The sequence below is a fragment of the Bos javanicus genome, chromosome 28, assembly GCF_032452875.1.
Source record: "Bos javanicus breed banteng chromosome 28, ARS-OSU_banteng_1.0, whole genome shotgun sequence".
In the NCBI taxonomy this organism is placed as follows: Eukaryota; Metazoa; Chordata; class Mammalia; order Artiodactyla; family Bovidae; genus Bos; species Bos javanicus.
The window spans coordinates 18,671,208-18,815,386 of NC_083895.1; the positions used below are offsets into that span (position 1 = coordinate 18,671,208).

A 144,179-nucleotide genomic window follows, 5' to 3' on the forward strand; every position below is an offset into this window, starting at 1 on the left:
GAAAGTGAAAGTGGAGAGTGAAAAAGTTGGCTTAAAGCTCAACATTCAGAAAAGTAAGACCATGGCATCCGGTCCCACCACTTCATGGGAAATAGATGGGGAAACAGTGGAAACAGTGTCAGACTTTATTTTTCTGGGCTCCAAAATCACTACAGATGCTGACTGCAGCCATGAAATTAAAAGACGCTTACTCCTTGGAAGGAAAGTTATGACCAACCTAGATAGCATATTCAAAAGCAGAGATATTACTTTGCCAACAAAGATTTGTCTAGTCAAGGCTATGGTTTTTCCTGTGGTCATGTATGGATGTGAGAGTTGGACTGTTAGGAAGGCTGAGTGCCGAAGAATTGATGCTTTTGAACTGTGGTGTTGGAGAAGACTCTTGAGAGTCCCTTGGACTGCAAGGAGATCCAACCAGTCCATTGTGAAGGAGATCAGCCCTGGGATTTCTTTGGAAGGAATGATGCTAAAGCTAAAACTCCAGTACTTTGGCCACCTCATGCGAAGAGTTGACTCATTGGAAAAGACTCTGATGCTGGGAGGGATTTGGGGGCAGGAGGAGAAGGGGACGACAGAGGATGAGATGGCTGGATGGCATCACCAACTCGATGGACGTGAGTCTGAGTGAACTCTGGGAGTTGGTGATGGACAGGGAGGCCTGGCGTGCTGCAATTCATGGGGTCACAAAGAGTCGGACACAACTGAGCGACTGATCTGATCTGATCTGATCTATCTATCATTTTTCATCTGAAATAAAATATTCATGAAAGAATGATTATTATTTTTAATGATTAATGATGAACATTGCAGTAAAGGGGGATCCCATGTGATTTTTGCCCTCTTACATTTCCATGTTTGAAATCATTGCATTGAACATGTATGACTTGTATAATCAGAGAAAAGCAGCAAAATTATATTCATTATGCAAAAAAAGAAATAGGATTCAGTAAATATGTGAATGAGGCAAGTCAAAGATGACAACTAAGACTGAGCCAAAATAACTGGAAGGTCGGTGGTTTTGTTAACAAGCATTGTGGGTTCAAGAAAAGGGTTGATTTCCCTGATGGTTCAGTGGGTTAAGAATCTGCCTGCAATGCAGGAGACATGGGTTCTACCCCTGGCTTGGGAAGCTATCCTGGAGGAGGAAATGGCAACCCACTCTAGTATTCTTACCTGAAAATGAACAGAGGAGACTGGCAGGCTGCGGTCCAAGGGATTACAGAGAGTCAGAATCAACTGAGCATGCATACATACATACATGCATACATACATTGGGAGAGGACACGTTTTGAATCCAGCTGTGGACATGGTGGGCTGGGAGCACCAGGAGATCATTGCCATGGAAACATGATAAAGATGCTTGGGAAGCAACTGGTGCTGTAGACCTAAGGGGTCGCTGATGGGAGTGGGATTGCAAAGGGAGAGATTAGCCAGATGGATGAGTTGGAACTTCCACATTTAGAAAGTGAAGGAGTAGACAGACCCATGGAAAGAAGGAACCAGTAATGGAAAAAAATGAGAAATGAGAGGTGAGGATTCTCACATCACCAGGGGAGTGGCTGCAAAGAAAAGGCATTCCAGGAACCCAAGGCCTAGTGCTGAGGAGGAGGATGGCTGGAAAAGCCTGTGGTGTTTGGTGAGGAGGTCTCCTTTTTAATTAATTTTATTGGAGTATAGTTGATTTACAATGTGTTAGTTTCAGGTGTACAGTTGAGTGAATCAGTTATACATATATCCAGTTTTTTAGATTCTATCCCTATATGTCATTAGAGAATATTGAGTAGAATTCCCTGTGTGAAACACAAATATCATATGATATTGCTTATATGTGGAATCTTAAAAAAAATGGTAATTAGGTCTTTTTCTACATTCATGCAGAAGAGTTTCTTGGCGTTATATTATCAAAGAATAATTAACATTAGGAAAAGCTCAAAAATGATAAATGAACAAAGCAGAGTATATACATAAATATGTTTTATGTAAAAACATATTTCAATTTTATAAAAAACTATAGATGTAAATAAGCACAGAGAAGTAATGTACTCACAAGTAGTTTTTTAGCAGCTGTTATGTGCCACCCACTGGGGATCCAGAGATGAACAAGATAGGTACTCTTGACCTTTAGGTTTTCATTATAGGTAGGATAGACAATAAACAAATAAATTTATAAAGCAGAGATAATTTCCCCTAGTGATAAAATCTAGGAATAAAATAAAGATAGAGGTGATGGAGATTATTCAGAAAGGGAAAACGTGATGGTCTCTCTGAGGACCCTGCACTTAAGCTGGAATCCAAATGAAAAGAAGGAGCCAGCTCTGGGGGAATGGGAGAAGGGGTGGGAGCTGTCCCGGGTAAAAGCACCAATAGAACAAAGACTCCCAAATAGAAAGAAGCTTGGTGAATTCTGTAAACAGGCAAACTTTCAGTGTGTCTGGAGCAGCGAAGTGGTTATAATAGAGTCTAAGACATGGCCCATGGCCTCGGACAGCTCCCAGAGACATAAACAAGTCATTACATATATCATGATAACCACTGGAAAAGAGACAAGTGAAGGCGAGTGGCTTGGTCCAGGAAGCAGGCAGATGTGGTCTTTGCGCTAAGCCTCTGAAGCTTTTGTGGTGGTTTCTACCAGAGCTGGAGATCATTGCTGGGTGAGATGTAATGCTAGAAGGGGGACACTTCATAATAAGCAGGGGAAAACGTCACTAAGACAGTTTAAAGAGAAGCTGTAAGATTACAGCTACCTGTGATACAGGAGAAACTGCCTCGTTCAGCCAGATCTGAGAAGAGGGGAAGACTTCTGGGGACCACTGACCTGTCTCTTCTCCTGTAGATTCTTTCCATGACCATGATAAGTGACAAAGCCCACAGCTCTACATTCACGTTGTCTTACCCGAAATTTTCATCAGCACTGCTGCTTCAAAGGAAACCCTAGAAACCAGGGACCCCAGACTGGAGGATGTCTCTGCTTCTAGAACATGCCTGTGCTCACTTTCTTGGGTGCCCTTAGGATGCAGAATAATCTTTGCTGATGGGGTTGTTCTTCCTCCCCTAGAAATAAACTCTGGGTGGGAAAATAGGCTACCCACAAGAGCTGAGGGGTGAGTAGACAAGGAATTAATAATGGAGTGGTTGCAATAGCATTGTTATATTGAAGAAAAGAAATAGCAAAGTACACAAACACAGCAATGTAAAAAAGCTCGCTCAGTTGTGTCAGACTCTTTGTGACCCCATGGATTGTAGCCCTCCAGGCTCCTCTGTCCATGGAATTCTCCAGGCAAGAATACTGGAGTAGGTTGCCATTTCTTCCTCCAGGGGATCTTCCCGACCCAGGGACTGAAACTGCAGCTCCTGCTTTGGCAGGTGAATTCACCACCTCTGCACCACCTAAGAAGCCCCAACAAATTAAAGGATAATAGCAAATTTAGGAGATCATGAGTAGCGTGTTATGGTGGCAGCTGCATGTCTAAGTGTGAATGTGTTTGTGTGTGTGTGTGAGAGAGAGAGAAAAAAAAAACAGTGATGGAAAACAAGATTGAAAAGTCAGTATGGGGCCAACTTGTGATAGGTCTTAAATGATTTCCTTCAGACTTTATACTTGATCTTGTTGAAAGCGGGACATCATCAAAGTGTTAAATAGAAGAGACATGTGATAAATTGTGCCTTTTAGGATGGTTCTGAATGCAGTTTGGAATATTTTTATGGGGGATTAAAGCAGGAAGTTGAATGACCATTTGAGAAATGACTGTGGTCAGCGAGGTAAGAAGTGATGAGACACTAAATTAGGATGGTAGCAATTGGACTAGAGAGGCAGGTTATACATTGAAAGGAATGATAAGCAATAAAACTGAAAGAATTTGGAGATCACTTATGTAGGAAGGATAAGAAAGAAGAGCCAAGGGTCAAGGGTATCTCCAGTTTTAGCATGGGTACCTGAGGGGCTAGTGGCTACAGGCCATTAAGTGGAACACAGGGAGGGGGTATAATGCAATTTGAGTGTGGTACAATATGTATTCTATGTATACTGAGTATGTGATGCTTGCAGAATATCTGGGGTCGGGGGAGGAGATGCAAATCTAGGCACAGAGTCCAGGAAAGAGGTTGAAGTTAGAGACGGATAACTAGGTATTGATAGGAGTTAGTTGAAACCAAGAGAGCTGATGAAATAATTACAGCTTTTGACCCAGCTGTTAGCTGTCACTCGGGTCATATGGGAACCCTTGAATACTAGAAAGAACACTCTTTGCCAGAAGGTAGAAACAACCCCCAAGATCCCAGAACCACAACCATCCAAATTCTCCAGCCATATACTTGGCAGAAACTGAACAACTGCCTCCACGGAGAAAACATATTTTGTCTCATAAATCCAATTTTCCTTGCCTGAAATATCTTAGTTTAGATACAAAGACTGTATGATACCTGACATATGGTTGGTTTAGGGATTTTTGTTTTCCACAGTGATTTGATCAGACTTGCATACAATCACTTCACCACCATCCATTGTAAATTTAGTTAATATTTAACCAAAATCTAAAGAAGTTTATATAAACAAATTAGATGGGCTATGAATATGAACTTGGAAACAGATGCATAGATTTCTTCTGAAGTTTTCTTTTTTAGGGTTCCTTTAGTTGATTCTCTCTCTCCTGGGGAAATCAGCTTGACTTTCTAATTCAATGTGAAATTCCTCTATGGTTTGTCTTGCCTGTATGAATGTCAGGGAGTGCAAAAGTGTCAGACTGGCCCTTGCAAAGTGTTCATCAAGTTCATCAAGACCCAATGAGTTATCTTGGTCAGTTTGATTTTTCTGACTTCTTTTAGATATATTCATTCTTTCATTTCCCAAGGTTTAACACGTCATAAAGCAAGCAGAATTTGACATGTCTTAAACCTTCGATTTATCTAATGCATCTAAAATAATACTTCGTTGGGTGAAGACGATCAGTGTGCTTTCCCTTTAACTGCAAAATAATATTGGCAGCAGATGCAGTTGGTGAGATTTATTTTTTGTGAATAATAGCCTTTAAAATTGCGAAAGTAATGCATAATTAAGGTGTTCAAACTATAGAAAGCATTAAGGTTAAAAAAAAATGAGGGGCTACCCATGAGCATTGGAGGCTTGAGCATCATTTCATCCATGTACTAGCTACCAGTAAAGGCATGGATAACGTTTATAAAGAGTTTGCTCATGGTTTTCTCCCTTACGTTTATGTAATAAAATATCTAAGTGATTGTTCCTAATTAGCATGTATGGATCTACTCCATTCTCTTTAAAACCTACATAGTAGTATGTAGTGGGAAAGTAAAAGTGTCACTCCCTCAGTCATGTCCAACTCTTTGAACTCTGCAGTCGTTAGGTATTTGGCATTTAGGTGTTTATTTCTATATAGGTATCGTTGTGTGTATATCTGTGTGCTGGGTCGTATTCGACTCTTTGCAATCCCATGGGTTGCAGCCCACCAGATTCCTCCACCCATAGAATTTTCCAGGCGTGAATACTGCAGTGGGTTGCCATTCCCTTCCCCAGGCGATCTTCCCTACCCAGAGATCGAACTCATGTGTCCTGCCTTGGGAGACATGAGTCATTCCCACTTGGGAAGCCCGTTATGTAGTATATATGTTCCCTAATTTAATAATAACCCTATTAATGGGCACCTGCTGCTGTTATAGAAAATCCTACTCTGAACAGGCTTGTGTATATATTTTTGCACACATTTATCTGCAGGATACATTCTTAGAAGTTGACTTTGCTGGTCAAATGATAAATGTGTTTTAAATTCTGACTGATACTGCCAAATTGTCTTCCAAAGGAGTTGTACCAATTTGCGTCCTCACCAGCAATGAAAAAGATGCCTCTTCCCTTAATCCCTTCTAATAGAGCATTTGATAATTTTTTTTTGAATCTTCACCAAACCACTCACTGTAAAATGGTATCTTGTAGTTTAGTCTGCATTTGAAAAATGGTATTTCACTGTGGTTTGATTTGCACTTTCTTTTTTTTAAATTACATGTATGTATTTTTTGGCTGTGCTGACTCTCCATTGCTACTCAGACTTTTCTCTCGTTGTGGGGAGCGGGGCCTCCTCTCCAGTTGCCGTGTGCGGGCTTCTGGTTGCAGTGACTTCTCCTGTTGCAAAGCACAGGCTTTAGGATGCGAGCTTCACTTGTGTGGCACGTGGGCTCAGCAGTTGCAGCTCGCAGGTTCTAGAGCGCAGACTCAATACTTGTGGCATGTGGGCTTTGTTGCTGCATGGCCTGTGGGATCTTCTTGGACCAGGGATCCAACTTGCATCTCCTGCATTGGCAGGCAGATTCTTTACCACCGAGCCACCAGGGAAGCCTGATTTGCATTTTTGTAATAATATCTTTTGCAGTGAACCATGTACTTAACATCTTTTGTTCATTTTTCCAATGGTGTTCTTTTTCTTTTGCTTATTTGTGAGAGCTGTTTACTCATTAAGAAAACTAATGCTTTGTTACAATTGTTGCAAAAATATTTACCCAGTTTTTTGTTTAACCTTTAAACTCACTTATGGTATATTTATGATATAAAATGTTTAGTTTTACAAGTTGAAATATATGTATCATCTATGGTTACTTAGTTTTATATCTTGCTTTGAAAACATCCTCACCATTACAATTGTAAAAACATAGTTCTCTGTTTTTGATTTTTAATGTTTAATTCTTTGATCCTTCTGGAAATGTTTTAGGTATAAGGATTGAGGTAGGAATCCAATTTAATATTATTCAAACCTTAAACCTCTATAAGAGTCATTCACTATTTATCTTTAAGTCCTTGTGTATTTCAGTTTATTTCTTGAACTTGTTCTGTTTCATTTTTCTTCTTGACAGAATCAGATTATCTTGCTTACTGTAGCTCTTTAATAAGTCTAATGAAAGCACACTCTCTAATTTTTTTCTCCCTTTTAGTATTTCCCAGCTACTATTTCATGCTTATTTAATCATAATATTTTAGAATCAATTTGTGTAGTCATTAGAATTAAAATCTTGATTTATTCTGGAGATTATATTAAATTTATAGATCAATTGAGGAGAAATTGATACTTTCTAAAATATCAAGACTTCTTACCATTCCCCAATAGAATATATCTTTCTATTTGTTAAATTATTTGTTGAAGGTCCTCAAAGTCATTTTAAAATTTTCTTCACATGAATCTGGTACATTTCTTATTCAGTTTATTCCTATGTAGTTCATGGTTCTAGATCGTATTATAATGGAAATCTCTTCTTCAAATTTATGTTCGATGTGATGTTTGTATATAAAAAAGCTATTGATTATTGTATAATTTCAGATTATTTGTAATAGTTTCTTTAGGTTTTTTTGTGCTTTTCCTGGCTATTCAGGACACAATCATCTATAAGTATATGATCAATTTGGCTCTTCCATTCTGATTTCTCTACCTGTCTTTTCTCTCCTCTGAGTACACTGTTACCCTTCTCCATAAAAGAAGGTATTAGTGATGTATTGATGATACCTTTTGCCATTTAGAAATTTTAAATCTTTGCATAGGAAAATCTGTCATTCTTTTTTTTTTCATAGCTTCGGGGGTTTCTAACTTGCCTTGGAAGGTATTTCCCACTCCCCAAATGCTAAAGATACATTCCATATTTTCTTCTAATATTTTAGAGTTTTCACTTTTACACTTAGATCTTTAGTCCATCTGGAATTTATTTCTATATATTGCATGAGATAAAAAATTAACTTTATTTTTTCCAGATGGTTTGCAGGATTTCCCAACATCATTTATAAAATTGGTCAATCTTTCCTCACTAGTTTGAAATGCCACTTTCATCACATTCTAAATAAGTCAGTTTTCTTTTTAAGCCAGAGCTTAAAAACTAAATGAAATGAATTACAGTAGAGAACAAAGATAGGAAATGGAGGCAAAAAAACAGACATTGATAGAGTTCTACACAAACTATTTAATGTATATAATACAAGACAAATGTCATTCATAGCAAAACAGTAAAAATATAAATAATTCAGAGCAAATATTCTTATAAAATATTCTAGTAAGAAAGATTCAGAGGATGGACACCCATTAAATATAAGTGTGCAAGAGTTATTTAAACATTGTTTACAGTTACTCCCATCATGTGGATTGTTATTTAAAGCCTCAAAACTATAAACGTCCTCAAGCTGCCTAGTTTAACTCCAAATCAGATGTTACTGAGAGAGGATCAGAATGTACATTAAGTAAAAAAAGCCTAAAATTAGGGGGGGGAAAGTAATGGTCTCTTCTGTTTTAATATTTCTAGATGGTTTGGCTTTTCATTGACATATCTAAGGCTCTAGATGTATGTCAGTGTGTATGTCGTACATATATGTAGAGTGAAGGTGGACAGTGGTTCTGTGCGATCCTTTTTCTCTTTTAACAGAAGAGTTAATTAAGAGTCATCGAGATCAACTGCCGAAGATAACAAGAGTCAGTGTGAACTCTGAATTCTTGGTGGAAATACCAAAATATGTGCACTAAAATGCATGCCTTCCCAAGGCTTTGAAAGATCTGCGAAATAACAAGTTAACAATTACTATTATGATCCTGAATCCTTGTAGTTCTCAGCTACATCCTTTTAGTCTTCAAAAGCCTGAAGTGCTCCTACCCTTCACTTTGTTAGTGGAACTACAACAGAGCTAACTGATGCATTTGTGAAACTGTCTTCACTTTGGAAGATTAGAAAGAATATTATTGGCCAAGAAAAATTTCCATTTCCTCATGTTATCTGTTCCAGCTTAGATCAAAATTAACAGAGTAGTCAGAAGAGAAAGATAGTTCACTAATCTTGCAGTGGCAAGTCATGTCCTCTAGGAAGTAAAGAAAGGCCAGAAGATGATTGTTAGGTGTGTTTCTACACAGCGCCACTCTGTTTTCTCACAAATGAAATGGCAGGATTTTAGGAAGGACATTCAGTTGAGTTCATCAGCAATTAAATAGCAGCAACAGTAGTAATAACAGCAGCACCAACAACCACAAATAAGCCACTTGGTTCAGTGGCGAGGATATGGATGTTCTGTGTCTGTGAGGGGTTGGTAGAGAGGTATGGCCTGTTTTGCGTTGTATGAATGGTATAAGTCAGTTATGCTGCACAGATAAAGCAGAAGCCAGTCCCAGAATGTCAGCCTCTGGGAAGTAACTGCTGTCCAGGGCACTTTACAGCAAATACTATAAATGTTTTAATAGTTTAAAAAACATCCATAATACTATAAATGGATGTTTTCAAACATTACAATATTTAGCAAACTACAATAAAAACATGCAATTAACTAAGCCAAGTTTTAAGTTTTCAACAAGGGTCCTAAGCATAGAACCTGAACTTAGGTTTTATTTTTCAATAAACTAAATGAATATAGATTTTCTTGACTATGGAAAACAGTCCAAGAGAGTGGCCATTCTGGCAGTCAGGTTAACAGATGTTTCCCTTAATAGTCTTTCCTGGAAACTCTTGCAGAGCATGTGTCTCTTTTGCCACCGCTACTTGTTGAGACAGCTTCCCAGGCGGCGCTAGTGGTAAAGAACCTGCCTGCCAATGCAGGAGACAGGAGATATGGATTCAATCTCTGGGTCAGGAAGATCCCCTCGAGAAGGAAATGGCAACCCACTCCAGTATCCTTGCCTGGAGAATCCCACAGACAGAGGAGCCTGGCGGGCTACAGTCCATAGGGTCGCATGAAGTCAGATATGACTGAAGTAACTCAGCATGCACGTACTTGCTAAGATTGTCTTGGTTGCTCTCTGCCTTCCTGGCAGTGGGGTAAAGCCAGACTCTGGACTTTCTTTTTCGCAGGCCTTTGGAGGACTGCTAATTACAAAATACTTAAGTACTAGAAACTCATTCACTGAGCCAAGCCAAGTCTCAGAGTCAAAAGCATTTTTAAAATATCTGCACAACAGCCATACTTCTTCATACTTCATCTATTTTTAGAGGCCCAATATTTGTTTTGCTGGAAAAGAAAAATTAAAACATAAAAAGCATGCCCATGAGCAAATCTGCAATAATAAGCGGCACATACATGTTGTAGAGGAAAACATTCAACATAAGACAGTCAACCTAAAAACAGATTCAGCTGAGTATCTTTATAAATAGAAGTTATTATTTTGTGTTCAATTGCTAAATGTTTTAAATAACATGCCCTTAAAAGTTATCAAGTTCTTTATATAAATACAATTTCCTGATGTTAACTTTTCAAAAAATTATTATGGAAAATTATAAATGTAGTCTATTATTTTCATGTGTAATTTTGCAATCATCATATTGTTAAAATTAGAAACATGAGGAAGAAAAGAAACAGAAACATTATCAAGCACCAAAGAAACTATTAACTGAAAAATATTAATTTTTCTGTATAAAAATGGTTTGTCTATGCAACTATTAAATAGTTTGAACAGATATCATGTCACACAGATTTATAGATAAAATTTGTCCCAATTGGGTGTCCCTAGGTTATATCCAATTTAAGTTCACACCCTGCCTTATCTTTAATGTCCCTTTCAATTCCTGAGCATAATAACAAGGTGGAATTATGCTTTGAACCCTAAAGGAACAGTTTTGGAGTTGTTTGCCTTATATAATTACTGCTATAAAGCCAGGTAAGTTTTCACACTGTATCTTTAAAAGCAAAAATCATTTTAAAAGGTTCTGAATCGCCTCCAACTGGAACGTACAGAGGCATATGAAAGGAAAATACAGCTTTTTCAGTACTGGGGAAATGCAGTCCTAATGCAGGGAAGAAAAGCAAATTTCCTGATTTCCACAATGCTGTGGCATTTTCTGACCCCCGTCACTCATCAAGGGCTGTCGGTGGTGAGGAGGGCTAATGCAAGCCTCCATCACCACCATCTTCCCGAGACCAAAGGCTGGCTCCAGCTGTGGCAGTTCAGAGGCGCTCCCAGGACTGCAGACGGACACCAGCGATTGTGGTAACACTTAAAGGGCCTGAAATACCTTTATTCACTGCTTCAGTGCTTTCTTGCATCAACCCACATAATTCGACTTGGCAATATAGAAAATGGTAAAGTGGAGTTAAGGAAAATCCTGACGAAGACTGCAAATCATGTTCAGAGTGGAAACTGTGACTGTGAGCATTACCAGTATTTCCTGCCCCACAACCAGTAGATCCGTAACCAAAATGGCTTGCTGTGAATTTTGCAGCACCCAAGCCAAAGCAATAACATTTCCAGAAGAGCATATGCACCATGACAGAAGACCACAGCAGCCCAGAAAAATGATTTTCCTGGGAAGGTCCATGCAGTGATGAATAGGGCTCTTGATGCTATGGCAGCTGGGCAGAGATTTTCACTGTTTCCTGCCCACAGTGAGGTAATTTTAAAGGCACTTTTCCCTTCATTTGTTCTACATTCACTGAATGTACATTTTTTGATGTCAGAGGCACACTGCAGAAAAGATCAGATAAGATAGTCTGACAATAGAGCCAAAGTTCAAAGATGCTCTATTTTCAGGTAACAGCCGCGACAGCTTGTCTGCATTAAATCTCTCGAGGGCATGTCACTCTAACCCTGTCCACAGCTTTTCAAACAGTTCAAAACAAACAAATCACTTAGTCATTAAACAACTCGAACATCTGATACCATCACACAGAAGTTGTAGCGATAGCCACTAATCAAAGTTCTTTTCATTCCGTTCAAAAAAGAAAATTTTTCAGCTTTGGTTTAAGATCACTTTTTATGTTGTTCTTTTGAAAATTATTATATGCCAAAGCCAAAAAAAGAAGATTCTGTCTGAAAGACGAACCAGAAAGTCAAGCTGTCTAGCTGCACGCTGCTGTCAGCGACTAACTATGGTGTGGGGTGGGAGTCGTCGGAGGTGACCGGCGAGGCCTGTAAAGGAATAGCCAAGGCCTCCATGGAACTGCCTGGCCAGGCCTCAGGTGAGACCCCACACTCAGCAGGTACATCCGGGCATCTGTGCTGTCCTTTCAGGCGTTCCCTCTGACTTCGCAAGGAAGCGCGTACATCCAAGGCCAACACCACCAGGCGGTAGAACTGTAACACCACCACCAGGAAATTCTTGGCAGCAAAGAACACTAGCATCTGGTTGATCACTTCGAAATAGGTCATGAGTATGAGCCGCACAACAAGGAAGGGACCATCTTGTATGAAGATACTGATTCCAATGTTCCATAGGTCGGCACTGTATTGGCAGAAGAACCGGCTGGAGAACCCCCTCGTTGTCATGGACACGGGGCACACGACATTCTGTACTGAAAACACAAGACAGGCCAATTAACGCAGGTCTCTGAAATGCATAAAAGAATGGAGGGGGTAAAAGCCATCAAACACTGGGGCTACACTAGTTCACGATTGGGAGTGAGCCTGTAATTTCATTCTGCGGGGCAGGGGCACAGAAACAGCTGAAACCACCCTGCCATTGGACATCCTTCATCACTTTATATTCAAAATGCATCATCTGTTTTAAGTCCAATCAAACACATGAAAGAAAACCAGCCTCTACTTTCTATCCATGTAAAAAAAATTCAGCTCACCTTCAAGTCCTCACACTGAGGAAAGCACCATTAACTAGCTAGATAAAGAACAGAAGAAACTACCCTGTCTTTGAAGTCTGCAGCATAGGGAGGCAGCAGGGTGGCAGGGTACTCTGGGCCTCAAGTCAGGGAGTCTGGCTGCTGCTTCTGGCTTCCTTACTTTCTAACAGCAAGATGCTGGCCACGTTACTTAGGCTGCCTGGGCCTCAGTTTCTTCCTTTGAAAACTGCAGAACAATGATACCTTTGAGGAGAGGGGCCCCTGTTCCCTGACTCTTTTTGTTTCCATTAGACTAACACCCTGGCAACTCTCCTTTCTCCCTGTCCGTCTCTCCCTTAAGATAATGTATGACTTACCTGGCTGCTAAATTTGGAAGATGAATCGGAGTATACATGGCCAAGATCCTTCTGCATCCTTTCTTTGGTACGTACCTATTTACTGGCTGACTCACTCAGGCCTCTATGTAAATTGTGTTGTGAAAATTCAAAGTGCTTCTTCAAATTCAAACTTAAGTCATGTTAAACATATTTCTCTAATGGTAGTGGGAAAAAAGCCCAAATAACTGCCATTGTTATTATATTTTGTCTAATTCCTTATGGTTTTGTTGCACAGTTTACAAGAAAGACTGGATATAATTACTGATTTTCCAGTTGAACAAAAGGAGGTCCAATCAACAATGGAACCTTATTTGTTTTAAGTTTTAAAATGTAAATTTAATTCAGGGTCAAGGGCAGAAAATAGTCCTTTTATAATAATACAGCTTTCCACGTGGAGTTTTCAAACAAAGAATGCCTTCGTCTATTGGAGCCTGCAAATACTATGAAGCCGCTTTGATATGGGTGCACATAATGTACTGTTTGTTGGAAAATACAATCGTGATTTAGTCAGAAGTAACATTTGGTCTTTGTTTTTCAAACAGCTGCATAACATTACCACCCATGAAAGTTTACAAAATTTCTTTCTTAAATAAAAATTTTCCAAGTGAGGCTATAAACCACAAGATATGGGAGGGTAAGGATGAGCAGAGGGAATGACAAAAGAAAAACCAAGATAAGATCAATAATAGCCTTTCCTAAGATGTTAGGGTCAGGAAATGTCTCCCAGAGGATCTCCCACGGGTATCTTTCAACATCTAAACTGATGATGCCTAATATTCTGGCAGAGGACACCAGCTGATCGATGGGTATAGAGCACGTGTGTGTGTGTGTGTGTGTGTGTGTGTGTGTACTTATTTGTACACATTTGTTTGCAGTTATTAACTCGTAATTAGGTTCTGAGCATTTCCAAAAAGCCACAGCCATGCTTTCCATCTATTCTGTTGACAATTTTGTTTTGCAAAAGTGGATGCTAAAGTCTAAAATGGCCTCTGAAACTTCTGTGCTTATCGGAGTAGACCGAAAAAGGATGCAGAAAAATTAAATATCTTTGTACAAAGATTCATTCTACCCCTGAGGTCATCAGGTAGGGTTCCATAAGAGAGGAATCAGACTTGAGGAAAATATAACTATTCAATCCAAGAACTTATTCAGAGTGAAATGGTATCCAGGAGAATTGCCACATCAAAATTCTAGGGCTCCTAGAATTTATAGGCTCACTCCAGGTCAATGCAGTACAATAAAACCATCTGTATTAATAAAAAAAATATACATTCTATATCTGTGCTGACAACACAGCCATGTATGACCACTGAGCAGGCTAGTGTGACTGAGGAACTGAACTTTTAATTTGATTTAATTTTAATAACTTTAAATAGCCACATGCGGCCAGTGGGTACTGTACTGGATAACATAGCACTAGATCATCAGTATGAAATGCCTGAGAAACAGTTTACTTCTGGCAAAGTCTTAGGAGGTTTATGTTTTTATTAAAATAAGCCCAGTGGGAGTATAAGACCCTCTACTGAGGAAAAAAATCCAGTTTTCCATGTGGCCCTGAAACTGCTCTTATTCCTTTCGAAGTTCTAATACAAAGGTCTGACAAAAGAATGAAAAAGTGAAAGTGAAAGTGAAGTCGCATCTGACTCTTTACGACCTCATGGACTACAGTCCACCAGGCTCCTCTGTCCATGGGATTTTCCAGGCAAGAATACTGGAGTGGGTTGCCATTTCTTTCTCCAGGGAATCTTCCCGACCCAGGGATCGAACCCAGGTCTCCTGCATTGCAGGTGGATGCTTTAACCTCTGAGCTACCAGGGAAGCCCCCAAAATATCAAGAGATAGCATGTATATGCCAGTAACTATGCTAATAAGCACAATTGTTACAAACTACATCTTATTTTTGTCACCACAAGAACACTCAACCCTCACTACAACAATTATCAACCCTATTTCATGGATGAAAAACTGAGGCTCCTAACTAATTTGCAGAAGTGATGGAACCACTGTATGAAATGGACATAAGGCTGTGCTCTTATCCTCTCAACTATCTCAGGTTCACCAGGTACTCGAAGGGAACCTTCTTGTGGCTCTCCCAAGTTTCAACCCACTTTTCTTCTAAACTGACCTGGAACTAACATGGAGATATCAAAGTGATAAAAAAAAAATGATAGTCCTCTCAAATGACTCCTTAACTTCATTACAGTTTCATAATCAAGAGTTGTTATTTTCTGTTTCTCTGAGCAAACATCAGATACTTACCTGCCAGGTCAAGTGGAAATTGTAGCATGCTCCAGGTCCATATAACAAGGATGGAATAAACCAGGGCAGGGCTATTCCTGGAATGTAGAAAAGATTTTAAATTAGCGATGAAAAATATGATCACATGCAGAAAAATATTTCCTCTTTTTTCTCCTTTTTGACTATACCCTAATAAACGAGAGTTGTCAAAATATCACCAAGATATTTGTGAAAAATCCATGCATGATTAAAATGAAATAATGAAAAAGAAGTTTTAAAAAATATAAAACTTAAAACCCAACTTCCACATGTAGCAACATCTATGTGAATCATGGCAAGACCTCTTGGTCCCATATTCCTGTATTTCATTTTGCAAAATCACAGAAGCATTATAGGACAAAAGTTAGATATTAACCTGAAAATTCGGAGGAGTTATTTCAAGAAATTTCAAGGACAGAAAGTGAAAATTGTCCCAGGTTCCCAAGACTCTGACTTAAAAATCACTCTCAAAAGGGCTGGATAAGGCTCAACAACTAAGAGCTTAGCATGTAAAAGAAACTCCATCCTCAGCTGGAGAAAAAGTGGGAAGATAAATCCAATAATCAAAGATTTACAGTGGACACTAGGAGGTAAACTATTTCATTCACAATTGAAGCTGTTTCAGTTGTGAATCAAGGAATATGATTGTTTCATTCACCACTGGATTCCCAGTGCCTACAACAGTGCCTGGGAAATAACAGTCACTCAGAAATATTTATGGAAGGAATTGTTGCATGTACAAAAGGATCCATACCTGGAAAACGTACAGATGTCATAGACCGAGGAGAATGGTCTCGAAGACTAAAGTCAGAAAGAATAGAGGTTACAAAAATATAAAGGATATGAAAGAAGAATCAAAGTCACTCTTTTACAGCAAAAACCCAAAGGAAGTTATCAATTTGAGGTTAGTGGTGTAATAACAGATTTTGTTGCCAACTTCTCTGTCAAGAGGGATTTCCAGAATGGAGAGGGATAGAAAAACATCAGGGAAGAGTAATTGAAACCAAATTCAATGAGGTGATTGTAAGGGATGTTTTTAAATGTTCCAAGTATTGAAGTCCTGAAAAATTAGATCTCAAAACTCAGAGAATTTGTAAATGAGATTTCTAAGCCATCATTATCTATCCTGGCAGTTGATGGTGCAGACAAGGTTGGTGACAAAAAAATGAGGTCTTAACTTTCAAAACGAAGCAAAAGTATATCTTGAACTATAAAGGCGCATTTACTCTTAATCCCTGGTTAGATTATAAAACTGGTTATTTGAAAGATTTCTGAGAGCCTGTATTGAAGAGAACAGTAATTACTAGGAATCATCACAGGTTTCCTGAGAACAAAAGCACTCATCTAAGATTATTTTCTCTCTCTCTCTTTCCTTTTCTTTAAAAATAGAGTTAGGATTACTAAGCAGGTAATGATATATAAATTAATAATAGACATTTGGATTTAAACAAGGCTCATGAAAAAGCCTCCCATGGTGTTCTTATTAGCAAGATGAAGAAATGTTCTGGGTGTGAGTACAGTTAGGTGGGTTCCTAACTGCGTAAATGACTCCCCAAAGGAAGCTCTCTACCGGTCGCTGCAGGCTCTGCTTTTGATTCTGTTGCACTTCACATTTCATCCCTGAGTTGGTTGCTGATGCTGATGGAAGGCTTCTCCTATGCACATATGACACTGGAGTTTGGATCGGAAACCAATACCTCAGAAGACACAATCAGGATCCCCAGAGATCTTGACAGGGTGTAACTGGATGACCTTAATAGGATAGAAGAGGTGGCACTTCATGGCAGCCATTCAAAAGGCTCAAGGATTTTCCCTTCCTATTATCTAATTATGAGTCCGCGGTGTGACATAATTTTTGATTTTCCAAAATCAAATGCAATCATAGATCACTTCCCAAGAAGTATAAGTCAAGAATTTTAAATGAAAATGCCGGGGGGATGTGGTCTATAATTTTCCCTTTGCAGTTTCAATGTCTATATTTAGCACACCTTCAATAAGTGCCTGGATTTTTAAATAATCTTACCTGCAGTTTCTGAGCTCATACTATGTGCCAGGGAGTTTTCTAAGTATTTAGCTCTGCAGTCACACTTAATCCTCATACCGGCTCAACAAATGGGTACACTTATGATCCCTATTTGGCCAGTGATTTCAGCATCCACCCTTTTAACCTTTACATGATAGTATTTCCATGAAGAAAATGGAAAGTTTTAGCCCTGCTCTGTTCTACAGTGTTCAGAGTATATCTGAAATAGTATGTGCTGCCTTCATGTTTTAGGAGGAACGTTTAAAATGTCTTTGGTCCAAAGGAGAGAGTCTAGGATGGTGAAAGACCTCAGAGCCATGTTAGAGACGGCATAGTTCATGAAACTAAAAACCAGAGACGATTCCTTAAAAACTGAAAGGGTTATCATCTGGAAAATGAATTAAACTTATTTCTTGTGACTTCAGAGAACCAATTCAGGTTCAAAGGATTTTAGCTGCACCTATAAGAATCCAAATTTCATCACAATAGAGGAAAGTACTTTCTTATAATATTAACTCAAAATAGAATGAGTTGCCCCTGGGGTTAGTATATTCTCTATTAGTGAAAATGTTCAAAGAAAGTCTGGACAAAAACTTATTGAGAACATTTTGGAGAGGATTTTGCAAGAGATGTAAAATAGATTTCTCCATAGATGGTCACTTTTGAAGTTTCTTCTCATCTCAGACTTCAATAATTCTACCAAAAACCTCATGTGCAATTTTGTCTGCAAGGCAGCAGAAAAAAATGGTAAGGCATGAACTCTGGTGCTGGGTTGCCAGAATTCAAACATCAGCTATAACCCTCACCAGAAAGACAGGGCATGGGCCTCCAATCCCAGACTAATCATTTACCAGCTACATGAATATGGACAAATAATTTAATACCTATGTGCTTTAGTTTGGTGTTTTAGTTGCTAAGTCAAGTCATGTCTGACTATTTGTGACCCCGTGGACTGTAACCTGCCAGGCTCCTCTGTCCTTGAGGTTCTCCAGGCCAGAATACTGGACCGGGTTGCCATTTTCTTCTCCAAGGGATCTTCTCCTGCTTTAGTTCACCCACTTTCAATGACAATAATAATAGCTACTGGATTTTATTTCATAGTTGTATTACATGTTGTTTAAATATGTTAAACATATAAAATCAGCTCTCAAAACAGCACATGATACAGACTAAGCATAGTTGAGTCCTACAAGTTATATATATATTACTAGGTAACCTTGAGACTGTCACAACTTCTCTTGACTACCACTGTTAAACTTATAAAATTGTGATCTTGATAGTCTCTACTTAATGGTATTATTGTAAAGACTAAATAACTTATCACAACTAAAACCCTTAAAGCAGTGCTTGGAACACAGCAAGAGATAAATACTATCCACGACTACTATTAGTAGTAGTAATAGTATTTTTATTATGGGAACATACTTCTTAAACACTTTGTGTTTTAACTTCATTAGTATACAAAATAGGGATAAATAATAAGCTGACCTTGACCCTAAATAAGATTCTAACTCTATGATACTGAATATATATATTTTTGCAAGTATTCTCTGAGCACATGCAATATGGGAGAATGTGGGTATTGACAAATGTATTAGTAAAGTTATCAAACATAAATTTTGAAAAGATGATCAGAAAATCTTTGGAGCAAATTTGCATTATGAATTCAGGCAGTAAAATTTACTCAAGAAGGTTAAACGCTGGAATATAATTAAATCACTAAGCTTAAATGGCAAACACTCCAAATTTATGAAGGAATTTTGGAATGAATTTATCCAACATTGTCTCTATTGTGTAACTGTCTCCCCCACTTGTCTTGCCCCATTTTCTCATGTGCAATCTATCTTCATAAATGTCAGCTGAGAAGCATGTAAGCAGACAATGGACTCTATTCATAGACAGACAAAAGATCTTTTGAAGTATAATTATAGATGTGAGTATCACTTCTCTAGCTGGAAAACTTAGGAGGATAAAAGACATTTGGTAGATCAGTGCACCAAAACTATTGAGTGAAAAACTAAAAATAAAGTCATGCACTGCTATTTTTTTTAAGTTTATTGATTTACAATGTTGTGTTAATTTCTGCTGGACAGCAAAATGACTCAGTTATACATATATATATATATTCTTTTTTATATTCCTTTCCATATGGTTTATCCCAGGACATTGAATTTAGTTCCCCATGCTATACAGTAGGACCAGTTGTCTCTCCATTCTATATGTAATAGTTTGCATCTACTGACCCCAAACTCCAACTTCCATCACTTCTCCACCCCACTTCTTGGCAACGATGTTTGTTCTCTATGTTCATGAGTCTGTTTCTGCTTTGTAGGTAGGTTCATTTGAGTCATACTTTAGATTCCACATATAAGTGGTGTCATATGATATGTGTTTTTCTGACTTCATTTAGTATGATAATGCTGAAAATGGCATTATTTCATTCATCTTTAATGACTGAGTAATATCCATTGTATACATGTACCACATCTTTTTTATTCATTCAACTGTCAATAGATATTTAGGTCATTTCCCTGTCTTGGCTATTGTAAATAATGCTGCTATGAACGTAGGAGTGCATTGTATCTTTTTGAATTATAATTTTGTCTGGATATATGCCCAGGAGTGAGATTGCTGGATCATCCTGTGCTGTGCTGTCCTTAGTCACTCAGTCATATCTGATTCTTTGTGATCCCATGGACTGTAGCCCACAAGGCTCCTCTGTCCATGGGTATTCTCCAGGCAGGAATACTGGAGTGGGTTGCCATGCCTTCTTCCAGGTTGCTGGTTCATAGGGCAATCCTATTTTTAATTTTCTGAGGCTCCTCTATACTGTTTTCCATAGTGGCTGTACCAATTTACATTCCCATCACAGTGTAGGAAGGTTCCCTTTTCTCCATATCCTCTCCAGCATTTGTTATTTTAGACTTTTTAATGATGGCTATTCTGACCACTGAGAGATGATACTTCATTGTAGTTTTGATTTGCATTCTCTAATAATTAGTGATGCTGAGCATCTTTACATGTGCCTATTGGCCATCTGTATGTCTTTGGAGAAATGTTTATTTAGGTTCTTCTGCTCATTTTTTAATTAATTAATTTATTTTTTTATGTTGTTGAGTTGTGTGAGCCATTTGTATACTTTGGAAATTAAACCTGATTGGTCACATTGTTTGCAGATATTTTCTCCCATTCCATAGGTTGTCATTTCATTTTGTTTATGGCTTCCTTTGCTATAAAAAAGCTTGTAAGCTTGATTAACTCCCATTTGTTTATTTTTGTCTTTATTTCTATTGACTTGGAGATTGACCTAAGAAAACACTGGAATGGTTTATGTTGCAGAGCATTTTGCCTATGTTCTCTTCTAGAAGTTCTATTGTGTCTTGTCTTATAGTTGTCTTTATGGCATTTTGAGTTCATTTTTTATGCACATGTAAGGGTGTGTTTTCATGCATTGCTAATTTGCTTAACTATGTCTTTTTGGAAGTGTAAATTCATCCATAAATAACAGATAATCAGTGGATAGACTTGCTCTAGCTTTTTAAAAAGCATCCAACAAGCTTTTCAGAGGAGGGGAAAAATTAAGGGGAGAGAGAGAAGGAATGAAAGGAAATGAAGTATTAATCTAACCTGGAAGAAATGTTTCACCAAGCAAAAAGAGCTAAATTAAAAGAACACACAGTGTGAACATAGAAAAACTCCTTTGTTTGGTCAGATATTCACAGTGAAGTTGCAATAAGGCTACAGGAACATTTTACCAAATGTGTTTCTTCTTTTCAACAAATGATCTATGTTCAAAAAAAGACTGCAGAGTGATCTCCAAAGGTGTAAATAACCACTTAACCAGTGCTGGCAACTATATGGAAATTTAGACTTGTTAAAATGTTGGAGGGTGGCTGTAGCAGAATGAAATGGTCAGCAAACCCCGTCCCCAGCAAACATACATAACAATGGAAAAATTATCAAAAACAACCACTTCCTATCTCTGGAAATAAACCAAAGGCAAATAATAAATTAAGTAATTTATTCATGAAAAGCTGGTAGAACTTTAGTTAAGAAGAGTGAGTATCTAAGACATTCTTGCCCGTGGGATATTCCCTTATTCCTCCAGCTTTGTATGTAAAGGAAATTAAATAAGAATGAAGACTTCATTGAAGGCCATTGCAGTAAGGGAGAAAGACTGAATTCACCCCCATTGAAAGAAAAAGGCAGAAGAGTTTTTAAACAGGGGCATAAACTAGTGGGAAAGTACTGCTGCTGCTGCTGCTGCTGCTAAGTCGCTTCAGTCATGTCTGACCCTGTGCGACCCCATAGATGGCAGCCCACCAGGCTTCCCCATCCCTGGGATTCTCTAGGCAAGAATACCGGAGTGCGTTGCCATTTCCTTCTACAATGCATGAAAGTGAAAAGTCAAAGTGAAGTTGCTCAGTCATGTCTGACTCATAGCGAGCCCATGGATTGCAGCCTACCAGGCTCCTCCATCCATGGGATTTTCCAGGCAAGAGTACTGGAGTGGCGTGCCATTGCCTTACTAGAGGACATTAAAGAGGGAAGTTGGTCAATGTGATTAGGCCATCTGTGTTGCTTATTGGCACTGATCTAAGTTAGGTTCCTATCATCCCAAGAGTCTAGAAGACAGAAGTGCTATCTTTCTTGATGATCAAATTTCAAAGGGATAGCTCTTACATCCTTAAGAAAGATATTCCTGGGTCATATTATAAAACTGGAAAGAGGCTGAGAAAAGACTTGCATCTCAAAGGGATGGAGGAAGAATTTTTAGCCCCAAGTTTTTTAAAATAAATGCTTTAAGGAAAGGAAAATCAGAGGCCTATATGCAGGAATAAACCTTTTTAAAGTTTAGTCAAGATGAGGGAAATGTTAAGATTGTCTTGGTCAATCGGAGTAGTGGTTTTTACAACAGGTAGAGCTTGACAATGAAAACCAGAAGCTCCTTGTAATCAGAGTATACTGACTTGATTTGGAGTAGAGTGTGAAATCCCATGGTTAAAGGTGTGGTCAGGTAACAAATTTGGTTGGAAATGAATGGGGAAGTCCAAAACTTTGCTACTTTGAGGTTGCAATCCCAGTGGGGGTGAGTGGTTGACTAACTTGAAATTTAATGGAGAAACTCCGAAAACAAGAGAGCCAGAGAAGGGCTAGGTAACATCTCCATGTATGCCAGACGTATGCAGAGATGATCCAAGAAGGGTCAGTAAAGATTTGAAACTGGATAAATATGAAAACTTTGATGTACTTTCCAGTTCATACAAAGATCCATTTGTTCATGGAAGGTAGAAATAAAAAAGGCTCAAGGTGTTTGATCACAATCGCTGCTCAAATCATTGACTGATCATAAACCGTGCAATTATAGGTGTGACTCTAATAGCCACGCTAAAGACAAAAATAAGAAATAAAAAGAAACAAAACAAGATCAAGCAGAGACATCAGTGACTGGAATCCAAGGGAAGATAGAATCCTCAGAATACATTCAGGCAGTTTATTGAGACAATAAAAACAAGAAGATGCCTGAGGCATATGGGGAAGCCTGAGGATAATATATTGCAACACAATATAAAATCTCTAGTTTTTAGCCAAAAAAGTATGAGACATGCAAAGAAACAGGAATGTGTGATTCAGCTCAGGAGAAAACAACAACAATCAATCAATCAATCACTAGAAACTAACTCCAGTGGGGTCCAGATGTTGGGTTTAGCAGATAAAGACATCAGAGCAACTATAATAAATATCCTCAAACAATGAAAGAAAACTATGTTCCATAAACTAAAGAAGTATGATGACAATGATTCAACAAATAAATAACTGAACTATGAAATATAAACTAAAAAGAGACTTAAATAGAAATTCTGAAGTTGAAGATATGGGAAATGAAATGAAAATTCCACTAGGTGAACTCTGCAATTTGACTATATATATATATTGGAGATGGTAGACAAATCAGTGACCTGAAAGATAAATCCGTGAAAACTATCCAGTCTAAAGACTAGAGAGTAAAACAGATAGGAGAAAAAGAATAGAGTCTCAGAGACCCACAGAATGCAATTAAGCATATCTATTTGTGATAAAAGTCCCAGAAAGAAGAAGAGACAATGGAGGAGAAAACATGAAGAAATTACGGCTGAAAATTCCTCTGTTTGAGGAAAAATATTAATTTACATATACTAGATCAACAGATCACAATAAACTGGAAAATTCTGAAAGAGATGGGAATACCAGACCACCTGACCTGCCTCTTGAGAAACCTGTATGCAGCTCAGGAAGCAACAGTTAGAACTGGACATGGAAAAACAGACTGGTTCCAAATAGGAAAAGGAATACATCAAGGGCTGTATATTGTCACCCTGCTTATTTAACTTATGTGCAGAGTACATCATGAGAAACCCTGGGCTGAGGGAGCACAAGCTGGAATCAAGATTGCCGGGAGAAATATCAATAACTTCAGATATGCAGATGACACCACCCTTATGGCAGAAAGTGAAGAGGAACTAAAGAGCCTCTTGATGAAAGTGAAAGAGGAGAGTGAAAAAGTTGGCTTAAAACTCAACATTCAGAAAAGTAAGATCATGGCATCCGGTCCCATCACTTCATGACAAATAGATGGGGAAACAGTGGCTGACTTTATTTTTGGGGGCTCCAAAATCACTGCAGATGGTGATTGCAGGCATGAAATTAAAAGACACTTAGTCCTTGGGAGGAAAGTTATGACCAACCTAGACAGCATATTAAAAAGCAGAGACAATACTAAGGTCCGTCTAGTCAAGGCTATGGTTTTTCCAGTAATCATGTATGGATGTGAGAGTTGGACTATAAAGAAAGTTGAGCGCAGAAGAATTGATGCTTTTGAACTGTGGTGTTGGAGAAGACTCTTGACAGTCCCTTGGACAGCAAGGAGATCCAACCAGTCCATCCTAAAGGAGATCAGACCTGGGTGTTCATTGGAAAGACTGATGTTGAAGCTGAAACTCCAATACTTTGGCCACCTGATGCAAAGAGCTGACTCATTGGAAAAGGCCCTGATGGTGGGAAAGATTGAGGGCAGGAGGAGAATGGGATGACAGAGGATGAGATGGTTGGATGGCATCACTGAATCAATGGACTTGAGTTTGTGTAAACTCCGGGAGTTGGTGATGGACAGGGAGGCCTGGTGTGTTGCGGTTCATGGGGTTGCAAAGAGTCGGACACGACTGAGTGACTGAACTGAACTGAACTGAACTGACATCAACAGAGTCATAGTAAGATTAAAGACAAAGATATCCAAACCTAGACACATCACAGTGAAACTTTCAAAAGTCAAAGAGAAAAAGCAACTCTTGAAAACAGCAAAATAAATAAATAAATAAAAGATCATTTGTGCAGGGTAACAACAAAACAATGGCTAACATTTCATTAGAAAACAGAAATAATGAAGGTCAGCAGAAAGTGGAATGATACATGTAAAATGCTAAAGTAAAAACTATTGACCAAGAATTCTGTATACAACAAAACTATTTTTCCAATATGAAGAAAAAATACATACATTTCTGAAAGATGAGAAGAATGTGTTGCTAACAGATTTGCCTTAGATGAAACAATAAAGGAAGTCTTGCAGGTTGAAAGAACAATGACACTGAAAGTAACTCAACTCCACAAGACAGAATGGAGAACACCTTCAAATATGTGGGTAAATATAAGTGAACATATAAATATATAATTCTATCTTAATTTCTTTAAAAATTAATCTATATAACAGTAATGATAAAACTGTACTCTTTGGTTTATAACACATAAAGATGTGACTCATATATAACAATAATAGTAAAAAATAAGGGGAGGAAATGGAACTATTAGAATGTGAAGATTTAAATATATACATTGTCTTCTCTACTTACATCAATAGACAATCAATAGAGGAACTGAAATTGTTCATTAAATATATTTTTAAAGTAGTAAATAACATAAGAACAAAAAGGAAATGAGATGTAGAGAAAAATGAATTGCAAAATAGCAGATATAAATTCAACCACATCAGTAATTACATTAAATATTAATGGATTGAACACCTTTTAAAAACTTAGAAAGTGTCCACCCAAATTCGTGTCTACCTAGACTTCAGAATGTGATCTTACTTGGGGGTAGGGATTTTGCAGATGTAATGAAAATAAGATGAGGTCATATTAGATTAGCATGGGTCCTAATCCAATGACTGGTTTCCCTAGAAAAAAGAGGAAAAATTGGAGACACAGACAGACACACTGGAAAGAAAGCCATGTGAAGACAGAGGCCAGAATACAAGTTTCTGTTAGATTAAGTCACTGAGTTTGTGGTATTTTGTTATGACAGCCCTGGAAATTAATATACACTCCAATTAGAGAACAAAGATTGTCTAACTGAGAAGAAAATACAAGATTCGAGTATGCTGCGGCTGCTGCTGCTAAGTCACTTCAGTCGTGTCCGACTCTGCGACCCCACAGACCGGCAGCCTGCCAGGCTCCTCAGTCCCTGGGATTCTCCAGGCAAGAACACTGGAGTGGGTTGCCTTTTCCTTCTCCAATGCATGAAAGTGAAAAGTGAAAGTGAAGTCGCTCAGTCGTGTCTGACTCTTAGCGACCCCATGGACTGCAGCCCACCAGGCTCCTCCGTCCATGGGATTTTCCAGGCAAGAGTACTGGAGTGGGTGCCGTCGCCTTCTCCGAGTATATGTGGTATATAAAGAACACAGTTTAGATGTAAACATACAGAGTTTGAAAAAAAAAATCCATGTCAATAGTCATAAAATAGAGCACCTAGATTCATGAGAGACAAAATAGACTTTCAGACAAGAAATATTACTAGAGAAAAAGAGTGACATGTCATTATGAAAAACAACTACTACATCAGGAAGAACTGTTAAAAACTGCACATCTTAAAACAGGACCTCAAAATACATGAAGCAAAACTGACAATACTGAAAAAAGAAACAGACAATTCAACAATTACAGTTGAAGATTTCGGTGCCCCACTCAATAATTAATAGAACAACTAGGCAGAAATTCAGTAAGGATATAGAAGACCTGAAGAAATGTATCAGCCAATTTGACATTACTTAAATTTATAAAACAATCAAGCAACGTGTTCTTTTCAAGCACATATGGAATATTCTCCAGGATAGACTGTATGTTAGGCCACAAGATAAGTCTCAATATCTTAAAAGAGTTAATTTTGTATATTCTCAGACTACAGCAGAATTAAGATAAAAAAAAATGCAGGAAGAAATTCAGGCAATCCCCATACGGAAATTAAATAGCTTTGCTTCTAAACAATTCAGAGGTCAAAGGAGAATTCACAGGAGAAATTGGAAAATAATTTGAATTGTATTAAACAAAAAAAGATAACATATCAAAGCTTATGAGATGCAGATAAACCAGGGCTTAGAGGGAAATTTATAACTTTAAATACCATACTAGAAAAGGGGAAAGAGTTCAAATCAATAAGCTTCCATCTTAAGAAACTAGAAAACAGAAGTGCAAATTAAATCCAAAGCAAACAGAAGGAAGGAAAAATTAAATATCAGAACACAAACCAATTAAATAGAAAACAGAATAATAATAGAAAAAAATCAGTGAAACCAAAAATTAGTTATTTTAAAAGACTGAGGAAACTGAGAAGTCTAAGGAAAAACGGAGAAGACACAAATGACCAACTCAGAACGAAAAGGGCAGGGTCATAATAAGTGACTCTACAGGAACTGACACAAGTATAAAGGAATAACAGAATGTTCAGCTTCATATGGAAAATAAACTTAGATAAAATGGAAGAAATCCTAAAATGTAAAATATAATAAAACTTGACCCAAGAGGAAACAGAATAACAGAGTAGACTTATAAGAAATAATGATCTTGAGTTGGTAATAAATATCATCCCACAAAGAAAAGCATAGGCTTAGACAGCTTCTTAAGTGAATTCTATAAAATATTTAAAGAAGAAATACCACCAGTCTTATACAGAGTCTTTCAGAAAATAAAGAGGGAATGATTCCTGAGATATTCACTGAGGGAATATTACCCTGATAGCAAAGCCAGGAAAAATGCCATTTGAAAATATTACTAAAAGACAGTGTGCTTTGTGAATATAGATGTAAAATGATTAACAAAGTGTTAGCAAACCAAATTCAACAGCATACAGAAAGGATTATACACCATAACCAAGTGATATTTATCCTAGGATTTACCATCTGAAAATTAGTTAATGCAATATACTATATTAATAGAATAAAGAACAGCCACTACATAACGATCATAAGAAAAACAGGAACGTATTTGACAAAATTAAATGTCCATAGAAAGGAGAGAGAAAGAAAGAGAGAGAACGGAAGAAATAAAGAACTCTCAGTAACCTAGATAGGGATTTCCTCTAAATGATCAAGGGCATCTAATAAAAATATCTGTGCAAAACCTACAGCTAGCAACATCCTTAAGTGAAAGACAGAATGCTCATCCTTTGAGATTTAAAAGTTCACTCATATTTATTTATTTTGGCCATGCCTCATGGCATGTGGAATCTTAGTTCCCCAGCCAGGGATGAAACCTGCACCCCCTGCAGTGGAGACATGGAGTCTTAAGAACTGGACTGCCAGGAAAGTCCCCACTCATACTTCTGTTCAACACTGTATGAGAAATTTTAGCTGGAGCAGTAAGGCAAGAAAAAGAAATAAAAGGCATATAGATTAGTAAGAATCAAAACTATCTTTGCTTTCAAATGATATTCTCCTGTATGTAAAAAGTCCTAAGGAGTCTACAAGACTAATAAGCATGATCAATGGGTACAAGAGAAGTCAGCTGTATTTCTATGTAGTGGTAATAAAACCATGAAAATGATATTAAGAAAACATTTCTATCAAAAAGAAAAAATATTTAGGAATAAATTTAGGAAAAGTGGTGTAAGACCTATATGTTGAAAATTATGAAACATTTCTAAGAGAAATCAAGGAAAATCTGAATAAATGATGACATCGTTAACATTCATGGGTTGGAAGACTTAATATTATAAAGATGCTGCTTCTTCATAAACTGATAGTAGTCATGGTGTTAGTTGCTCTGTCAAGTCCAACTCTGTGACGCCTCAGACTGTAGCTTATCAGGCTCCTCTGTTCATGGAATTCTCCAGGCCAGAATACTGGTGTAGGTAGCCACTCTATTCTCCAAGGGGTCTTCCCAATCCAGGGATTGAACCTGGGTCTCTTGTATTGCAGGCAGATTCTTTACTGTTGGAGCTACCAGGGAAGCCTGAGGCTTAGATTTAATACAATCCTTATGAAAACTCCAGCAGGATTTTTTGTGTTTTTTTTTTAGAATTTGACAAGCTAATAATAAAACGTATATGAAATTGCAAAGCATCTAGAAAAATCAGAACAATTTTTTTAAAGAATAATGCTAGAGAACTTAAGAATATCTAGTTTCAAAACTGATCATAAAATGTCAGTAATCACGGTAATGTGGTACTGGCATAAGGACAGACACACAGAGCAGATAGACACACAATAGAAAGTCCTGGAAAACTCCTTACATATGTGGTCAATTGATTTTTGACAAGGAGTGCCAAGTCATTTTAATAGGGAAGGGATAATGTTTTCAACAAATGGTGCCGAGACAGTTGGCCCAAGCTGGGACAAAAATTAGATCGGGGACAATGCCAAAACACAAAATGAAATAAGACAAAATATGAACTTAGACTCTTACCTCAAGGTACACAAAAATTAAGTCAAAATATTAGAGAAAAATATTTCTAATTTTTGGTGAGGAAAATATTTTTTTTCCTTTTTATTTAAAAAAAATTTATTATTATTATTTTTTTTTTTTACTTTACACCAAAGCCCTACATAGAAGAAAAAATGATAAATAGGATTTTATCAAAATTTAAAAAAAAAACTGTTCTTCAAATGAAATCATTAAAAAATAAAAGATTATATACTGGGAAAAATATTTACATTTATGTATCTAATAACAGACTTGTAACCAGAATATATAGACAACTTAATAAAAATTTAATCCAGTGAAACATGAGCAAAAATTTGAACAGATACTTCACCAAGGAAGATATATAAAAAGCTAATCAGCACGTGAAAGATACTCCACTTCATTAATCATTAAGAAAATGCAAATTAAAAACACAATACAATACTACTATGAGCCCACTAGAATGGTTATAATCATTAACACTGAAAAAAATGTGTTGGTGAAGATGTTGAGAAAATGGAACTCTCACACCTTGCTAGTGGGAGTGTTTTTACACAGGTATAGCCACTTTGGGGGCACCCCTGGTGGCTCAGTGGAAAAGAATCCATCTGCCAATGCAGGAGATATGAGTCCGATCCCTGGATTGGGAAGATCCCCTAGAGAAGGAAATGGCAACTCATTCCAGATTTCTTGTCTGGGAAATCCCATGGACAGAGGATCCTGGTGGGCTAGTTCCAGGGGATCGCAAAGAGCTGGACACGACTTAGCAACTAAACAGCAACAACAGCAATAACAAATAGCCATTTTGCAAACAGTTTGGCAGTTTCTTAAAAAGTTAAACATGTACTTAACATAAAATTGAGTCATTCTACTCCCACGTATCTATACAAGAGAAATGAAAACAGATGCATACAAAGGCTTGTAACTGAATGTTCCTAGCAATATCATTTTCAATAGCAAGAAAACTGACTACAGAATGGATACATAAAATGTGGTATATGCATAGGATACTAGTCAGCTATTAAAACAGAGCTAGACAACCCATACAGTGAACAATGGGAATGAACCACTGAAACATTATGCTATGTGAAAAAGCCAGACACAAAGACCATACACTTTATGATCCCATTTACATGAAATTTCTAGAAAAGGAATTTCTATAGTGATATAAAGCATATCAGTGGTTGCCTAGAGTTGACAGTGGGAGTGAGAATTGACCGCAAACAGACACAAGGAATATGGATTCTGGTGATAGTTACACAAGTCTATAAATTTCAAAATATCACTGAACCATAGAATTACAATAGATGCATTTGTGTTGTATCAAGTGGAGTTGTTATGAAAAACTTGCAATATCTCATGAGTCCATGCAAATTCATAAGAATCAGAAAGATGAACTTTGTGTAGGTATGTGGAAGGGAACTGATTTAGGTTAAAAAAAACAAACAAACTGGATTTGAAGTATTACCCAGGATGCAGGAAAGAGAGATAGACATCACTGTGATGTAACATCATCGCAGGTTTTCTCATAAACCTGTCAGCTCAAATTACAGAATAAAATAAAAAAGAAAAGAAACTGTTGTAATAATAAGTGATGCTAAGTAGGTTATAATGAAGTAACCCTCTTTTCTATATTACATGGGAACATCCTTTACATGTATATTAAATTTATGCTTTATGATTGTCTTTTTGAGGCCAAAAGGGAAAGCTATGCTGAGAGAGTTTAAGTCTTTCCTTTGAAAACATGGCAATCTGCAGTGTTTATGCTTACAGTATGGAACCTGAGATGAAGTCAGAACTTGGGAGGTGGGCCTTAGGTGGAAATAAAAACTCTCAGTTCTTTCTGAGCCTTGATTTTGGAGGCCTTGGGTTGTGATGGAGATATTCAGGAGTGCAGTGGAAACTACAGACGGTCTCTGACACAATGCAATTACATTAAAAATAAAATGATTTCATTTGAGATCATGAAACCCAAAAAGAAATTGAAAAATAATAACCCAAGCAGAGTTGATTCAGTTCTATTCTCAGGACTGGTATACGTTTAGAATGAGTAAAAAGATTTATAAAACACTCAGATGAATGTGCAGGGGGGAGAAGAAAATGCTGAATTGAAATTACCTGGGTGAGGACAGGACTGTGTATCCTTTCGCTCATCACTTGCTCCCTATTAGCTCCCCAATCTCCAGTAGCACTCTTTTGGCCCACACTACATAATCAGTCAAGAGTTGGTGAATGAATGATCTCTCATGACTTTCAGAGTGTTTTTTAAATTGCCTTGGACGATTGACATTTTAGTCATTAACTTACTTAATATTCAACATCTATTGGCAAACTGATCTATAAAATGCCTCTTGCCATCACTTGTGGATGGGCCTAAAACATTGAGCATTAAGATAGCCATAAAACCATAAAGATGTGAGAAAGATCAGATGAGTCCCTCAGAACGTATTGCTCCCTAAAGCCCCACCCCCGCCTTCTACCTTATATCCCTTGGATCTCACTAGATATTTGGCCATTTATGTGTTTATTTCTATATAGTTATAGGTGTGTGTGTGTGTGTGTGTGTGTGTGTGTGCGTGCATGCTCAGTCGTGTTTGACTCTTTGCAACCTCATGGACTGTAGCCCGCCAGGTTCCTCTGCCCATGGGATTTTCCAGGCAGGAATACTGGAGTGGGTTGCCCCTTCTTCCTGCAGGGGATCTTCCCAACCCAGAGATCGAACCTGTGTCTCTTGCATCTCCTGCACTGGCAGGTGGATTCTTTCCCACTGTGCCACCTGGGAAGCCCCATAGGTATAGTCAGCTGTGTGGTGCCTGTAGTTATTTGTTTTTATATGCTTGGTCATGATTTTTAAATGTTTTTCTTGTAACCTCACTGTATTATAAGTATTCTAATGTATCTGAAAATATGTTACACAATGTAAAGCACTGGCCACATGTAAGGTATTAAAGCCACAAAGCTAAAATCAACATTCTGGGGGCTTCTCTGGTGGTCCAGTGGGTAAGACACCTTGCTCACAATGCAGGGGGCCTGCTTCAATCACTAGTCAGGGAACTAGATCCCATATGCTGCAACTAACACCCTGCATAGCAAATTAAGTAAATATTCTTTAAAAAATAAAGTTGGCATTGTGAGGACAATGGATCAACTTAGACTAGATTTCTTTTTAAAATTCTATATCTACTTAAGATATGAGAAAGCAGTATAAATGGAACAGGAAATGATCGTATAAAGGTAACCTATGATAATGATACACTTTGTACTATAATTGGGATATTAAGTTTACTCAGTAGGTTAGTGTATTTTGCTCAGCTTTATGTTTCGTTATTTGAGAAACATAGCATAAAGTAAACGGTAGCATTAAAAGCCAGACTCATTGCAATTTATTTTTATAGCATACTGCATAACAACCTGAGCTGAAAGTACATTCAGGCACTGAGACTTAAATCCCTAAAGGTAAGTAGTTCCATAAACAGATGTGATCATGGATTCTGGGTTTATTTGCTTGTGGCAAAAATAAAAGTACCAACTCAATAAGTTTTAATTTATAGGCATCTACACCAGATAGCCTTTGGGCACTTCGAACAAAACTGATTAAAAATAAAATTTAGGAAAATAAAACCTAATCTGCCCCGTTCTCCATTCATACCAGGGAATATAAATTCCTCAGTCAGCTAGGGGAGAGAGTCCTCCATGCCTCCTCGAAGTACTTTCCTGGAATAGCAGCTCTGCTCTGCAAGAGACACTTAAGATTGCCTGCATTCCTGGACACTTGAGAATGTGAAAGAGGAGCCAGGGACAGTTTTCAGGTAACCATGGCTTCACCTAACCTGTGGTCATGCAAATAGGCAAAGTGTCTCTGTTCTTACCCATGGAAAATATTATCTGCCTTTTTTCTGTAGCAACAATGTCCTTTACAGATTCAGTCAGACATGACTGAGTGACTAACACACACACACACAACTTTCTTTACATATTCATATACAAGTACTATATATATATACATAGCACATATATATGGCACATACATACATATATATATATGTATATGTATATGCATGTGTGCATGCTGGATCCCTTCAGTCACGTACAACTCTTTACAACCCGATGGACTAGAGCCTGCCATGCTCCTCTGTCCATGGGATTCTCCAGGCAAGAAGACTGGAGTGGATTGCTGTGTCCTTCTCCAGGGGATCTTCCCCACCAAAGGATCAAACGGACATCTGTTATGTCTCCTGCATTGGTAGGTGGCTTCTTTACCACTGGAGCCATATAGGAAACCCAGATATGTGCATACATGTGTGTGTGTGTGTGTGTGTGTGTGCACGTTGGGGTACTGGTACCTAACATATACCTGAACAGCAACAAATTCTATTATTCTACCACTGGACATATGATATACGGAAAAAGCTTTATTAATGCAAAATATAAATAATAGAACAAAAAAGCAGGTGTGTGGGCCTGACCTTGAAAAGTAGGTCTTTTCATCGCAGGGCCTACTTACCTCACATTTTCTTCTTCCAGGGTCTCACTTGTGAATTCCAATATGTCAGCAGCTGTCCCCACAAACATAAGGAGAAGTTGAGAGAGTTGATCCCGAGTGATCCCACTTCCAATGGGGAGAAGCCATCTTCCAATTATTAGCATTAGAAGGAATGTCTGATGGAGTCCCAAAGTCCAGACTTTCTCACATACTGTAGATAAGTTATTTACAAAAACTTTGGCCTGTTTAACAGAAATGTTATACAGACAGAGGAATTATGAACTAGAACCTTATAAAGGCCTTTTTCACCATGGTTTTCAATGAAGAGTCAGCTTTTGTGGAAGAGCATTTCCAGAAAATGATTCTTCATTTATTAAGGAAAGTCAAACTCTTTTTAGCTGAATAATCTTATAAAAAAGAAAAAATGCTAATGTCTCTTTAAAATGGGGCAGCCTTATAACTGAAAGTAATTTAAATGTTTTACTTAGTAGTGAGGTTGTACTTATATTTTAAATGCTAATTTTGCAACTTTTCACAGACAGTTTCTCATATTATTTCATTAGTCTCTGTAATAAGTATAACACATAGCAACATTTTTTAAATTCCATATTAAAAATTTTTAATTCCTATATTTTTATAGATTTCAAATTTGAATTTACTAATCTGGTAATATTTTCAGCATGGTAAAGATCTTCTCCTTTGATTTTTATTGCTTTAAAATACTATCAAAGGAGAAAACATATATAATGTTTATTACCTAAAAGAAACAGAATAATTATAAGGTTATTTTTATTCTGAACATTTATTATTAAAAAATCTATAAGCAAGCAACCAAATTTCTTCTGCCCTTATTCTTGGACTCTGGAGAAAATTTCCATCCCATTAATGTATTCCAAATACTATCTCTTGCCCACTTAACATCTAGTGTTAATATCTTATTGGCCTTATAGGTTATGATCTTCTAAAGACTACAGGGGTGTAGATCTCCAGTGGATGGACAGTGATTCCAACTGATTTATACAAGTGACTTAACTATATTTCTACAAATTTATTTACCCCTCTTGATCACATGCTGAGGTCAATGTAAAGGTGATGGGAGAGAAAGATACATCAGTATGCTAACCTGATTGAAACCATGCACGAAGATCAATAACCTTTCATTTGCACATTGCATTATATGTCTTCTACGACTCTTCCCATTGGCTGTTGTTAGTCACTAAGTCATGTCTGACACTCTTGCGACTCCATGGGCTCTAGTCCTCCAGCCTCCTTGATCCATGGGATTTTCCAGGCAAGAATACCGGAGTGGGTTACCATTTTCTCCTCCAGGGCATCTTCCCCACCCAGAGATCAAACCCATGGCTCCTGCATTGGCAGGAGGACTCTTGACCACTGCGCCACCAGGGAAACACTGATGAGTCTTTCCAAACATCTTATTTGATTCTCACAGGATGCGTGTTGTAGTAGTTGCTGTTGAGTTGCTAAATCATGTCTGACTCTTACAACCCCATGGAATGTAGACCACCAGGTTCGTCTGTCCATGGGATTTCCGAAGCAAGAACACTGGAGTGGGTTGCCATTTCCTTCTCCAGGGGATCTTCCTGACCCAGGGATTGAACCTGTGTCTCCTGCTTGGCACTCCTCTCTACCACTGAGCCACCTAGGATATAGGAATGTATGCTAGCAGGGTAAATATGAATGTTTTCAATTACCAGATGATAAACTGAGAGACAGTGAGGTTGATTTGTTCAAAGTGACATGAGTAAGCTGTGACTGAAGGTTGAATTAGAACCCAAAACTAGTTCTGTTAAGCTCAATAGAATCAATAGCCTATCTTACTATTGAAAACACGGTTCAGTGAAAGGGGCCTTAGTCTTGAGAGTCTCATCGGCCATAGTTAGTTTGCCAAATATCAAACATGGGAAGAACAAAGAACAGGTTCTATTTTGGCTGAAAACCTTCCCTATTGTTAATATAAGCACCTAAAAATATAAAGGGCAGAGGACATCAAGAAGGCAGAGGAGTAAGTGGACAGTACATCTTTCTCCACGGCTACATCAGGAATACACTTTCAGACACAGAAGTGCATGCAGAACACCAGCTGAGAGCAGACAGGAGTATGTGACCAGTGGAAAAGAATATACAGAACCACGCAAAACTCAGTAGGATGAAGGAACTAGGGGGAGAAACAGGAGTGTTAATAGGACAGGACCTGCCCTCAGCGGGTGGGGGAACTGAAGCAGGGGTCACCCAGTCCCCACATTGGGGCAATCGTCTGAGACAGAGGAGAAACATTTAAGGCTGAGAGTGAAATAGCTGATCTGTGGCAGCCTAAATGGAAAGAGAATCAGACAGTCCTTGTTGCAGCCTACACACCCCAGACAGGAATGCTGGTCCCTCCAAATGTGCAGCAGCTGGGAGCTGGAGTTTAGGGACTGTGGAGCAATCCCAGGACAAGGACTGCTGTTGACTGAGAAAGATGGAGTGAGGGGATGTGAGGTAGGAGATTGTGATGGGAAATGCCGGTAGAGGAAAGCCAGGCAGCCATGTAAGCAAGGGGATGCTGCCGAGTCATGCATGGTGGGTGGAGCCATCATCGTAGCCTCTCTCTCCCCACAAGCCAGCATCCGCAGCTGAACAATAGAGATGCTGGCCCATTCTAAAGCCTAATGCACTGAACTACAGAGTAGGACCCCACTGAGGGTGCTCCTTTAAATGACTGATGCACCAGTCTACAGAGTAGGACTCCAGCCAGGGGGCCCCCCTCTATGTGCCTGATGCACTGAACTACAGAATAGGACCCCAGGCAAGGGAGCTTTCTAAGTACCTCAACAAGTGGAGCTACAGAGAAAGACTGGCCAATGAGGCCTGATCGCCATCTACAAGAGGCTTGAAAAAGACTCTGATAGGGCCATAACTCCTGTGGCCGAGGCAGTCCGTGTTCCTGCACGCTTGGCACTGCCAGGGTCCCCACAAGACAAGCAGTGGTGCCACCTTCATGCTCAACTCTCACTGGGGCAGAGCTGCCACAGGCAAAAAAAGTCTTGTGTCTATGCACACAGGTTCACTTTAGTTGTGTCCGACTCTTTGCAACCCTGTAGACTGTGGCCTGCCAGGCTTCTTTGTCAGAGAGGGGGGCTCTCCAGGCAAGAATACTGGAGCATATTGGCCAATACTGGTTGCCATACTCTTCTAGAGTACTGTATTTCCTGCTGCCATAGCCACCAACTCCCCTGAGTACCTGGTGCTGCCAGAACCCCTCTAACTCAAGCAGCTGCCACCTCCACACCTGGCCCTCAAAGGGGCAAACCTGGGTCCTCCAGGGCAGCCTCAGGAGCAAACCCCAGTGGATGGCCCACATGTAGAGGTGGAAATAAAACCACAATCGAAACCCAGGGGCAGTGTGGCTAAGGAAGAAGACCCAAAAACCTTCCCACCAGCTGTACAAGTTGCAGATTAAATCCATGATCAACTAGGTAGACTGTATGTCTATGGAATATATAAAAGGCCATTGAGAGCTCCCACAAAAGAAAACGCACTAGTTCTGATAGCTGTGGACATTGGAGACAAGAACCCACTGGAATAGGATCAGATTAGAATCTGAGCTGCCCCCACAGCAGGTCCAGAGATCAGCAAGCACAGTGTTGGAGGGCATCCTAGGGAGGTAAGGTGGACTGTGTCTCCCAGCGAGGGAAAGGACTCTGACAGCAGTGACTCAGGAAAAACATTTATTATTCTTATTTTTTGACTTGTTCTGTAGATTCTTTTAGATTTTTCCCCCTTTTCCCCCCTCTGTTGTAGTTGTCAATATTATTGGCACTATGAAATCCAATTAGGCTTTAGAGCTTTTCTTTTTTTTTCCCTCAGTCACATTTTTTATTGTTGTTATAAACTTCTGCCTCTCTGTAGGGCTTTTGCAGTTTTGTGGAGTTTTCCTTTTTTATTTTTCGTTTCTCTTTTTTTTAATTTTAATTTTTAGTTTTTTAAACTTATTATTATTTCTACATTTATTCTTTTGCTGGCTTTTCCTACTGTTCTTTTCCCCTTGCAGTTAATCTTTAACAAATATAAATCTTCCTTATCCACCTCTGTCTAACTTTGCATATATATTCTTTTATTCTTTTCTTTCTCTCCTTTCCTCTCAACATATTTGTTAGTTTTATTTTCATTGCTTTATTGCACAGTTTGCATCTTGCTTTAGTTTTGTTTTCCTGTTTGTGCTTTAGTTAGTTTTGTTCTGGTAGATATAATTTTTGGTTTCCTTAGTTTGCCAGGTCAATCTATTGTACTTTATTTTTGCTGGGCTGTTTTGATTTTGCTTATGGGTATATATGTATATTCAGTCACACCTTTTATTGTTGTTATAAGCCTCTCCCTCTACATGGGGCTTTTGCAATTTTGAGGCATTTCCTTTTATTTTCTCTATTTTCTCTCTTCTTTTTTTCCTTTTCTCTTTTTTATAATTGCAATTTTTAATTTTTTTTAAACTAAATTTTTTCTATATATTCCTTTGTTTCCCTTTCCTACTATTCTCTTCCCCTTGCAGTTAATCTTTAATGTATATAAATCTTCTGCACCTACGTCTATTTAAATTTGCATATCTATTCTTTCTTTTTTTTCTTTCATTCCTTTCCTCTCAACATATTTGTTAGTTTTGCTTTCATTGCTTTATTCCCCACTTGGTACCTTGCTTTAGTTTTGCTTTCCAGTTTGTGCTTTAGTTAGTTTTTTTCTTAAGTAGTAAATATAATTTTTGATTTTCTTTGTTTGTTGGGTCAATCTACTGTAGTTTATTTTTGTTGGACTGTTTTGACTTTTCTCATGGGTGTATATGTATATTCCATTATTTTAATTATTATTTGCCTGATTTTGTAACTACCATTTGTCTGGGGTTCATCTCTGGTTTCTCATCTTTGGATATTTGTTTTAATCTTACTTAATGCCATAACAAACCACTTGTGGAGTCTTCATTCCTGACCAGAGATCAAGCTCTGAGCCTTTGGAGTGGGAGAACTGACTCCAAGACCCTAGACTACCAGACAAATAACCTTAGGGAGTATCAGATAGTGAGAACTCACACAAATGAAACCACTTGAATACCAGACCCAGCATCACCCAACCACCAGTAGCACCCTGTGCAGAATGCCTCATCTAAACAATGAAAAAACCAAAAATACAAACCCAATCATCAGCAGACAGGAGTACCACCTCACTCAGCCTTGCCCATCAGAGAAAAACAAACAAAAACTCAACACAAATCTCACCCTATATGAAGCTTACACAAACCACTGGACCAATGTTAGGGGAGCAGAAACCAAAAGGAAGATAGAATCCAACTTTCTTCAAGGAAGGAATTCAACTTTCCTGGAAGCCTGGGAAAAGGAGACCTCAAACACAATAAGTTAAAATAATAAATAATGAGAAGGCAGAGAAATACTACACAAATGAAGGAAAAAGTCCAATAAATGTCCAAATACAAAGTTCAAATAAATGAAGAGGAAACAGGAAAACTACCTTTAAAAGAATTCAGAATAATGCAAATAAAGATGATCAAGAATAATGAAAATAAAGATGATCAAAACCCTTAAAACAAAATGGAGAAAATGGAAGTACCAATTAACAAAGACCTAGAAGAATTAAAGAAAAAACATAAGAGACAAACAACACAATAACTGAAATTAAAAATACTCTAGAAGGAATCACTAGCAGAATATCTGAAACAGAAGCTGGAAGATAAAATGGTGGAAATAACGTCTGAAATGCAGAACAAAGTAAAAGGAATGGAAAGAACTGAGGATAGTCTCAGACCTCTGGGACAATACCAAACACACCAACATTCGAATTATAGGGTTCCCAGAAGAAGAACTCTTGCCTGGAAAATCCCATGGACGGAGGAGCCTGGTAGACTGCAGTCCATGGGGTCGCTGAGGGTCGGACACGACTGAGCGACTTCACTTTCACTTTTCACTTTCCTGCATTGGAGAAGGAAATGGCAACCCACTCCAGCATTCTTGCCTGGAGAATCCCAGGGATGGGGGAGCCTGGTGGGCTGCCATCTATGGGGTTGCACAGAGTCAGACACGACTGAAGTGACTTAGCAGCAGCAGCAGCAGAAGAAGAGAAAAAGAAAGGGTTTGAGAAATTTTTTGAAGAGATTATAGTTGAAATTTTCCCCAACATGGAAAAGGAAATAGCCAAGAGGCACAGAGTCCCATACAGGATAAACCCAAGGAGAAACACGCCAAGACACATACTAATCAAACTAACAAAGACTAATAAACACAAAGAAAGTATATTAAAAACAGCAAGGGAGAAGCAACCAGTAACATACAAGGGAAACCCCATATGCTTAACAGCTAATCTTTCAGCAGACTCTGCAAGCCAGAAGGGAATGGCAGGATATGTTTAAAGCACTGAAAGGGAAAAATCTCCAACCAAGATAACTACCCAGCAAGGATCTCATTCAAAATTGATGGAGAAATAAAAAGCTTTTCAGATAAGCAAAAGTTAAGAGAATTCAGTACCAGGAAACCAGCTTTACAACAAATGTTAAATGGAATTATATAGTCAAGAAATACAAAAGAAAAAAGATCTACAAAATCAACCCCAAAGAATTAAGAAAATGGCAATAGGAACATATATATCAATAACTACTTTAAATATAAATGTATTAAATGCTCCAAGCAAAAGACACAGACTGGCTGAATGGATACAAAAACAAGACCCATATATATTCTGTCTACAAGAAACCCACATCAGACCTAAAGACACATATAGACTGAAAGTAAGAGGATGGAAAAATATATTCCATGCAAACGGGAGGCAAAGGAAAGCTGGAGTAGCAATCCTCATATCAGACAAAATAGACCTTAAAATAAAGATTACAAGCTACAAGGAAGGACACTACATAGTGATCAAAGGATCAATCCAAGAGGAAGACAGAACATTTGTAAATATCTATACACTCAACATAGGAGCACCTTAATACATAAGACAAACACTAACAGACATAAAAGGAGAAATTGACAGTAACACAATAATAGTAGGAGATTTTAACATCCCACTCACACCAATGGACACATCATCAAAACAGAAATTAATAAGGAAACACAAGTCTTAAATGATATATTAGATGAGATGGATCTCATTGATATCTTCAAGACGTTCCATCAAAATGCAGAATACCTTCTCAAGTGCACATGGAACATTCTCCAGGATAGACCACATCTTGAGTCACAAATTAAACCTCAGTTATTTAAAAACATTGAAATCATATCAAGCATCTTCTCCAACCACAGTGCTATGAAGCTAGATGTCAATTACAAGAAAAAAGCTGGAAGAAACACAAACACATGGAGATTAAACAACACATTAAAAAATAATGAACAGGTTACAGAAGAAATCAAAAGGGAAATCAAAAAATTTCTAGAAACAAATTACAATAAAACATGACAACTCAAAACCTATGGGATGCAGCAAAATCAGTTCTAAGACGAAGTTTTAGCAACATAATCCTACCTCAAGAAACAAGAAAAACATTGAATAGACAACCTAACTTTACACCTAAAACAACTGGAAAAAGAAGAACAACAAAGAAAACAAAAACACAAAATTAGTAGAAGGAAAGAAATGATAAAGATCTGAGCAGAACTAAATGAAAAATAAAGAATGAAACACTATTAAAGGTTAATAAAACTTAAAGATGGTTCTTTGAGAAGATAAACACAATTGACAAATCTTTAGCCAGACTCATCAAGAAGAGAAGAGAGAAGAATCAAATCAACAAAATTAGAAATGAAAAAGGAGAGGTTACAACAGATAATGCAGAAATCCAAAGGATTATAAAAGACTTATGAACAACTATATGGCAATAAAATGGATAACCTGGAAGAAATGGACAGAGTGTTAGAAAAGTTCAATCTTCCAAGACTGAACCAGGAAGAAATAGAAATTATGAACAACCCAATTGCAAGCACTGCAATGGAAGCTTTGATAAAAAATCTGCCAAAAAAAACAAAAGCCCAGAACCAGAGGGCTTTACAGGAGAATTCTATCAAATATTTAGAAAAGAGCTAATGCCTATACTTCTAAAACTCTTTCAAAAAATTGCAGAGGAAAGAACACTTCCAAACTCATTCTATGAGGCCACCATCACCCTGATACCAAAACCAGATAAAGACAGCACAAAAAAAGAAAACTACAGGCCAATATCACTGATGAACATAGATGCAAAAATCCTTAACAAAATTTTAGCAAACAATTCAGCAACACATCAGAAGGCTCATACACTATGATCAAATTGGGTTTATTCCAGGGATGCAAGGATTCTTCAATATACAGAAGTCAATCAATGTGATATACCATATTAACAAATTGAAAGATAAAAACCATATGATCATCTCAATAGATGCAGAAAAAGCCTGTGACAAAATTCAGCACCCATTTATGATTAAAACTCTTCAAAAAATGGGCATAGAAGGAACCTACCTCAACATAGTAAGGACCATATATGATAAGCCTATAGCAAACATTATTCTCAATGGTGAAAACCTGAAAGTATTCTCCCTAAGATCAGGAACAAGACAAGGGTGTACACTTTCGCCACTATTATTCAACATAGTTCTGGGAAGTCCTAGCTACAGCAACCAGAGAAGAAAAAGAAATAAAAGGAATCCAGATTGGAAAAGAAGTAAAGCTCTCACTGTTTGTAAATGACATGATACTGTACATAGAAAACCCTAAAGATAGTATCAGAAAATTACTAGAGCTAATCAGTGCATTTAGCAAAGTTTCAGGATACAAAATCAATACACAGAAATTACTTGCATTTCTATATGCTAACAATGAAAAATCAGAAAGAAAAATGAAGGAATCAATCCCATTTAGCATTGCAACAAAAAGAATTAAATATCTAGGAATAAACTTATCTAAGGACACAAAATAACTGTACACAGAAAATTATAAAACACTAATGAAAGATATCAAAGATGACATAAACAGATGGAGAGATACTCCATGTTCCTGGGTAGGAAGAATCAATATTGTGAAAATGACTATACTACCAAATGCAATCTACAGATTCAATGTGATCCCTACTAAATTACCAATGGTGTTTTTCACAGAACTAGAACAAAAATTTCACAATTCATATGGAAACATAAAAGACCCCAAATAGCCAAAGTAGTCTTGAGAAAGAATAATGGAGCTGGAGGAATCAACCTTCCTGACTTCAGGTTATACTACAAAGCTACAGTCATCAAGACAGTATGGTCTTGGCACAAAAACAGAAATATAGACCAATGGGATAAGAAAGAAAGCCCATAAATAAACCCATGCACCTATGGGTACCTTATTTTTGACAAAGGAGGCAAGAATATACAATGGGGCAAAGGTAGCCTCTTCAATAAACGGTGCTGTTTAGGTCTTTTTTTTAGCACAATAAATGGTGCTGGGAAAACTGGACAGCTGCATATAAAAGAATGAAATTTGAACACTTTCTAACACCATCCACAAAGATAAACTTAAAAGGGATTAAAGATCTAAACGTGAGACCAGAAACTATAAAAACTATAAAACTATAAAAACTCTTAGAGGAAAACATAGACAGAACACTCGATGACATAAATCAAATGAAGATCCTCTATGACCCACCTCCTAGAGTAATGGAAATAACTAAAGTAGACAAGTGGGACCTGATTAAACTTGAAAGCTTTTGCACAGCAGAGGAAACTAAGCAAGGTGAAAAGACAACCCTCAGAATGGGAGTAAATAATAGCAAATTAAACAACTGACAAAGGATTAATTTCCAAAATATACAACTCAATCCCAGAAAAACAAACAACCCAAGCAAAAAGTGGGAAAAAGACCTAAACAGACATTTCTCCAAAGAAGACATACAGATAGCTAACAAACACACGAAAAGATGCTCAGCATCCCTCATTATTAGAGAAATGCAAATCAAAACTATTATGAGGTACCACCTCACACCGGTCAGAATGGCCATCATCAAAAAGTCTACAAACAATAAATGCTGGAGAGGGTGTGGAGAAAAAGGAACACTCTTGCACTGTCGGTGGGAATGTAAATTGATACAGCCACTATGGAAGATGGTATGGAGATTCTTTAAAAAACTAAGAATAAAGCCACCATATGACCCAGCAATCTCACTCCTAGGCATATACCCTGAGGAGGCCAAGACTGAAAAAGACACATGTTCATTGCAGCACTGTTTACAGTAGCTAGAACATGGAAGCAACCAAGATGTCCACGGACAGATAAAGAAGTTGTGGTACATATACACTGTGGAATATTACTCAGCCATAAAAGGAACACATTTGAGTCAGTTATGAGGCAGATGAACCTGGAACCTATTATATGGAGTGAAGTAAGTCAGAAAGAGAAAGATAAATATTGTTCAGTTCAGTTCAGTCACTCAGTCGTGTCCGACTCTGCGACCCCATGAATCACAGCACGCCAGGCCTCCTTGTCCATCACCAACTCCCAGAGTTCACTCAGACTCACGTCCATCGAGTCAGTGATGCCATCCAGCCATCTCATCCTCTGTCGTCCCCTTCTCCTCCTGCCCCCAATCCCTCCCAGCATCAGAGTCTTTTCCAATGAGTCAACTCTTCCCATGAAGTGGCCAAAGTACTGGAGTTTCAGCTTTAGCATCATTCCTTCCAAAGAAATCCCAAGGCTGATCTCCTTCAGAATGGACTGGCTGGATCTCCTTGCAGTCCAAGGGACTCTCAAGAGTCTTCTCCAACACCACAGTATTCTAATGCGTATATATGGAATCTAGAAAAATGGTACTGAAGAATTTATTTACAGGATAGCAATGGAGAAACAGATATAGAGAACAGAGTTATGGACATAGGGAGAGGGGAGGTGAGAGTGAGATGTATGGGAAGAGTAACATAGAAACTTACATTATCATATGTAAAATAGATGGCCAAGGAGAATTTACTGAATGGCTCAGGAAACTCAGTCAGGGCCTCTGTATCAATCTAGAGGGGTGGGATGGGGAGGAAGATGGGAGGGAGTTTCAGAAGGGAGGGTATATATGTATTCCTCTGGCTGATTCATGTTGAGATTTGGCAGAAAACAACAAAATTCTGTAAAGCAATTATCCTTCATTAAAAACTAAATTAATTTAAAATATATATATAGGGCAGATCCCAATCTTTTCATTATATCATTCCTTCAGAATTGTCTGTATCTCTCTTTGTACATAGGTCGTCTGATCCAAGTGTTAAAGGTTCCTTAATACTGCAAGTTAAATATATTTATTAATGCATATAAGATATATATGCCCATTAGGCTTGTTAAATATATTCAATAATAGTGCAAAATACAATTTTCTTGTGACTTTCTGAGCCAAACAATTGGTGAATTTCCCTAGGGAAGAATGAGCTGAAAAGTATAGAAAGTGGTATTCTCACCAAATGAAAAGGTGATTTGTTAGATCCCTTAACATACAATGAGAAAGCTCTCACCGTCGCAATGAGATCCTCTGCTCTGTTGGTATGTTCAGCTGACAACAGAGTTTGATTGAAGTTTTCTTTTCTGCTGGTATTCTGTGACAATCCTCCAAATTGGCTACCGCAATACTAAGAAGTATTTGTAAAAAAACAATGTGTCAGAAAATATCACAGTAGGCAACATTTAAGATGGCTTCAGTGTATCTAAGAGATTATGAGCAAAGATGTGAAGTTTCTGTAGTAAAGCATAAACATTTTCAAAAATCAGAATATAGCCTTGAGATAGAAACCATTTTCAGTTAATATGAGGAAAGAATCAACTATACATGTCTCATTTTCCCACAAGTCTATGAGGCTGTAGATGCTCTAAGTTCATTGTGGAGAGCTATAGAATTTATGAATTGATCTCTGGGGTCCATTTCTTAAATCATGAAACAATTATAAAACAAACCAACAACCAATGAAAGCATGTATGATCTTGGTCAAAGCATTCATTCTATGATTTTATTACTTGTTCAGAGCCTCTTTATCTAAAATACCATTTTGCTAATGTAGGTAATTCAGTTACTTTCAGTCATGTCTGTTAAGCACTGTAACAATCCCCCCAAAATGATAATAATAAATTAACATATCTACCCATCAACATATACATTTTACATCACTCTAGAGGCCAATTTAGATTTATAGAAAAGTTAACAATAGACCTAAAATAAATGGCATTTCCCCCTCCTTATTCTTTCATTTTGCATGTAAATTTCTTTATATGAACTATGTGTGATTTTTAATCCAACCAGAAGCTGAGAATCTGAGGTAAAGAAAGAAAAGAGAAAAGTACATAAGAGAGGAAAGGTGTTGTACTTGAAAATGTAAGTGTAGCCAATGATTATTTCACAAACTCATTAAGAAAAAAACAGACTGATTTAAAAAAAACAACTGCAGAGCTAACATACATTTGAAGTGCACACAAACACACCCACACACACACACAAACACAACCACCACTGCACATCCATGATCACACACTTGGATTTAGAGAGATTTTTTTTAATGCTATCACTGAGAAGTATATTTTTCTTAATTAATTCTGGATACTTCATTGATCATTCTATGAGCTACTTGGAAAAGTAGAAAGGAAAGTCTGTCAAGAAGCTATTTTTTTTCCCTTCCATCGAGACAACTAGTGTTATGGATGGGAAAAAAAAAAAAAAAAAACTAGTGTTATGGGTGAAATGACAAGAATAATTAAGAAAAATGGCCATGTGCCATATCTCTAAGAGCAAAACTGTAGTTGTTTGCACACTTTTTTCTATATAGCTAAGGCTCCAAGAAAAGATAATGAAGATAACAAATTAAATCTTTGAACCAAGCAACAAATCCTCATTGCAGGAGTTCTGTGACTCTAAGAACCTAATGTTCAATAGGAAACATATTTGAACACTTCTTGGCAGGCATGAAAGCAGATTGTATATTAAAAGTGGTGACCTTGATATGTTTTTCACATTCTTATCACTAAAAATCCATAGACATCTTGTTATTTTTTAAAAATAGTCATCTGTACTGCAGCATAAGATAACATGATGGCAAATGGCTTTGTAGCTCATATTATGGTATAAAGACCCGAGTCCCTGTTCATTCTTAGAATTCTGTTTGTTATAAATTGATGCAACTTTATTTCAAGTGGCAGTTGTGTTGGATTGCACAGAACAAACTCCTAAGATTTAACCTGACTTATATTGGTTTTATGGTAATACTGTTTACAATCAGCATTATATAAGTGAGTTACATGGATGATCGGGGTGCCAAAAAGTCACTTTTTCATGGCCTATGTCTGAAAAGCGTTAAAAGCATTCCTTTGGTTCAAACCAGACATCTTCAAGACCAGAATATTTCCATTGCTTTAATTGTGCCAATTCATAAATAGACTTGCTGGGAGGGATTGGGGGCAAGAGGAGAAAGGGACGACAGAGGATGAGATGGCTGGATGCCATCACTGACTTGATGGACGTGAGTCTGGGTGAACTCCGGGAGTTGGTGATGGACAGGGAGGCCTGGCGCGCTGCGATTTATGGGGTCGCAAAGAGTCAGACACGACTGAGCGACTGATCTGATCTGATCTGAAGAGTTAAGGTCATAATTGTTATCACAAACATTTTCTTTCCATTCGTGTAGACCCAGTCAGATTCAGAAGTGAAGGTACAGAATTGATCATCTAAGTGAAATGTTGTCATGAAATAGGTCAGGATGTTTTTTGAATGCCAAGTCATAGGTTAGAATGTTTAGGGTGTAGAGTAAATGGAAAATGTGAAAGCAAATTAAATTATCCTTTTCCATCATGAAACATTCAGATGATTTTGATGTAAATTCCTGTAAAACATAAAACACATTATTGAAAAAGGCAGTATGATTTAATGAACTAGGGGTTAAGACCCAGGTTCTGAACCCCAGAACTGCTGTTGATTAGCTGTGTGGCCTTGGGAAGATTACTTAACCTTGCTGAATTTCAGGTTCCTATTCTCTAACATAGAAATCTACATACCATGTCTAACTTAAGGAGTTGCTGGGTATATGAATGAGAAAATGAGAAAAGTATCTGAAAATAGTTTGAAATAAAGAACTATATGAAAATGTATATGATTATTATCATAACCAAGATTTCCTACATGAATAGACTAAGAATTTCTGTACCTTCCTTTATTCTGCCATTTTTTATTTCTTTAAATGCAATTCCAATACTTTTTTGTCTCTCACTTTTTTCTACTTCCAACTCTGCCCACCCTGCCCAATTCACAATCTGGGCATTCATTGTAATTCTCAGTGTCAAAATGAGTCAGATCCATTACTGCTAAAGGTCCAATTTCTTTTGTAGTGTGAAAATTAGAGAGGTACTGCCCAGGGCCCAAACATCCCTTTTTTTTTTTTTTTTTTAATTAAAAAGAGAGTTTTTGGTTGCGTGCTATTTGTTGTAATGGGATTTGACCTGTATATCAATTAACTGTGCAAACCTTTATACTGTAAAAGCATTTGGGGAAATGAATTGTTATTGTGGATGATAACCATGTCATAGAATTGGATGTGAAAAAAAAAAAAGCGATTCAAGTCACCAGAGCTTATTCCCATACCCCTGAAAGTAGTAAGTAGTAAGGAAATTAAAAGTCTCTTCATATCCTAAAAGCTATAGTAACTCGAACGAACCAATCTACTGTGACAAAACTTCTTTTGTATAAACATAGAGACAGCTTTTGACATTAATATTCTTTAGGCAGGAGATTTAGGCAGACAGATGTCTTCTTCATGCCTACATTATTGGTACATACTTGTGGAGTTCCGCAAAACTAGTCCACAGAACTAAACTCCCCTGTGTGTGCCTAAAATGTTGAGCAGGCATTTTCCAGATAAGGTTTGAATATCTGAAACATGTATCAGAGGCTTAACTTTGCTATAAAGTGACCTTCTGTAGCAAAGAAATCTGTGAGAGTCTCACAGATTTTACCAGTAAAGATACTACACTATTATTATATCATAGCTACAGTTCATCTATAACACATAATCCTGTAACCTGAGCCCTGAGGATGTGAAGTCCAGGCTGCAGTTTAATGGACTGGACTAACTGCCCCCCCTCCAGTGTCATACAGGAGCATTGATGACCATCAGCGGCTGAATCCAGCCTAGATCCTGCTACCTGGGGTTGCCCACATAAGAAGTAATTCAGTGAAAAATCAGCACCTGTCTCTAGAGCGGGATGGGGCGAGGCATGGGAGGGAGGTTCAGGAGGGAGGGGATATAAGTCTGCTGCTGCTGCTGCTGCTGCTAAATCGCTTCAGTCGTGTCTGACTCTGTGCGACCCCATAGATGGCAGCACACCAGGCTCCTCCGTCCCTGGGATTCTCCAGGCAAGAACACTGGAGTGGGTTGCCATTTCCTTCTCCAATGCATGAAAGTGAAAAGTGAAAGTGAAGTTGCTCAGTTGTGTCTGACCCTCAGTGACCCCATGGACTGCAGCCTACCAGGCTCCTCCGCCCATGGGATTTTCCAGGCAAGAGTACTGGAGTGGGGTGCCATTGTCTTCTCCGGATATAAGTCTACTTAGAGATTATTCATGTTGTTGTACAACATAAACTAGCACAACATTGTAAAGCAATTATCCTCCAATTAAAGAAATTTAAAAAATTAAATCAGTGCTTCTATTTATAATTAGGGACTCATACTGGAAGCCACTGTTTCTTTTCTAGGTCAGTGTGGTCTTAATATATATAGCCTATCCTTCCTGATTGTGGGTTCCCTGGTTCCTCTCCTTTACACTTATTTTGGAGCACTTGAATGAAGTTCATATTTTACTAAGTCAGCTCTTAGGACTTCAGAAGTGAATCTGCTATAACCTGCAAAGCCTGTATTTTAAAACAGACTATTTCAAATATCCCTTCCAAGGTTGACAGTATTTGTACAGCAGAGTACAGATGATGGAGTTCTGTTTTTGTTGTTCCTGTACATGTATGCTAAGTTGCTTCAGTCCTGTTTGACTCTTTGTGATCCTATGAACTATTGCCCACCTGGCTACTCTGTCCATGGGATTCTCCGGGCAAGAATACTGCGGTGGATTGTCATACCTTCCTCCAAGGGTCTTCCCAACCCAGGGATCGAACCTATATCTCCTGCAGCTCCTGCATGGCAGACGGATTCTTTACCCCTGGGTCAAAGGGGAAAACGTCATTTTATAGGATGCTAGATGATTGGGCCTTGCCCATTCTTTTTTTTTAAATTTTTATTGGAGTATAGTTGCTTTACAATATTTTATTAGTTTCTACTACTGTACAGCAAAGTGAATCAGCTATATGTATACATATATATACAGCCCTTTTGAATTCCTTTCCCATGTAGGTTACCATAGAGCACCGAGTAGGGTTCCCTGAGTTATACAGTAAGTTCTCATTAGTGACCCATTAGTTATCTATTTTGTACATAGTATCAATAGTATATATACAACAATCTCAATTTCCCAGTTCATCCCACCCACCCTCCGTTCCCTTGGTATCCATATGTTTGTTCTCTCTGTCTGTGTCTCTATTTCTGCTTTGTAAATAAGATCATCTATACTAATGTTTTTTTTTTTTTCAAATTCCACATATATGCATTAATATATGATATTTTTCCTCTCTTTCTGATTCACTTCACTCTAAGATACTGTCATGGGGCTTCCCAGGTGGCTCAGTGGTAAAGAATCCACCTGTCAGTGCAGGAGATGCAAGAGACATGGGTTCAATCCCTGGGTCCAGAAGATTCCCTAGAGTTGGAAATGGCAACTCACTGCAGTATTCTTGCCTGAAAAATTCCATAGACAGAGGAGCCTGACAGGCTAGGATCCATGGGGTCAAAGAGTCCAACATGACTGAGCGACTAAGAACCACAGTCTGTCATACAGAGCCCTGCCCATTTTTAGTACAGTAACTCACTGAAGCTGCAAGGGATAAAACCAGAATTGTATACCCTTATGTAAACTGTAGCATATTGGAGGGGAAGTGTTAGGAACAAGACCTCTAACCCAGATTACTAATGAATACTCTTAAATCTTAAATGAAAGCAACACTTTTATTAGTTTAGACAGATCATGGATTCATTTCCTTTTTGCTGAGGGCTCTTATTTAGTCAATTCTTGATACCTCCAGTTCCTTAGAAAAGTGCATTTCTGACAGAAATTGGATTATAATAGGAATGTAGTTTATTGCTGAGTATTCAACTTTCCAAAAGTACATACCTGGGTTTCATGGTGCATTTCAAGAAGCCATAATGATGGAACAATGCTAATCAGATATAAAAATATGGCTGGTGAAAACCTGTGAATGAGGGGAAAAAATAGTTCAGCTTTTATAATTTTTTTTAAAAGAAAGAAAACAAGTGCACATACCCTGACCACACTGAGTCAAACCTTTTAATCTCCAGTATTTATTTGAAAGGGGAAAATGCATTATGTGATTCCTGCCATATGGATTATAGAGAAACAGAGCAACTGTAAAAGGCACTAGCAGCTGTCATTCTCACTGAATTTCTAATCCAATTAATAGATGTTAATTTTAATACGGTTTAATGGGACACTGCCAATTAGTCTCAGGCACAAAACAGGGTATTTTGTGTTTAATACGAAAGCAAATACAGCAACAGTAAATCTTGATTTTTGAACACTGTAATTTCAGGAAGGTTGCCTACATTTTTTAACATTAACCGGAAATTCTGAGAGCTCAAAAAATAACATTCTGCCAGAAGACAAAAATCAGTTGATAAGGACCAGGACTAAACAAAATCAACTGGCTTTGTGTGTTTCTGCTACACCCAGGCAAACTAAAAATACAGGCACACCTCATTTTATTGTGCTTTGCTTTACTGAGATTCATAGATACTGTGTTTTTCTTTACAAATTGAAGGTTGGTAGCAACCTTGTGTGAAGCAAGTTTGCCAGTACCATTTTTCCAACAGCATTTGCTCACTTTGTGTCACATATTTCAAATTTTCTTATTATTATTGTTCTGTGATCATTAATCTTGGATGTTATTTCTAAGATTCACTGAAGACTCAGATATAGCTGGCTATTTTTAACAATAAAGCATTGTTTAATTAAGCTTTGTTCATTGTTTTTTAAGACATAATGCGCACTTAATAGACTATGGCCTATTGTAAGTATACTTTTAAATGCACTGGGAAACCAGAAAATTCACGTGACTCTGTATTTCAGTGGTATGGAAATGAACGTCCATCTCCAAGGTATGCGTATACAAACAAACCACAGATGAAGGGTTTGGTATTTCTTTGAGGGCTATCTATAGTAATTATTTTCAGACTCAAATTCAGAGGGCAGTCCATAGAGAGGACTCTCATTTGTACTTGGACACATCAAATTTAAATGTTAGTTTTGCCACTGACCTCTCAGTTTGCTTCCTAATCGACAAAATGGGAACAGCCCCATAACAAAAACCATAGACTGGGTGGATTAAACAACAGATATGTATTTTCTCACAGTTCTAGAGGTTGGAAGTTCAAAATCAGGCTTCCAGAATGGTTGGGGTTTAGTAAGAGCTCTCTTCCTGGTTTTTAGACAGCCACCTCCCACTGTGAACTCACATGGCCTTTCCTGAGTGCATACACTTCACAAGAAAAGAGAGAATTTCTCTCTTCTCTTCTTATGAAGCCACCAGTCTTAGTGAATTAGGACCCCATCCTTATGACCTCAATTAACTCTACTGACTTCCTAAAAGCTCTGTCTCTAAATATATTTACTCTGGGACTTAGGGCTTCAACATATGAATTTTGAGGCAACACAGTTCAGTCCACAGCAGTCACATTTATCTCTCAGGAATTTTTATTATTTAGTTGACCCTAGAACAACATGGAGATTAGGACTCTCTGTGTAGTTGAAAATCCACATATAACTCTGAGATCGACCCTCTATATGCACAGTTCCACATCCACAGATTCAACCAACCGTGGGTCATGAGGTACTGTAGTATGTATTTATTGAAAATAAGATGCATATAAGTGGATTTGCACAGTTCCAACCCATGTTGGAACTTTCTATAAAGCAGTGTCTGGCAGAGTTGTACATTCTGTAACAAGTAGCTGTTACATAATTATGGGATGTCATGCAATGAAAACACATCCTTCAAAATTTGAACTAAGATAAAAATTACATACTTTACAAATTTATTTCTTCCAATTGCATTTTATTTTAGATTGGACTCTTGTTTTATAAATCATCTTAAAACTGTAAACCAGTATAATTTTATTAAAATACTTTTAGTACATTCATGCGATGGTTTAAGATGACCTGAAAAATAGAAATGTTAATTGTTCAAAAACAGAATTTGAGATGAAAATCTACTAAAATCGTATGGTTATAATCCGGGGGAGGAGAAAGGGAGTGAATAAACCTAAATGGAGGAAAACATTTAGAATGGACTGTTTAAAGGCTGTTAACCTTTTCACTAATATCTCCTTTCAACTTCTGGGAAGAGAAAGAGAAAGGGCAAGTGAAAGCAATTCTTAAGAAAATCAGTATTTAAATAGATATTACCCTACCATCAATTTCCTGCAGAAATTAATTTGAAATAAAGGGTTATGGGTCATGATATTATTAGAATTTGACTTAGACAATGGTTGGGCTGCAGAAAGATATCCAAGGCCCCCATGTCAAACATGTTTTTAGAAAGAAAAGGAACACTTAATTCTTTGACCTCCCATATCAACGGAAACATCAGGAGAGAATATTTCCTTTGTGAAATTGGGGAAGGATATGAATTCTGGTTGGAAGGACAGTTGGAATATGTAAATCTTTTTTTTATATGTCGAATGTTGGCTGGACTGCAATTTTGTTGACTCTCTCAGGATTAATTTTAGGATTAACTGGCCTGGCAATACTGTTAAAATAATAATCTAGGGAAGCTATATTCTGAACATATCATAGTTCTTGGAAGAGTTCAAGAATAAAATAAACAATCAATCACCCTTAATATCTTCTGTGCATAACATTTATTTCTACAATTGGAAAAAAGACTATCCTGTTTCAACATGTTTCCTCTAATTAGGAATCTAGTTATAGATTTTAAAAAACATTCAAAATCCAGGATTTTCTCTGTTGCCTATTACAAAGACTATAAATTCCCCAATCAGATACATATTCAAAGCCTCCTCCATTCCCCATCTTATCTCTACTTCCCTTTCCTCTACCACATCCTATCAAGCTGAGCAACTCAGGAGTTTCAACTTGCTGTGTATTTAAAATGAAACAAAACAAAATGTTTTGGAAACTTTCCCTTGTTCCATCCCTCTTTGTCAGACCTATTTGACATCTGTGAAAGGGAGTGGGAATCCCATTAAGCACCTGAGAATTAATCATATTCAAGTCAAGAGCATGTGAGTCCATTGTCTTCCTCCTCCTCCACCCCTGTTCCTAACCCTCTTAACCCTATACCTAAGAGGATTTGCTGGAATTCCCAAAGGCTTCCAGGTAGAATTACCAAGGAAATGCCTAGTCCACAAAGTGATCAATAGCAATTCAGAATTAGGAACTTCCTCCCCTAGCTCCTCTCTCTCTCTCTCTCTCTCCAGTAGCAGGCTATGCTAGTTGTTCAACTGATTTTTTTTAATTATAGAGAAAATAAAAGTCTGTTATCTAGAAAAGTATTGAAAGGTATAGATACATTGCATTTTTTACATGAAGGGTACATTTCAGCTCTATGTTTTATTGGACCATGGGTCTCTATTAAGAGCAAAGGACTCTATCGTCCCTTCAAGGTTGGTCCATCTGAGAAGAGAGGTTCTGATGTGGATTTTGGAGCAGATGTCCTTCAAATTATGACTACTTGTTTCAGAAAGCCCTGCTCTTATATCTATCTATCAGTACCCTTCCTATATTTTGAAATACAGGAATTCACTGCAATAATTAACTTTAACTTGTACTTCTCTTGTGACCCAGCACATTCTCCACTGTTTTCTGTTGTGTGTATTTATAATACGATTCGGCAGATCCTGAGTCTCTAATTTATGTCCTTTCCCTCTTCCATCTCCTTCATCTTTTCCTCTCTTCAGTAGTCTCAGCTGTCTTTTTAAATCTCTGTTGTTGTTGTTCAGTCGCTAAGTCACGTCTGACTCTTTGTGAACCCATGGACTGCAGCACGCCATACTTCCCTATCCCTCACTATCTCTCAGAGTTTGCCCAAGTTCATGTCCATTGAATTGATGATGCTTTCCAACCATCTCATCCTCTGCTGCCCTCTTCTCCTTTTGCCTTTAATCTTTCCCAGCATCAGGGTCTTTTGTAATGACGTGGCTCTTAACATCAGGTAGCCAAAGTATTGGAGCTTCAGCTTCAGCATCAGTCCTTCCAGTGAATATTCAGGGTTGATTTTCTATAGGATTGACTGGTTTGACCTCCTTACTATCCAAGGGACTCTCAAGAGTCTTCTCCAGCACCACAGTTCAAAAGCATCAATTTTTCACACTCAGACATCTTTATGGTCTAACTGTCACATCCGTACATGACTACTGGGAAGACAATAGCTTTAACTATATGCACACTTTGTTAGCAAAGTGATGTCTTTGCTTTTTAATATTCTGTCTAGGCTTGTCACAGCTTTCCTTCCAAGAAACAAGTGTCTTATAATTTCATGGCTGCAGTCACCCTCCACAGTGATTTTCGAGCCCACAGAAGAGAAAATAGGTCACTGCTTCAACTTTTTCCCCTTCTATTTGCCATGAAGTGATGGGACCGGATGCCATGACCTTAGTTTTTCAATGTTGAATTTTAAGCCAGCTTTTTTCACTCTCTTCTTTCACCTTCATCAAGGGGCTCTTTAGTTCCTCTTTGTTTTCTGCCATTAGAGTGGTGTCGTCTGCATATCTGTGCTTGTTAATAATCTCCCCACAATCTTGAATCCAGCTTATAACTCATGCAGCTCAGCATTTTGGATGATATACTCTGCATATAAGTTAAATAAGCAGAATGACAATATACAGCCTGTTGTACTCCTTTCCCAATTTTGAACCAGTCATTTTTTTCCATGTAAAGTTCTAACTGTTGCTTCTTGACTTGCATACAGGTTTCTCAGGAGACAGATATTCCCATCTCTTTAAGAATTAATGCTTATTTATGAATGCTTAGAGTTAATACTTATTAAGCAAATGCTTAAATGTTTGAATGACTAAATTTATAAATAAAGGGAATACTGAGAAAGCAAAACAAGTGATGGCTGCTGGCATCTACAAGGACCTTTTATATTCATATTTCAGCAGGCCTGGTAACAGGTAGTTTCTTAGTTGTGTCTCTTGAGGAATTGTTACACTGCCATAGCAATTTCAGAAACTTGAGAGACCCAAATTTGAATCTTGCCTCTCCCATTCATTCATCTTTGGAAATTCATTACTTTTTCTGAAACTCAAGATCCTTGTCTATGAAATAGGTTATATCAACCTCATAGGGTGGTTATGAGGAGTAGAGAAGACAATGTTATTGGCTTGATATTGTACTTAAAAAAAGAGAAAAAACTAAGTGGGTTCTAACTCAAACCTTCACATATGTATTTCTCCCCCTTGAAATACCTCTCTCCCTCCCTTTTCACCGTATCATCTCCTTTTCAAGGTTCATATCAGCTCTATAGGACTGCACAGAAGAACTTTCCTTGTCCTTCCAAGCTTCAATTGGGTCTCCTTGTGCAATTGGGTCTCCTGCTTATCCTAGAGCACTCTTCACTTGTGCTCCATGGGTGTTAAAAGAGTTTCAACATTTATAATTATATGTGTGCATACATGTGTGTGTCGGTGTGTGTCTTGTGGTCACTTGTCTCCCAGCAATTCTAAGTGACATAAGCATAAGACCTGTACCTGACTGTGTCTATCTGCGCATCATGCCCTCAGCTCCTTCCACAGTACCTGGTGCGTGATGGTCCATCCCAAGTATTAAGAGTGATCTCATAAGGTCCAGTTGATTTACAGTTCTGACTTTCTTGAGACTCTGTTGCTGGTCTGACTGGAAATCTCCTTTTGAAATAGCATAAATTGATTCTTATCAAAAGTTTTCCTGAAGGAAACATTATTCTGTGCCTGGATGAATTTGATATTTTTTCTACTGTGCAGGATTTAGTATTTCAAGGTGACATTTAGCCATGACATATTATTTTGAAGGTTTACCATATTCCTGATAGTGCATTATCAGAGCAGTTCATTTCTGGAACCAAGGAGAATGTGAATCCTAAAAATTAAAAACTAAGCCTGATCCTACCTTTTTCTGTATAATGAACCAAACTGCATACCCTTTCTTAGGGGCTTCAGATCATTTTACTCTAGTTTTCATGTCTTAATTGTATTGAAAGTAAGTAGAAGCCAACCATAAGCCCTAATATCAGAGACGGGTCTAGCCATCTCAGAAATAAATGAAATCAGGTTTCTTGATGATTGTTTATAAAAAATAAGTTACACCAATCATAGACTGACAAAAACTGATAAATATATGAGTAAATGATTAAGATACATCCAAGTGGGATATTTTTACAAAATTGCTATTACCCTATTACTAATGAGCCATCTGCCCTTGGAAACTCAGATTTATTACAATTCTAATTACCATTACCTTATCACAATACAGAATATGCCCAACATTAATACTTTAATGCCAAATTGCTTTCCTTTTGGTCAGCTATTTTTTCTAAATTTACCTTCCTAAAGATAATTTTTCTCCACAGAAATTTTCATTTGTTTGTTTATTCACAGCCCTTAGCCAGTATGCCAGTTCTCCCTAACTATACAGCAGGAACACCATCCTTATTTTCCTTTATTTGTTATATACTTACTTGTTGACTAATATGTTTGCAGGTCTTGCTACATGCTAGACACTACTCTGAGCTCTTAAAGAACTATACTCATTGTTTTATTTTCAGTTCACTTCTTCCAAAAATAAAATATTATTTACCTTACAAAGTTGTCATTTCAACATGACATAATGTTTTTCACAAAATGATTGTGTCATGACATTTAGCAATTTAGCTCTGCAGTGGATTATATTTATTTCAATTCACCATTAGTCTAAAAGTAAGATTCCATTTTCCTCTTCCCCAAAATGGTATGTATTATTGTTTTCTTATTGAAAAAGTAACATTTGTTCATTTTAGAAATGTATAACAATAGAAATAAGTAAATGGAAGAAAATTAACCATAATATCACCTAATACCCTGCATAGCTTTTCTCTCTGCATACAATAAGGATTCTAATCTTCAAATTATATGCATAAATCTGAAGATAGATAATATTTAAATGAAGCAAAAATAATGTTCCAAATTACTCTGAGGTGAACTGCGATTTATTTTGTATTTCAGTTCTCAGTATTTCCTACTCTACAAAGGCAGAGTGGAATTGTCAGGATATACTAGACCCAAGTTTCAAAATCTCATGTTAAACCGCCTCAAGGGTCCTCAAAATTTCTGGAGCACTTTTTAATAAAACGTTTATTTTCAAGGAAATTAAAAAACTAGGTCAAGATATCCTTTCATGCACCCCTAAATCCTATCTAACAACTTAAGGACTGTCCTCCTTACATGTAGACTGGTTTCTTGAAGTGGGCCTTAACATCCAGCGTTTGCATCTGGGCTGCTCAGGAGGCCTCCCTGTTAGCACAGAGGGAGAGGGCAACCGATAGGATGGCCTCTAGCTACCATCTGTCTCTCTGCCACCCCTCAGAATGCACCGAGTGCTCCTGCAGAACACACAGCCCCCGGATGCCTAGGAAGCCTCTTATCTGCACCTCCCACCTAGAGCCCTTTGCCTGTGTCTGCCCATGAGAGGAAGGAGTTGGGGGGAGGAGGAGAGGCCACAACCAAATGGCCATAAGCTGGTGAGAATGCCCCACAAATGGAGATCTGAATACGAAATGTGTATGTTTCAATAGGTACCAAGACCACGTGATGGGTTTGTTTTGTCCATGATCTTTAGCAGGGAGGTGGCTCAAACGGTCAAAAATCTGCTTGGAATGCAGGAGACGCGGGTTCAATCCCCAGGTCATCCCCTTGGAGAAGGGAATGACAACCCGCTCCAGTTTTCTTGCCTGGAGAATCTCATGGACAGAAGAACCTGGTAGGCTATAGTCCATAGGGTTGCAAAGAGACGCAACTGAGCAAGAAAACAACAGACTAATAATGAGAACAAAAAAGACAGGATTTCAAATAAGTCAGGAATACCTATTGTAATGGAATTTTTAAGCGTTTGAAAAATGCCCACATTTAGGTTTTATAAAAAGGAGAATACTTGTGAAGGTGAATACTAGCACTCTTAATTAGAGCTTTTGTGATTTGTTGTTGCTGACTTTTGTTTTTTAATTTTTTTTTTTAAGTTTATTTGGCTGTGCTGAGTCTTAGTTGTGGCATGTGAGGTCTTCCATCTTCACTGAGGCATGTGAAATCTTTAGTTGTGGCACACGGGATCTTTAGTTGCGCCATGGGAACTCTTAGTTGAGCCGCGGGGGATCTAGTTCCTTACCCAGGGATCAAACTCAGCCTCCCTGCGTTGGAAGTGAGGAGGCTTAGCCATTGGACCACCAGGGAAGACCATGAATGTTTTCTTTCATAAGGGAATATTCTTAAACTATAATATCAACCACCAGCAAAATTAATATTATATACTTCACTTAAAAATTTCCAAGTGGATATCTAAGGCAAGAACAAACTCTATTAAAATTGAAGTTGCTCACATTCAAAGCTCGGAAAATGCCTCACAATGACTAAATGAGCTGCTGCTGCTAAGTCACTTCAGTTGTGTCCGACTCTGTGCGACCCCATAGACGGCAGCCCACCAGGCTTCCCCGTCTATGGGATTTTCCAAGTTAGAGTACTGGAGTGGGGTGCCATTGCCTTCTCTGACTAAATGAGCTATAGGGACAAAATATGCATATGCATTTACGATCTACATTACTATTTTTTCTCATAAAAATTCTGATCCCAAGAACATCATGACCTCTTCCTAAATGAACTGGTTCCAGCTGAAACCCTAACTATCGCCACCATTCCCTCAACCTAAAAAGCCCTTCTCTCTTTTCTTCTCTTCACTCTTGTAAAACCACCAGCCACTTCAAAGGCCAGGACCTAAAGCACATACCTGAGAAATTTTCCTTGTCTAACAAGCCTATTGCACAGACTGTATCTTTATTCTGCAGCCTTTCTGCTCTTTTGGACTTAATTTGTCGAAAATTATTTGGTACTCAGAGTATTGTTTTGTCTTGTCCTCATATAACTGCATATGTTTTATGTTCCTTCAAGAACACCATCATAGAGCCTAGTATAATAAATGAATGTTTAATGAACAAGTGAACTTAAGTGCTAATGACCAAAGGAATGTTAATGGTCTCTCAGGGGATTCAATGGATTATGGATGTTATTTATGTGAACTTTAATTTATTTCACTCTATAAAAGACAGTGGTGTTTATTTCTGTTCTGTGGAAGAGTTTGGTTGTTCACTTTAGGACCCATGAAGACAGTCTAGAATTTTTCCCCTTTTCTATCTTCCTTTACATATGCTTTGATTTTAGAGGGATGTCTGCTTATGCAGGAGTGTCTCTGAGCTGTGGCCATGTCTAGTCTAAAATTTTATTCTTTTTAAAAAAATACTTAAAGAAAGAAAGAAAAAAAAAAAAAAGATCCTGCATGCCACAAGTAAGACCCACATATTTATTTGGCTATGTGGGTCTTACTTGCAGCATGCAGGATCTTTTTTTTTTTTCTTTCTTTCTTTCTTTCTGTTTTTAAGTTGCAGCATGTGGGATCTTTAGTTAGAGCATGCAAACTCTTCTTAGGAATCTAGTTCCCTGACCAGTGATTAAACACAGGCTCCCTACATTGGGAGCACAGAAGAGTAAAAGTCGCTTAAATTTTCTACATTCTCTTCTAAGCAAAACCATTCTAGTGTTCATTTAGCAAATCACCTGGGATTTACCTACCCAATTTTGGAACACAGAAAATACTTTGACCCTTTCTGTACCAAAGAGAATCCTTGACCCCAAAAATGTCTATAGTTGTACTGTCTACAGCAAAACCCAGTTTGGTTGCTGAATGTAGAGTACAGCAACTAGGTGATGGAGTTCAATTCTGGCATGGGAGTACTTCTCTGAGTTTGGCTTCCTCATTTGCAAGCAGGAACTAGCACCAGGGCTTTTGTGAGGAGTGAATGAGGGAATCCATTCAATGCAAAAGTCTGGCTCAAGAAAAGTGAGGGTTCACAGATGCTAGGATTGTCTTTATGATTCATTATTGCTAGATCCCCTGGAGAAGGAAATGGCAACCCACTCTGGTGCTGTTGCCTGGAAAATCCCGTGGACAGAGGAGCCTGATAGACTACAGTCCATGGGGTCGCAAAGAGTCAGACACGACTGACAACTTCACTCACTCATTGCTAGTTGTGACCTTTGATGAGTGATCTAGCCTTGCTATGCAGCAGCATCTTCATCTTAAAATGGTAATAAAGATGAAAATGAATTCATCAGGTCATTGTGAGGATTACATGAGATAATGGATAGAAAGCAGGCTTGGAGCAGCATCAGTTCTCCGTATCTCAGTAACTGTTACCATCTCCACGATCAGCATCACCATTATTTTCATCATCCTCTTCATCCCCATTATTAACAGACTGTCAGAAAATGGCACAGCCAATTTATTAACAGGCTTTTCCTAATAATAAAATCCCTTAGAAGAAATGAAGAAATGAAGTAGCTATCATAGTTAACAAAAGAGTCTGAAATGCAGTACTTGGATGAAATCTCAAAAATACAGAATGTTCTCTGTTTGTTTCCAAGGCAAACCATTCAGTATCATAGTAAGCCAAGACTATGCCCCAACCAGTAATGCTGAAGAAGCTGAAGTTGAACGAGTTTATGAAAACCTACAAGACCTGGAATTAACACCCCCAAAATATGACCTTTTCATTATAGGGGACTGGAATGCAAAAGTAGGAAGTCAAGAAATACCTGGAGTAACAAGCAAATTTGGCCTTGGAGTGCACAGTGAAACAGGGCAAAGGCTAATAGAGTTTTGCCAAGAGAACACACTGGTCATAGCAAACACCATCTTCCAACAACACAAGAGAAGACTATACACATGGGCATCACCAGATGGTCAACACCCAAATCAGACTAATTATATTCTGTGCAGCCAAAGATGGAGAAGCTCTATAGCAAAAACAAGACTAGGAGCTGACTGTGGCTCAGATCATGAACTCCTTATTGCCAAATTCAGACTTAAATTGAAGAAAGTAGGGAAAACCATTAGACCATTCAGGTATGACCTAAAACATAACTCTTATGATTATACAGTGGAAGTGACAAATAGATTCAAGGGATCAGATCTAATAAACAGAGTGCCTGAAGAACTATGGACGGAAGTTCGTGACATTGTACAGGAGGCAGGGATCAAGACCATCCTCAAGAAAAAGAAATGCAAAAAGGCAAAATGGTTGTCTGAGGAGGCCTTATAAATAGCTGTGAAAAGAAGAGAAGCAAAAAGCAAAGGAGAAAAGGAAAGATATAAGCATCTGAATGCAGAGTTCCAAAGAATAGCAAGGAGAGATAAGAAAGCCTTCCTCAGTGATCAATGCAAAGAAATAGAGGAAAAGAATAGAATGGGAAAGACTAGAGATCTCTTCAAGAAAATTAGAGATACCAAGGGAACATTTCATGCAAAGATGGGCACAATAAATGACAGAAATGGTATGGACCTAACAGAAGCAGAAAATTTTAAGAAGAGGTGGCAAGAATACACAAAGAACTGTACCAAAAAGATCTTCAGTACCCAGATAATCGTGATGGTATGATCACTCACCTAGTGTCAGACACCCTGGATTACAAAGTCAATTGGGCCTTAGGAAGCATCACTATGAACAAAGCTAGTGGAGGTGATGGAATTTCAGTTGAGCTATTTCAAAACTTAAAAGATGATGCTGTTAAAGTGCTGCACTCAATATGCCAGCAAATTTGGAATACTCAGCAGTGGCCACAGGAATGGAAAAATTTCAGTTTTCATTCCAATCCCAAAGAAAGGCAATGCCAAAGAATGCTCAAACTACCGCACAATTGCACTCATCTCACAGGCTAGCAAAGTAATGCTCAAAATTCTTCAAGCCAGTCTTCAACTGTACGTGAACCATGAACTTCCAGATGTTCAAGCTGGATTTAGAAAAGGTAGAGGAACCAGAGATTAAATTGCCAACTTCCGTTGGATCATCAAAAAAGCAAGAGAGTTCCAGAAAACATCTACTTCTGCTTATTGACTATACCAAAGCTTTTGCTGTGTGAACTATGGAAAATTCTGAAATAGGTGGGAATACAAGACCACCTGACCTGCCTCTTGAGAAACCTAAATGCAGCTCAGGAAGCAATAGTTAGAACTGGACACGGAACAACAGATTGGTTCCAAATAGGGAAAGGAGTATGTCAAGGCTGTGTATTGTCACCCTGCTTGTTTAACTTCTATACAGAGTACATCATGAGAAACGCTGGGCTGGATGAAGCACAAACTGGAATCAAGATTGCCGGGAGAAATATCAATAATCTCAGATATGCAGATGACACCACCCTTATGGCAGAAAGTGAAGAAGAACTAAAGAGCCTCTTGATGAAAGTGAAAGAAGACAGTGAAAAAGTTGGCTTAGAGCTCAACATTCAGAAAACTAAGATAATGGCATCTCATCCCATCATTCATGGCAAATAGATGGGCAAACAGTGGAAACAGTGGCTGACTTTTATTTTGGGGGGCTCCAAAATCACTGCAGATGGTGACTGAAGCCATGAAATTAAAAGACACTTGCTCCTTGGAAGAAAAGTTATGACCAACCAAGACAGCATATTAAAAAGCATAGACATTACTTTGCCAACAAAGGTCCATCTAGTCAAAATTCTAGTTTTTCCAGTAGTCATATATGGATGTGAGAGTTGGACTATAAAGAAAGCTGAGCACCAAAGAATTGATGCTTTTGAACTGTGGTGTTGGAGAAGACTCTTGAGAGTCCCATGGACTGCAAGGAGATCCAACCAGTCCATCCTAAAGGAAATCAGTCCTGAATATTCATTGGAAGGACTGATGCTGAAGCTGAAACTCCAGTACTTTGGCCACCTCATGAGAAGAACTGACTCATTTGAGAAGACCCTGATGCTGGGAAAGATTGATGGCGGGAGGATAAGGGGATGACAGAGGATGAGATGGTTGAATGGCATCACCAACTCAATGGACATGAGTTCGAGTAAACTCTGGGAGTTGGTGATAGACAGGGAGGCCTGGCGTGCTGCAGTCCATGGGGTCACAAAGAGTCGGACATGACTGAGTGACTGAACTGAACTGAACAAGTCCCTTGTGAAACTAAATAAGAAAATATGACTTTTTCTTGAAAATATAGCATAGTGCTAAGTCAAGAGAGCATAAGAGTCTTCTTCCTAAACCATGACTCAGATCCCTGAAAACAAAGTCATTTACTGGTAGCATTCAGTACATGCCTACAAAAATGATGCAATTTTAAGTCACTCTTTTGCATTGGAAAAGTCTCTGATGCTGGGAAAGGTTGAGAGCAGGAGGAGAAGAGGGTGACAGATGATGAGTTAGTTGGTTGGCATCACCTACTCAATGGACGTGAGTTTGAGCAAACTCCAGGAGATGGTGAAGGACAGGCAAGCCTGGCATTCTGCAGTCCGTGGGGTTGCAAAGAGTCAGACAGGACTGAGTGACTGAACAACAGCAAGGCTCAGGATAGAAAATGCCTACACACAAACCACATAAACACGAAGATAATGAGTACTGTAAAACTCCATATGCTGATAAATCCAGGGCACAGTGGAAACTGTTAGTATCATTAACTAAAAAAGTTAAGGAGAGCTATCAGGCAGTCCGTATGAATTCGCTATTTGGGCAGCAAATGTAAGCAAATAAATAGTTTATCTCCTGGGAGAATTTCTAGTGCCCATGTTGGCCACATGGAAATCATAGGGTCTCCTTCTTTACACCTGCATTTCATCCTCTCTGATACCCCGTAAGATGGGTGGAAGAGTACTTGTATTCCCCAACTTTCTCTGTGGCATTTTTGTAAGCACTCTTGGTAGAGGGAGATACATACTATCAAATACTACAGAATTACATCTGACAAAGCTCTTCTCTGCTACTCAGAACTTGTTCATGATCAGACTTCATACGATATCTGTCACATCTAGGTTTTTCATTTCTCCCTTTGAACCCTCTAAATATTGTACAGTTGAGTAATCAAAACATTTCATTGAGTTTTTTTTTTTTACAGAATTGAATTTGCAATGAAATTAGGACGGAATCTCTTTTGATTCCTAATTTATCTTTCCTGTGTTTAGTTGGAGGCCACCCAGACTTTTTCTAACATATGATGCTTCAAATGAGATATGGTAACAGTTACACACTAGTGTGTATAAAATAGGTAAACTATAAGGGCCTATTATATAGCACAGGGAACTATATTCAATATCTTGTAATAACCTATACTGGGAAAGAATCTGAAAAGACTATATATAGTCATATATATATATATATACATATATATGATCCTTATATATATATATATATATATATATATATATAGTCTTTCTGTAGTGATTCAGTTATACATATTTATAACTGAATTATGTGTTGTACACCTAAAACATTATAAATCAACTATGCTTCCATTTTTTTAATAAAATGAGATACGGTAAAATATAAAATTTAGAAGGAATTTTTCACCTAGATGAATGGGACATGGTGAGAAGAGACAATGAAGAGTCAAAGAGAAAGTCAGTACTTCTCTGTCTTCTGGGAGGGTGTCAGAAGTGACCCAGGACACGCTTAGCTCTTCCTTCTCTCAGTCCTTTTTTTGCCTCCCTGGCTCTTCCCATGCCTGACTCCTCTCTCTAACAGACTCGGCTCCCAGATCGCCTCCCAGCAAGACATCTCACTTTCCACTCAGTAGAACCTCCCCCAAGTCCTCCATCCATCTATAACCCAGCCCATTTAGCCCTTCACTGTTCTGCTCACTCACCTGTTTACTTGCTTATTGCTATTTACCAGCACATCTGCTTTTTTTCCTTCCCATTTCTCTAGGTATAGTTGACACACAGCACTGTATGAGTTTAAGGTATACAGCCTAATTATTTGACTTATATACATCATGAAATAATGACCACAGTAAGTTTAGTGAACATCCATCATCTCATATAGATACAAAATAAAAGCAACAGGAAAAAAATATTTTTCCTTACGATGAGAACTCTTTAAGATTTACTCTCAGCCACGTCCACCTGGGGCTTCCTACGTAGTGCTAGTGGCTAAGAACCTGCTGGCCAATGCAGGGGCCGTAAGAGACACGAGTTCAAGTTCAGTCCCTGAGTCAGGAAGATCCCTTGGCAGAGGGGAGGCCATGGCAACCCACTCCAGTATTCTTGCCTGGAGAATGCCATGGACAGGGGAGCCTGGCAGGCTATAATTCATAGGGGCACATAGAGTCAGACACAAGAGAAACAATTATCACTCATGCACAGTAGCACACGTGCGTGCAGTTTCATATGTAACATACGGCAGTGTTAACTGTTTCAGTCATGTTGTACATCACACCCCCCATACTTATTTGTCTCATAACTGAAAGTTTGCACCTTTTGACCATCTTCATCCAATTCCCCCTCAGCACACCTGTTTATTATTTATTTCTTTATTTTCTGAGTCCTCTGACTAAAACATGAGTTCTTTTAGGGCAGGATTTTACCTGTTTTATTCACCTCCACTTTCGTGTCACTAAAAAGAATATCTAACACGTTTGAGATGTACCAGGCATTTTTGCTGAGTGAAGAATAAGAAGGCTCTGTGCTTCCTCCAGAGAAAAGTGCTCTTTCCCCATCCTCACTTCCCTCAGGATGTTCATTACCTACCCAGCCTTGCCCCTTCTCTCTCACCCGTTTTTCCTGCTCCAGCTCAAACGCTGTGAAGTCCCCTCCCCCTCCCTACACACCACAACCCCCACCCCGCCTCCTTCCCCCACGCCAACAGCCACCCCTGCTATCACGCCTCCTCACATCCTATCTCTGCGAATTTGTTAGTGTATTAATATCCCTGCTCTTCCAATCGCCAACTCAGTGATCTCAAGTAAAATGATTTAACAGCTTTGTGTCTCAGCTTCCTCATCTCAAAATGGGAGAAAACAGAAACAGAAAATAACTATAGCCACTGTCAAGATCACGTGGGAAATTCTGTAAAACACTCGAAAAAGCCTGAACATCACTAAATGCTAAATATTCATAATAATTCTTATCCCCACATATTTGAACGCATCATTGAACTGCTACCTTTTATTTTAAAACCTCAAATGTGTTTGCTTTCTGTTTCTTCACATAGTATCTAGCGTGTCATGCCCACTTATTAAGCAAGTGAACAAAAGTGGTTGTCTGATTCAACTTAATAAAGGGAAACAGAAATAATGAAGTAACCAAGTCAGTAAGATATTTTGTTCACTCAAAGATATGTACCTTGTATTCTTGAACTTTTGATGAAGAAAGATCGGTGCTTAAAATTCTGTACTTTCAGCAAGAAATTAAACTTAGATTTTGACATATTCTCAGATACTGTCTGCTTGAAAGTGAACAGGCTTCAAATTTGTCAAAGTCTTGGTCACTTCTTTTCTCTCGTGAGCAATGTTTTATCAGTATTAGCTGGAAAGGAACTGGAAATCTTGTCTTCTATTGGACTCTATCCTAAATGATAATTCACGGGGCTTCCTAGGTCGCACTCATGGTGAAGAACCCGCCTGCCAATGCAGGCAATATGAGAGATGCGGTTCGATCCCTGGGTCAGGAAGATCGCCTGGTGGAGGACATGGCATGTCACTCCAGTATTCTTGCCTGGAGAATCCCATGGACAGAGGAGCCTGGCAGGCTACTGTCCATAGCGTTGCAAAGAGTCAGACACCACTAAAGCGACTTAGCACACAGGCATGCAAATGGTAATTCACAGATCCTTTGGATTGTTGTCCAGACAATAGAAAATAAAATCAAGAAAAAAATTAAGCAATAATCAAACTTAGAGAATGAACTTATGGTTGTGGAGGAGATGGGGGAAGAATGAGGGGGAAGGAATAGTTCAGGAGTTTGGGATGGACATACACACACTGCTATATTTAAAATGGATAACCGAAACAGGGAACTCTGCTCAGAGTTATGTGGCAGTCTGGATGGGAGGGGAGTTTGGGGGAAAATGGATACATGTATATGTAAGGCTGAGTCCCTTTGCTGTCCACCTGAAGCTGTCACAACATTGTTAATTGGTTATACTACAATATAAAATGAAAAGTTTTTAAAAAATAAAGCATTGATACTAATTTTTATCTTAAATGAATGTAAGTGAATAGCAGATGAAATTAATAAATACTAGGGGAAAAGAACCAAATTCCACCAGCACACATTTCTTGGACTTCATGAGGAATGTGTCACTGGCTTCCCTTCTTTATCCTATATGATCCCAACAAATTAAGCTTTTCCAACTGGCAAGTTCTTACTGCTGATGTAATGTTGCCTGTCCCTGGACAGCTGAGCTCAGCAGCTCTAGTTCCATTTTTCCTTTCCAAAGAATAGCTAAAGAAACATTCTTTGGATAAGTGTAATATGTTTGCTACGTTACAAGAAATTTTGTTCACATTTTCCTCTATAGCTCTGTTTATTGCCCCATTATTTCTATCGATTTGATTTATTTGGGGCCAGGTGCAAATTTTAATAAAAAGAAAAAAGTTCAGACCAGCCCAGAGCAGTCTAAAGGAGGCTTATAGATCTAATGTTTCAGAAAAGACACTTTCATTTCATGTATGCACGGAGTTTAATCCACCGTTCAGACCTCGATTGATGGATTGATTTTTAATATGACAGGGTTTTCCCTCTTCCTCCTCCTCCTTTCTCTTCTCCTTTTTTTCTCCTCTCATTCTCTCCCTCCTCCTCCCTGCCACCCTCCCTCCCCTCCACCTCCCTCTTCTTGACTAGTAAATAGATAATGTATTTAAATGATACAAAGGATAATTCTTTGATAAGTTTGTTTTTAAAGAAACTGAGGCAATAATATATACAACGCTGTTACTTTATCCTGACAGTGTATCATGGACATTCCTCAAAGTCAATACTAAAACCTACCACATTATTTTCAATACCAGCAAAATATTCTATAGTATGGGTAGGCACAATTTTTCAACCAATCTCTAGATGAATGGTCAGGTCGCTTTCAGCTTTATTTTCCACTATCAAGATGAAATTTAGTATTTTTTAATGTATGTCTTTATATTCAGGTACTTTTGGTTCTATAGGGTAGAATAAAAAATGTAAGACAAATGGATTAAAAGATAACATATATATTTATATAGATCTCTATAGTAACATTTTCATAGAGGTATAGATACTGCCATAACTTTGTCTTTTAAAATATCATTTTAACATTCCATTTTCTGATTTTTTCCCTGAAATTCATGAAAGAACATTGTGTGAGCTTTGTCCACCATGCAAATGATCTTATTTATAGACTCAGTTGTAGTTGACAGCATCAGTAGAACAAAGTTTTACTAATCACATTTGTATTTAGATCATTTTACAAAGATTCCTTTGTTCCTGAATTTGTATAATAAACCAAGTCTATCAAGGTTTTTTTTTTTGTTTTTTTTTTTTTGTTTTTTTGGCTTATTCTCAAATATAGTCTAGATATTGAGTCCGCATTTTTTTTTTTTTTTTTAGTGCTATGTACAAGGTAGCTCAGATGGTAAAGAACCCTCCTGTAATGCAGGAGACCAGGGTTTGATCCCTGGTTTGGGAAGATCCCTGGAGAAGGAAATGGCAACCCACTCCAGTATTCTTGCCTGGAGAATCCCATGGCCAGAGGAGCCTGGTGGGCTCTAGTCCATGGGGTTGCAAAGAGTTGAACATGACTGAGTGACAAACACTTTCACTTTACGCACTTTTGCTATAATATAAAATATACATCGTGGGCCTATTCTGAAATAAAGGTGAGAATTGTTTTCTACTTTTTGGCTCTGAACCAATAGTTTATTGGCTAACTTCTCAGAGTTTTTTACCTTGAAAATGTGTCCGCTTGACATAGAATAATTTTTAATAAGAAAAAGTCTAGGATCTCGAAAAGACCATCTCTTTTGTATTCACTGATCATCAACATGTATCATTTCATCTAATTCATAATAACCTATAAGATATGTATTTATAGATAAGGGAACTGAGACTGGAAAAGGTTAAGTAACTTGTTCAATGCCTCACAGCAAGTAAGTAGCAAAACCCAGATTTTACTCCATTATCTGATTTTGAGTCCATCCTCTTTACACAAACATGCCCCTAGTTTCCTGTTTAACTTGACACATTGACCATCACCTGTTTCGGTCCCAACCTTTTTTCTTTTCTTAGTTTTAAGTTACACGTCCATCTTAGCAGCCAGTGGTCAATGGTGAAGGTGCCATCGACTAGAGTATTTGTACATAACTGGCATGCAATTTTGACTTAATGAACTGAGCCCTCTTGTCCACTCTTGGAGAAGAAAGAGGATGTTTCAGGGCCAGTTAAGCTCATCCTTCTGAGGCTGACATTTTTCCCAGATGATGGCTGCTGGTAGGACTACTTTCCATGGAACATATATCAGCCTCAGTCTTCATCCTCCTGTTACTGAAGATCTTTTCTACCCCAGCATGTTAAAGCTACTCAGTAAACACTAAATCAGTCTCATGTGAAATGCTTGCTAGATGAACACTTTTCTCCCTTTTGTTTCTTTAACCCTAAGGCGTATCTGGGAAACTAATACCATTTATCTTTGAGACTTCCAAAAGACACGCTGAAAAGTACCTCAGATCTCTCCTATTTAATAAGCTGTTAATGAGGGGAGGGTTAGTGATGTGGTTCTAGTCCTTATTGTATTAAATTAAGGTTCTACTTGAATAACTTCTTCACTGATAATTCTAGAAATTTTTCACCAGTGGAGAATTTAAGGAAGGGTTTCTTTATTTTAAGAGACAACACATTCTCTCCCTTGGATGGTCGTGAAATACACAGCCTGTTATAGTTTAATATGTAAAATCGTCAAAAGGATTTTTTTTTTTACTTAATATGCCACCATGTATATAATTCTTGAATTGGGTAATAGTATTTTCCTCTTTCTCATAGCAGTAGGTTTTTTTTTTTTTTTAATATGGACATACATGAAAACACAGACATTGTTTTTTTTTTAAAAATAATACAGGAAGAGGACTAACTCAGATAAGTTTGGGATGAAAATCTTGGAGTAGAGCGATAGAGATAGATGGTCTTGTAAATGGCAGGAAATCTTTCTCTCAATTCTCTGATTGCCATCCAAGTCTTTGGGGAGGAAATAAAGCATCAGACAGAACCCGTAGTATGGCACGTTGAGTTTAAGGCTGAATCACTGCCTGCTAGTCCCTTCCCCAGCATCACAACCCCTCTTTGACAAGATGGACTGACCATTAACCAAGGCTGTGAAGCAAGCCCGGAGGATACCTGAAGCTGATGCCAAGCCAGGGCGCCCTGGGCGCCAAGCGAAGCGGCTAAAACCACAGACGTGCTGCGAGTGACTTCTCGCCCCTGGACGCTGCCCGATGCGCACAAGCTCTCACACAAGTCTGCCCAGAGAAGGGCATTCCCATAGCTGCACGCACCCAGGCTAAACTGTGCACACTCACACCCCAAAATCAGAACGCAGAGGGTCTGACACCCCTGATGCGCTTTCCGCAGAGCAAGCAAGCGCTTCCCTTCTTTTTCCCGTCTTCCAAGTTGCCAACCCTGGGACTGGGTGGCACGTGGGTGCGACTCGAGCCTTCCCCGTGTTGCCCTGGGACCCTGGGGGCACTCCCGCGTGCCCAAGAGAAGCCCAAACAACCCGCGCTGCCTCGACGTTCCCAAAGAGGACAAAGGGGGTCCGCATCCCAGTAAAGAATCGGCAGCCTGCAAGGAGAGGGGCCCCAGGGCCTGCCGAGAGTGCCCCCGGGGAGCGTCCCAGGGACTCGGAGCGCCCTCCCTCTCCCGGGGTGCGCTCACCATTTGTAGCCTCTGCCGCGCTTGAATTTGAGGGTCAGCGCCGTTTCCAGAAAGAGCAAGAGATTAAGCAGCGCCAGCAACCAGTACCACGGCTCCTTCTTCACCACGGTCACTCGCCAGACTCCAACCAGCGAGTGCAGCACGAAGAGGAGCCGGGTGGCCAGAGCGTTGAGCAGGACCAGTCCCTCCATGCCGCCCGGCTGCGTGCGCTCTGCCCGCGCCCCGCCGACCCGGCCCGGAGGAGCCGGAGCCGGAGCCGGAGCCGGGGGCGGAACGTGACAGCTCCGAGACCTGCGGCGGCTGCAGTCCTCTCACCCTCCCAGAACAGGAGAGAGCCGCGCCCCTCCCCCAAACTTCCTGAGAACTCTCCAAAGAGAGGAGATGCTAGCCCCAGCTTTCCAGGCTTTCTGGGGAGTATGGGGCTGCCCTGCTCCGGCTCCCAGGCATTGTTCTGCTTTTGTCCATCTCCCCTCCCAATCCCTGAGGGTCCTCTTTCCATCCCTGCCTTGACCCTCCACCCTTCAGGCTTCCGTGGGGTCACCGAGAACTTCCCCCATTGGAAAGAGGAGGGAGGTGCACGAAAGGGTGTGAGGCTGCACACCAGGAAAGGGGAAGGGGCGCACACGGGGAATATCCCTTACTTTTCCACTGAAGTACTTTCATTCACTCACATGTTGTATAGGAACCGGGTCTCCTGATGATTCTAAGATGGGATGCAGGAGAGCCAGAGAATCTGCTGTCCAGGCAGACATACAGATCCAGCCCAATTTGAAGAATTAAAACTTCCCTGGGCTAGAGGAAATGAGGCGGACTAGGATTTTTCACAGAGCTCTCAGTACCTCACTTAGCAAGATAGGTAGCTGGGGTTAGCTCTACTTTGGGGACAAGTATTATTAAAGCAAAGGGATATTCTTTATTATGTCTCCCCAACCCTCACCCACTACCCTGACTATTTATTTCCTAAAGGAAATAGAGTGGCAAAACAGGAAGGCAGGGGGACAGTGCAGAGGAGATAAAAGATAAAGCCAGGCTTAGATTGGAAGGAGAAATTCATGGAGTGGGGAACTGTACCCTTGACATCAATGACTAATGAGGTACACTGCCTTTTCAGCATCCAAGGCAAAGAGGAAACTGGAGTCAGGGTTTTCCAAAACACCTCCATGATTTTTGTTTCCTTGTTTGGTCTCCTACCACCTGTACCACTATTTACTTAACATTTTTTCCTTAAATGAACTCAAATTTTTACTGAAATAATGTTTAAAGGAAACTTTCTATCACTTGTAAATGGAAGTGTAGTAGGCTACAAATGGGAGGTAATTGCAAAAATAAATAAGATAAAATGAAGCTAACTTACTGAGATCTGGTAGAGATTAACTATTACCTTCCAAGGCTCTGTGCCTCAGCTTCCCTCTTTCTGGGAAAATAAAAACATGCTGCTGCTGCTGCTGCTAAGTGCTGGGAAAGATTGAAGGCAGGAGGAGAAGGGGACAACAGAGGATGAGATGGCTGGATGGCATCACTGACTCAATGGACATGAGTTTGAGTAAATTCCAGGAGTTGGCGATGGACAGGGAGGCCTGGCGTGCTGCAGTTCACGGGGTCGCAAAGAGTCGGACCCGACTGAGCAAGTGAACTGAACTGAGTCCTGTTACTACCAAGCAGGAATACTCTCTTGCCCACATTAGTAAAATTAAAAAGTATAACTCAAAGAGAATATTTCTTGGTTAGGTTTATTCAACTGAAAGTCACCCCATAGCTTTCTTAAAATTAGGTTGAAATTTCTAAAGTATGTGATTACTGTCTTCATTAGGTGAGAAAAAGATCCAACTGCTTAAAAGAAGTTCATTTATTTCTGGTGATGTGATTAGGGAGATTTCTTTTGTTCCTGCGGGTCTACACTCTCCCATATCTTAGAGGAAACCCAGTAGTGATATCCTGGAGCTGTTTCTTTTGTGCCCTTCAGTGTAGGCTGATGGCACTGTGACCAGCAACTGTACAGGAGTGATGATGAGAGCACATAGAGCATACAGTGGGAGGTAGCAGGGTATGGACACAGGAGCCCTAGCCCTGAGTCAGCTGGCTGTCAGCTAACCCTAACCCTAACCCTAAAGAAAGTCAGCTGGACTCCTGGCTCAGCCACTTAGTTGCACTGTAACCTTTGTGCCTCAGTTTCCTCACCTGTAAATGGGGTATGAAGCCTCTTGACTCATGGGGCCATTGTGGGTATACAATGAGTTAATACAGGGGTCCCCAGACTCCAGGATCTAATGCCTGTTGATCTGAGGTTGAGCTGATGTCATAATAATAGAAATAAAGTGCACAACAAATGCGGTGCACTTGAATCATCCTGAAACCACCCTCCCTCCCACCTGGTCTGTGGAAAAATTGTCTCCATGAAACCGGTCCCCGGTGCTAAAAAGTTTGGGGACCACGGAATTAATTCACGTAAAGCACCTGGCACATCGTAAGAGCCTGGTCAACCTTGGGAGTTACCGCCTGGATCAGGATAGTTAGTCCAGGGGAACTGCTCTTTGAAGATCTGTGACAAGTAATAATAAACGTGGAGAGAAAAATGTGACATTCCTAAGACCTGTCAAAATCCTCTAGTCCAACACCACCAGGAACACATCTGTTGCTGAACAAATTGGTTTTATTACTATTTTAGGGAGGGAGTACACACTCCGTGGAGAACTGTGGGGCATCTCACTAAGAAGTTGTTAGAGAGGTTGGAAAAGACTTACTAGAAAGGATTGGTCTTGTGTTAGGTGATTTTAAAGAGGGCTGAAAAAGGCATGGCTTTACTCTAAATCGGATGCTATCAGGAAGTTGGATGGTTGGGTATCTTAATAAAGCTAATTTACATCAGTGGGGAATGTTTGGTTTTTTTGTGTGTGTGGTTTGAACAATGTTAATGTTTTGTCTGTGTTCAGACACGATTGCAGAGTGATCCACTTTTTGTCTCATCCATCATGCTCACAGAGACCTCGCTTGATATTCTGTGAAATGTTTGTTCACCAGGAGGACACCAAGGCCTGACTACAGTGACAGACTGGTTGCCTCCTTTAGGAAGCTGCTTTTCTCTTTCTCAGGCCTCCTAGGTGATTCCATCCAACCATCTCATCTTCTGTCATCCCCTTCTCCTGCTTTTAATCTTTCCCTGTATCAGGGTCTTTTCCAGTGAGTCAGTTCTTCACATCAGGTGACCAAAGTATTAGAGTTTCAGCTTTAGCATCAGTCCTTCTAATGAATATTCAGGACTGATTTCTTTCAGGATTGACCGGTTGAATCTCTTTGCAGTCCAAGGGACGCTCAAGAGTCTTCTCCAACACGACAGTCCAAAAGCATCATTTCTTCGGCACTCAGCTTTCTTTATAGTACAACTCTCACATGCATACATGACTACCAGAAAAACCATAGCTTTGACTAGAGGGACCTTTGTTGGCAAAGTAATGTCTCGGCTTTTTAATATGCCATCTAGGTTGGTCATAACTTTTCTTCCAAGGAGCAAGTGTCTTTTAATTTCATGGCTGCAAGTCACCATCCGCAGTGATGTTGGAGCCCCCCAAAATAAAGTTTCGCACTATTTCCATTGTTTCCCCATCTATTTGCCATGAAATGATGGGACTGGATGCTATGATCTTAGTTTTTTGAATGTTGAGCTTTAAGCCAACTTTTTCACTCTCCTCTTTCACCTTCATTAAGAGGCTCTTTAGCTCCTCTTCACCATAAGGGTGGTATCATCTGCATATCTGAGGTTATTGATATTTTTCCCAGAAATCTTTTTTTTTCTCCCAGCAATCTTGATTCCAGCTTGTGCTTCATCCAGCCCAGAATTTCACATGATGTACTTTGCATATACGGAGAAGGCAATGGCACCCCACTCCAGTACTCTTGCCTGGAAAATCCCATGGACGGAGGAGCCTGGTAGGCTGCAGTCCATGGGGTCGCTAAGAGTCAGACACGACTGAGTGACTTCACTTTTACTTTTCACTTTCCTGCATTGGAGAAGGAAATGGCAACCCACTTCAGTGTTCTTTCCTGGAGAATCCTAGGGACGGGGAGCCTGGTGGGCTGCCGTCTATGGGGTCGCACAGAGCTGGACACGACTGAAGTGACTTAGCAGCAGCACTTTGCATATAAGTTAAATAAGCAGGGTGACAATATACAGCCCTGACATAATCCTTTCCCAATTTGGAACCAGTTTAGTTCTTATTTTTTTATCCTTTAAAAAAGCATCCTTCTTGCTTCTTTCTGGGCAAGGCAGTTTGAACAGGAGATGAAGGAGGCATGGCAGGCATGTTGACTGGCACACCTAGTACCATCTAGCTCTGGGGATGACCCATAAAAACCCTACACCTGCAGTGTAGAGTTGTCCCTGCCTGATACTATCCAAATATCATGCAATTACGGACCCACTTATGGCCTGTCAATAGCGATGCATACCAAAGTCATGTCTACACCCAGAGCCACCAAAGTTGCAGGCTGGTCTCACAAGTCACAACCTCCTTTTAATATTCATTTCTCCCTTAGCCCCATTTTGATCCTATTCAGACAGCACTTTAATGCACACAGTAGCAGTGATGTCAGAGTAAGGAGGGTTTCCCTGAGCCTCTGAGAGCTGGTGCTTAACGTATCTCATTCAGGCCTTGGTAGAGCTGTCTTTACCCCATCTCCCAGCCCTGGTTAATGCAAAGATCCACATCCACTCCCAAGGATGCTCTGATTCCTTTACACCCTTACTGGGAGTCTCCCTCAGCCCACCCCCATCTTTCTTTAAAGAACATTTCTCAGATTTTAGCTGGGGATCATTGATGACCCTAGGTAAGGAGTAGAGATGGTCCCCAATATAGAAAGTCTGAATATAGTTACTGAATAAATATCTCACACATAACTGTTCTTTGTACTTGCTGATGTGACTTAAACTTCTTAGGTGTTCTCATAGAAAGAACCGTGCTCACCTCTGTTCTCTTAGACTGTTTTCTTTTGCTCTGGTATCTCCATTGACCCCCTCCAACTGTTTTCTATCCTGAAACTCCTCAAAATGTCCAGTCCATAATGCTTTCTAGCAGTGTTTTAATTGCATCCTTTCTGGCTTTAAAAATATTTTCTATTATTTCAGAGGTGAAGTCCTAGCTCTTACTTCATGAACTTTAACTAGGAAACTCACCGATTTATTTGCTCTTCTGAAACGTATGGATTAAATGGGAACTTTGCAGCTATTGCACATTATGTATAATAGTAGAGGAAACACAGAGCTTTGCTAAGTTAGTAATAACCATAATAATTACTCTTCTTAAAAAAAGTAAAAGTCACTGGTAATTGTCAATCTTCAGACACTTTAAAAGCTAGCAGGAAAGAAGAATCTGAAGTGTAGGAAAAGGGTCTGGAATGAGGCTGCCTTCAAGTTGCAGTCTTCAAGCCTTGGCACCATCTCTTAAGTGATTGTTGGTAAGTTATCTATTCTCTTTGAGCCTTGTTTTTTCATTTATAAGATAAGAATAATGATAATACCTTCATCTATTAAGAGGGTTAAATTGATTGATATTTCTAAAGTGCTAAGAAAAATGCCCCAAATATATCAGGCACTCAGTAAATATTTGTTGAATAAATCAATTAAAATATGAATGAGGGCTGAATAAACAACACCCCAAAACAGAAACATATTATTCCCCATCTGGTGTCATAGCTGAGTCATCTCCTAAGGCCAGCTGGTTGTAAATGCTGGGGTAAACACCAAAGTAGTCAGTGTCACTGGTATGAGCTCAATGCTTCATTCTGTCACATGAAAGGAGATCAGATCCATGGAAACATGGCATGATTGATGATAAGTAAGTCTAAAAATGCTGGTGGTTTTACTACCCTGAATAGTGTGAGACTCATCCTTTAGGATAGCTAAATAATTAAGATTTTGGCTTGGGAGTCATGCAGCTTGGGTTTGAGTCACCATTCCTGTCAGGGGCTGAATTATGTCCTCCCAATATCCATGTTAAAGTCCCAATCCCTAGTTGTTGTTCAGTCACTCAGCCATGTCTGTCTCTTTGCAACCCCATGGGCTACAGCATGCCAGTCTTCTCTGTTCTTCACCATCTCCTGGAGTTTGCTCAAACTCATGTCCATTGAGTCAGTGATGCCATGCAGCTGTCTCATTTTCTGTCATCCCCTTCTTCTCCTGCCTTCAATCTTTCCCAGCTTCAGGGTCTTTTCTAATGAGTCAGTTCTTTGCATCAGATGGCCAAAGTATTGGAGTTTTAGCTTCAACATCCGTCCTTCCAATGAATATTCAGGATTGATTTCCTTTAGGATTGACTGGTTAGATCTCTTTGCAGTCCAAGGGACTCTCAAGAGTCCTCTCCAACACCACAGTTCAAAAGCATCAATTCTTTGGCGCTCAGCCTTCCTTATGTTCCAACTCTCACATCCATACAATCCCTTTGTAGTATAACTCAAAATGTACCTGGATTTCAAGACAAGGTCTTTAAAGCAATGATTAAATTAAAATATATCCATTCAGACAGGTTCTAATTCAGTTTAACTGGTGTCCTTATAAAAAGAGGAAATTTAGGTGCACAGAGACAACTGGGACGCGTATGCACAGAGGAAAGACCATGTGAGAATTCAGTGAGGAGGTGGCCATCTGCAAGCCAAGGAGAGAGACCTCAGACAGAAACAGACCTGCCAACATCTTGATCCCTCTGTGAACTAGGACTGTGAGAAAGTAAGTATCTGTTCTTGAAGCCACTCATTCTATGTATTTTATTATGGCAGCCCTAGCAAACTAAATGCTTCAAGAATATGATCTGGGTAAACTTGGGTGTTTCTTTATCTCTCTAAGCCTCAGTTTTCTCATTTGAAAAATGAGAATATTAAGTAGCACCTAAACCACAGATTTTGAGGATAAAGTGAGATTATTGTTTAGCAGAGACCCTGCCTTACCTTATAAAATGTTAGTCGCTCAGTTGTGTCTGTCTCTTTGCGACGCCATGGGTTGAGCCGCCAGCCTCCTCTATCCATGAAATTCTCCAGGCAGGGATACTGGAGTGAGGAATCCCTTCTCCAGGGAATCTTCCTGACCCAGAAATCAAACCCAGGTCTCCAGTATTGCATTCAGATTCTGTACCCTGTAAGTCACCATGGGATATTAGCTATTATTATTATCGCTATCATTATATCGATGATTATTATTGGTGTTATTAATGTCCCCAGAGGGACCGTTATCAGGCCCCCTTCCTATCTGATTGAAAAATGAGCAACATTGTTACACATCCAAATGTAAACCACAAGCCTGTTTTACAGGTGAGGAAACAACTTCCTTTTAAGGATTTTTGAGGTCTAATAAAAAGGCTTGAGTCTTTAAGAAAATCACATATGACTATCAAACACAAAATAATTGGTTTGAAAAGGGAAAGTTCACTCCAAATATGAATTTAAATTATGATTGGTTCATGTAGGTTTTTTTTTAACGTATTTATTTTTGCCTGCATGGGGTCTTGTTGCCTCGCACAGACCTTTCTGTGGTTGCAGCGAGTGGGGGGGCTTCTCTATAGTTGTGGTGCACGGACTTGTCACTGCGGTGGCTTCTCTTGTGGAGCATGGGCTCTAGAGTGCCCGGGCTTCAGTAGTTGTGCCGCGTGGGCTTAGTCGCCCTGTGGCAGGTAGAATCTTCCTGGACCGGGGATCAAATCCATGTCCCCCGGACTGGCAGGCAGATTCTTTACCACTAGACCGCCAGGGAAGTACCATGTAGTTTGTGGTTACCTGATTGGTTGATTGGACCTGTTGATCCCTTTTGCATTTGTTCCGATAAGCCTACGATTATAGCTGTAGCCATGAAGATAACATGTATCATTTAATCATGAGAATTCTTAACCACAAGAGCACTGAAATGAACATATACTTGAAAGCATTCTAAACCATAGCTTCTTATAAATGCTTCTTTTGAGTGTGATTTAGAAGTGGTTGAGGGTTAGGGAGAGATTGATCGAGTGCAGTTACAATGCCTTAGTTCTAGCCCCCACCTCAGGGTCTTCCTTTGTAAAATGGGGCTGAGAATGCCAGGCTTGTATACACCATGATCCTTAAAAGAGTCACATGACATAATGAATATGAAATTATTCCATTAAAGGACTCTGAGATCAAGGTTAACTTTACAGTTATCAGCCAAGTTGGTATACATTCCCTTGATATGATGTGATGAGAATAGCACTTCTCTGTGGTTTTCCTCCCCCAAACCTATAACCCTCATCTATCCATGAGAAAAATATCAGACAAACTTAAATCAAGGGACATTCTGCAGGATACCCTCCCAGTACTTCTCAAAACCACCATAGTCATAAAAAACAAGCAAAGACAAAGAAACTCTCACAGCCCAGAGGAAATTAAGGAGACATGGTGACTCAATGTGGTATCCTGGACGGGATCCTAGAACAGAAAAAGGAGAAGGCAATGGCAAGCCACTCCAGTACTCTGGCCTGGAAAATCCCATGGATGGAGGAGCCTGGAAGACTGCAGTCCATGGGGTCGCTATGAGTCGGACGTGACTGAGCAACTTCACTTTCACTTTTCACTTTCACACAATGGAGAAGGCAATAGCAACCCACTCCAGTGTTCTTGCCTGGAGAATCCCAGGGATGGCAGAGCCTGGTGGGCTGCCGTCTATGGGGTTGCACAGAGTCGGACACGGCTGAAGCGACTTAGCAGCAGCAGCAGCAGTGAAGTCCTAATGAGGGCTAAAGTTTGGTTCATAGTAATGTAAGATATTAACAAAAGGGAAGCTGGATGAGAGGTATACAGGAGCTCTGAACTATTTTTGGAAACTTTGTGTAAAGCTATAATTATAAAATTTAAAAGTAATTTTAAAAAAGGAAATTGATATACTAATATAAGATTTTATTTATTTCATTTTATTTGAAAGCAGCTTATAAATTCAAAAACTCACTTTAGATATTTCAGGCAAGGGAATTATTATGTGATAATTTGAAAATACTTTTAGGATAACAGAGTTAATTATTTTTCTCTATTACTCATGCGTAGAGTCTCTGGTTTGTTATTATTGTCATCAAAAAAATCATCTCATTACTGAAGAGTCCACTGAGTTTACTAAGTCCTGTCTCCTCATTTTGCAAACGAGGCCCAGAATGGGCAGGTGACCTATTTAAAGTTTATAATAGTATTGATAATGGGAAGCAAAAGATACTTTTATTGCACAAAAAATTATGAATAAATATATAAAGAAATACATGCACACGTATGTCATATACTGCATTATCTAGAAAATATTTCTTCTTGATAGAAATGAGATGTGAAAGCATAGGATGGTCTTTATAGTGAGTCTTTTTTTTTTTTTTTTTTTTTGAGTGTTATTGTTTTATTTTGTCTAGACTTAAGGAAACACATCCGGCTGAGTTTAGGAAGTAAATTAATAACAAAAAGCAATAAATGAAACTGTGTCACTCTTATGTGAAAGGCCTGCACTAGACTGAGGATTTAAAAGTGAGCAGTATCAGGCATCTGACCTTGAGGCCCTCCCAGCCTGGTCCAGGCAGCAAACACCTAAGCAGTTGATACTAGCCTGTCGGAAGCAAAGGGTTAGATGGCTATGCCAAGAAAGCTCTTCGGAGTCACCTGACCCAATGAGGGGCCCAGCCTGATGGAGCCCTCCTAGAATGAATGACCACCTGAAATGCTTTAAAAGAGGAGTGAAGAGTTGGCCAAATGGAGAGGAAGGAGGAAGGGACTCCAGGCAGGAAAAGGGACTTCGTGTCCTCTGAGGTTGCAAAGAAGGAAGGAAGCATGTGGATTTAGATAAGGCAGAGGCTGAAAGGAGACAGGAAGTCAACAGAGATCAGGCCCAAGGACTTCAGCCTTCACAGTGAAGTAGGGTATGAGCCCAAGCGCTGACAGTGGGGGTGGGTGCTGGCTGGAGATCTGGATGAACATGGTAAAGCCTTGGGCCCATATCTGAGGGCAAAGAAAGTAGACTAAGCAGAGGCAAGCAAAGGGTGTATGAACAATTCTGAGCGAGTATTAGCACCAATGTAGAGGAACATGAAGTTTCCTCTGCAGCTTTCAACAGTCCAGCTATAGAGAGAGCATAGAGCAAGTGGGATGTAGCATTCATCTTGGGCTCAGTTTTCCCAGACAGGGTGAACAGAGTGTAGGAGCCTAAGAGAACCGAGGTTGGGGAATATTTGCTGTTCAGACCTCAGTTGTAAATGTCATGGCGGGGCAGAAAGGGAAAGTGGGGAGGTCAACTGACCGGAAGAAAACAAAGGCAGCATGAAAGCTGATGTTCCTGTAAAGATAAGGGGAAGTCAAAGTCTCTCTCTTTTTTTTTTTTTAAATTAATTTTTATCGGCATATAGTTGCTTTACAATGTTGTGTTAATTTCTACTATATAGCAAAGTGAATTAGCTATAAACTTAGTCGCTCAGCTGTGTCCGACTCTTTGCAGTTCCATGGATGTAGCCAGCCAGGCTGCTCTGACCGTGGAACTGTCCAGGTAAGAATACTGGAAGGGGTAGCCATTCCCTTCTCCAGAGGATCTTCCCAGCCCAGGGATCAAACTCTGGTCTCGAGCGGAGGGGGTCTGTTCGGCCAGGCGACCCAGCTGCTGTCCCTCCTCGTGTCTCATTGAATGACTGCTGACAAAGCACTGCAGCTCCTGGGCCATGGTGCCTTCCTGGGGAAGATGCATGAACCTCCATAGCTGATGGAGGCCCCTCTGCTCTCAAAGACTGGAGGAGTCTCTGCTTCAGTTTCCCCATCTGGACAGCAGAGGGCTCTGCCTGTCCCCCATTGATATCATTATGGAACCCCAGCTGGGATCCCCTATTCAGTGCTGACCACCCCCCACGCACATACACAGGAGCTGATCCTCCAACCACACCCCTCCTCCTGCTTTCTCATCCACAGCCCTTGACCCTGGCCAGCCTCCCCCTAACCAGGTCACCAGATGGGCTCCTGAGACCCTCCCCCTGGCAAAAGGCTGCCTGTGTGCAGCTCATTCCGCTGGGGGTGGAGAGCGGGGGCGTGTGCACTTCACCTTGGACTGGCAAATAGAGGCCTGGGGTGGGGGGTCAATGTGCCTCAGTTTCCTTCCCAACAACGCTGACTTTTTATAATATCTAAAAATTGAGGGGACTTCCCTGGTGGCTCAGCTGGTAAAGAATCCACCTGCAATGCAGGAAATGTGGGTTTGACCTCCTGGGTCAGGAGGATCCCCCAGAGAAGGAAATGGCAACCCATTCCAGTACTCTTGCTTGGAGAATCCCTTGGACAGAGGCCCCCCGGTGGGTTACAGTCCATAGAGTTGCAGAGTCAGACATGACTGAGCTACTGATACATGCACACTGCATTGCAGGCAGATTGTTTACTGTCTGAGACACCAGGGAAGCCTGGTGTATGTATGTATGTGTGTCTGTGTGTATATATATCTATATCTATATCTATATCTATATATCTATATATATATATATATATCCCTTCTTTTTTGGATTTCCTTCTTATTTAGGTCACCAGAGTATAGAGTAGAGTTCTGTGTGCTATATAATGGTGGTGGTGGTTTAGTCGCTAAGTCGAGTCTGACTCTTGTGACCCCCATGGACTGTAGCCTGCCAAGCTCCTCTGTCCATGGGATTTCCCAGGCAAGAATACTGGAGTGGGTTGCCATTTCCTTCTCCAGGGGATCTTCCCAACCCAAGAATCGAACCCAGGTCTCCTGCATTGCAGGTAGATTCTTGCACTGCAGGCGGATCTTTACCAACTGAGCTATAAGGGAAGCCCGTGCTATAGAGTAGATTCTCGTTAGTTACCCGTTTTGTATGTAGTATCAATAGTGTATATATGTTCATCCCAGTCTCCCAATTCATCCCACCCCTTCCCTGCTTGGTATCCATATATTTATTCTCTACATCTGTCTCTATTTCTGTTTGCAAATAAGATCACCTTAACCACTTTTCTAGATTTCACATGTATGCATTAATATACCATATTTGTTTTTCTCTTTTAGACTTATTTCACTCTGTTTGACACCATCTAGGTCCATCCATGTCTCTTAAAACTAAATATGTTAGAAAAGAAAGCTAATCCATGTGTCTAGCTTCTGAGTAAATAAAAAGAAGGGTATGGGGGTTTAAGAGAAGCAGAAGATGTTAAACCCAGGTGCCATTGCCTTCAATAAGGAGGGTGAAGCTCTGTGGGGTGTCAGGAGAATGCATCTAGGGTGTTGGGATTGTTGGGGATACAGAATTGAAGAACAGTAAGGTGCCATTAGCAGTGAAGAACCCGCGTGTCAATGCAGGAAAAGAAAGAGATGTGGGTTTGATCCCTGGGTCTGGAAGATCCCCTGGAGGAGGGTGTGGCAACCCGTTCCAGCATTCTTGCCTGGAGATCCCATGGACAGAGGAGCCTAGTGGGCCACAGTCCATGGGGTCACACAGAGTCAGACACGACTAAAGCGACTTAGAACACACAAGGGATAAAAACACAGCAAAGAAAGGAGATGGAGTGCTAGGAGATGGAGTGGACCAAGGGTTAGAGAAATGGGAAGAATGATCAGAATAGATGCTCCTAATATAACTGGGAAAGAAACAGCTCATGGTGAAGGGCTTCGGTACCAAGCGACCATAACTATGTAATGACAGGCAAGTGCATTCATGTAAGCTGCTCTTCCCTCATTGTACAAGTTCTGCTCTAACAGGCTATTGTGGCACTGAAGAGAATAATGCACTTGGACCACAGTAAGTGGTACCTACTAAAGAAGAGCCAACTTTGGCGCTATGGCTGAGAATCCTGGGTGGTCTGGCTAGTCTATGTAAGACCTGCATACAGAGAGGTGGTGATGCCTAGGCACCAGGCAGGTAGAGCAGCAGTTGGGGGTCTAATATGACCAAGAGCTTAGATTTGAAAACATGCATGCATGCATGCTAAGTTGCTCAGTCATGTCTGACTCTTTGTGACCCTATGGACTATAGCCCACCAGGCTCCTCTGTCCATGGGGTTCTCCAGGCAAGAACACCAGAATGGGTTGCCTTGCCCCCCTCCAGGTTGAAAACCCGTAGCAAGAGTTTAATATTGAAGCCTACTTTGAAATTAAAAAGAAAAAAATGGTGGAGATTGATATCCTAAATCATTACTGCCTTTATGTGTTTTAAAATCAGTTCTTTTTGGATCTGACAGCACCCCAGAAGGCTTATTTGCTTGTAGATGAAGAGGAGGCATACCCATGGCAGAAAGTAGAGGGAAAGCGTGTTGAATTGAATAAGGAACACAAACAAAGAGACAAAGGAAAATCTTTATGGAGGCAACACTGTCGAGTGAACTCAACCAAATTCTGAATTCCGTGGCTCTGGGCTCAGGTTCTGTGTGTTCATGAGGAAGAGCCATTCATGAGATCCAGAGGGTCTTTTGCACTCATTATTTCTAACAAGTTGGTTATGTTTATAAAATAGAATCATAACTACATCTGGAACTTTTACATAGAAATTAAGGTTGACGTATATGCCAGAATGATTTATATTCCCTGATAAGATGGTAAAGTAAAGATTTATTTTACTTTGCACTCTCACAGCTTGGATTATTATTCATACTTTATTTTGCAAATTGGTGGTAACCCAACTGCAGCCAAATCAAGAGTTCACATGCCAAGTTTTAGTCTGAAAAAGTTTTGCATCCAATATAGACTTGGCCACAAAAATGAGGAGATTGAATAATAGAAGAGAAAAGAAAGTGTTTTATGTACTCGGGAGGTCAAAAACAGATGTGAATAAGGTTCTCACGGAGAATGGCTCGCTAACATCTGGTAATCCCTAATGCCTTTCACTGTCCATTTGTAAGTTTCCCCCAATGTTTAATATCAACAGCTATTCAGGAACATAGTGACTTGCACAAAAAATTAAATAAAATTTATAGATACGAAAGACAAAGCCAGAAAATTACCCTGTTCTTGGCATTCATCCTTCCTGGGCAAGCACTTCGTATTTTCTTTCTGTCGATGCTATGTTTAATAACGCTATATGATTGGTTAGATTTCGATGGGGCTGAATGTGTGTTGTCTTGTTTCTTTTCTATGACTCAGTGAAAAAAGAAACATAAAACCTTATGCTGACTTTAATCAAAGAACTCTGGATTTTTTTTTTTTTCTGTGTAACCTGAAGAAAAAATGAGAAAATAGTCCCTGAAGGACAAGCTGTGCCTATAGCAAGGGAGGAAGGCAAGAAAGGATTGTTGAGGAAGGTGGATAAATTAGCCCATCTTGTTTTCTTGGCACAGTCTCTCTGATTTCTTGTTCCCTTTCACGCAACTCCCTTCTACGAAGACCGCTCCCACAAACTGGAGAATTTGTCAAATAATTTACAGAGGAGGGCAGACATGTCTGTATTTCCAGCCACAAAGGTTACAGAGGCTGAGGGACGCAACTGCAAAGTTGGTGGCTGCTAAATGCAGCAAGGAAGGTTGGACGTATGTTCCTCACTTGTCCATAGATCTACCTTGTATTATATAAATCAGAAGTCTAGACATCCCTTTGGCAGATGAGTCAGGCCCACAAAATTGATTAATTAATAACTGATTCAGAGATGACAACAAGGTATCAACTTGTATGCCTACTCAGGTCCTCTGGTAATAGCTGCCAGGAATACAAAGCATTAGAAGAATGCTGCTGCCGCTGCTGCTAAGTCGCTGCTGTCGTGTCCGACTCTGTGCAACCAATAGACGGCAGCCCACCAGGCTTCCCCGTCCCTGGGATTCTCCAGGCAAGAACACTGGAGTGGGTTGCTATTTCCTTCTCCAATGCATGAAAGTGGAAAGTGAAAGTGAAGTCGCTCAGTCGTGTCCGACCCTCAGCGACCCCATGGACTGCAGCCTTCCAGGCTCCTCTGTCCATGGGATTTTCCAGGCTCTTCCCAAGCTCAGTGGGAAAGTGCATTCCTGGTAGACTTTGGATGTTGGCCAGGGCAGTGGGCAGGAAGGGTAGCAGCCCATGAGCCACTTAGTAACCATCCTTGCTTTAACCTATGGTGTTTGTCATGATAAGATCTGTTTCATAAGGTTTGGGCATTTTTAATTCAAATTAAACCCACAGTCACACATGCACATGCATGTCATGCAGTAATAGTAATACATTAGATCATTTGATGACACTCTATATCTGTAGAAGAGCTTTTTTAAGTCATCTCATGAGATTCTAAAGTGATCTTATAATACAGAATGCAGATGTGTTTCTATCCCCCTTTCTGAATGAGGAACTAGATTTCACAGCAGATAACTCATCCGAGGTCATGCTACCAGTAAGTAGAGAATTTAGGAAATACTTTGTAGTCTTTTGAATATTTTGTAATCACTCCAATTTCTGACTCAAATTAGGAGTCATAGAACTGAGAATTCTGACTGTGATTTTCTGTTTCCTAAATTTTGCAGCAACAAGAACTAAACATGAAATGTTTACAATAAATGTGTATACACATGATTAAGTGACAACTAGTGGGAGACAGCTGGCCTTTGAAATGCATGACTATTAGTCTGAGTTGTCCAGGAAAAGAGAATGTATTTATGTATGTGATTGTTTATTATAAAGGCTGAGTCATGTGCTTATGGAGGTTGGCAAGTCCAAAATCTACAGAGCCCGTGTCCCAGTTGGAGTCTGAAGAATGGCAGCTTCTCATAGAACCAGAAAGAACAGATGTCCCCTTTTGAAGGCAGGAGAGAGAATTCTCACTTGTTTGTAGAAATCTCAGAGTTTTGTTCTATGCAGGTCTTCAACTGATTACTTGAGGTTCATCCACATTATGGAGGGCAATCTGCTCTACTCAGTCTGCCAATTTAAATATTAACCCAATCCCCAAACACCCTCACAGAAAAATCCAGAATAATGTTTGACCAAATATCTGAATACTTCATGGCCCAGTCAAGTTGACACATAAAATGAATCATCTCAAGTTCACTCCTTGTCAATTTGTCATCCATATACTTCTTCTTAAGCCATATTTAGTCTCCAGATAAAGAAAATGACAGGTTATCCTTATACCTAACATGATACAACCATCCTGTGTAAAACCAAAATACGCTAAGCTTTCTTCCAGAAGAGGATGAAAAACCCTTGAGCAATATTTACTCTTCTTGTTTATATGTCATAGCTTAAGTACTATGCGGGTAGAATGTTATAGACTGAAATGTGTTGCCTCAAAATTCATATATTGAAGCCCTAAAGTCAGACGTAACCATGTTTGCAAATAAGGGTTTTAAGGAGGTAATTAGGGTGAAACAAGGTCATAAGGGTAGGGCCCTAACTGTATAGAACAGGTGTCCTTACAAGAAGAGGAAGAGACACCAGAGGTCTCTCTCTCTCTCTCACTCTGTGCACACACAGAGGAAAGCCCGTGTAAGGACATAGCGAGAGGGTGTGCATCCACAAACCAGAAAGAGAGGTGTCACTAGAAACCAATCCTGCAGACACCTGGATCTTAGACTTTCAGCCTTTAAAACTATGGGGAAATCAGTGGCTGTTGTTTAAGCCACCAGTATGTGATGTCTTGTCCTGAGCTGACTAATGACCACAGCCTTACCTGAGAACATTTATTGCTATCACAGAAGAGGGACTTTAAAGTGCATCAGCCCAAATGATACAAATGAACTTGTTAACAAAACATAAACAGAACCACAGACTTGAGAGAACAAATTTATGGTTACCAAGGGGGAAGGGTGAGATGGAGGGATAGTTAGGGAGTTTGGGATTGACATGTACACACTTGTATATTTAAAATGTATAACCTACAAGGAACTGCTGTATAGCACATGGAACTCTACTGTTTTTTGGCAGCTTGGATGGGAGGGGAGTTTGGGGGAGAATGGATACAGGTATGTGTATGGTTGAGCTTCTGCTGTCCACTTGAAACTATCACAACATTGTTAATTGGCTATGCTGCTGCTGCTGCTAAGTCGCTTCAGTCATGTCCGACTCTGTGCGACCCCGTAGACGGCAGCCCACCAGGTTCCCCTGTCCCTGGGATTTTCAAGGCAAGAACACTGGAGTGGGTTGTCATTTCCTTCTCCGCTATACTCGAATGTAAAATAAAAAGTTTAAGAAAAAATACAGTATATAACTCCAGTAATTGTCTGCATGTGCTAATTCATTCTGTTAAAGTACCAGGCTGGGCATAGACCCAAAATACCCTTCCTGGTATTTCAAGGTCTGGATTATAAATTATAAACTGCTGAATCTTCCCATGTTGTTTCAAAGGCAGCATGGCAAAATTGCTAAGAGTAGGAAGATGACTGGGAAGAGAAAAGTCGTCAATCAGTTTCATGGAAAGCTTACCATATGCTGAGACTTTGTGACACAGTGGGGAAAAGATGCAGGCAGTATTCTGGAGAGTGACCTGGGTTCTAGGGTGGGGGCAGAGTATTTTTCCCTCTGAATATTTAGGTTTGTAAAAAATTTGACCAAAAAATGACCCCAAAAATTGATTTTATAAAGTTTATTTGGAGGTTGTAGCAGAAACCCGACTATTCATATAGGCTTACCTGAAAGTTACTCTTCCATGACTGGGGAGAGTGTACACTTTTTCTCTTATCGTCTTTGGCTGTTGGCTAGGCTGCTGATGCTGTGACCTGGTTATACTGATGTCTTAACATTGTGCTGCCTCTGGATTATAGAAGACTTGATTTACGTCTAAGGAGTTTGCAATCAGCACATGCCAAGATGAAAAACTAAACTTAATCATAGTGTGCGCTGTGTGTGTGTTTAATCACATAACTTTTAGGGTCCTAATTTGTTGCAAGGCCCCTATTTTTTAAATTAAGTTTATTTATTTTTAATTAAAGGATAATTGCTTTTTAGTAGTCTGTTGGTTTCTGCCAAACATCAACATGAAGCAGCCATAGCTATACCTAAGTCCCCTCCCTCTTAAAACTTCCTCCCACCTGTCTCCCATCCCACCTGTCTAGATGGTTACAGAGCCCTGGTTTGGGTTTCCTGAGTCACACAGCAAATTTCCACCAGCTATTTTACATATGGTGATGTACGTTTCCATGTTGCTCTCTCCATACGTCCCACCCTCTCCCTCCTCCCCTGCCCCGAGTCCCTAGGTTTGTCCTCTATGTCTGTCACCATTGCTGCTCTGCAAGTGACTCCATCTGTACCATCTTTCTAGATTCCATATACATTGTTAGTGTCCAATATTTGTTTTTCTCTTTCTGACTTACTTCACTCTGTCTAATGGGCTCTAGGTTCATCCACCTCATTAGAACTGACTCAAATGCATTCCTTTTTATGAAGATCCCTATGTGTGTAAGGAGTTGGTTTTCATTCTTTGTGCAAAACCATTTTTTGACGAAGTTGAAGAGAGCTCTTGAAAAGACAATTTCAGTGTTGATATAACACGTTTATGCTGTAAGTTCTAAAGAAAAGCCAAGCAGAGCGTGGTCCCCAGCAGCACACGCTGTTTCAGTCTCTCACTGTACTGCATTCACAGATTTTGGAGATGACCTACGAAGCTGTAAATAAAAGCAGTACAATTTTTCTCTCAAACTATTTCTAAATTCTCCGCTAGGCACAATGATAGATTCACTTAATAGATTGGTACAGACTTTCCTTAGGGCAAACTAAAGGGTTTTATTTATTTACTTTTACCTCTCTGAGTCAAAAGTTGATAATGCAGAAATATTACACAAATACCATGACTACAGCATCTTTTCTTTTTATTGGACAGCAGTTGTGGTTTGAAAAGTAACTGTCTTCGGAAAGTTTTAAAGACTTCACGGCAATGGCTGAAGCTATGTGGACTCTCCAAATTACCTAATGGAATAGGTAAGCTTTATGCCTTTAAAATGGGCCATATGTACATTTTTTTGAAGCCTCCAGAGCTTTTTGGTTCATAAGGTTTTGTTTTGAGCATGAAATTGACTGTAGTTCTTACTGTTGTATTTTTTTTACGTCCCCAATGTAGGAAAAAAATGAAAATTTTAATTTTTTTTATTGTGGTTAAAGTCCCATAATATAAAACATACTATTTTAACCATATTTAACTGAACAGGTCAGTGGCACTAAGTACATTCACATTGATGTAATAAAAAAAAAAATAGAATTTTTTTACAAGCCCATGATTCAAAGATTATACCAATGTTTTCTTTGTTTCCCATAGAACCTTAAGAAAAATCACTTCTCAGCACAGCTTCTGCTAAGTCACTAACCTCTATCAAATGTATGCTTCTAACAACAACAACAAATTCCCCAAGATGTGATGGTATGCTGCGTGATGAATAATGATAGGAAACAGTAGGGGGTAGGTTAATAGACAGTGGCACTTCTTACAAAACTCAAGAAACTTCAAAAATAGCCTCTTTATGAATCAGTCCAATTCAATTTTGAGTCAAGGGCATTCAAGACAATTTTTACCATTTTCTGAAACTATTAAGAGCTGAAAATTTAGTCACAGATGAAAATATTCTTAATCAAATAAGCTAACAATTGATTACAAGGAATGAAACCCTGGTGTGGCTGACCATAGAAACCTATCAAGGAATATTGAGGGCAGAGGAATATTGAGCCTTAGACTTGCTAGCATGGAAGAGAGATGACCTCAAACTGCCTCATCACCCCACTGCCTCTCCTCCTCACACCCCAGCCCCACTCGCATGCAACTATTGAAATTTGCTCTAACTTGAGATAGCCTTCCTCAGCGATCAATGCAAAAAATAGAGGAAAACAACAGAATGGGAAAGACTAGGGATCTCTTCACAAAAATCAGAGATACCAAAGGAACATTTCATGCAAAGATGGGCTCGATAAAGGACACAAATGGTATGGACCTAACAGAAGCAGAAGATATTAAGAAGAGGTGGCAAGAATACACAGAAGAACTGTACAAAAAAGATCTTCATGACCCAGATAATCACGATGGTGTGATCACTGACCTACAGCCAGACATCCTGGAATGTGAAATCAAGTGGGCCTTAGAAAGCATCACTATGAACAAAGCTAGTGGAGGTGATAGGATTCCAGCTGAGCTATTCCAAATCCTGAAAGATGATGCTGTGAAAGTGCTGCACTCAATATGCCAGCAAATTTGGAAAACTCAGCAGTGGCCACAGGACTGGAAAAGGTCAGTTTTCATTCCAATCCCAAAGAAAGGCAATGCCAAAGAATGCTCAAATTACTGCACAATTGCACTCATCTCACACGCTAGTAAAGTAATGCTCAAAATTCTCCAAGCCAGGCTTCAGCAATACGTGAACCGTGAACTTCCAGATGTTCAAGCTGGTTTTACAAAAGGCAGAGGAACCAGAGATCAAATTGCCAACATCTGCTAAATCATCGAAAAAGCAAGAGAGTTTCAGAAAAACATCTGTTTCTGCTTTATTAACTATACCAAAGTCTTTGATTGTGTGGATCACAGTAAACTGTGGAAAATTCTGAAAGAGATGGGAATACCAGACCACCTGATCTGCCTCTTGAGAAACCTGTATGCAGGTTAGGAAGCAACAGTTAGAACTGGACATGGAACAACAGACTGGTTCCAAATAGGAAAAGGAGTACGTCAAGGCTGTATATTGTCACCCTGTTTATTTAACTTCTATGCAGAGTACATCATGAGAAACGCTGGGCTGGAAGAAGCACAAGCTGGAAACATGATTGCCGGGAGAAATATCAATAACCTCAGATATGCAGATGACACCACCCTTATGGCAGAAAGTGAAGAGGAACTAAAAAGCCTCTTGATGCAAGTGAAAGAGGAGAGTGAAAAAGATGGCTTAAAGCTCAATGTTCAGAAAACGAAGATCATAGCATCTGGTCCCATTACTTCATGGGAAATAGATGGGGAAACATTGGAAACAGTGTCAGAATTTATTTTTGGGGGCTTAAAAATCACTGCAGACGGTGATTGCAGCCATGAAATTAAAAGACGCTTACTCCTTGGAAGGAAAGTTATGACCAACCTAGACAGCGTATTCAAGAGCAGAGACATTACTTTGCCAACAAAAGTCCATCTAGTCAAGGCTATGGTTTTTCTACTAGTCATGTATGGATGTGAGAGTTGGACTGTGAAGAAAGCTGAGCACCAAAGAATTGATGCTTTTGAACTGTGGTATTGGAGAAGACTCTTGAGAGTCCCTTGGACTGCAAGGAGATCCAACCAGTCCATTCTGAAGGAGATCAGTGCTGGGTGTTCTTTGGAAGGAATGATGCTGAAGCTGTAACTCCAGTACTTTGGCCACCTCATGTGAAGAGTTGACTCATTGGAAAAGATCCTGATGCTAGGAGGGATTGAGGGCAGGAGGAGAAGGGGACAACAGAGGATGAGATGGCTGGATGGCATCACCGACTCGATGGACGTGAGTTTGAGTGCGCTCCGGGAGTTGGTGATGGACAGGGAGGCCTGGCATGCTGCAATTCATGGGGTCACAAAGAGTCGGACACGACTAAGCGACTGAAATGACTGAACTTGAAAGAGAAAGAAGCTGTTTATTCGTCCCTTTCTACCATCACCCCCAACTGTGACCATTTCAGACTTGTAGACCTAGCCATGCTCCAGGTGTCTGTAGGACCCATAAGTCTCCAAGAACTTGAATTTCATCTGGAGCAGGGAACTGGCCTGATGCAGGGTTGGGGTAGTGAATGTAAAATGGAGACAAAGTACAGGAGGGCCCCTGAGAGAAATTACTTATCAAGCTGGATGAAGGATTCTGGCTTTGTGAGTCAGTCTGAGGTGAGCAAACCAATAGGGGAGGAAGGAAAGGTCCTGTGTGCTGAGTGAGGCTGCTCTGTAACTCCTCCAGCCCTGAGTCACCTGTATGCTTTGGGTGAGAGTTACAACCAACTATAACCAGGGAACCAGGCCACTCTACCATGCATGTCCCCTATGAGCACTGGGGTGAGAAAAGAAAGGTGTTTGCCTACTATCTTAAAGAATAGAACCAAAGAGTCCAAGGCAATTAACACCAAACCTCCATGTGCAGCCCTGGTACCTCTGGAGATGATCCTCTGTCTCAAAGGCACTGATCTTCAAACAGGATGGAGGTAGTATTAGTCATGCATGCCAAACATCCACCCTCACAGACTTGAGAAAAGACTCTTTTGGTGACTTTGTTGTAAGCTGGACAGACCTGGGAACATTTGAGTTACCTATGACTTAAAACCACATTTGGTCAAGACTAATTCATGATTACAAAGCAAACCAAAGCTAATGTTAATCGTGTAATTTAGACGTTCGCTGCTAGCTTGATGGACCACCTGCTCCCTTTATTTTTTTGTGTTCATTTTGTTTGGATTGCTTCATTTTCAATCAAGAAAGGGCAAAAGTGAGTCTATTTAATTTTTTATTAATTATTTTAATATCTTTGCTCACTCTCAGTTCAGTTCATTTTAGTCACTCAGTCATGTCCAACTCTTTGCGACCCCATGGACTGCAGCATGCCAGGCCTCCCTATCCATTACCAACTCCTGGAGTCTACCCAAACTCGTGTCCATTGAGTCAGTGATGCCATCCAACCATCTCATCCTCTACTGTTTTTTTTTTTTTATTTTTTTATTTTAGGCTGCACTGGATCTTCACTGCTACACAGCTTTTTCTCTACTTCCATAAGTGGGGAAGACTCTATAGTTGTGTTGCATGGGCATCTCATTGAGGTGGCATCTCTTGTTACACAGCTCACACAGGCTTCAGTAATTGCAGCTCCTGGGCTCTAGACCACAGGCTCAGTGGTTGTAGCACATGGGCTTAGCTGCTCCGCAGCATATGGGATCTTCCCAGATCAGAGATTGAATCTGTATCCCCTCCATTGGCAGGCAGATTCTTTATCAGTGAGCCACCATGGAAGCCCAGGTCTATTTAATTTTTAATTCTACACCTTTTCATAGCAAAAGGGAGTCTTCATTTTAAATTCTGCACTCCTAATCAAATACTGTTCCTATGAATTATAACTTGCCTTGCGGTCTGAACCCACAATAGCATAAAGGTAATAGTTGAATTCTGAGAGTAGAACATCAGGAGAAGGTGTTGAGGGTTGAGGACTCAGCCTTTGGGAATTTTCACTGTTAAGCATTGGAGGGACCCTAGGAGAAGCAAGAGTTCAAAGTCAGTTGCCCCAAGTAAAGATCAACCAGCCCAGATATCCATAGTACCTAGTACAGACATTGAGTCTTATGGTCTTTAAATATAGGACAAAGTTGACTTATACATACGTATAGTGTAGTGTTAGCCACTCAGTCATGTCTGACTCTTTGTGACTCCATGGACTGTAGCCTGCCAAGTTCCTCTATCCATGAACTTCTCCAGGCAAGAACACTGGGGTGGGTAGCCATTCCATTCTCCAGGAGATCTTCCTGACCCAGGGATGGAACCCGAGTCTCCTGCATTAACAGGCAGATTCTTTATCATCTGAGCCACCAGGGAAACCCATACTTACATAAATACATATGAATGAGGAATTTCTCTATATATTTATATGGATAAAAGATCTGTATCTCCAAATAGATAGATGTGTATATTTCATAGATTATATTTGCAGTAACAGCAGGAGATAAGAGAAAAGGAAAACAGAATGTATTTATTCTGACTCCTTCCTATCTAATCATTTTTCTTCCAGTTACTGCCTTGGAATTACTGCTTCAGTCAGATGGACCCTGTTCCATGGCTCAAAGCTTTCTCTGATCTCTCTACCCTTGTCCCTACATGTAGGACAGCTTCCCAATGTTACCGATCCCTGGCTGTTTCAGCATCCTATTGGCTCCACTAATTCCACCCACACCTCTATAAACTATTTCTCATGAAACATGTCTCTTTAAACAAAAGTTAATCTTTGAGAATGCCAGATAACCCATAATGAACTCTGGATTGTGACAGGAGCTGAGTTCATGTTGATCTTCCTATTAGGCATCCAAGTGAAGATAGAGATAGGCAAGTAAAAGTGAGTCTGGAAACACCTTAAGGCTGGAAAAGTCTGGGCTGGAGAAAATCACATTTAGTCTTCAGCCTTTAGATGCAGAAGGGAATAGTTATGACCTTTTGCTCTCCAGGAAAGCAAGCATCTCCTCTTGCTAACCTGCCCACAATCTTGAATTACCATCTTGTTGGATTCGCAGTCCCGGACTGCCCTATCCTCACAATGAGAAAGCCTGACATCTAGGGTTAAAATCTGAGCTTATTACTCTCCTTCTTCTAAGTGTCAGGCTCCCCATGCCTCCCATCACTGCTTACGAACAGAAGCCTAAACTTCCCAGGCATCGACTTTTACCAGAATTCTCATCTCTTTACTGCTTTGTACCTCCCAGTAATAGGAACTAATTCTTCTGTCCCTCTCAAAAATCTCTTCCTTTAAGCAATTTTAGATTCTTAATCACATATGATTTAGTCTATGACATAATGGACTATTCAAAAAAATGTCCTAAGATTTGTCCAAGAACTGCACAAACTAAATTGACTTAAGCTATCTGCTTAAGTCAATTTAGTTTGTGCAGTTCTTGGACAAATCTTAGGACATTTTTTTGAATAGTCCATTATGTCATAGACTAAATCATATGTGATTAAGAATCTAAAATTGCTTAAAGGAAGAGATTTTTGAGAGGGACAGAAGAATTAGTTCCTATTACTGGGAGGTACAAAGCAGTAAAGAGATGAGAATTCTGGTAAAAGTCGATGCCTGGGAAGTTTAGGCTTCTGTTCGTAAGCAGTGATGGGGAAGATGTGGGAGAATGGCAATGAAACATGTAAAATATCATGTAGGAAACGAGTTGCCAGTCCAGGTTCGATGCATGATGCTGGATGCTTGGGGCTGGTGCACTGGGACGGCCCAGAGGGATGGTATGGGGAGGGAGGAGGGAGGAGGGTTCGGGATGGGGAACACATGTATACCTGTGGCGGATTCATTTTGATATTTGGCAAAACTAATACAATTATGTAAAGTTTAAAAATAAAATAAAATTGGAAGAATAAAAAAAAAAATAAATTGACTTAAGCTATCTGTTCATAATCATATGGATACAATGCACTGCATCACTGAGCGAACTCCAAGATAAACATTTGGCCATAAAGACAATGAGCCAAATTATACAGATTTTTTTTTTTTGCTATTTTGGGTTTGCACTGACATGCATGGCCATAGACAGTTAATTGGATCTATAAATACTCCCAGTTAAGTTTAATTAGTTCTTGGTGGAGAATCTTAGGTTATGTTAACTATGGTGATAATTTGGGATAATTTTTTTTTTTAATTCCACAGAAGTTAGCTTTGCAACATTGACCTATAATATGCTCTGAGATAAAAGGTAAAAAGAAATTGGATAAAGGAGTGAGAAATAAGACTATGAAAGGATTAGTTACTCTGTAAAAAAGCCAATATGATTGTAGAAGTATTAAAATCCCTGTAGGAGATTTACAGAGGAAGTCTGCCCTGGATTAGAATTTGATATCAAATAACTTAACTAAAGTCATACAATTTCTGTGCCATTTGTAGTTGAGTTAATAGCATATGTTCCTAGAGGATTAGAGCCAATGATTAAGGAAATTAGGTTTTGTTTGAATTTAATTTAGTTATATAAAGCTGCTACTATAATTTACAGCTTTGATATTTAATATTTAATAACTCAGATCTTAGAAGAATACTAGATATAGTCATGTCATTATGCCTTGAAATATTATTCCCATAAGTCATTTATATTTGCTGGCTGATAAGGATGTTCATCAAGTAGATGGACTCAACTTGAGGCCACTGATAAGGCCAATGCAGTTTTACAGTTTGCTCAGTCCTTGTACTTTTCCACTCCATTTCCCACACCTGTAACTTACTGAATCATAATTTATCTGGCCAGTCAATTGTCATAATAAAGAAACATAACAGCCTTTCCTTCAGAAGCCAGCTGTGGGAATGAGTCAGCTCTGCCTTTCTCTTACATTTTATGTATCTGTGACTCTTAGTCATTAAAAACCACAGGGATGTCTTTGGAAATACTGGACCCTAAGTATTTTTCTTTCACTGCTTTGCTGCATTTTCCCCCATCCATCTCCTTGACTTTTTCTTCCTTTTTTCCTTCATTTTTTCTGAAGCTTTGTACTAATGATTCCAATGTCTTTGCTGAATATACCTATAGCTCTTTATCAGAATTTAACTTTTCTTTCTTCTCCAGTTTACAAAAATGAGTCCTAAATTTCTAATCCCAGGCTAGTTTTTATTTCCTAACATTCCCATTGTTTTCTCCCTGTGTGTTAGTCGCTCAGTCATGTCTGACTCTTTGTGACCCCATGGACTGTAGCCCACCAGGCTCCTCTGTCCATGGACTTCTCCAGGCAAGAATACTGGAGTAGATTGCCATTTCCTTCTCCATATTTTCTCCCTAGATAAGAATATTTGTATTAAATGAACTATCTTTTTCCTTTTGTCCTTGTGTAACCTCTTATCTCTTGTATTCACATGCTTTCAAAGTCCTTACAACTACTGAGACCCCTGCCCATCACTACACTGGTTAGTTTTGTTCTTCTCCCTTGCTTTTACTTTCTGGTTTGTGCTTCCTTCAAAGACAGGTCAGATCAGCCTTTCTGAAAATTCACAAGGTACAGTCTCTAGATTCAAAGATTTTATAGGTCTAAACGAGGACTTATGCAAGAATATCTACTTTAAGTGAAAGTGAAAGTCGCTCAGTCGTTTCCAAGTCTTTATGACCTCATGGACTATACATTCCATGGAATTCTCCAGGCCAGAATACTGGAGTAGGTAGCCTTTCCCTTCTCCAGGGGATCTTCTGAACCTAGGAATCAAACCCAGGTCTACCACATTATAGGAGGATTCTTTACCAGCTGACACACACACACACACACCCTTTAGGTAGGAAGCAAAGTGTAGAAATTAATAAAAATGAAATATTTGAAGTAGGCTAATGCATAAGCATGCAAGCTGAAACAACAGGAGTTTGTTGGAAAGGAATGAAAAATGCATTAATATATTCTAAGAAACAAGTTTCTTTTGTGTTTTCCTGCCAGACCTCTTAAAATTCCAACATCAGATCAGATCAGATCAGTAGGTCAATCGTGTCCGACTCTTTGAAACCCAAGAAATTGCAGCACACCAGGCCTCCCTATCCATCACCAACTCCCGGAGTTCACTGAGACTCACGTCCATCCAGTCAGTGATGCCATCCAGCCATCTCATCCTCTGTCGTCCCCTTCTCCTCTTGCCCCCAATCACTCCCAGCATCAGAGTCTTTTCCAATGAGTCAACTCTTCACATGAGATGGCCAAACTACTGGAGTTTCAGCTTTAGCATCATTCCTTCCAAAGAAATCCCAGGGCTGATCTCCTTCAGAATGGACTGGTTGGATCTCCTTGCAGTCCAAGGGACTCTCAAGAGTCTTCTCCAACACCACAATTCAAAAGCATCAATTCTTTGGCGCTTAGCCTTCTTCACAGTCCAACTCTCACATCCATACATGACCACAGGAAAAACCATAGCCTTGACTAGACGGACCTTTGTTGGCAAAGTAATGTCTCTGCTTTTGAACATGCTATCTAGGTTGGTCATAACTTTCCTTCCAAGGAGTAAGCGTCTTTTAATTTCATGGCTGCAGTCACCATTTGTAGTGATTTTGGAGCCCAGAAAAATAAAGTCTGACACTGTTTCCACTGTTTCCCCATCTATTTCCCATGAAGTGGTGGGACCGGATGCCATGGTCTTACTTTTCTGAATGTTGAGCTTTAAGCCAACTTTTTCACTCTCCACTTTCACTTTCATCAAGAGGCTTTTCAGTTCCTCTTCACTTTCTGCCATAAGGGTGGTGTCATCTGCATATCTGAGGTTATTGATATTTCTCCCGGCAATCTTGATTCCAGCTTGTGTTTCTTCCAGTCCAACGTTTCTCATGATGTACCCTGCATATAAGTTAAATAAACAGGGTGACAATATACAGCCTTGATGAACTCCTTTTCCTATTTGGAACCAGTCTGTTTTTCCATGTCCAGTTCTAACTGTTGCTTCCTGACCTGCATACAGATTTCTCAAGAGGCAGATCAGGTGGTCTGGTATTCCCATCTCTTGAAGAATTTTCCACAGTTTATTGTGATCCACACAGTCAAAGGCTTTGGCATAGTCAGTAAAGCAGAAATAGATGTTTTTCTGGAACTCTCTTGCTTTTTCCATGATCCAGCAGATGTTGGCAATTTGATCTCTGGTTCCTCTGCCTTCTCTAAAACCAGCTTGAACATCAGGAAGTTCACAGTTCACATACTGCTGAAGCCTGGCTTGGAGAATTTTGAGCATTACTTTACTAGCGTGTGAGATGAGTGCAACTGTGCGGTAGTTTGAGCATTCTTTGGCATTGCCTTTCTTTGGGATTGGAATGAAAATTGACCTTTTACAGTCCTGTGGCCACTGCTGAGTTTTCCAAACTTGCTGGCATATTGAGTGCAGCACTTTCACAGTATCATCTTTGAGGAGTTGAAAGAGCTCCAGTGGAATTCCTTCACCTCCACTAGCTTTGTTCATAGTGATGCTTTCTAAGGCCCACTTGACTTCACATTCCAGGATGTCTGGCTCTAGGTCAGTGATCACACCATCGTAATTATCTGGGTCGTGAAGATCTTTTTTGTACAGTTCTTCTGTGTATTCTTGCCATTTCTTCTTAATATCTTCTGGTTCTGTTAGGTCCATACCACTTCTGTCCTTTATCGAGCCCATCTTTGCATGAAATGTTCCTTTGGTATCTCTGATTTTCGTGAAGAGATCCCTAGTCTTTCCCATTCTGTTGTTTTCCTCTATTTCTTTGCATTGATTGCTGAAGAAGGCTTTCTTATCTCTTCTTGCTATTCTTTGGAACTCTGCATTCAGATGTTTATATCTTTCCTTTTCTCCTTTGCTTTTCGCTTCTCTTCTTTTCACAGCTATTTATAAGGCCTCCCCAGACAGCCATTTTGCTTTTTTGCATTTCTTTTCCATGGGGATGGTCTTGATCCCTGTCTCCTGTACAATGTCACGAACCTCATTCCGTAGTTCATCAGGCACTCTATCTATCAGATCTAGGCCCTTAAATCTATTTCTCACTTCCACTGTATAATCATAAGGGATTTGATTTAGGTCATACTTGAATGGTCTAGTGGTTTTCCCTACTTTCTTCAATTTAAGTCTGAATTTGGCAATAAGGAGTTCATGGTCTGAGCCATAGTCAGCTTCTGGTCTTGTTTTTGCTGACTTTATAGAGCTTCTCCATCTTTGGCTGCAAAGAATATAATCAATCTGATTTCGGTGTTGAACATCTGGTGATGTCCATGTATAGAGTCTTCTTTTGTGTTGTTGGAAGAGGGTGTTTGTTATGACCAGTGCATTTTCTTGGCAAAACTCTATTAGTCTTTGCCCTGCTTCATTCCGTATTCCAAGGTAATATGCAGGTATTATTAATAGTAATAATAAAAATGTATGAAAGCATAATGATTAAGCATGTGTTTTTCTGGAGCTAGAATGGCAGAGGGGCAATCTTGGCTTCACCATGTATAGCTCTGTGACTTTGGACAATCACTTAACCTTTCTATGCCTCAGTTTTCAAATATATGAAATGAGGACACCAGTAGTACTCTGTTGACAAAGTTCTGGTGTTAATACATGTGAAATGCTTAGAAATAATGCCTTATTTATAGTAAACTCTCATTAACTATTAGAGTGGTTTACTATTATTTTTGTTATTGCTACTGTAAAATAAAGCACCAGTTAGTAAAAAACAGCAGATCAGAGTGAACATTAAGAAACACACAAGCCACAGTGCAGTAATTGTAAAGTCATTTACTTAATCTGTATCTTTTTTTTTTCTTCCTTCATTTCTGGAGTTAAAAATTTTAGGTATTTAGAGTCACCTCCAAATAACACATATCAAAATCACCAGTAGAGTATAATTTCTTAGCTCAAAAGTAACCTCTGTAAGGAGGTAAAGGAACCTCTGCATCAAGCATATTTGAGATGGGAAGCCTTTTTTTTTTTTTCCTACCCCAAGATAGTGAGCTACTTCAAATCCTGCAAAGTTTGAAGTTCTGATGACTTAAAAATTCCAACTTAAGAACTAGAGAAATAGTATGTTTGCACTAAAATGAAAAACATAAAGCACCAACCAGAACTAAATCAAAAGATCCCACAACTCAGATTAGCCTTGCCTAATTGATTGAAGAGAACTCACTGAGTGCTAGCTCAGTACTAGCAGAAGTACTTACAGAAGTACTTACCTCCACCCAGGAAGGAAGTTAAGGACAAGTGGGTAACTGGAGCAGCAGTTCTAATCCTTCATATCTGATACAAAGGAAAGAAAGGTAAGAGTTCATTATGTTCCAACTAACCAGGAGAAAACTGGAGACTCCCAGACAGTTGTCAGCTCAGTCATGAAGTAAACCAGATCATTCAGTGAAAAAAAGAAAATTCACATTGATCAAGGAGAGAAACAATGTGAAGAAAATTCACATTAATCAAGAAAGAGAAACCATCTCTAGCTGTGTTTTTGTTTATTTGAGAGGTCGACCCCATAGAATACTGGGCCAGGGTAATAATCTTGGTAGTTAATAGCAAGTAAAGCATCTTCAGCTGTAGGGGGGGACAGACAGCATGTGTCAGACATAAAAATATAGCAGCAGAAGCTATAAGAAATCTAGTTTTAATTTATCAGGGGAAGAGAGAAAGAGGGTGGCTAATGATGGGCATCCCTAGGAACAAGATTCCTAGTAATAAGAAACAGAACCACAGTCAACAGGTCTATTACAAAATTATATTTAATTACATAAGACTTTTAAAATAGCCTCACACTTACAGAGTTTTGGGGCTTCCCCAGTGGCTCAGTAGGTAAAGAATCTGCATGCAATGCAGGGGACATGAGTTTGATCCCTGGGTTGGGAAGATCCCCCTGGTGGAGAATCCCCCTCCACTCCAGAATTCTTCCCTGGAGAATCCCATGGAAGGAGGAGCCTGGCGGGATACAGACCATGGGGTTGCAAAGAATTGGGCATGACTGAGCACATGGCACATTTGTAAAGTTTTAGAAATTGCCACTTTTTGACTGAGGAAATCTGAGAGTGAGTTACATCTCTACCATTTACTAAACTCCATGATGTGAGCAGTCATTATGCTTGCTGAGCCTCATTCTTTCCATAGGAAAACAGATGTAATAGTATCTACACAGTGCCACCTTAAAGGGTTTTAAGAGTAGTCAAGTAAAATTATGCTTTGAAACATAAAGCACTATTGGAATGTAAATTATTAATATCACTCAGGTTTGACTGATTTTTTATTGGTGATGTTATTACTGTTTTATCATATTATTATGACTAGTTCTAATTGATAAAGGGAAATGACTGTTCAATATATGAAAAGATATATATATATATATATATATATACACATACCTTTACATATATATAAATTCCACACTCATTCTAGCTATATCTCCTGGTCCATCAGAATTAAATTTAATCAACTATCCAGTGCTATTTCTCCAATAATGATAGCTATCACAACACTGTCTTAGTTTTCTATTCTGTATATTACAGAGAAAAGTTCAAGGGTTGGTTAATTCAGTTGTTTAATGATATGGACCTGACAGAAGCAGAGATATTAAGAATAGGTGCAAGAATACACAGAAGAACTGTACGAAAAAGATCTTCATGACCCAGTTAATGATGATGGTGTGATCACTCATCTAGAGCCAGACATCCTAGAATGTGAAATCAAGTGGGCCTTAGTAAGCATCACTATGAGCAAAGCTAGTGGAGATGATGGAATTCCAGTGGAGCTCTTTCAATTCCTCAAAGATGACGCTGTGAAAGTGCTGCACTAAATATGTCAGCAAATTTAGCAAACTCAGCAGTGGCCACAGGACTGGAAAAGGTCAGCTTTCATTCCAATCCCAAAGAAAGGAAATGCTAAAGAATGCTCAAACTACCACACAATTGCACTCATCTCACACCCTAGTAAAGTAATGCTCAAAATTCTCCAAGCCAGGCTTCAGCAATACATGAACTGTGAACTTCCAGATGTTCAAGCTGGATTTAGAAATGACAGAGGAACCAGAGATAAAATTGCCAGCATCTGCTGGATCATGGAAAAAAGCAAGAGAGTTCCAGAAAACCATCTGTTTCTGCTTTATTGACTATGCCAAAGCCTTTGATTGTGTGGATCACAATAAACTGTGGAAAATTCTGAAAGAGATGGGAGGCACCTGACCTGCCTCTTGAGAAACCTATATGCAGGTCAGGAAGTAACACTTAGAGCTGGACATGGAACAACAGACTGGTTCCAAATAGGGAAAGGAGTAGGGCAAGGCTGTATATTGTCACCATGCTTATTTAACTTATATGCAGAGTACATCATGAGAAACACTGGGCTGGAGGAAGCACAGGCTGGAAACATGATTGCCGGGAGAAATATCAATAACCTCAGATATGAAGATGACACCACCCTTATGGCAGAAAGTGAAGAAGAACTAAAGAGCCTTTTGATGCAAGTGAAAAAGGAGAGTGAAAAAGTTGGCTTAAAGCTCAACGTTCAGAAAACGAAGATCATGGCATCTGGTCCTATCACTTCATGGCAAATTGATGGGGAAACAGTGGAAACAGTGTCAGACTTTATTTTTGGGGGCTCAAAAATCACTGCAGATGGTGATTGCAGCCATGAAATTAAAAGACGCTTACTCCTTGGAAGGAAAGTTATGACCAAACTAGACAGCATATTAAAAAGCAGAGACATTACTTTGCCAACAGTGGTCTGTCTAGTCAAGGCTATGGCTTTCCAGTAGTCATGTATGGATGTGAGAGTTGGACTATAAAGAAAGCTGAGTGCCAAAGAATTGATGCTTTTGAACTGTGGTGTTGGAGAAGACTCTTGAGAGTCCCTTGGACTGCAAGGAGATCTAACCAGTCCATCCTAAAGGAGGTCAGTCCTGGATGTTCATTGGAAGGACTGATGCTGAAGCTCCAATATTTTGGACACCTGTTGTGAGGAGCCAACTCATTGGAAAACACCTTGATGCTGGGCAAAATTGAAGGCAGGAGGAGAAGAGGGCAATAGAGGATGAGATGGTTGGATGGCATCACTGACTCAATGACAAACTCTGGGAGATAATGAAGGGCAGGGGAGCCTGGGTTGCCACAGTCCATAGAGTCACAAGGAGTCAGACACTAAGCCCTATTTAGCACCATCTTTTAAAGCCCCTCATTATCCCTTTTGCCCACCTGAGATGATCAGCTGGTTGCCAGCAAACTGATGGTTTCCCACCTCAGGTTTCTTGAACCTCCTCTCTTCCCAAAGATCCAATGCCAGGTGAGGTAGCAGAGGAGGAATATACATCCTTCCCCCTAAGCATCTGTCAATAGGTAACAGGATTCAGTGGAGCTAGGGGGTTAAGTCTCTATGCACTCTGGTGGGTCATTTCTGAAATGCATTCCACACAGTGTCTCAGAGGGCTCCAACAGAGTCCAAGTTGCCCGCAGCAGAAACCCACTTAACTCACCTTCTGCTGACTTGTCTCCCTTTCTGGTCTCACTTTTCTTACCCCACAAATTTGCTTTCCTTGAGTTTGGGATCACCTTCTAAAGAAATCACATGTGCCTAAGACCTTTTCTAGGGTGTGTTTTCAAGGAATCCAAATGAAGATGAGTTGGGTATTCTGTTACTTGCAGCTGAAAGCTTTCTGGTGCAAGTATGCTGGAGCAGTGCCCTCCAACAGAACTTTCTTTGATGGTGCAAATGTCCCATAGCTGTGCAGTCCAATCGCCACTAGGCACATGTGGCTGAGGCACCCACAGAATTTAATGTTACATCTTATTTCATTTAAATGGCCACATGTTTCTTGTGCTGTGGATGCAGTTCAGAGAGGGCCATGTGAGTGAAAGAATTGCATCTCCTTGTTTTGTTTCATTTTGTTTTAATATTTATTCACTTGGCTGTGCTGGGTCTTTGTTGTGGCACTTGGAATCTTCAATCTTTGTTGCTGCATGCAGGATCTTTAGTTGCAGCACAATGTGGGATCTAGTTCCCTGACTAGGGATTGAACCTGGGCCCCCAGCCTTGGGAGCACAGAGTCTTAGACACTGAACCATCAGGAAAATCCCTCCCTATTGTATTAAACATCAGAATTATATTCCACATCTATATATTTTGCACAATGAAGATTTATACTAGACTAGGCTTTGTGAAAGAACAGAAAGATGAATAAACAGCTTCTGCCTTCTAGAACTCAATCTAGGCAGGAAAATACACGTAAAATGTAACTATATGTATGCCGCCGCTGCTGCTGCTGCTAAGTCACTTCAGTCGTGTCCGACTCTGTGCGACCCCAGAGACGGCAGCCGACCAGGCTCCGCCATCCCTAGGATTCTCCAGGCAAGAACACTGGAGTGGGTTGCCATTTCCTTCTCCAATGCATGAAAGTGAAAAGTGAAAGTGAAGCTGCTCAGTCGTGTCCGACTCTCAGCGACCCCATGAACTGTAGCCTACCAGGCTCCTCCGTCCATGGGATTTTCCAGGCAAGAGTACTGCAGTGGGTTGCCATTGCCTTCTCCAAACTATATGTATAATATATATAAATAAAGCAGGATACATTTTATAAGAGTAGCATAAACAAAGTGCAATGGAAAATAAAGGGATTCACAATTAATTTCTGCTGTGGAAATCCAATAATATGTCACTGAGGTAGCATTTGAGCTGAATTTTGAACATTAATACTGTGAGGTTGATAGTACCCAGAGCTTTGAATCTCATATTAACACACTTAGATTTTATTGTTCTATAAATGACAGAATCATCAAAGTGTCTGAGTTTGGATGACAAGGATGGTGTTGTTGGTGACATAATTGGTTACAGATTACACTTCATGTCAAATAGGTGGGGAAACAATGGAAACAGTGAGAGACTTTATTCTTTGGGCTCCAAAATCACTTAAGATGGTGACTGCAGCCATGAAATTAAAGGACTCTTGCTCCTTGGAAGAAACGTTATGACAAACCTATAAACCAGCATATTAAAAAGCAGAGACATTACTTTGCCAACAAAGGCCCATCTAGTCAAAGCTCTGGTTTTTCCAGTAGTCATGTATGGGAGGGAGAGTTGGACTGTAAAGAAAGCTGAGCACCGAGGAATTGATACTTTTGAACTGTGGTGTTGAAGACTCTTGAGAGTCCCTTGGACCACAAGGAGATCCAACCAGTCCATCCTAAAGGAAATCAGTCCTGGGTGTTCATTGGAAGGACTGATGCTGAAGCTGAAACTCCAATACTTTGGCCACCTGATGCGAAGAACTGACTCACTTGAAAAGACCCTGATGCTGGGAAAGACAGAAGGCAGGAGTAGAACGAGAAGACAGAGGATGAGATGGTTGGATGGCATCACCAACTCAATGGACATGAGTTTGAATAAACTGGGAGTTGGTGATGGACAGGAAAGCCTGGTGTACTGCAGTCTATGGGGTCACGGAGTTGGACACGACTGAGCGACTGAACTGAACTGAACCAACCAGAGACATAGAAATTAAGTAGAAATTTATAACATTAGTCCATGTAACAAATGATATTAATGTGAACTTTGTCCGTATCACTGAGAGTAAGAAGAAGAGGCAGGTTCAAACATATTGCTCAGGTAGATGTGTCAAGTCCCCACCATAAACTGAAAGTGGGTCATGAGGGAGAATAGTCAGAGATGGCCCCTATGTTTTATAAGGGAGAACCAGGTTTGAGGGAGAAAGATAATGAATATATTGGGATGAAAGAGATGTTCAGCAGATGCTTACACAGGCAAATTCTGGGTATTTGTCATCAGCTAATGTCAAAAGAAGCAGACTTTGAGCAGGAAAAAGCAAGACAGGAGGCTCTTTGTAGCCCAAAGAGGATGCAAAGAGTTTGGAAAAACTAAGCAAACCAAAGGAAATAATTCATTTTTTTTAATGACCACCTTAAGTACTTTAAGCTAAAATTGAGTAAAAGATGGTCGTTTATTCCTATTAAGTTCACTTATTGATTCTGGTACATTATTCCAGTCTACTGAGTTTATTTTTTCACTAGCAGTCATTGCATAGAAACACTGCTCAGTTTTTCCAATTGTCTTTTGTATATTTAGCCTCAAAAAGTTATTTAAGACATAAAATTATTGAATAAAACAGAAAGCTAATCATTGTCCTGAGAAATGAAGCAATATTGTAAAAATTGTGTAGTGGACACTCTGGCACACCACCTGTGTCTGCATTCAGGATCAGCACTTATTTCCAGAGGTTGAGTGTTGACTACTCACAACTCATAGCTGAGTCCTTCCCTAAGAATGGCCTTGGCCTTGCCTGTTAGACCTCCCTCAGCTGTGTCTGTTGACTTGTTGAAGTAACCCCTTTCTTTCATTCTGGTCAACAGAAGAATCATCCTAGCTCTGAAGCCTCTGATGGGATCAACTGACGCCTCTGTTGCAACTACCTCATAGTTGGACTTCTCCTCTGCAGCCTTCACTCTCTCATAGGTTTATTCTTACAGGCATTCTAAAACCACCTACAAACAAATCTCCATCGTAATGTCTATATCCCCAAGGAACTCTGCCTAAGATGAATTTCAAATCAAAATCTTAGTCGGTATTTTTTGACTTGACAGAACCATTTTAGACATCATTTGGAGTATCAGCATCCTTTATACATTTGGGAAAGAAGATTAATGAGGATGACTGGTTTTAAGTTATGTTATTAATTTAATCTGCATGGCACTGGTAGAACAATAAAGAGGGAAATGAATAGAGGAGAATAGATATCTCAAACAGATTCTACTCCATACAAAAATTTATTATATTATAAAGGCCAGTGACGTCACAAAGCTATGATCAAGATTAATGACATAACAAATCAAAGAGGAAGGGAAAAATTACTCAGTAAATGGTGCTGGGACAAGAGGATCAGAAAAATAAATGAATTCTTTTATCATCCATTAAACTAAATCCAAGATGGATTAAAAATGTTCACCTTTACTAATAATCAAGGAAGCAAATTTAAACATCAATGAGATACTATCTTTTGCTTGGCATATTGGTAGGGAGTTTATTGATGAGGGCCTGGAGATAAAAGAGTACCTTCATAATACTGGTGGAAATTTAAATTGTTATAGCTTTTGAAGGACGATCTAATATTTACTGTAAAATTTTAAATTGTGTATCTTTGATTTAATTTACTAAACTTTTTCATTGAAGAATAGTATAAAATATTAAGATCAGCATATGTGTATATGATAAACTTCAGAGATCTACAAATTTATATGTTTTGCACATGTAAAAATAAATATATACAATCATGTAACCACCACCCAAATCAAGATATGAGATGTTTTCAGAACTTCAGAAATTTACCTGGTATTCTTTCCTGAATAATTATTTCCCTTCCAATAAATGACTAGGACAAAGCATGTCCTCTTATGGAGCTTATGGCTTACTGGCAAAAGTGAATATTAAGTAAAAATATACACAAATGAGTATTAATACTTGGTATCAATATTATGTGAAAAAAAAGTGTGAAAAGAGAAATACTATTTAGATTGCAGAAACTGATGGAAGACAAATCAGAAGAAGTGATATTTAACAGGAAGAATGAGTAGGAGTTAGCCAGGCAAAGAGAGTAGGAAGGGAAGAGCATCCTAAGGAGGGAAAACAGTATGTGGCTTGAGTTGAAAAAGAGCTTCAGGGACCTGAAAAATAAAAACAGTGTTGCTAAGCAGAAAAGAGGCAATTCTGGAGACTGGAGAAACAGGCAGGAGCCAATCCCAGCAGGGCATTTTAAACTGGTTAAAGATGTATATTTTAACCTTATTGTAATAGAAAACCAATAGATGGCTTTAAAGGAAAGTACATTTTTAAATGATAACTGTGGGCCACTCTGACCTTAATGGATTGTTGGCAAGATAGAATGGAAGTTGGGAGATGACTTATAATGCTATTACAAGAGAGGATGGTGACTTGGACCAGAAAGCAAAACAAAAAGAAATGGAGAATTTAAAATGTATTTGGAAAGTTGCATCTACTGATCTCAGCAGGGGATGAGAAATATAAGGTCAAAGGATATTGTAAATTTATGTAAAAGAAAGGCTTTGAAGGATAAATGTCAGACTGCTGGCAGTTATCTCTGCTTTGGGCTTGGATGAGGAGGGAGAAAGGCTGCTATCAAAAAGTCTACAAGCAATAAATGCTGGAGAGTGTGTGGAGAAAAGGGAACCCTCTTACACTGTTGGTGGGAATGCAAACTAGTACAGCCACTATGGAGAACAGTGTGGAGATTCCTTAAAAAACTGGAAATAAAACTGCCTTATGACCCAGCAATCCCACTGCTGGGCATACACACCAAGAAAACCAGAAATGAAAGAGACACGTGTACCCCAATGTTCATCGCAGCACTGTTTATAATAGCCAGGGCATGGAAGCAACCTAGATGTCCATCAGCAGATGAATTGGATAAGAAAGCTGTGGTACATATACACAATGGAGTATCACTCAGCCATTAAAAAGAATACATTTAAGTCAGTTCTAATGAGGTGGATGAAACTGGAGCCTATTATACAGAGTGAAGTAAGCCAGAAAGAAAAACACCAATACAATATACTAACGCATATATATAGAATTTAGAAAGATGGTAATGACAACCCTGTATGCGAGACAGCAAAAGAGACACAGGTGTATAGAACAGTCTTTTGGACTCTGTGGGGGTGGGGGAGGATGATTTGGGAGAATGGCATTGAAACATGTATAATATCATATAAGAAATGAATCGCCAGTCCAGGTTCGATGCAGAATACAGGATGCTTGGGGCTGGTGCACTGGGATGACCCAGAGGGATGGTATGGGGAGGGAGGTGGGAGGGGGTTCAGGATTGGGAACACGTGTACACCCGTGGCGGATTCATGTTGATGTATGGCAAAACCAATACAATATTGTAAAGTAATTAGCCTCCAATTAAAATAAAAATAAAAATATCAAAAAAATTAATTTTTTTAAAATTGAAGGATAATTGCTTTATAGAATTTTGGTGTTTTCTGTCAAACCTCAACATGAATCAGCCATAGGGATACATATATCCCCTCCCTTTTGAAACTCTCTCCCATCTTCCTCACATCCCACTCCTCTAGGTTGATACATGGCCCCTGTTTGAGTTTCCTGAGCCATACAACAAATTCCCATTGGCTATCTATTTTACATATGGTAATATAAGTTTTCATGTTACTCTTTCCATACATTTCATCCTCTCCTCCCCCTCCCCATGTCCATAAGTCTATTTTCTATGTCTGTTTCTCCATTGCTGCCATGTAAATAAATTCTTCAGTACCATTTTTCTAGATTCCGTATATATATATATATATATATATATGTTAGAATATGGTATTTATCTTTCTCTTTCTGACTCACTTCACTCTGTGTAATAGGTTCTAGGTCCATCCATCTCATTAGAATGGACTCAAATGTGTTCCTTTTGATGGCTGAGTAATATTCCATTGTGTATATATACCACAACTTCTTTATCCATTCATCTGTTGATGGACATCTAGGTTGCTTCCACGTTCCAGCTATTGTAAATTGTGCTGCAATGAACTCTGGCATACACGTGTCTCTTTCAGTTTTGGTTTCCTCAAGGTATATGCCTAGGAGTGGGATTGCTGGGTCATATGGTGGTTTTATTCCTAGTTTGTTAAGGAATCTCCGTACCATCTTCCATAGTGGCTGTATCAATTTACAATTCCAACAACAGTGCAAGTGTTCCCTTTTATCTGCATCCTTTCCAGCATTTATTGTTTGTAGGCTTTTTGATGAGGGCCATTCTGACTGGTATGAGGTGATATCTCATTGTAGTTTTGATCTGCATTTCTCTAATAATGAGTGATGTTGAGCATCTTTTTATTTGTTTGTTAGCTATCTATGTATGTATGTCTTTGGAGAAATGTCTGTTTATGTTTTTTTCCCACTTTTAGATTGGATTGTTTATTTTTCTGGGATTGAGTTATATGAACTTCTTGTATATTTTGGAAAGTAATCCTTTGTCATTTGTTTCAGTTGCTATTATTTTCTCTCATTCTGAGGGTTGTCTTTTCACGTTGGTTATAGTTTTCTTTGCTGTGCAAAAGCTTTTAAGTTTAATCAGGTCCCACCTGTTTACTTTTGTTTTTATTTCCATTACTCTAGGAGGTGGGTCATAGAGGATCTTGCTTTGATTTATGTCATCAAGTGTTCTGCCTATTTTCCTTTAAGAGTTTTATAGTTTCTGGTCTTACATTTAGGTCTTTAATCCATTTTGAGTTTATCTTTGTGTTTAGTGTTAGAAAGTGTTCTAATTTCATTCTTCTACATGTAGCTATCCAGTTTTTCCAGCACCATTAATTGAAGAGGCTGTCTCTGCCCATTGTATATTCTTGCATCTGTTGCCAAATGTAAGGTAACTATATGTGCATGGGTTTATTTCTGGGCTTTCTATCTTGTACCATTGGTCTATATGTCTGTTTTTGTGCCAGGACCATACTGTCTTGATAATTGTAGCTTTGTAGTATAGTCTGAAGTCAAGAAGGTTGATTCCTCCAGCTCCATTCTTCTTTCTCAAGACTGTTTGGCTATTCAGGATCTTTTGTGTTTCCATATGAATCGTGAAAGTTTTGTTCTAATTCTGTGAAAAATGCCATTGGTAATTTGATAGGGATTGCATTAAATCTGTAGATTGAATTTGGTAGCATAGTCATTTTCACAATATTGATTCTTCCTACCCAAGACCATGGAGTATCTCTCCATCTGTTTATGTCATCTTTGATATCTTTCATTAGTGTTTTATAATTTTCTGTGTACAGTTCTTTTGTCTCCTTAGATAAGTTTATTCCTAGATACTTAATTCTTTTTGTTGCAGTGGTGAATAGTATTGATACCCTAATTTCTCTTTTTGATTTTTCATTGTTAGCATATAGAAATGCAAGTGATTTCTGTGTATTGATTTTGTATCCTGAAACTTTGCTAAATTCACCGATTAGCTCTAGTAATTTTCTGATACTATCTTTAGGGTTTTCTATGTACAGTATCATGTCATTTACAGTGAGAGCTTTACTTCTTTTCCAATCTGGATTCCTTTTATTTCTTTTTCTTCTCTGATTGTTGTAGCTAGGACTTCCACAACTATATTGAATAATAGTGGTGAAAGTGGACAGCCTTGTCTTATTCCTAATCTTAGGGGGAATACTTTCAGTTTTTCACCATTGAGAATAAAGTTTGCCATAGGCTTATCATATATGGTCTTCACTATGTTGAGGTAGGTTACTTCTATGCCAATTTTTTAAAAGTTTTAATCATAAATAGGTGCTGAATTTTGTCAGAGTCTTTTTCTGCATCTATTGAGATGATCATATTTTTATCTTTCAATTCATTAATATGGTGTATCACATTGATTTCTGTATATTGAAGAATCCTTGCATCCCTGGAATAAACCCAACTTGATCATGGTGTATGAGCTTTTTGATGTGTTGCTGAATTCTGTTTGCTAAACTTTTGTTGAGGATTTTTGCATCTACATTCATCAGTGATATTGGCCTGTAGTTTTCTTTTTTTGTCTTATCTTTGTCTGGTTTTGTTATCAGGGTGATGGTGGCCTCGTAGAATGTGTTTGGAAGTGTTCCTTCCTCTGCAATTTTTTGAAAGAGTTTTAGAAGGATAGGCATTAGCTATTCTCTAAAAGTTTGATAGAATTCTCCTGTGAAGCCATCTGGTCCTGGGCTTTTGATTTTTGGGAGATTTTTTTTTTTTTAAATCACAGCTTCCATTTCAGTGCCTGTAACTGGGTTGTTCATAATTTCTATTTCTTCCTGGTTCAGTCTCAGAAGATTGGACTTTTCTAAGAATCTGTCAATTTCTTCCATGTTATCCATTATATTGCCATTTAGTTGTTCACAATAGTCTCGTAATTCTTTGTATTTCTGCATTGTCTATTGTAACCTCTCCTTTTTCATTTCTAATTTTCTTGATTTGATTCTTCTCTCTTTTTTTCTTGAAGAATCTGGCTAAAGGTTTGTCAATTTTGTTTATCTTTTCAAATAACCAGGTTTTAGTTTTATTAATCTTTACTATTGTTTCTTTCATTTCGTTTTCACTTATTTCTGCTTGGATCTTTATGATTTCTTTCCTTCTTCTAATTTTGGGGTTTTTTCCTTCTTGTAAAGTTAGTTTGTCTATTCAATGTTTTCCTTGTTTCTTGCGATAAACTTCCCTTTTAGAACTGCTTTTGCTGCTTCCCATAGATTTTGAGTTGTGTTTTCATTGTCATTTGTTTCTCGAAATCTTTTGATTTCTTAAGTTTACCTGTTGGTTATTTAGAAACATGTTGTTTAATCTCCATGTGTTTGTGCTTCTTATAGTATTTTTCTTGTAATTGATATCTAGTCTCATAGCATTGTGGTCAGAGAAGATGCAATTTCAATTTTCTTAAATTTACTGAGGTTTGATTTGTAACCCAAGATGTGGTCTATCCTGGAGAATGTTCCATGTGCAGTTGAGAAGAAGGTGTATTCTTTTGCATTTGGATGGAATGTCCTGAAGATGTCAATGAGATCCATCTCATCTACTGTATCATTTAAGACTTGTGTTTCCTTACTAATTTTCTGTTTTAATGATCTGTCCATTGGTGTGAGTGGGGTGTTAAAGTTTACTACTATTATTATATTACTGTCAATTTCTCCCTTTATGTCTGTTAGGGTTTGTCCAATGTATTGAGGTGCTCCTATGTTGGGTGCATGCTGTTGCTGCTGCTAAGTTGCTTCAGTTGTGTCTGACTCTGTGAGACCCCAGAGATAGCAGCCCACCAGGCTCCCCCGTCCCTAGGATTCTCCAGGCAAGAACACTGGAGCGGGTTGCCATTTCCTTCTCCAATGCATGAAAGTGAAAAGTGAAAGTGAAGTCGCTCAGTCGTGTCCAACTCTTCGCGACCCCATGGACTGCAGCCCACCAGGCTCCTCAGTCCATGGGATTTTCCAGGCAAGAGTACTGGAGTGGGGTGCCACTGCCTTCTCCGTGTTGGGTGCATAGATATTTACAATTGTTATGTCTTCCTCTTGGATTGATCCCTTGATCATTATGTAGTGTCCTTCCTTATCTCTTGTAACCTTTTTTATTTTAAGGTCTATTTTTTCTATTATAAGGATAGCTTTCCTTTGCTTTGCATTTGCATGGAATATATTTTTCCATCCTCTCACTTTCAGTCTATGCTGTGTCTTAAGGTCTGAAGTGGGTTTCTTCAGACCTTATATAGACAGTATATATATGGGTCTTGTTTTTGTATCCATTCAGCCAGTCTGTGTCTTTTGGATAGAGCATTTAATCCATTTACATTTAAAGTAATTATTAATATATATGTTCCTATTGTCATTTTCTAATTGTCTGGGGTTGATTTTGTAGATCTTTTTTCTTCTCTTGTAGTTCTTGATTATATAAGTCCATTTAACATTTGTTGCAAAGCTCATTTGGTGGTACTGAGTTCTGTTAACTTTTGCTTGTCTGAAAAACTTTTTATTTCTCTATCAATTTTGAATGAGATCCTTGCTGGGTAAAGTAATCTTGGTGTAGATTGTTCCCTTTCAGTACTTTAAATATATCCTGCCATTCCCTCCTGGCCTGCAGTGTTTCTGCTGAAAGATCAGCTGTTAAGTGTATGGGGTTTCCCTAGTATGCTACTTGTTGCTTCTTACTTGCTGCTTTTAATATTCTTTCTTTGTGTTTAGTCTTTGTTAGCTTGATTTGTTTGTGTCTTGGCGTGTTTCTCCTTGGGTTTATCCTGTTATGTGACTCTTTGTGCCTCTTGGACTTGATTTGCTATTTCCTTTTCCATTTGGGGAAATTTTCAACTATAATCTCTTCAGAAAATTTCTCATACCCTTTCTTTTTCTCTTCTTCTTCTGGGGTACCTATAATTTGAATGTTGGTGCTTTTGATATGGTCCCAGAGGTCTTTAAGACTGTCCTCAGCTGTTTTCATTCTTTTTACTTTATTCTGATCTTCAGAATTAATTTCACCATTTTATCTTCCAGCTCACTGATTCATTCTTCTGCTTCAGATAGTCTGCTGTTGATTCCTTCTGGAGTATTTTTAATTTCAATAATTGTGTTGTTTGTCTCTGTATGCTTATTTTTTCATTCTTCTACATCTTTGTTAATTGATTCTTGCATTTTCTCCATTTTGTTTTCAAGGATTTTGATCATCTTTACTGTCACTATTCTGAATTCTTTTTCAGGTAGTTTGCCTATTTCCTCTTCATTTATTTTGACTTCTGTTTCTAATTTGTTCCTTTCTTCATGCAGTATTTTCATTTTTTTCCTTTCATTTTTTAAAGTTATTGTGTTTGAGGTCTCCTTTTCCCAGGCTTCAAGAAAAGTTGAATTCTTTCCTTGAAGAAGGTTGGATTCTATCTTCCTTTTGGTTTCTGCCCTCCTAAGGTTGGTCCAGTGGTTGTGTGACCTTTGTATAGGATGAGATTTGTGCTGAGTTTTTGTTTGTTTGTTTGTTTTTCCTCTGATGGGCAAGGCTCAGTTAGGTGGTAATCCTGTCTTCTGATGATTGGGTTTGTTTTTTTGTTTGTTTGTTGTTTAGATGAAGCATCCTGCACAGAGTGCTACATGTGGCTGGGTGATTCTGGGTCTTGTATTCAAGTTGTTTCTTTTTTGTGAGTTCTCACTATTTGATACTCCCTATTGTTAGTTCTCTGGTCATCTAGGGTCTTAGAATCAATGCTCCCACTCCAAAGGCTCAGGGTTTGATCTTTGGTCAGGAAAGAAGATTCCACAAGTGGAATTAAGGCATTAAGGGAGAGTAAAACACATATCCAAAAATGAGAAACCAAAGATGAACTCCAGACAAACGGCAGTTACAAAATCAGGCAAATAATAATTAAAATAATGGAATATCAGTTCAGTTCAGTTCAGTCACTCAGTTGTGTCCAACTCTTTGTGACCCCATGAACTGTAGCATGCCAGACTTCCCTGTCCATCACCAACTCCCAGAGCTTGCTCAAACTCATGTCCATCGAGTTGGTGATGCCATCAAACCATCTCATCCTCTGTCATCCCCTGTCCTCCCACCTTCAATCTTTCCCAGTATCAGGGTCTTTTCAAATGAGTCAATGAATATGTTGAGAGGAAAGGAAAGAAAGAAAAGGAAGAACGAATAGATATGCAAACTTAAATAGAGGTAGATGAAGAAGATTTATATAAAGATTAAAGATTAGCTGCAAGGGGAATAGAATAGTAGAAAAGGCAAACGAAGGAATAAATTTTTTAAAAAGTAGGTTTAAAAAATTAAAATTATAAAAAAGAGAAAAGAGAAAAAATGGAAGAAGAAACAAAAAAGGGGGGAAAAAAAGGAAAACTCCACAGAACTGCAAAAGCCCAATGTAGAGGCAGAGGTTTATAACAACAATAGAAAGTGTGACTGAATATACACATATACATATATACCCATAAGCAAAATCAAAACAGTCCAACAAAATTAAGTACAGTAGATTGACCTGGCAAACAAAGGAAACCAAAATTTGTATCTACCAGAACAAAACTAATTAAAGCACAAATTGGAAAACAAAACTAAAGCAAGGTGCCAATCGGGGAATAAAGCAATGAAAATAAAACTAATAAATATGTTGAGAGGAAAGGAGAGAAAAAAAAAGAATGAAAGAATAGACATGCAAAGTTAAATAGAGGTAGATAAAAAAATTTTTACATATGTTAAAGATTAACTGCAAGGGGAAAAGAAGAGTAGAAAAAGCAAACAAAGGAATAAATGCAGAAGAAATAATAATAGGTTTAAAAAATTAAAATAAAAAAAAGAGAAAAGAAAACAGGAAAACTCCATAGAGCTGCAAATGCCCAATGTAAAGGCAGAGGTTTATGACAACAATAAAAAAATGTGACTGAGGAAAAAGGGGGAAAAAAAAAAAAAGCTCAAAATCTTAATTGAATTTCTTAGTGCCAATAAAATCGACAACTACAACGGGGCGGTGGGGGGGGGGGTGGTGGCAAGGAAGAAAAATGAAAAAATAATCCAAAAGAATCTGTAAAACAAGTCAGGAAATAAGAATAGTAAATATTTTTCTTGAGTCACTGCTGTCAGAGTCATTTCCTGCGCTGGGAATCACAGTCCACCTTACCTCCCCAGGACACTCTCGAACACTGTGCTTATCTCTGGACCTGCTGTGGGGGCTGCTCAGATTCTAATCTGGTCCTACTCCTGTGTGTTTTTGCAGATTTTCATTTGGTATACTCCAAAATAAAATGGTAGTGGTGTTGCTGGTACTGGTGATGATAGTACTAGTATTATTTTAGAGTTATTTAAATGACCTTGCATTATTACCTGTGATTCATTACATTGTTTAATGGAAGTAAAAGAAACAATGAAGAAAATAGCCATTAACTTGACTTCATAAAATAATTTTTATTCTATAAATGAAGGAAATCATAATCTAAATTAAAATGCAAAAATACCCTGGAAGCAATGTTATAAGTACGAAAGTGAGTTGAGATAATTTTTACATAAAACATCAAATAAATTATTCAGGTTTGTATGAGGGTTTCCATACTGACCAGCAATTCACAATATAAAAATTAGAAATATTTTTCCTAGTTTTATTGTTATATAATTGACATGTAATGTGTTGATTTGATACATTTATATATTGAAAATGATTACTACCGTAAGATTAGGTAATACCTACAGCATGTCACATAAATACCATTTTTTTGTGTGTGATGAGGACATTTAAGATATATTCTCTTAGCAAGTATATTATACAATATTATTAACTATAGTCATTATGCTGTACATTAGATCCTCAGAACTCATTTATCTTATAATTGGACATTTATACCCTTTCACCAACATCTTCCCTTTCCCTCCAACCTCTAGCCCCTGGTAACTACCCTTTTAGTCTCTATTTCTATGAGCTTTGGTTTTTTTAAAAATCCACATATATGTGATATCATTCAGTTTTTTTCTTTGAATTTTTCCACTTAGCATGATGCCCTCATGGTCTATTAATGTTGTGGCAAATGTTAGCATGTTCTTCCTCATGGTTGAATAAAATTCCTTTGTGTGTATATATATGTGTGTGTGTGTGTGTGTGTGTGTGTGTGTGTGTGTTTATATGCATATATTTCACATGGGAAGATCCCCTGGAGAAGGAAATGGTAACCCACTTCAGTAGTCTTGCCTGGGAAGTTCCATGGACAGAGGAGCCTGGTGAACTATAGTCCATGGAACCACAAAAGAATTGGACACAACTTAGGGACTAAACAACAATGATAATAATATATATATATATATATATGTACAACTTCTTTATCAATTTGTCTAGACACTTAGGTCATTTTTGTATCTTGGCTATTGTGAATAATAGCCAAGTGTGCAACGAACACAGGGGTATAGATAATATTTTTTATATACTGTTCTAATTTCCTTTGGATATATACTCAGAATTTGGATTTCTGAATCATATGGTAGTTTTTTTTAAAATTTTGAGGAACTTCCATATTGTTTTTCTAGTAGCTGCACCAATGTATGTTCCTACCAGTGATACAAAAGGGTTTTCTTTTTCCCACATCTTACACCAGGGTTGTTATCTCCACTCTATTACAGCTGTGAAGAGATATTCCATTGTGGTTTTCATTTGAATTTCTCAGATAATTAGAGATGTTGAATATCTTCACATACCTATTTCATGAACCATTTCATGTACCATGGACCCTGATGGTTAGTGATACTGACCACATTTTCATGTATCTGCCATTTGTAGGTCTTCTATTCCGTTCCCTCTCTGCCCGTTTTAATTCATATTGTTTTTTGGGGGAGGGTTGTTTGCTTTTTGTTTTGCTGTTTATTTGTATCAGTTCTGTGTGTATTTTGGATATTAACCAAATCAAGAGTGAGGAGTCAGTGGGGAGGTGGAGAAATCAGCAAGATGGGTCATTTCAAAGCATCCATGCTCTAAGTTAAATTGTTATGAATTGTTATGTATTGTTATGGCAGTTAGGCGATATTGTATGTAGCTATTATAGTTTTCTTATTCTTTGACTTGAACTTTTACCTCAGGGACTCTAATGAAATGAGCACAAATATGTAGAGATTTTATGCATTCCATAGCCAGTATTCATAATACAGCATAGAGGCACTCTAACATACAGCAGTAGTAAATGGTATATCCATGATTATCATATGGTCATTTGAATTTATATGGAGAAATGCTGAAGCTATAATTTTAAAAGAAACCATGTTTTATGTATGCTTGATACCTTACTCGTCTATGACCCTCGCCTTGTAACCTTAGTCCTGCCCATATCAGCTATCAGATTTGACCTCAATGTAGCATTTCCACTTCAACCTTGAATAATCTTTGGCAGGCTCATTTACATTGCTGTCTACTTATCTTGTTTCTCAGATCTCCAGCCACTACATTTAGGATGGGTGGAAATCACTGTTTTAAGGAAACCTGTAATAAAATTGAGGTACATTTGAATGCTGTAGTCAAATTGACTTTATATATGTAATAAGGAACACATTCCAGAGGAAATAAACTATAAAGTTAGAACTGTAAGATAATCATAAAATCTATGAAAAATAAAAAGAGAGATGCTATAACAGTCAATGAAGATAGAAGAGAAAAACAGTCTGCAAGAAGCTTAGCAAGAAATAGAACTGAAAATTTGTACTTGTCAGTATATGTAATACTCTGTCCTGTGTCTAACAGGCACTCAAAATCTGTCTGTCAGTGACAACATTTAAGTTAGTTTTGTTTTCAAAAGCAGAGCATTTGAAGGCCCTTACCTAGTAACTTACTTGTGGAGAAACATACCTAGTATGGAACAGTTTACATTCAAATTGGGTATACTCTATTCCTAAAACACCTAGCCTTGAGAGCAGCAGACTGAAAAAACAGACTGAAATGTGACATGGGATTGGGGGAGAATAATACAAGACAGTCACTCTTCCACATCTTCAAATACTTCACTTTTTGCATTAAAACTCTGTATCATTGTTTGACATTTTTTGTAATTGATATGTATTAATTTTATTAAAAATAAATACATAAAAACATATTACTAATCCTCCTTGATCTTTATTATGTAGCATATAAGAGGACCCCAGTGGCTCAGTGGTAAAGAATCTGCCTGCCAATGCAGAAGACTCAAGAGACTCGGGTTTCATCTCTGGGTTGGATATATCCACTGGAATAGGAAATGGCAACCGGCTCCAGTATTTTTGCCAGGAAAATTATGTGGACAGAGGATCCTGGCAAGCTACAGTCCATGAGGTCGCAAAGAGTCGGACACGACTGAGCACACAAGCACAAGAGGTGTGTATGTACCTAGTTTATCTATGTGTTAATCATATGCAAACCCAGGATGAGAAATAACTGCCTGAAGCAAATCCAAGAGAAGAATAATTCTGTTCGTAGTGGAGGTAGCAATTATAGCAGCAGTAATAGTAGTAGAAATAGTAGTAGTAGTTGAGCCTTACATAAGTGTGTTACAGCCCTTGTGAATTCTAAATGACCTTCATTATCACCTTCGTTCAATGAAAGAGCAGTGTAAAATCATTCCCATTTAACTAAAGGGAAAAATGGGGCTCAGTATTTTTGCCTAACAAATGGTATACAGCTAACAAATGATAGAACTAATATAAAATTCTGTCATTTGACTCCTAGACCTTTGTTAGTTTCACTGGTTTTCTAGGCGTTTTATACTCAACCATCCCAAATCAATATAGACAATAAGTTGGCATAAATATTTAGGCCAGTGGCATATTGTAATTTCAAGTGTTGTATTTCTCAGTATGAAAAATATAATCAAATAATTTTTCATTATTTAATCAATTTATCCTAATCATTGAGCCTAATAGCAGCGATGACTCACAGAATCTTCTGATTTTATTTACCTCATTGTCAATGACCTTTTTCACAGAGAAAGTAAAACTAGGCAGGTATAAAAATAAAGTGCAATGTGTCCTTGGGACACATTATAATTCTGAAGTAGTTCTGAGTAGGAAATGAAATGATTTACTGTAGTGGCTAAAATGAAAATTACTTGCAAGGTCATCTGGATTTCAGAAATTAATCTAAAGAATCCTAGGCTTAATATAAACTTTATGTGAGTTATCAACTTATAGTCTTTTGTGCTAACAAATGTCATCCCTAAACAATATTATTTAGTGACAACTAATAAACCTTACTGAAGTTTTGTTCCTAAGCAAGTGACCTCCTCCTAAAGAAACTGTAAATCTACACTTTACAGTTTCTGCTGAGACACACACATCCAGAGTTAGGTTGATGACCATTTTAGAATTGTGAATTTTAGCATCCATGAAATCTGCCAGTTTGTTATGTTCCCCTTGCTGTGAATCACTTCTGAACTGTCATTTCCTCTTACTTTTCCCATCATTCCTAAAGATTTGCCAATAGTCTAATACTCACTGGGGTACTTAACACTCTGTTTTTTCTCTAGTGGCTACATCCTGTTTTCTGTGACATGGGAACTTGTCCACAACTCCATCATCATCACCACCACCAGCACCACCATCAGTCAAGAGACACTTACCCAGCACTTTCTTTGGAGCACAGTCTGGGTAAGACCTTCTTCTTTCCTTGTCCTGGGGTCCAGACCTCTTCTTTGAATGCTCAAATATCTTATTTTTCTTAAACTATTTCAATAGAAGTTATACATTTCTTTTCTGCATCAATGGACTATACTTTCCGATTAGATTTTTAGCTCATGAAGATACAGGAAAAGGTGAAACTAAGACTTACTGATGATTTTGAGATGTTAATGTTGTATACCGAGTATTTTACCAGGACTAAACTTTTACCCTGTGTGTTTAACTTGAGCAGAAAGATGAGAAAGTGAAGTATCAAGAGAGAATGCCATGAACAAGAATTCTTAAAGTCTGGAAACAACTTCCAGCATAAGGCCTTTCAGAAGGGAAAATTTGAGATGCAATAATATTGTCCTCTTTAATTCAGATATAAAGCTCTGTCTTGGATAGTTGACACCTGTGGGAAAGAACCTGCCTGCCAATGCAGGAGACATGGGTTCAATCCTTGGATCAGGAAGATCCCCTGGAGAAGGAAATGACAACCCACTCAAGTATTCTTGCCTGGGAAATTCTATGGTCAGAGGAACCTGACAGGCTACAGTCCATCGGGTGGGACAGTCAGACACAGCTGAGCACATACGCATGCCTGGTTTGGATAGAATATATTTTTTTTAAGTCTAGCATTTTGAGAGGGGATATACCAAGAACACTTCCAAATATTTTACATTCGATGTCTCTTATAAATGTCACAATAACTTTAAAGATAGATACTGTTATGCATATTTTATAGGTTAGACACAAAGGCTTAAAGAATTTAAATAACTTAGGCAAATCAAATTGCTATTAAGAAACAAGAGCCAAGACTTAGTCACAGATCTTTCTCTAAAGAGAATCCAAATCTTTAGTCAAGTGTGGAAAAAGGTACCAGAAGCTTCTACTAGATTCAATAAAATTTTTTTGATGGGACATATTGCCTAAATCATATTTGAGTTATTTCATTCAGTAAACAGATCTTCACCACCTGTCTTGTACTGGACACTGCGTAGGTATTGGGTTAAAGTTCCAGCACTCGGGGTACAGAGAAAAAGTAAACAGGAAGAAAATTATATAAAGTCAAGCCTAAGGAGTTTCCCTGGTGGCTCAGTGGTAAAGAATCCACCTACAATGCAGGAGACACAGGTTTGATCCCTGGGTTGGGAAGATCCCCTGGAGAAGAAAATGGCAGCCCACTCCAGTGTTCTTTCCTGGGAAATCCCATGGACAGAGGAGCCTGGTGGGCTACAATCCATAGGGTTGCAGAGAGTCAGACATAACTTAGTGACTGAGCATGCATGCCATACTACTCCTACTACTAACTGTAAGGCAGTAAAAATCACAAAAGATGTCATGAGAATAAGGAAAAAACTGACTATACATAAAAACATTGGAAATGACGCAGGGCTTGGAGCAGATTGCAGGTTAACCTATCAGTCAGAAACGCAGTGCCATTTGACAGTCACATAGAAACATAACATGCAATAACTGCAAATAATCTGGCTATATTTAGTTTTGGCTGAGTTTTCATGAGGAGAAGTCATTCCACTGTGACCACATTCTAAGCAAGATGTGGGAAACTTGGAGAGGGTCCAGGAGGTCACTAATGAAAATAATTAAAATTTAAGAAGAAAAGAAATCCTTGAAGAAATACGGAAGGATGAGGGGTTATTTGGTCTGAAGAGAGCGAAGATGTGAGCAAGGTGAGCCTTAGTAACTATTTCAAAATACGAAAAAGGACTTTTTCCGACGATGGGAAACAGCTGTTCCCCTTGTACACTGAAGAAAGAGCAAAGGAAATGTGTGATCCTCAGAGGATAATACCATAAAAGTGATAAAGAGGTCATTTTTTATCCTGTTTAAGAAGAGTCATCTTAATTCTCTCTCTTGGGACTTGTAAGTAGGCAAAAACAACTTGAAGATGGTCAGAGGACAAAAATTTCTCTTGGCAAACTTTGCCTGAGACACACAAAGCCAGGGAGTATCCGTCTACCAACCAAAGACATAAACAAATCCATAAGCAGCGTGGATGTTGCACATTCATGGGGTTTCCAGGAAGAACGTACAGCATAGGCCAAAGGTCTGAAACTCTTTTGGTTTGGCCACACATTTTATAAATAAAATTACTAAAATTAAATTGGGGGGTTGGGATTGACATATATACATGATTGATCCTGTGTATGAAACAGATAACTAATGAGAACCTCCTGTGTAGCACAGGGATCTCTATTCAGTGCTCTTTGGTGACCTAAAGGGGAAGGAAATCCAAAGAAGAAAGGATATATGTGTACATACAGCTAATTCACTTTGCTGTACAGTAAAAATTAACATAACACTGAAAAGCAACTATGCTCCAATAAAAATTTTTTAATAGTTTATTTTAGATAATAATAGAAATCCTTATGTCTCTGATTTTAAAAAAATCAGAATACCTGGCAAATCTGGACCCATTCTTACTGGACTGGAGGTGTGGAGTGCAACCCATATTCAATGGTACATGGGCCTGCATTCTGAGAATTTCCTACCTGGCCTAGTTCACTCTTTCTTGCTGCCTACTTTGTCCCTTTAGACATTTGAGTCTGAAACTATGGGCTTAAATTAAAAGCATCAATGAAAGAGAGACTGTTCAACCACTTGGCCAAATCAACCACACTTACAGAGTTTTTCCCCACCCCAACCCTCTTACTGTCATATTATTTTACAGCTGTGTAACCAAGATTGTACCTGTATAGGGTCCCAAGGCAAAAGTGCAGAAAGAAGAGGTACAAAAAGAAGATAATCCTCCAGAGTCTTCCAAAAGTATTCTCTGGAGCCAGGCTTCTCTAGGATTGGGACAGTGTGGTAGGAACCATTTCAAGACACTAAGAACTTCAGTGACTGGGTCTTCTTGGAGCATCATGTTTTTTTTTTTCAATGAGGAGTAATTTGAAATACAATTTCTGTATTAAAATATAGTTTATAGTTTGTAAAATTCAAGAACCTTTACATGATAAAGCATGGAATTTCAGACATTTGTCACTAGGACCAGGAACCAGGGTTCTCATACTCCTGCTATTGATGGGTATTTTGTTGGCAGAGTTTGAGGGGCATTACCAGATTTCTTGGAAGACAAGCTTTGACAAACCTAGACAGAGTATTGAAAAGCAGAGACATCACTTTGCTAACAAAGGTCTGTATAATCAAAGCTATGATTTTTCCAGGGGTCATGTATGGATGTGAGAGTTGGACCATATAGAAGGCTGAGTGCTGAAGAATAGATGCTTTCAAATTGTGGTGTTGGAGAAGACTCTTGAAAATTCCCTGGACTGCAAAGAGATCAAACCAGACAATCCTAAAGGAAATCAACCCTGAATATGTATTGGAAGGACTGAAACTGAAGCTGCAATACTTTGGCCACCAGATGTGAAGAGCTGACTCATTAGAAAAGACCCTGATGCTGGGAAAGATTGAAGGAAGGAGGAGAAGGGGGCGACAGAGGATGAGATGGTTGGATGTCATCACTGACTCAGTGGACATGAGTTTGAGCAAACTCTGGGGGATAATGAAGGACAGGAAAGCCTGGCATGCTGCAGTCCATGGGGTTACTAAAAGTCAGAAACTACTGAGTGAACAACAACTAGACTTCTGCTAGCTCCAAATCACTGCAGTTTCTATCCCCTGTACCTTAGTCTTTCCTGAATCTCTTCTCAGAAGTTTTATAAGCATAAGAGTATTTGTTCAAAGCACAATTCTAAGATTGTCCACCAAAATTAAGTAACTGTTCAGTTGAAATATTATTTTTAAAATCATCTCCTTAGCAATATTTCAGCATACTGTCCTGGTTAATGACACATCTCTGGAGTCAGATTGTCTGGATTGTCTACCATGCAAGAGCTGTGTGACCTTGAACAAGTAGCTTAACCTCTGTGTTCTTCAATTTCATTGGCCCATCATACGATCATTAGAAGATTTAAATGGGTCAACATTTGTGAAACATCAAGAGAAATACTTGGATATAATAAGTGGAAAGACCTTGTTGTGCAGAGCCCTAAAGTTTTATTTTTCTAAAGCTTTATTTTCAGAGGAGGAATATGCCTATTTATATAAGAAGTTTCATAATCTCATCTTGGGGTGAATAGCCATGGGTAGAAGGTATATATCAGTCAACTTTCTAGTGATCCAACCTTTAGTAACATTAGAAAAGAAGGCAAAGTGCCAGAGAGAAACTTCTAACTCCAGAGCTATTTAAGGGTATTTTGACATCCCAAAAAGCAATAGAAAAAGTAGGACAAACGGAAGCCCTGCCAAATAGCATTTATTTCAGAAAAGTGAGAGACTTGATCTCTAAATTTTATTTCAAAGAATCACATATTAAACAAAGGCACAAACATTAATGCAACGTTCTATTCAGTGGCTTTCAAATAAGACCAACTATATGTATTGCTACGTAAGGGTGTTTGGGGGAGGTTGTTTTATTTTTTGTCTGAAAGATTCTAGAAACAGATTCTATTCCAAACACCATATCTAGGCTTCTGTCCAACTAGATGATACAGAAGCTTATTCTAAAATAAGGACTCATTTTTTCTCTATTATAATATATTCATAATTAACTGGCAGTAAAAACCTGGCAATCTCAAGTTTTTCTAATAAACCTTGCCCAGTAATTCTCAAACCTTTCAATCTCAGAACCAATTGACACTCCTAAAAACTATTAAGAACTTGTGTTTATGTGGATTATATCAATAAATATGTACAGAATTGGAACATTTGAAATGGAAAACTTTTGTAAGTTCTATTTTAATGCTATTAAAATAACATTAAATCAAATGCATGCTAAAATACGTGACATGCTTTTATGAAAAAAAATATTTTCCAAAGCCATAAAGAAAATCATTAGTGACAAGAGTGACTTTGTTTCACATTTTTACAAATACCTCTAATGTCTGACTTCAGAGAATATGGCTGAGTTTTCATGTCACCTACTACATTCAATCTGCTACAATATATGTTTGGTTAAAGTACAAGAAAACAATCTGGCCTTCACAGATAATACTATATATTTTGAAATGCGAAGAATATTTTAATAGCTTTTTTATAACATTTCTGCATATTCTTCTTTGATACTACACTCAGACCTAACAAGTGGTAGTTTATTACAGGTTTATTGCAATATAGGATCTGAAACCGTATCAGTGATATATTTATACATGTTATGGATAAATCTATAAGTCTTCTTGCACTTTCATTGAGTTTTTTACCCATTCATAGTTTTGTTACATTATGCACTGGCCATCTGGAAAATTTGACTTGCTGAATTATGTAAACCATCCAAATGATGACACAGCGATGTCAAAAATTCCATTTATTAATATACCTTCAATCTTACCAGAAAAGCCTTTAAAAATTGAGATGCTATGAAGCTCATAGTGACTGAGAAACATTTCCAAAAGTTCTAATTTTTGCTTGAGAGCTCAAATTTTATCATTAAAAAAATGAAAGCTATCATTTGTTTTCTTGAAGGAGTAGACTCACTCATTCACTTTCAAGATGTACAAATACCCACCTGGAATAACTGTAGCTTGTCTGCTAGTCACTCTTTCAAGTAAGAAGTGTTTTCAATGAAAAAAAATGTGGTTACTTCAGCTTGTAACTCAAACAATCATACAAGTGCTTTCCCTCCTGACATCATTGCATTTGGGATGCAGCAGACTTATTTTATGTGTAATTCCCATTTTGTCACAAAAATATTAAAAAGACTGAATAAAATCCAGGGTCTTCATAAAATTAATAGCTTTTACTGCTTCACCAAAGTCATTCTTAAGTGAAAGTGGCATTTTTTTTTTCATGAGGACACCGTCATGATAAATACTGTGACCACTGTACAATTTGATGTCCCTTCCTTGATTCATGCCAAGGTGCCATCTGTTTGATTAATCATTACTCTTGTACAATTACTACATGTACTAACAAGAAAAAGTCAAGTAACGTCTCAGGATTATCATTAAAACAATTTGACCTCATGGACCTCTTAAAAAGGTCCCAGGTCAAACTGCAGACCATAGTTTGAAAACTTGCTAAACTTCCACACAATTGCACTCATCTCACAAGCTAGCAACGTAATGCTCAAAATTCTCCAAGCCAGGCTTCAATAGTACGTGAACCATGAACTCCCAGATGTCCAAGCTGGATATGAAAAGGCAGAGGAACCAGAGATCACATTGCCAACATCCGCTGGATCATAGAAAAAGCAAGGGAGTTCTAGAAAAATATCTACTTTTCCTTCATTGACTATGCCAAAGTCTTTGTGTGGATCACAACAAACTGTAGAAAATTCTTTAAGAGATGGGAATACCAGATCACCTGACCTGCCTCCTGAGAAATCTGTATGCAGGTCAAGAAGCAACAGTTAGAACTGGACATGGAACAACAGACTGGTTCCAAATCAGGAAAGGAGTACATCAAAGCTGTATATTGTCACCCTGCTTATTTAACTTACATGCAGAGTACATCATGAGAAAAGCCAGGCTGGATGAAGCACAAGCTGGAAGCCAGATTGCCAGGAGAAATATCAATAACCTCAGATATGCAGATGACACCACCCTTGTGGCAGAAAGTGAAGAAGAACTAAGCCTCTTGATGAAAGTGAAAGAGGAGAGAGAAAAAGTTGGCTTAAAGCTCAACATTCAGAAAACGAAGATCATGGCAACCAGTCCCATCACTTCATGGGAAATAGATGGCGAAACAATGGAAACAATAGGAGACTATTTTGGGGAACTCCAAAATCACTGCAGATGGTGACTACAGCCATGAAATTAAAAGACGCTTGCTCCTTAGAAGAAAAGCTATGATCAACCTAGACAGCATATTAAAAAGCAGAGACATTACTTTACCAACAAAGGTCCATCTAGTAAAGGCTATGGTTTTTCCAGTATTCATGTATGGATGTGAGAGTTGAACTATAAAGAAAGCTGAGTGCTGAAGAATTGATGCTTTTGAACTGTGGTGTTGGAGAAGACTCTTGAGAGCTCCTTGGAGTGCAAGAAGATCCAACCTGTCCATCCTAAAGGAAATCAGTCCTGAATATTTTCATTGTAGGGACTGATGCTGAAGCTGAAACTCCAATACTTTGGCCACCTGATGCAAAGAACCGACTCATTGGAAAAGAACCTGATGCTGGGAAAGATTGAAGGCAGGAGGAGAAGGGGACGACCAAGGATGAGATGGTTGGCCGGCATCACCAATGCGATGGACATGAGTTTGAGTAGGTCCCGGAAATTGGTGATGGACAGGGAAGCCTGGTGTGCTACAGTCCATGGGATGGCAAAGAGTTGAACATGACTGAGCAGCTGAACTGAACTGAACTGAAATTTCCTTAAGGAAATTCTCTCTTCTTTGAAATTCTACGGTACCTATGGCCTTTAAAATTTGTGTGACTTTCCCTTTTCCCATGTCTTTTGTCATCACCTTAATTACCTCGTGCACTTTTATTATTATGGTTATCTTTCCACATGCTTACCTTGCCTCCCTGAATAGGTAGTGTAGTGCTTTGCTACTTAAAGTAGTCCATGAAGCAGCAGCACCAGGAGTTTATTAATATGTTATTGACCAGGGGAATTTTGCAGAAACTAACACCTGTGGCCAGCAATTTGTTATGTAAGTATATTGAACCATCTCTGGTCCAAAATGTTTGGGTAACAAAAAGCATACCACTATGTCTCAGGTCAAATTGCAGAATTTCAGAACTTACCCTCACATTACTGAATCAGAGTCTACATTTTAACAAGATCCTCAGGTGATTGGCAAGCACTGATGCAATGGAGATCTGATACATTTACCTATAACTCTATTTCAGAAAATCTATCATTTTCCCATTTCAAAAAATACCCCAACTCCAACACATGAAGATGGCTCCACTTTCCCTACCACAGAGGTGGATGTATAACTCAGGTAAGCTGTTGAGGACCCTATCCTTGTGAACAGAGTGGTCCATGGATAGGCATGGGAAAGCCAGATCCGTTTTCAGACTCATAAGGATGCTGGGAGATAAGACATGCTCCTTTTCCTGGGATTATCCTAGTAAAGCCCATTTCTTGTAGAGTTGCTGTTGGCCATGTTTGGTGCAATATGAAGGAAAACTCTATGAAATGATTTCAGAAAGAGAATGTCAGAAGTAAGAGAGGGAGATAGACCCTTAATGATATCATTTGAGCTCCTGCATCCATCTTGGTCTGAAACCATACATTCCCATTATCAATAGATTCTCCTTTGGCCAAAATGAGTTTGAGTTTGTTTTCTGCTCTTTGCAACCAAAAGAGTTCTGATAAAAGGAGGAAAATGTAAGAAAAATGTATAATTTGTGTTTTTGCAACCTCAAAATATTAACAAGTTCAAGGTAACAATATTACCTTGAACATGATGGTCACTGTTGTTTCACTATCTTAGCTTCCATTTAATTGAATCTCCTCATTTTATACCTTTCTAAAATGTACATTAGATTAGGTCACACCTGGATCAAGTGCTGCAATTGTTCCTTACCATGGTGAGAAGTTTCTTTTTAAAGTTTCTCACAATGCAGTACTAGCCACCCTTACAGCTTCTCTGTTCATTCTTCTCCACTCAAGCCCTATATCCCATTTGCAGGTTCTTGAAGGAACCCTAGCTTTTCTTGCCACAAAGACTTTGGACCTGCTTTTCCTGCGAAACCCTGGATATCTATTTGGTGATCTCTTACTTGTTCTTGAAAGGCCTTTTCAAGGATCAACTATTCAAGAAGTCTTTCCTAATGCCCACTCATTTCCTTCTCAGAGATTGCGCTTTCTCTGTGTTCTTTATCAAGCCTTTACAAACTGTATTAAAATTGCTCATATATTTGTCAGTTTAGCCTGCAAGATTGTGAACCTCTTGAATGCAGAATTTTCAAGTTTTATCCTTTAATTTCCAGGTTTAGTAGAAAACCTGATGCTTAATAAGCCCCCTTTAAATGTTTATTAAAATCAAAGAATAACTAGAAATAACAGAAGGTCTTTCAATCATTACCCTTGGATGCTGTTGTTTACTTGCTCTGTGACCTGGGTTAAACCACTCACACAACTGAGATCCTGTATTTCTTCACCTGTAAAGCTGGGATAATAGTTTTCTCCTTGCCTAGTATGATTCTGTGAAATAATAGGCAGAAAATTGTCCTATACCCAAAGGTGTCCATGCCTTGATCCCTGGAGTCTGCAAATATGTTATGATTTTCTCAAATATTTCTTTCTTTATTTGGCTACACCAGTCATAGTTGCAGCATGTAAACTCAGTTGCAGCATGCGGGATCTAGTTCCCTGACCAGGGATTGAACCTGGGCCCCCTGCACTGGGAGGACAGAATCTTAGTCACTGGACCATCGGGAAAGCCCTGTGAATATGTTCTGTTCAGTTCAGTTGCTCAGTCGTGTCCAACTCTTTGTGACCCCATGAACTACAGCACACCAGGCCTCCCTGTCCATCACCAATTCCTGGAGTCTACCCAAACCCACGTCCATCGAGTCGGTGATGCCATCCAACCATCTCATCCTCTGTCATCCCTTTCTCCTGCCTTCAATCTTTCCCAGCATCAGGGTCTTTTCAAATGAGTCAGCTCTTCACATGAGGTGGCCAAAGTACTGGAGTTTCAGCTTCAACATCAGTCCTTCCAATGAACACCAAGGACCGATCTCTGTTAGGATGGACTGGTTGGATCTCCTTGCAGTCCAAGGGACTCTCAAGAGTCTTCTCCAACACCACAATTCAAAAGCATCAATTCTTCCGCACTCAGCTTTCTTCACAGTCCAACTCTCACATCCATACATGACCACTGGAAAAACCATAGGCTTGACTAGACGGACCTTTGTTGGCAATGTAATGTCTCTGCTTTTTAATATGCTGTCTAGGTTGGTCATAACATGTACAAAAAGATTTTTGAGATATAATTTTGATTACAGACCTTGATATGGTGAAATTCTGATTATCCAGCCATGCCCAGTCTAATCACATGAGCCCTTAAAAGAGGAGAGTTTTCTCAGGTGGGAGGCAGATGAGTGATGAGGCAGAAGGGGAAATCAGAAACATTTAAAGCTTGAAAAGACTTTATCTACCATTTCTGGCTTTGCAGATGGAGAAAGGAAGCCATCAGTGAAGGAATGTGGGTATCAGTGAAACTAGAGAACCATCCCCAATCAACAGCTTCAGGGAAGCAGGTACCACAGTCCTACAACCACATGGAACTGAATTCTGCCAGTAACATGAATAAGCTTGGAAGTGAATACATCGCCAGAGTCTCAAGAGAGGACCACAGGTATCTTAATTTCAGTCTTGTGAAACTTGATGCAGAGAACCAGCTAATCCAACCTTTGCCTATATATATTTAACATTTATTGATTTGGCTGCATCATCTTAGTCATAGCACATGGGATCTTTGATCTTCATTGTGGCATGCAAGATCATTTTGTTACAGCATGCCAACTCTTTGATGCAGCTTTGGGATCTCTGACCAGGGATTGAACCCAGGATCCCTGCATTAGGAGTACAGAGTCTTAGCTCCCTGGAAACATCAGGCAAGTCTCCAACCTGTGCCTATATTTTTGACCTAGAGAACTGTGAAATAATAAGTAGTTGTTTTAAGCTGCTAAATTTATGGTCATTTGTAAGATTCTAATAGGTATGTAACATAGAATTTTATAAACGAAAATGTCAAACAAGTATGTGCTCTTATAAACTGATACTGCAATCTCTTAGAAATTTTGGATTAAAGAATATGCTGACCTAATGCTGTATCTTACAAGGAAGATAAGGGTGAGAGAAGAAAGGAAGTGATGTTAAAGTCATGAATTTAGTTTGCTCTTCAAATGTTTAACTTTGAGGTTGCCTTTTTCCAAATCCCTGGAGATTTGGCCTTTCTGCATACAGAGAGGTTTTATTAAAGCTCAAGTCCCTTGTAAAAGCTTTTAATAGCTTTCTTAAAAAAAATCATTCTTAACTCTCTCTTCTGTGCTATTCCCCTAAATGTAAGAAAGCACAAAGATCTAAAGAAACACAGGAACAAAATTAAATCAGGGGCCCTCCTAGGTCCTCCATTATTCAAAGCACTTAGTGAACTATAAATGATTTAAGAGTGATACAATAAGACATCCCAGAGTAAATAATTTTCATTTTCCTGATTGGTATACAGGAGAAAAAAAGATTCCATATTCCCATTAGCAAAGATTTTGAGTCATCTTTTGCCACAAATAAGAGAATATCTTTCTTGCTGTCTAATCTACTTAAAAAAAATATATATGTGAAGGCAAATCAAGAGAAAAGGGAAGAAGATTACAACTTTATTACTGTTTTTATTGGATAGCTATGATATGCCAGCAGGCTGCTGGGCACTGCACAGAATATAGAAATGAGCCCCTGAGTACTTGATCTGTGATGTAAATGAAGCCAGTCAGAATGCAATATTACTACAAGGTTCAAACTAAAGCTTTGGTGTTTGTTACAACTGCACTTGGTACTTAGAGCAGTTGAGACAACATGCTTTACACATATTAATTAATGACACTGGGCTTAAATTTAATTCCTCCAGTGGATAGAATGTACATCCAAAACATGTAGAAATCAGCTACAAGCTGGCATTCAAATTCTGGATTGTAGGATCAGCCAATAATAGTCACTAAATAGCTGATACTTGTCACCTTCAAAACACCATTTGAGCATTTATTAATCAACGATCACACTACCATGCAGGAAAGATAAATACTATTCTCCTTATTAATAGCCTAAGAGATTGTGGCTTCTAGTGGTATGGTTTTGCCCAGGACTCCCATAAAAGAACTAAACTGGAGCATCAGGAGTTATATTCCCTGCATTGACTAGAAGCGGACCATAAAGGTAATCAGGACCACTTTACGAGGGGAGCTTCAAAGGGGTGAAACTTACAGAGGGCTTTTGTTACTAGAGAAGTGTCCTCAGGTACATCTAGAAAAGAGGGAAAAGGGCAATGGATGAGAAAGTTTTGGGATGCTCCCAGGGAGAGTCTCCTGCTCAGAGAGCTTTCTTAGACTGCAGTGCACATTTTCTCAGTTTCTCCAGCACACTCAGTCCTGGAATGTCTACTCCAGGCTGAAAAGGGGGTTAAAAATACTTCCAGCCCAAAGGACTCATAAAGCCCACAGATGTATCTGTCTGGCCTACATAGTGGTTGATACTTTTTTTTTTTAATTAAAAAAATTTTTTTTCGATGTGGTGGTGGTGGTTTAGTCACTAAGTCATGTCTGACTCTTGCAATCCCATGGAATGTAGCCTGCCAGGCTCCTCTGTTCATGGGATTCTCCAGGCAAGAATACTAGGTTGGGTCGCCATTTCCTTCTCCAGAGAATCTTCCCAACCATTCTAAAGATTTTACGACTGTTAAAATATCGCTTCTGTTTTATGGTTTTGGTTTTATGGCTGTGAAGCACGTGGGATTAGCTCCACAACCAGGGATGGAAACTGCACAGCGTGCATTGAAAGGTGAAGTCGTTTTTTTTTTTTAGCATGGACATCCAGTGGTCTTTTTATTTATTTATGGTTGCACTGAGTCTTCATGCTTTTGCTTGGGCTTTCTCTAGTTACAGAGAGTGGGGGCTACTATTCGTTGCAGTATGTGAGCTTCTCATCGCAACTGCTTCTCTTGCTGCCGAGCACAGGCTCTAGGCACATGGGCTTCAGTAGTGGCAGCCCGTGGGATCAGGAGTTGTGGTGCACAGGGTCAGTGGGATCAGTAGTCATGGCGCACGGGGTCAGTTGCTCTGTGCCATGTGGAGTCTTTCCAGATCAAGGATCAAACCCAGGTCCCCTGCATTGGTGAGTGGAGTCTTATCCACTGTGGGGAAGGAGAAGTTCTTAACCACTGGATTGCCAGGGAAATCCCAATAGTGTTTTATTTTTAATTGAACATAGTTAGGGTGCAGGCGTACTCGCACTCTTTCCATTGGGTAGGAGACGATGCATTTGACACCACTGGTAACCAACACATGTAGAGCACACTGGATAGAAGATGCCTTCTTACACCCAGAACCACCACCAGCTCAGGGGAGGTGACGGTTCCATCCTGGGAAAGGATACTGAGTGAGGATGCTAGAGCATCTCCAATTTGCTGCCTTCCTTGCAACTCTTTCTGCTCTATGTCCCACTGCTCATTTGTTTCCTTTTCAGCCTGGAGCTTTCTTTCCTTCCCTGTGTCTGGCCTTCTTACTCCCAGTTCTGAGCTTTCACACTGATTTTTCCTTCTTCAAGGAATGGTCTTCTCGCTTTATCTATTCAAATGTCATTCCCACATACTCCCCTGATTCGTTACCCTGCTTTCTATTTCTTCATAGCAATTATAATTCCTGAAATTACATATTTGGTTTTCATTTTTAATTTTCTGAATCTCTCACTGTTTTATATACTGCTGAAAGAGATCAGAGCCTGACATATAACAAGCATGCAACAATATTTGGTAAACCAATGAATTAAGAAGTGGTGAACATATTTCCATGTGTGTGTATATATATATGTATACACACATGGAAAAACATATTTCCATGTATATATATATACACACACACACACACATGTGTATATATATCTTCACTATTATTTTCATAGTGGCATAATATTCCCCTATCTAAATTTATTAAACAATCATTGATTTTTGGAAATTGAGATTATTTTCTGCTTTTTTTTTTTCTTTTAAACTGATATAACATGAAGATCATGTTGGGGAAGGGTGAGTGTAACAAAGAGGAAGGGATCAGGGTGAAAAGGCAAAGCCACCCTGTTTCTTGGCAGTCAGAGCCTGTCCTGCTCCCTATGACCCAGCTGATTTCTAGTGACTCTATCTCTTTTAACCCTGAGTTCCTGCAGGAGCCCTCCGAAATCCAAGGCCTGCCTTCTGCTACTTGGTTCCCGCATCTGGCCGTCTGGGTCCCAGTTGCTTCTTAAGGATGATGAGGAACTCAGGCATGAGGCATGTTCCTTTCCCACCCACATTGACCAAAGGGAGGGCACTAAGTCCGTGATTCCTTTTCCCTCTGGTCTCATCCTGTGTTTTATCCCTTTCGGGAGCTAATCATGGATAGAATAATCTAATTACACTAATTTAGGATGATGCATTAATGCAAGAGGTTTTGAACAGCCAAATAATTATCTGCTGAATTTAGAGCCTTCTGGAGAGATTACCAAGCATTGTGATTTTCAAAAAACAGTTCCGGGAAGGATAGGAGTAGTTAAGGGGCTGAGTGAGGGGGTTTGTGATTACTACCAAATGAGTCACCTTATCTGGAAAATGGGAGTGCTGAGTTCACAGAACAATCCGGTGCAGTGCTTCCCCAGCTCCTCACAGTATGTAGACTCAGCCATAAGAATATTTCAGGCCTGTCCTCAGTTCTGCCTGCTTCTTGACTGCGGTTCAGCAGGGGAGTAACTGACAGGAGGTTAGTGCTATGTCTGTGCCTCACCGAGAATGGATTTTAATCTTACATTGCTAAGAGACCCTGCCATTCCACAGTGCATACTGAAGTACAGTCTCTGCTCCTTTTATAAAATGCAAGATTGCTGGGTCTGTTTCCTAGAGGCAGACAGTATTAATCTGCATACCTGAAATGCTGTTTCAATATTCATCTTTGTAAAAGCATCTGTAGGTTTTGTCATAAACACATAGCGTTTAAGGAAACTAAATTAATTACATGTACTTTAATATTAAAGTACAAAATAACAAACCTTACCTAGTATGCATATTTTATCTGTCTTGCCAAGAGGAAAGACAGATGAAAGAAAAATGTGTACTTAAATATTCATTTAATAGTGTATGTAGATGGTGAGGGGCAAACATGTGTGGATGAAAAATGAATTCTATAATCAGATATTTTTGAAATAAATGAAATAGAAATCTTTGTGGCTAAAATACAAGTATAATTTCAGGAACCGCTGAAACAAATATCATTACTAATAAGATCTTTCTTGAGGCTCACAAAAAATATAATCAATTTTTCAGTTCATAAAATTTCGAAAAATTGAATTTACATTTTGCTAAACCAATTAACAAATTCTAATTTACACAGTGTTGGTGCTTCTAATTGGCAGCCGTGCATTTTTATGAGTCTTCTTGTTAATCTCTTATGGTAATCAAACTCACAGATTTAAAATTCATTGGTGTTCTTGATACATGCAACTAGTTAAAATTCTTAATTAAATTAGGGTGACTAAAAGAAAAGTCGTTTTAAAAGTAAAATCATAAAGTGTTATGACTAATGCTGTACAAATTAGCATAAAGTAGGTTTGGGGAGGATCATTCTGAAGACTTTGCAATTAGGAACACCTGCTATTAGTGCACTTGTTAAACTTTTATCAATTAATCATTACTCTCTCAAATAGCAAGAAAAATTGAATGTTGTGAATATGAAGAGAGTGATTAATTGCAAGTGGCACATTGCTGACTGGCTCCATTATTACCTGTGCTTCAAGGATTTTTAGAAATAGATGTCTATTATCAGTTATATGAATACATAAATTATACTAATGTGTTCAGTACTGGTTGGTTTTCTGTCTTCCTTATTCACTAATAATTGTTTTCTTAAAGTTTTAAAGATGACACGTAGAACATGGATTCTGTAATTAGATAATATTATGGCCTCATCAAAAACATTTAATGGTTGCATTACTTAATCTTATTCTCTAAAGATATACCATCCATATTTTTTATTAAAGCATGGGAAGAAATCATGCATTTTTTGCTCCAGTGTAGAAATCAATCCCTATTTGAAGTACAATTTAGGATTAAGCAATATAGCACTGTGGCTTCAAAATGTTAATTAATTCTCAATTTGGCCTGCTGTTCTCAACCTAAGCATTTAGATTGCGAAGGGCGCTTTTGTTAAGACTCATTTTATTACAAGTTAAAATTGCAGGGGAAAAAATTGATCTAGAAATGTGCTTCTAAATCAATGCAGCAATAGCAGAATACCTAGAATATTTGCTAGAATGTACTTTTCATTACTCCAAGATTCACACAGGGATCTCTAATGGTCCCTGAAAATCCAGAGATTATCAGGAAATGTGACTGTAAGTACCATGAAATTGCCATAGCTACTTAGCTACTCATAGATAAAGCCATATAACTGTTAGATGCAAGGGTCTCAAATATAGGCAAGACTTCAGCTGTATATTTTTTTAATTTTTAAAACTGAGGTATAATTTATTTACACTTCTGTGTTAGTTGCAAGTGAACATAATCTCCAGGTATATTTTGTATTTAGAAAGATGGTAACAATAACCCTGTGTACGAGACAGCAAAAGAGACACTGATGTATAGAACAGTCTTATGGACTCTATGGGAGAGGGAGAGGGTGGGAAGATTTGGGAGAATGGCATTGAAACATGTAAAATATCATGTATGAAACGAGATACCAGTCCAGGTTCAATGCACGATACTGGATGCTTGGGGCTAGTGCACTGGGACGACCCAGAGGGATGGTATGGGGAGGGAGGAGGGAGGAGGGTTCAGGATGGGGAACACATGTATACCTGTGGCGGATTCATTTTGATATTTGGCAAAACTAATGCAATTATGTAAAGTTTAAAAATAAAATAAAATTTAAAAAAATTTAAAAAAAAAACAATAGGACATTGTTCTAAATTAACAAAAGGTGTGGAGAGTAGTTGGGAGATGAACTATAAACCAAACCTTTACAAATTCCAATTTCTCCAAAAAATAATATGTAACAAAGGAGAATGCTGTTCTTACCTTCTGGGAAAAAATATCCCTCACTGTATTGCCTTTCATAGAAGCTCTGGGATCCTATACCCCTTCTGCTTTTACCTGAGCTCTTGTACTGGCCTTTCAGGTTATGATTGGCCAGGACCACCTGAGCCATTAGAACAGAGCCCCTAATTCACCACAGAACCGCTCTGGTATGGAAAGACAGGTCTAGATCAGGGTTTCTGTATTGACATTTTGGACCAGATCATTCTTTGTTGTGAGAGTGACTTCTATTTGAGGGATATTCAGCAGCATCTGTGGTTTCTGTAGTACCTGTGAAGTTGTGATATCCACAGATGTACCCAGATACTGTCAGATATTCCCTGTGTGGCAAAATCACCCTCCATTGAGAACCACTAGTTCAAACATATTTAAAATTCTAGACATGTTTTGTGTGGTAGTGTTAGCTGGACTTCCCTGGTGTCTCAGACAGTAAAGAATCTGCCTGCAGTGCAGGAGACCTGGGTTTGATCCCTGGGTCAGGAAGATCTCCTGGAGAAGGGAAAAGCTACTTACTCATTGAGAACCACTGCTCTGCTGCTGCTGCTGCTGCTAAGTCACTTCAGTCGTGTCCGACTCTGTGTGACCCCATGGGCGGCAGCCCACCAGGCCCCTCATCCCTAGGATTCTCCAGGCAAGAGTACTGGAGTGGGGTGCCATTTCCTTCTCCAATGCATGAAAGTGAAAAGTGAAAATGAAGTCACTCAGTCGTGTCCGACCCTCAGCGACCCCATGACTGCAGCCTTCCAGGCTCCTCCATCCATGGGATTTTCCAGGCAAGAGTACTGGAGTGGGGCGCCATTGCCTTCTCCAAATAGTTATTATCACATGTTGGTTGTTATTCTTTATATTATTATTTTGGGTTGTTATTGTTACAGTATCATTCTAAAATTATTGGATCCTGTGTATCTAGATGGAGAAGGCAATGGCACCCCACTCCAATACTCTTGCCTGGAAAATCCCATGGATGGAGGAGCCTGGAAGGCTACAGTCCATGGGATCGCTGAGGGTCGGACATGACTGTGCGACTTCACTTTCACTTTTCACTTTCATGCACTGGAGAAGGAAATGGCAACCCACTCCAGTGTTCTTGCCTGGAGAATCCCGGGGATGGGGGAGCCTGGTGGGCTGCCGTCTATGGGGTCGCACAGAGTCGGACACGACTGAAGTGACTTAGCAGCAGTGTATCTAGATATCTTCTTGAGGGATCCTGTGTATCTATTTTTTTTTTTTTATTTTTTTTTTATTCTTCCAATTTTATTTTATTTTTAAACTTTACATAATTGTATTAGTTTTGCCAAATATCAAAATGAATCCGCCACAGGTATACATGTGTTCCCCATCCCGAACCCTCCTCCCTCCTCCCTCCCCATACCATCCCTCTGGGCCGTCCCAGTGCACCAGCCCCAAGCATCCAGCATCATGCATCGAACCTGGACTAGAGAAAGTATCAGCGTACATAAAAGATGGTAAGAACTTACATTTCTTTAGCATTTTAGAGGGTTTAAATCCTGAGTTTTTTTTTCCATCAAATAATATTTTTAGGATCAATATGCCCCATAATCCATTGAACATAGTGAAGATGATCAAAGAAAATAAAAGTCTTTGGGGGTATCCAAATAACTTAAAACTTGGTGAGGAAAAAATCTTCTATACATAAAAGCATTAAAGAAAAACAGATGCTGCTGTTCCATACATATTTACTGGATTGCAAGCTTGTTGAAAATGGTAGTAGTGTCCTAGACATCTCTTTAATTCCCCTACTGGTACTTTAGATATAGAAGCAGCTCCATAAATATTGGTAAGATGAAGGCAAGGAAGGAACATCAGAATAAAAAATGTATTTTCTTCCAAATTGTTCCTGACTTATTATGTGGCCTTGTTGAAGTCAGTTCTGTGAGTTGGCCCCTCAATAAATGGAGAAGATAATACTGCCTAACACTTGACATTTATATAGTCCCAAATAGTTTGCAAAGCATTTTCATTTACATTATTATATCTCATGATAGTATATCTTCAGCCCCATTCTCCTTGAGAGCTCAGCAATTTACTTACTGCAGCTATATCATGGGTCTTGGCCCTGGAATGTTTCTCAGCCTAGGATATACTTCAGTCCTTAAATGACCTTGATTCTAGCAAGACTATGCTTAATAACACCCAACCAATTTTATTATATTTAAGATTCAGTTATAAATATAAACCCCTTAGAATCTTTATCTGATGCCACAGAATCATGGAACTAGGTAGAGCCCCAAGAATCAGCTTCATCTTTTCCTTTGAGAGATGAGGAGATGCAGGTTCAATGGGTTCAGAGAATTTCACAAGTCCTCTTGGTGAGTCACTAGCCAAGTCAGAATTAGAAGCTGATTACTCTCTCATTGTCTTATGGTATTAATCATTACAAAAGACAGGATTTAAATCTAACTCAAATTAGTCAGGCTTCCTTTGGCTCCGTGAAAATATTTCACTTGTAAGAGCGTGCACATTTTTTAGCCTCTCATTTGTTAACCCAATAAACTAATGAGCACATAATTCAGCTAGCCAATATGGAAAGTAGTGATGTCATGCAGCTGACATTGCTTTACCAGTCATTCACTTATGAAGTCCAAATGGAATGTCTCTTCAGTTTCTGCTTTTACATCTAATACATATCTTTGTTGTAGAGAAATGTAACTATCATTAAGTGAAAATGAACCAACTCTTTTCAAGCATTATATATATATATATATACATTGAGAACCTCTGTTTTTATTTTGCTCTCACTTGATATTTTTGGAGACCACGCCAATCATGCAACAAACTTTCCATGCTGCTTGTGTTATGTAGCTCATCATAGATTTAAACAGTGAGTCAGTTATTTTTTTTGGACACAGGAATGTCAGAGGTGGCTAATAAATGTTGGAAATGTGGGTGGCTGCCTGCTCAGACTTAAGGAACCACCAACGGTGATTATGTACTTGGTGAGGTGAGCCATCTTCTTACAATTTGAATGTAAGGTTCTTTATATAGAAAGGCTTTAATAGTAAATATGTAAAATGAGAGATAAGTCTATCAGTGGTAATTATATTCAAGTCTAGAATGAAGGAGCTTAGTGAGTTATGTAATCATTGGTGAACTGTGAAGCAGAAGTTGAACTTTGTTCTAGCACTTTCTGAAACTGGAAGTACTCTTCACAGTCAAGTTTGGATGAAAATAGGAAGATAATGACTAGCCATAATTTCTAAAGGATGAAGACCATCTTGTATCCATTTCTATATATATTAGCAGGCAGAGGCATTTAATACATTTTTGTGAACTGAACCAGTGCTATCTCTAGAATAGTAAGTCAGCTGGTAGTCCTTCCCCGAAATCTAAGGGTGACACAACTTCCAAGTAATCTTGTGCTTACATCTACATGTGCAACTAGGCTTAACCATTTGGGTTACTTATGTGTATGCTGGTTTCCAAATGACCTGCAGTTTCTAGAAGCTAGGCTGGCTAATCTTGTGCCTTCTCACACCTTCCCACTGTTTTTTAAGCCAAGAAAAGTGACCTTTGTAAATAGAAAATCCCAAATCTTAAGCCCCGAATTGAAACTTCATAGTCTCAAAAATATCTTGACACCAGGGCCATTAGTTACAGGTACCTCAGCTGTACCAGTGGAGAAGACGATGGCACCCCACTCCAGTACTCTTGCCTGGAAAATCCCATGGATGGAGGAGCCTGGTAGGCTGCAGTCCATGAGGTCGCTAAGAGTCGGGCACGACTGAGCGACTTCACTTTCACTTTTCACTTTCATGCATTGGAGGAGGAAATGGCAATCCACCCCAGTGTTCTTGCCTGGAGAATCCCAGGGACGGAGGAGCCTGGTGGGCTGCTGTCTATGGGGTCACACAGAGTCGGAAATGACTGAAGTGACTTAGCAGCAGCAGCAGCAGCAGGTACCAGTAGTTATTAAGGAGAATTTGAAAAGATTGAAATCTTAGTAGAATTTTGTAAATGAGAGCAGTTGTGGAGGCCCTCTTAATTTGTCAGAGTCTGTAATAGACCACTCAAGAAAACACACATGATCAAAACTTAAGGAGAAGAGATCCATTTTGTCAGTCAACAGGCTTGCCTGTCTCTGGAAAAGGAGATAGCTTTGGCTGGTGTTTGCCAATCATTTTTCTATGCCCCTAAGGGAGAGTAAGTTAATGGCCCATGGAAGTTGCCTTCTCTGAACAGTGATTTTATTTTAATTAATTAATTAATTTTTTGGCTGTGCTGGTCTTCATTGCACACGCAGACTTTCTCTATTTGCAGTGCTGAGGCTTCTCTTTAGTTGTCCCATTGGCTTCTCGAGTTGCAGCACTTGGGCTTTCTCTACATGCCATGCACAGGCCCTAGAGGGCATGGGCTCAGAAGTTGCAGTGTGCAGCCTTCTCTAGTTGTGGCGTGCAGGCTTAGTTGCCCTGCGGCATGTGGGATCTTAGTTCCCTAACCAGGGATTGAACCTGCATTGGAAGGCAGATTCTTAACCACTGGACCACCAGGGAAGTCCCTGAAAGGTGATTTTAAACAGGATTTAATTCATAGCTGCACTGTGTAGTATCCTGGATTACATTTTCTTTTTATTTGTTTAGTTTAATAAACATTTGTCATTACTCTCCGCCAAATTCTCTACTTAAGAGTAAATCTCTGCTCAGTACATTCAAAAAAGTAAAATAAAATAAAATAAAAGTGTTTCCTAAAATAAATAAATAAATAAATAAACAGGATTTAATACCTCTATGCTGGTGTGCTGTGCTTAGTTGCTCAGTCATGTCCGACTCTTTGTGAACCCCTCAATGGACTGTAGCCTGCCCGGCTCCTCTGTTCATGGGGATTCTCCAGGCAAGAATACTGGAGTGGGTTGACATGACCTCCCCCAGGGGATCTTCCCAACCCAGGGATCGAACCCAGGTCTCCCGCATTGCAGGCGGATTCTTTACCAGCTGAGCCACTAGGGAAGCCCAAGAATACTGGAGTGAGTAGTCTATCTCTTCTCCAGGGGATCTTTCCAACCCAAAAATCGAACCAGGGTCTCCTGCACTGTAGGCAAATTCTTTACCAGCTGAACAACCTTAAGGAAACCCTTAATACCTCTACCCTAATAGTAATATTCATCTCGTCCAGAAACTTCCTGTCATGTCTCCTTGTAAGATTCCACCAATGCAGAGGCTTGCTTTTTCCTATGAAAGCCCTGTCACATGATTGGACCATACCTAGCTTCAAAGCCCTGAAGTTTCAAAAATGAAAACTCTTACTTAGAAATATGTCCCATAGACAAAATGAGATTGGTTTGCCAGGTCCAAGATAAGCTTTCCACCAGGAGCAGGGGGTCAGGGAATGCCCACTCACAGTACATCCAGCTGTTTCAATGCTTTATGTCTGGTAGGCTCACTTCCAGGTACTTCTTG

General features: G+C 39.0%; 1 protein-coding gene and 1 long non-coding RNA gene across 5 annotated transcripts; one reads left to right on the top strand and one right to left on the bottom strand.

The window, feature by feature from the left end:
• Positions 1-7,924: 7,924 nt before the first annotated feature.
• TMEM26 (transmembrane protein 26) lies at positions 7,925-72,367 on the bottom strand. 4 transcript variants are annotated; one of them, XM_061405078.1, is made up of 7 exons: positions 72,108-72,367; positions 50,618-50,696; positions 44,884-44,997; positions 44,317-44,394; positions 33,410-33,630; positions 15,160-15,236; positions 7,925-12,241 (listed from the first exon to the last, which is right to left on the bottom strand). In XM_061405078.1, coding segments are annotated over exons 1-7 (996 nt in total). In that variant the 5' UTR covers positions 72,110-72,367; the 3' UTR covers positions 7,925-11,816. The 4 variants fall into 4 exon arrangements, with proteins under 4 accessions (XP_061261062.1, XP_061261059.1, XP_061261061.1 ...); XM_061405075.1 differs by lacking the exon at positions 72,108-72,367 and adding an exon at positions 71,437-72,044; XM_061405077.1 differs by lacking the exons at positions 44,317-44,394; positions 72,108-72,367 and adding an exon at positions 71,437-72,039.
• On the top strand, positions 12,217-13,417 carry LOC133240377 (uncharacterized). Its single transcript, XR_009734209.1, has 3 exons — positions 12,217-12,272; positions 12,864-12,946; positions 13,136-13,417. It is a non-coding gene; the product is annotated as an uncharacterized LOC133240377 (long non-coding RNA).
• Positions 72,368-144,179: the final 71,812 nt, after the last annotated feature.

Bases quoted from the DNA above. Each gene is read 5' to 3' on its own strand.
- TMEM26 (XM_061405075.1), bottom strand. From the start codon at position 71,627: ATGGAGGGACTGGTCCTGCTCAACGCTCTGGCCACCCGGCTCCTCTTC. The intron at 33,631-44,316 runs GTAAGTTTCTAT...TCTGTTAAACAG, and splicing joins TCTATTTTACATATGATAAT to GCCAAAGTTTTTGTAAATAA. The intron at 12,242-15,159 runs GTAAGTATCTGA...TTGTGTTTTCAG, and splicing joins ATTTCCACTTGACCTGGCAG to TACAGAATGTCGTGTGCCCC.